Here is a 138,968-nt window from a genome sequence, read left to right on the forward strand (position 1 = left end):
TATGTTAGGTACCTGGCAGTGCCTTAAATCTCTCCTCCTGAAGGGTCTTCCAGCTTCACAATCCCTCCCTTCTGGGAAGCAATCAAGAATGGGTAGCTCTTGGCAAAGCCATCCTTAGGATTGATGGGATCCTACGCCGTACTATTAAACTGGTGCCCATCTGCCCAACAGCAGCCCAGATGGATGTTGAATTTTTAGCGATGTGATTTTATAATCCTCATCCACACACTAATAAACAAACACATTTTAAACTAAGGTCCTGTCGACTCTCACAGTAAATTCAGCAAACATTTAGCAGAGGTTGGCAAATGCCTGTTAAATGGCTTCATTACCATGTCGTCGATGTTCTGCCAGTAGCTCGAGCAGACTTTGTCACTTGTAAATTAACTAGATCTTCTAGAACTTCTGCTGCTGGAGGAAGCAGAGCCACAGACCATGGATAGGAAGAGGCAGGTGGGTGGAGTGGACATGAAAACCCAGTGCTGCTCCAAATTTTCAGGTCCCCTATGCGATTGCATAATCGGCAAATGAGTACGGGTGGCTCTGGCTCTTTGGAGATGGTTGTCATCCACTAATCCCCATCCCCACAAGGTTCCTTCCCCGTCTTACGTTCCCCGGGGCAGTACTCACCCTTGATTTTGTGTAAGAGCAGGTTTTTGCAATGTCCCCATGGTGCATAAAACCCAGCAGTCACTGGCGTGGGCACAGTGTACAGGGCCTTTGCTAAAGCGAGGCAGTAGATATCCTCCTTGGTCTGGAACCCTGCAACGGGGATGAGGTAAAACACGAAGATTAGCCTCACCGAGCGCATCCGCAGTGGATGCTCAACAGTGTCTCTTCTAATATTTTTCGGTTCAAGGTACTAGGTACAAGGGGAGGGAGCAAACAAATGTCCGAAACCACACAAGTTTATTTTAGGCTATAAATATTGGGGTGCCTGGCCTTACCCCCTTTGCATGGCCGAAGGGACAACAGAGACTTACTGACTGAATTGCTCCTCGTCCTGGAGCACTTGAGTTGGTGCACGCGTAACCGCAAATCCAGGGCACTAGATCTGTGACTACACGGCTATAAACCTGGCCAAGTGCCTCTGTCACCAGACGGTGTCTGTGGTCGGTCTTTGTGCATAACAGCGAGATCTGCAGCAGGAGCAGGCTGCGTTACCTGCACTGACCACTGATAACACCAGAGCTCCAAGAACAGAAGCACTGAGCCACGCTGCTGAGGCAACCACATCACAGCTCTTAACACTAGGAGCCCGTAAGTACTCCTGTAGACCCTGCTTTCGCTGGCATTAAGCCAAACAGCGTCCACAGAGCCCCCTGGCACTCCTGCGCCCTGCTGTGCAATGCAGAGGGAGAGATGGAGAAGAGAAAGGCCCACGTGTTCCTTTGCCCTGGCCCAGGCTAGCCTATGCCACTTCCCATGGTTCTGTGGGCCAGACTTGCAGGGCGGGGAAAAGAGATGTAGAGGTCATGGTGGGTAATCAGCAGAACATGAGCTCCCATTGTGGCGTTGGGGCTTAAAAAGCTATTGTAATTCTGGGATGTATAAACAGGAAACGCTTGAGCAGGAGTAAAGAGGTTGTCTCGCTTCTGTGATGGATGGGAGGCCCACTGTTCTTTTCTGAACATCCCAGTATTCAGTGACTAAAGGGTTAAACCTAGCTAGCTAGAAAGTGTTGGCAGGGAGTTAAGATCTGCATTAAAAGGGAATCTGTCTGCTGTTTTTCTTTGTGAGTTTAATCCTGGAGCTGCGGAAGGGGATGAGGGGGGGATGAATTGAACTGGGCAGGGACATCATGCCTCAAAAAAGAATACCTGGGCCTAGAATTGGACTGGACCTTGGAAGTGTGGATACTTGAGTAGATAGAGAATGTTTATTTAGATGCGATCAGGTTATTTTTTTGTTTTGTTGTTTGGTTAAACTCCTCTGTGCTAAATCCATATCCCCTCCTCTCCCCACTATAACTTTAAACTGAATCCCAGGGATGCAATTGTCTGTGTTTTAATCTGTTCTTTTCTCAGTTGCGCTATAACTCCTAGCAGCCAAGTCAGCTTTACAAATGAATATCTTTTTGTTTTCTTAACATAATCACCTATTTTAAGGCTATGATCTGATTTTGTATCCTGGAAAGTAATAGGAGGTCTGTGTATACCTGCCTAAGACTAAGAGGACAGCTATCAGAAATTACAGTTTGTTTTCATTTTTCTTTTTTTCTTTCCAAGTGCTAAATAAAGGGGAATAATCACATCCCTAGATCTGCTGACAGTGCTCCTCCTAATGCAACCTAATATAGAATCATAGAATCATAGAATAATAGGACTGGAAGGGACCTCAAGAGGTCATCGAGTCCAGCCCCCCGCCCTCAAGGCAGGACCAAGCTCCACCTACACCATCCCTGACAGATGTCTATCTAACCTGTTCTTAAATATCTCCAGAGAGGGAGATTCCACCACCTCCCTTGGCAATTTATTCCAATATTTGACCACCCTGACAGTTAGGAATTTTTTCCTAATGTCCAATCTAAACCTCCCTTGCTGCACTTTAAGCCCATTACTCCTTGTCCTGTCCTCAGTAACCAAGAGGAACAAATTTTCTCCTTCCTCCTTGTGACACCCTTTTAGATATTTGAAAACCGCTATCATGTCCCCCCTTAATCTTCTTTTTTCCAAACTAAACAAGCCCAGTTCATGAAGCCTGGCTTCATAGGTCATGTTCTCTAGACCTTTAATTATTCTTGTCGCTCTTCTCTGTACCCTTTCCAATTTCTCCACATCTTTCTTGAAATGTGGCGCCCAGAACTGGACACAGTACTCCAGCTGAGGCCTAACTAGTGCAGAGTAGAGCGGCCGAATGACTTCACGAGTTTTGCTTACAACACACCTGTTGATACAACCTAGAATCATATTTGCTTTTTTTGCAACAGCGTCATACTGTTGACTCATATTCAACTTGTGGTCCACTATGACCCCTAGATCCCTTTCTGCCATGCTCCTTCCTAGACAGTCGCTTCCCATCTTGTATGCCATTAGCCTTCTTGGCTACAAGGGCGCCCTGTTGACTCATATCCAGCTTCTCATCCACTGTAAACCCCAGGGCCTTTTCTGCAGAACTGCTGCTTAACCAGTTGATCCCAGCCTGTAATAGGGCTTGGGATGCTTCTGTCCCAAGTGCAGGACTCTGCACTTCTTGTTGAACCACATCAGATTTCTTTTGGCTCTTGTGTAAAAGAGTTTGGGGTACCCTTCTGGAATACGTTCCCAAGTGACTTCTTCCTGCATTCAAGAAGAAAAAGTTTTTTTCCACTTGGGTAGAGGCAGCAACCCTCCTAAGCTCAGGGAATCTGTGACTTCGGGGAGTTTTGAAGCAGAAGCCCATAGAGACACGGTATTTTAAGGTCTCTTTTGGGCCCACACCTTCTGCACTCCAAGTGCCAGAGTGGGGAACCGACTTAGCCTCTTTATTCGGCACTTGAACTTCTGCTGCTGGAGTTCTGTGCCCAGCTCTGGTGACCAGAATTCCAGATGGATGTTGATAAATTGGAGAGGGGTCATGTCAAGGCTGTTTCCCACTCTGGCACTCCAAGTGCAGAAGGTGGGGGCCCACAAGAGACTTTAAAATACCCTGCCACTGGAGGCTTGTGTTGGTGTTGCTGCCACCATCCAAATGCACAAACCCCTTTGAGAACCAGACAGGCGCATTTCAGAATTCCCTCCTGTGGGGTACCTTCCTTGTCCTTGACACTCCCTCCAGAGAGAGCTTGAAAACCTGTAATTTCTCCTAGAAGTATGGCTTGCTGTCTTAGGCACGTGCATACAGAACCTTCCGCCCTCTAGGATGCAGGAATCAGATCATGGTTTTAAAAATGTGACGTCTATTAACAAAACAAATACACTTGGTGAAACATTACTTAGAATCATAGAACCATAGAGCTGGAAGAGACCTCAGGAGTCATCAAGTCCAGCCCCTGCCCAAGGCAGGACCTATCCCAACTAAATCAATCCATCCAGGGCTTTGTCAAGCCAAGACTTAAAAACCTCTAGGGATGCAGATTCCACCACCTCCCTAGGGAACCCATCTCAGTGTTTCCCTACCCTCCTAGTGAAATAGTTTTTCCTAATATCCAACCTAGACCTTCCCCATTGTAACTTGAGACCATTTCTCCTTGTTCTGCCATCTGTCACTACTGTGAACAGCCTCTCTCCATCCTCTTTGGAACCTCCCTTCAGGAAGTTGAAGGCTGCTCTCAAATCCCCCCTCGCTCTTCTCTTCTGAAGACTAAACAAACCCAAATCCCTCAGTCTCTCCTCATAGGTCATGCGCTCCAGCCCCCTAATCATTTTGGTCGCCCTCCGCTGGACCCTCTCCAATGCGTCCACATCCTTTCTATAGTGGGGGCCCCAGAACTGGACACAATACGCCAGATGTGGCCTCACCAGAGCCGAATGAAGGGGAATAATCACTTCTCTAGATCTGCTGGCAATGCTCCTCCTAATGCACCCTAATATGCCATTAGGTTTCTTGGCTACAAGGGCACACTGTTGACTCATATCCAGCTTCTCATCCACTGTAACCCCCAGGTCCCTTTCTGCTGAACTGCTACTTAGCCAGTCGGTCCCCAGCCTGTAACTATGCTCGGGATTCTTCCATCCCAAGTGCAGGACTCTGCACTTGTCCTTGTTGAACCTCATCAGATTTCTTTTGGCCCAATCCTCTAATCTGTCTAGGTCACTCTGGACCCTATCCCTGCCCTCCAGCATATCTACTGCCCTCCAGCGTATCTACTTGGTTGCTAGGTGTTACAAAGAAACTGAAAAAAGAAAGATTAAAACACAGAAAATCGCTTCCCTGGGATTCAGTTTGAAGAGTTCCAGGGTAAAGGGGGATAGTTACATGTGCTTAGCAAAAAGAAGTCCAACAAACTAAAAAAATAAAGAAAATAACCTAGTAGCATCTGACTAAAAATTCCCTGTTCTACTCACATCTCTCTTGTTCCAAGATTTAGTCTTTCCCTAGCCAAGAAAGTCGCTGGATTCTGCTTGCCCAGGTTCCTGGCTTAATTCACATCTTCCAGGCATGATCACACAACAGGCACATCACTGCTTCCAATTCAAAACCCCAAATTCTGTTTCCATTTTCTTTCCTGGCCTCCTGTCAACTCGCTTCCTGCTTCTCTAGCATTCCTGGAGACTTTCTAGGACCTTTTGTCTATGGTTTCAACCTTTCCAGGCAAGACAGTTAGGGTTAAGTCCCAAGACTTTCAGGCAACTGTCTGCTTTTGACACGACCTGCCTGTTTCTCTTCAGCTAACTCTTGCTTACTTTGGTTCAGGCCTCAGACCTTACACCAGGCCCATGCTTCAGGCCCATTCTTTCTAGTACAGGATGTAGCCTGGTAACAAAGCCCTGAATGTGGTATCAGGAAACCTGGGTTCTATTCCTGCCTCTCCCACAGGTTGGAGAGGTTATTCCCTGTCTGTAAAATAAGACTAATGATACTAACCTTCACTTTTTAGACCTACACACAGCAACTAGGGATTTTTATTAACAACTCAAATATCGGTGAGCCTGGCTCGCTAGATGAACCATCCGGTTCCTCTTGGAATCATGTTAAATGCTTGATCCCCATGACCAAAGTCTCAGATACCGGGAGAAGTGACACGGGGGAATAAAAGCTGCTGTCTGAGGTAAACTACCTGGCAGGAATCCCCTGGAATGGGAGCCATCGCTACCAGGAGCCCAGGAATAACAAGACTCCAAAAGTCCAGCTGCCAGGCAGTTTGACCATCTCCTTCAGGCCAGTGGCCCAGAATTCCAGGACATCTTTGGGCCTGGGTTTAAAAAGAGGCAGCACCGTGTGCTCAGCCCCTTTTTATCCATCCCCTTTCCCTCCATTGGCACGCAACCCTCAAATGGCCAAAGGTTTCCCTTTCCCTCCCTCCTTGGTTAAACAAGCTGGTTAAACAGCTCGAGGTGATGGAGTGATAAGCACCCACTGACAGAGTCGCTCGGGTTGCAGGGCCAGCGTAAGTCCGCTTTTAAAACTGCCGGCCATAGCTGCAGCTACGGGAGGGGACTCTAGCAAGGGCCTGGAACAAGGAACAGGGCTCCACTCCTGCATGGGATTCGGGCTTCCCCCAGGCAGATGCTCTGTTGCTGCTTTCCTGTCTCTCCCTTCTCCAGGTGGAAGGGGACGGTTAGCCAGTGTTCCCTGCAAGCTGAGCTCTTGGGCGGCCAGCCAGGAGACATTCAAATGCTGCCCAGTTTGCTAGCCGGTAGCATGTGTTTCTAGTGGTGGTGCATGTGGTGTACTGGGTGTAGACATAGATCTTGTTGTTATAGTAACTGCGTTAGGTCACTGGGGGTCAGCCCAGCTGGTTTGGGTTTTTTCTAGCTAGCTCCGTGCTATGCAATAAAATGGACACTTGCAACTACTCAAGCTCTCTGTATTTCCACTGATTTCTTCCCATGCTGTGAAACTCCACGTGACGTAACAGTGCACATCCGTGCATGCCTTGGTGCACATAACAAAATGTATTCCGCACAGGAGTGGGGGAAAAAGTAGAGGCATTATTGCTGCTAGCTCCTTACTGAAACTCAGTGAAAGGCAGGGGCAATGAGAGATCAAAATCCTGAGACTGACAGTCCCCAGGAACAACGGGGAGAGGCTAAAGTCCCAGTTCAGCCTGACTGGCAGAGCAGGGAGCCAGGAGGGAGCCAGGGTCGGCAGAGTGGGACTGAGCTAAGGAGAGAGCAGGGGCCCGCACTGAGCTGGGGAGCAGGGCTGGCCTCGGGGAGGGAGAAGGGGAGGCCGGGGTCAGGATCGGGGGCAGTGCGACTGGCCTCAGGGAGGAAGGGGGTCAGAGGCAGCATGACTGGCCTCGGGGAGGGAGAAGGGGAGGCCGGGGTCAGGATTGGGGGCAGTGCGACTGGCCTCAGGGAGGAAGGGGGTCAGAGGCAGCATGACTGGCCTCGGGGAGGGAGAAGGGGAGGCCGGGGTCAGGATCGGGGGCAGTGCGACTGGCCTCAGGGAGGAAGGGGGGGTCAGGGGCAGCATGACTGGCCTCGGGGAGGGAGAAGGGGGGGCCAGGGTCAGGATCTGGCCCCTCCCCCCCAGAGCTGCTTCCCATCCCCTCTTCCTTCCAGCCAGTTCCTGCCCCCCCCCCCCCAGCCAGTCCCTCTTCCTCCCTCCCCCCTGCCCAGGATCAAGTGTGTCCGTTTTTTTGGGGGAGAGTCTACCTGGCAACCCTACGAGTCAGACCCGGCGCAGGCACCAAGTGATGGGGACTGCCAGAACTTTGGGAACCTGAGTCTGCGGGGTGGGGGTTTGTGGCAGGTCAGGAGATGAAAGGGCACTAAGGGACAGGGTGTAGGAGAGAGACAAATGCCAGGGGGCCAAGTGGAGACAATGAGGAAAAGGGCAGGAGGGGAGGTGTCAGTGAGGGGGGGGGACAGGATGATGCTAGGAGAGGAGAGGGGAAGGGCTTTGGGGGCTAGAGGGGAGAAGGGGAGGTGCTGGGAAAAGGCTTGAAAGAAGGGGTGGGCATGAGGAAGGCGGGGATGGAGCAAGGCACGTGTGAGGGCACAGGGACATGAGGGGAATGGGGGCAGAGGGTGGTGAGGGGGTGGGCATCAGGGAAAAAGAAGGCAAAGGGGGCAGGGGCAGTGAGGGAAGGGGGAGGCACCAAGAGGGTGCAAGGGTAAGGGAAGGTGCAGGTGCCAGGGGAGTTCGGGGGGGTGAAGCAGAAGGGCAGACACCTGCAGGGGAGGGACCAGCAGCAGAGGAGAGAGGCAGGACAGGTGTGTAGAGGGGGGTGTTAGGAAAGGGGATGAGGAGGGGTAGCTCACATGGTCAGAGTGGGGCTACTGGAGGAGTGGGCACAGGGGGGGAGAGAAAGGCTGCTGGAGGGGGCAGGTCTCGGGAAGGCCGAGGGCAGTGAGAAGGGCAGGAGTCAGGACAGCAGAGGTGGGTGAGGGGTTGGGGGGGCAGCAGGCACCAGGGGAGCTGATGGAGGAAGGGAAGGAGACAGGGCAGCAGAGGGGACAGGTAAGTGGTTCATAAGATATTTATGAATAACTTGGGTGCCACCATGGCACATCCAAACAAGCCACAAACTCAGTACTAGTGCACAACACAAAATGTATTGTGCTCATGGGAGGAAACTCTTAGAGGGAACACTTCCCCCAGCCTCCCCACCCCCCGAGTTAATGTCTCACACGTTGGGTTAATGCAATTGCAGGATCGTTGCACGAGGGGGGGGTTTGGTGAGGGCCAAACTAATCCCTATTGGTAAGTGGATGGTGGGAAAAGTCCTTGGGGGGGGGGGGGAGGTCACATGACACCTTTTATTTCTGGTCATGTGTCCATATTGCCCTGAAAGTGTTACCTCCAGAGGCGTGGCTAATGGGAGTCAGGGGGCGTGGCTAATGGGGGTCAGGGGGCGTGGCTAATGGGGGTCAGGGGCGTGGCTAATGGGAGTCAGGGGGTGTGGCTAATGGGGGTCAAAGAGTACATTTAAAAACATTCTTTGGCTGCACACCCTAATGAAATGTGCTGCGCACGCCTATGGGCAGAGAGCAGATCCAGTCCTGGGAGCAGGGCTGCAGCCACAGAGTTATAGACGCCGCCCAGAGAGCAGATCCGCATGCTGGGAGCAGGCCTGCAGCTGTAACCCACACACCTGATGTGGGTCACTATCCTATGGAGTGGCACTGAGACCACGTCCAGCAAGCAATTATTACAAGGGAGCTCTTCAGCCTATGCTGAGAGGCAACTGACTTATAACTCAAGCTGTAGCAGCTCCTGCCCTAAGCTCCAAAAGTCCCAGGTTCTAATCCACCTGGTGGCAGTTGCACAGCCATGGAAGCAGAGGGGCCAGGGAACCCTCTGTACAGGATTCCCCCCTCCCCCCCCCCCCCCCCCCCACACACACCCTTGCTTCCTGTAATCAGCCACCTAGGTGAATAAAGCTGGAAACCCCCATGCCTATAGCTGTGCACCTTTGCTAAATAGCTACAGCCATTCTAAAGTGCCCAGATCTCACAACAGAAAGGAGACGTCCCAATGAGCTGCTAAGCTGTGCTGCCTGCCACGGACAAGTAGCTCCAAGAGGAGCAAGTGCTGTTGACTCTGGAGCCTAATGATGGTGGTGTCTTCCAGCCATTTTCAGATTAGTACAGCTGTGAACCAGGTGCCAGCTGGCCATTGGGTCCCATAGACCTGGCTTGTGCAGCCTAACCTGATAACCAAGCAGTCCATCCATTACTAGCCAGCCGATTACCTTGGGCATGGGAGACCATCGCACTCGTAATTCCTGGGGCCTTCATGCACTGACAGGGCTTGACTTGATCGGCCAGCTAGGGAGAAAGAAATAAACAGAACGCAGAGGAGTCACCAAGAGATCAGAAGACCAGCACGATGCCTTATAGGCTGTTCAGCTGTGAAGAGTCACCAAGACAGGGCAGGTGATGCTAACCTGAGTTAGTCCATTAGCTGTGGCTAGGCTGGGCCATGAGAGGAGAGACAGGCAGTAAATCTGCAGCTGTCAGACCAGAAGGAGGACACGGAGGTTTCGAAACCAGCTCAGAGAACAGGGCTGGGTAAGATGCAACCTACCAAACACTGTGATCTGGCCGCTTTCTGTTAGATCCTGCTGCCCATGCCGCCGAATTCTAAGTGGGGACTCAGGCAGCAGGATCCGATTTTAAATGATTCACGGCTCATGGTTACGGCAGGGGCGGGAGCCACGAGCCCTTTAAAAAGCTGCAGCCACGCTGGACAGTTGCCAGTAGTGGCAAATCTGTGAGCTCTTTTCTGTGCTTTTAATTGAAAGCCTCAGCCGCGGAGAACTCTGAGGGTGGGCTAGTCCACAACACTGCCCCTTCTGCCTCAGGCTCCGCCCCTTCTGTGGGTGGAGCCGGCCTATGACCCCATACCAAAATCCATTAAGTGGCCCCCTTCTGAAAATTATCACCCACCCCTGTCACAGAATCATAGAAAAGTCCGAGTGGAAGGGACCATGATAGGTCCAGTGTTTCGCAAACTTTTTTTATAATGTACCCCCTTTAAAAAAAATTTGTAAGTACCCCCCAGTACCTACAGTTTTCAGACACACACAATTTTTTTGAACCGTTGCAACACATTTGTTTAAACAACTGCATCGTAGCCGGGCGGGCGATGGCATTTTTGGGTGTAAAAGGTACAAAAAGAATAAAGCGCTGTCAAACTGAAAACAAAAATTCAGTTTTCGCCAAATTTCAGTTGTATTGACGTGTCCCCCAGACATCTCTTGAGTACCTTTAAGGGGACTCGTACCACTGGTCGAGAAGCACTGATCTAGTCCACCCCTGCACCGAGACAGGACCAAGCATGTTTGTCTCACCTCTTGGCTCCTAGGACACGGCTTGAACTAACGCACTTGGAAAGACATTATCGTATATACGCCCAAAGTGCTTCGTCTCAGTGTATTACAATAAAATCTAACCGACCAAACTCTGACCTTTCATTTCCCTGTCACTTGGCCAGCCACAGCCTCACAAGCCTTCGGCATCGATCTCAAAGCCTTCGTCACGCTTTTACACAGCTGTGCTGACACGCTTGTGAGCCAGGCACACTTGTGCGACACGTCCCAAAGCACTTGCTCCAGGGCATTACATCGCACTTGCCTGCCTTTGATGGACAGGGAAAGGGAGACCTGAAAGGCCTCTCCAAGGTCACCAGCACGAGAGTGAGCGCAGAATTGCGGAGCAAGGGTCTAGCACACAACTCTGTGCCTTAGTCACTAGGTGGCATTAGATTAGAACCCGGGAGTTCTTACACCCAACCCCCTGCCCCCTCCACTAGGCCATGCTGCTGGCCTCCCGCCTCTCCCCCAGGGCTTGGAGACAGATGGGAGGCTGGAGCCAGCCTGCGCAGAAGGGGCTGTAACGCTTACAGCACGTTCATGACACTGCCCCTGCGCAGCCCCTCTCAGATCCACACTCGGAACCCACAAGAAACACCCCAAGAGCGGAGATGAAACCGCCACTCACCTGCAGCCCAGCTTCCAGGAAGGGCAAAGCAAAAGCGGAGCTCGCGGATTCCAGCCCAGCCTGGCACCTGCTTCCTGAACTTTGGCCCCTTTCCTCCAAGATAGCAGGAGGCTGCTCTGGGCCTTTTGTGCCCACGACGGGGCAGAAAAGCAAACTCAGCTGTTGGTTCCATCTTGCGGGCAGAGCCCCGGCAGACAGTGGCAGGCGGGGGTATCGACTGACCCTCCAACCCAGGATATTCCCCCCACACCTGGATTCGCTTCCTAGTCATCCCCATCTCCCTGCACGATCCTTGTTTCTCAACCCGCCGGTCCGAGAAATTGTCAGAGCAGGTTGATCCCGACCTTGCCAAGGGCTTAGGTTACATCACAAGGCTTTGCCGCCACAGCTGGCTTGGCTTGGGTGTGTGGCAAAAGCCGCCCCCCCCCCCCCCCGGCACAGCTATTCTGGCAAAGCCGCCAGCCATCACCACCACTGCCCTGCCTCTGTCCTGCTCCTCATCCCCGCCCCCACTCCTATCCCCTGCTCTCCTCCATCTCCTCCCCCTTCCCTTCTCCTGCCCCTCCCCATTTCCACCTGCCCTGCCCTGCCCATCCCCGTCCTCTCCCTCCCCCCGTCTGTCCCCCTCTTATGTGAGGGCTTTGCTGGAAACGCCCCCCCCCCCCAAGCCAGGGAGATCTCCCCTCAGGGAACAATTCAGCCCCCCCATCTCGCTCCCTCCACTCCACAGTATTTCCTCCATTCCCCGCAGTTGAAAATTGAGCTCCCCCATCCCCTCAGGTGACAGTCGGGCTCCCCCATACGCAGCTGCCTAGGTAGGCACCTCCGCAGCCAGAGCCTGCCCCTGGCGCCCACGTCCCCTCCCCGACTGCCTGTCCCAGGCGACCACCTGAACCTGCGTCCCCCATTCCCTCAGATCACAGCTCCCTCCCTGACCCTGCACCCCCCGACAACCCTCCCCCAGGCCAGACTCCTCTCTGGCACCCGCACCCCCTCCCCCAAACCCTCTGCTCCCCCTTCACCCAGGTCACAGCTCCCTCCCTGACCCGCACCCCCCCGACACCCCTCCCCCAGGCCAGACTCCTCTCTGGCACCCACACCCCCTCCCCCAAACCTTCTGCTCCCCCTTCACCCAGGTCACAGCTCCCTCCCTGACCCTGCACCCCCCCCGACACCCCTCCCCCAGGCCAGACTCCTCTCTGGCACCCACACCCCCTCCCCCAAACCTTCTGCTCCCCCTTCACCCAGGTCACAGCTCCCTCCCTGACCCTGCACCCCTCTAGAGCCCCTCCCCCAGGCCAGAGTCCTCTCCTGCGCCCATACCCCCTCCTGGACCCTGCACCCCTATCCACCGCCCCAGATCATACCCCCCCCCTGCACCCAGGCTCCACCCCTAAGCTCCCTTCTGCACCCAACCGCCCCGTCCCAGACCCCAAACCCCTCGGTAGAAATGTGGCCCTTGATCAGTTGCCAAAATGGCCCCCCCATTACAAATTATTGACCAAGCCTGATCCAAATGTTTTTTGAAACATTGTTTAATGAGAATGTAAATACAATTCAATACAATTGGGAGGGTTGGGGGGAGGGGGACGCAGCTGCTGGCTCCTCAGCTCTTGCTGCTCTCACTGGGTGTCTTCCTGCTGCAAGGGAAGCAGAATCCGTCACATTCATCCCTGGGGACTCAGGGGAACTGGCCCCCCCAGCATTTCCACCCTCCTCCCCCTGCTCTCTGGTCACCCCCCGTCAGGCCCGCAGGGTGAGCTCCTGACCCCCCCCCCCCCCAGAGCTCCTGACACCTCGGCCCCCTCCCGCCTCCTAGGACAGTTTCTGTGTTCAGAGCCTCCCCCACCCCCAGGGACGCTCGCAGGGGCAGGAGGGATTCTGCCAGCAGGGACGTGGGGTGGGGGCAGCCTGAGGAAAGGGGCGGGGGACTCCCTGAGGGGATGGGAAGGAGACCCTGGCCCTGCCCCACTCTCCTGATCTGCTCCGGCTGCTCACCATGTATTCCAGGAGCTGATGGGCCTGCCCATGCAGGGCGTGGGCCAGGACCAGCCCGGCCTGGCTGGGGCGCCGCAGGGGGGAGCGGGCAGCGAGCAGAGCCTTGTCTAAAAAGGAGTTCTCCTGCTCTGGTGTAAAGAGCTGCCCAAAGACCTGGAATCAAGAGCACAGGAGGTTTCAGCTGACGGCCCAGAGCCCGGCCCCAACTCCTGGGGCTAAAACAGCTTCCTCCTCCCCCAAACTCCCTTCCAGACCCTGCACCCAGACGCTCTCCTCACCCGGCACCCCAACCCCTGCCCCAGGTCACAGCTTCCTCCTGCCCCCAAGACCCTCCTACCCCCACGAGGGCCCCAGCCAGCCCCACCCCCGAGCCCTGCCCTGCCCTGGCAGCGCGTCCTTACCTCTCCCACCCGCACGCTGTTGCTGTGAGCCAGGACCCATCTTTCTTTGTAGTAGTGTCTGCACCACAGGTCCTCTGCCTGGTGGATGTTGAGGCCTGCAAGAGACACAACAGGGTCATTCTGCTGGCAGGTCTGAGCCCTTCCCCTCCCACGGGTCCCTGCAGGCATCCCTGGGCAAATGGAGGGGCACAGGGGGCAGAAGGGGAACACAGAGGGACGCATCCCCCCTTGGGCCAGCCTGGGGGAAAAGGGCTGGGTCCCCTCCCCCCGCCGCCGGCACCCTCAGGGTGTCCCTGGGGCCCAGGTCCCGGCTGGGTTCCTTACCCCTGTGGTGCAGGAGGAGTTGATACAGGCTGTGCACCCCCTCCCGGGCCAGCCGGCTGACGTCTTCGGATGGGTCCGAAATAAAAAGGCCCAGCTGGGCCACGTGGTGACCCATCCTCGGCCAGTCGGCGGAGTTCTGAGGGGAGAGAAGAGGGGGGGTCCCTCAGCATCCTGGGGCTGCACGTCCCATGCAAACGGCCGCCGAGGCGGGTCTGAGCTCGGGGGACGGACAGAGACACCTCCCGGGGCGGGGCGGGGCCGGCCTTGCGAGGAGACAACCCTGAGCAATGGCCCCGACTGAAGGGTCACTCCGGGGGTGGAACAAGGGGATCCACTGACGGCCACTCCCCAGTCCCCAGGCCCAGTCCCTCAAGAGCCCCCCTGAAGGGCCCAGGGTCGCCCCTCCCCGGGGAAAGGAGAACGCGGCCCATTCCCGGCCCATTCCCGGCCCTGCCTCTGCCTCCCGGGGACGCTCCCAGCCCCGCGCCCTGCAGCCCCAGACCCCCCGGCTCCGAGGTCACTTACGTCAAACCCCGGGAGGGTGGTGGCGACTCCCAGCAGGGCCGTGGTGCTGCCAAGGGCCCTGGCTCGCTCCTGGGGCAGGCGGGACTCCAGCCACGGGCTCAGGTGCTGGGGGGGAAAGAGACAGGTCAGGACCCGTAGGGAGGGGCCGGTTCTGGGCAGAGCCTGGGGCTCCTCTCGGACTGTGCCCCCCCCAGCCACTGACACTGCTCCTCTCTCGGCCCCCCGAGGAAGCAGGGACAATGGCCCCGTCCCCCCCACGGGGCTCACCTCCATTATGAGCTGCAGCCTGGCGGTGTCTGGGGACTCGGCGAGGAGGCTCGCCAGTAGGGCCTGGAGGTCGTAGGGAAGGGCCCGGATGAACTGCTGCAAGACAAGGGGGAGCCCTGGGTCAGAGGGGGGTTGGGGAATCCAGGCCACCCGCTGGCTCCGGGGTGCAGCCTAGAGCAGGGTCTGAGCCGCCTCGCAGAGCAGGGAGGAGCCCAGGCTGGGCGTGGAAGGGACGGGCCCCCCGGAAGAGCAACGGGAACCCTGGAGGGAAGGATCCAAACCTGCAGCTTCTTCCCTCCCTCTGCCCCCCCCCCCCTCTCTGGAGCTCCAGCCCAGCCCGGGAGCAGGGCCCAGAGGGACGTACCTGAGTGTGGATGGGCTCCTGCTGCCAGTCCCCAGACACTGTCTGTCCCACGGCCGCCGTCAGCAGGGGCTCAGGAGCTGGGCCCGCAGGGGAGGCTGCAAGGTGCTGGCAGGAGAGAGGGGCAGAGGCTGTTAATTCAGCAGCAGGAGACAGAGACTTTCCCACTCCCTGGCCAGGGGATCTGCTCTGGGGGGAGTCGGCGGGGGGGGGGGGGGGTCGGTACCTGAGGCTGCAGGCGGCGTTGAGGCAGTCGGCCAAGACCAGCGGGGGGGCGAGTCCTCCATGATCTCCTGTGAGACCCAAGGGGACAAAGGGGCGTGTGAGGCTGGGGCCCCCAAGAGACGCTCACACGGCCAGCGCCCCCACCCAGCAGGATCCAACCCCACTGCCTCCCGCTGCCCTGTAGCCCCCCTGCCCGACACAGGGCCCCTCCCAGCACCCCCCTCCCAAACCGGGACCAGCTCAATCCTTGTCCCCAGGCCGTCTCCTGCCCCTCACTGCCCTGGTGACCAGCCTCTGAACCTCCTCATCCCTGCTCCCCAGGCGCATCCCCAGCAGCCCGCACGGCTCCCTTCCAGCCCCCCATGGCCCGGGGAGACCCCTCCCTGTCCCGAATCCCCCTTCCTGTCCGGCACCCCACACCTGCCCCATTTCTGTGTCCCTCCCTCCTCCAGCATCCCCACCCACCCTCCCCATGTCCACCTCCAGCCCTCCTGGCTCCACCCATCCCGTTTCCAGCACCCCCACCCGCCGCCATGGCCCAGGCAGACCCCTGTCCACCCCACGTATCCCCTCCCCTCCTCCCGGCTGCCGCGACTCGCTTACAACGATCCTGGCCATCATGGTGTCCTTGCAGCAGCGCGGCGCCAGGGTGTCCTCGCCCCTTTGGAGGGCGGCGAGGCAGGCGAGGGGGATGGCCAAGAGGAACCGCTGCAGGGCGGCTGGGCTCTGCACCCCAGAGAGAGTCTGTGAGCCTGGGGCCTGCCTGCCCCCCACGGACAGCTGCAGGGCTCAGGTCTCCCAGGAGTGGAGGTGGGAGCTGCTGGTTGTCCAAGCACCCACACTCCCCCCCCAACTGCTGCCTCAGGCTTGTGGGGGCCCAGCTGGTGCATGACAAGAGCCCCCAGCTTGGGGGGCCCAGGTCATGCAGGACAAGGGGCCCCAGGGGGATCCCCAGGGACAAGCCCCTCCCGGAGGGGGGGGGGACGTGCTGGGAAGGGGCCGGACAATCTCGGGTCCCCCCCGTGTGGAGAAGGTTCCTACCGTGTCCCGGGTGTGGAGCTGCTCTTCGATGTCGTAGAAGGCCCCTTCCTCCACCCGGGAGTCCACCCGCTCCTGGCAGAGCTCCGCCGAGGCGCAGGGGGGCTCTGTGCGGGAGGGAAGGGACCACGGTGACTCCAGCGGCCAGCAGGGGTCACGCGCCCCCATGTCAGGGACCCAGGGCAGGTTGGGCCCCACACGCCCCTCGCAGGGACCCATCCCCCTGCCACCCTCACATCTGCCAACGCCCTCAGCAGAGCCCCCACCAGGAACAAGAGAGCCAAGCAGCCCCCCCCCCCCATCCATTGCCCAGGGTGTGGGGCAGACACTGGGGCTGCCCCTCCCCCCGGGTACTGGGTGAGCCCCTGGGCCCAGCGTGTTCACGGCCCCTCACCTGGGACTGAGCGGCTGCGGGAGGTGGCCCGGCTGCAGCTGGAGGCCCAGGCGCTGCTGCTGACGGACCTGGACCCACAGCTGCAGGGGCTGGTGCGGGGAGCGACGGGCTGGGGGCTCCCGGAGACTGGCAGGTCCCCGGGGGCCGGGCAGGGCGATGCCCCCTGGTGGTAATGGGGGCTGGGCTCCCGGGGCAGGTGTTTCTCTCCACAGAGGAGGCCCCGGAGCCACCCTACCCGGCTCCCCCGCTGGGCTGGGTCCCGCCTGCCCAGCCGCCTCTGGAGCCAGGTCCGGGGGGGCCTGGCTGGTGGGCGAGTCGCCCCGAGCTGGTGGGATCCAGCTTCCCCGCCCGCGGGGACGGAGAAACTGCTCCCCACCGGCCCTGGGGCCATCTTCAGGGCTTTCTTGAACCACAGCCGAAAACGTTTGGCCATGCTGGAAATGAGGGGAGCAAAGGGGAGCTTGGGGCACAGCCTGATGAACGAAATCCAGGGGTTCCAGCTCCCCAGAGCGACTGCCCCCAGCCCCCAAATGGCCCCTTGCTTATCGGTTCGGTCTTGCACAGGCACTGCAAGGACCTGAGGGTATGTCTACACTACCCCGCTAGTTCGAACTAGGAGGGTAATGTAGGCATACCGCACTTGCAAATGAAGCCCGGGATTTGAATTTCCCGGGCTTCATTTGCATAAGCGGGGAGCCGCCATTTTTAAAACCCCGCTCGTTCGAACCCCGTGCAGCGCGGCTACACGGGGCACGAACTAGGTAGTTCGAACTAGGCTTCCTAGTTCAAACTACCGTTACTCCTCATTCCACGAGTCTCCTGCCCATCAACAGCCCCTTCTTGGCCAATCAGGGGAGAATCTAAGGTGTGGGGGGTGGAGCGTTCTCCCCAAAGACACCGGCATAGACTTGTTCCAGCCCCACCTCCCCAGTCCCCACAATGGGGGCTGCATCCCCCACCCCACGGCTCCTGCAAACCACCCCCCGTCCTTCAGCTAGTCTGTTGGGTCCCAAGCTGGGGGAGGCAGCAAGGGAAGGTCACAGAGGAGGCAAGAACAGAGCAGAAATGTGGGGGGATGGAGGAAAAGGGAAACCAACCAGGAGAAAGCCCCAGTGGCGCTAAGGACGCAGCCCAGGTGAGGAATCACCTTCTGGCCCTTGACCGAGGGCTGGGCCTGCCTGGAACCCAGCCGGCCCCGGGCGGGATCCAACCCCTGGGGGCTCTTACCTTCGTCACAAAGGTGTCGGGATGTGGAACTCACAGAACGCGAAGGAACCGTGAGGAGGAGACGCACCGGAGCTAAAGCAACCGGGGGTCTCCAAAGTCCCCTGGGCCCGCCCCCCGCTTTTATCAGCCTGAGATGTGGGTCCCTCTGTGAGGTCACCACCTCCCCACCTGCCCTTTGCCTTATATGCTGAGGGCTGCCCAAAGCCCCTGTGAGGTCACTGCCCCCCCCCCTCACCCTGCCAGGCAAATGTCCTGCCTCTGGCCACCCCCCTGGGAAGTTTGAGCCATTACTAGGGGTCCCTCCCCCTCCCTCATAGGCTGCTCCCTGCCCTACACTGCAGGCTTCTTGCACGAGAGCTGTTTCACGCCGGAGTTCTTGCGCAAAAGGTCTCGTGCAAGAGTGCCTCCACCCTGCCATGGGCTTTTGCACAAGAGCGTCCATGGCAGTGTGAACGCTCTCTTGTGCAAGAAAGCTCTGATGGTCATTTTAGCCATAAAAGTGTCTTGCTCAAGAAGGCCCTGGTGCCCGTCCACGCTGCCTTCTTGCACAACAGCTCTTGCACAAAGGGGGCTTAGTCATCGTCGGGAGAGGAATAACTCCTGTGCAAGGAGCCCTGTTCTCTGATGCTTTACTGCAAATTTACTTCTGCAAGAACACACGTAGAGTGTAGACGCGCCACAAGTTTTTTCGCAAGAACACGCAAAAACAAGCCATGTGGATGTTTTCTTTTTAGGCAAAAGCCCCTTTTTGCACAAGATCGGTCGGCCTTTTTGCAGGCATAGGGATCTTGTGGGAAAAGGGGGTTTTTTGCACAAAAAGTAAACATCCACACGGCTTGGTTTTGCGCACAAACCCCGAGCACAAAAACGGATCGGCAGAAAATATGCAAATGACATTGCGTGTCATAGAGTCCCTCGTTAGCATATTTGTTGCCAAAAAAACTCGTTGTGTAGACGTAGCCTAGGAGAGAAGCGATCTCAGACACAAAGCCCTTCAGTAAGAGGGCATAGCCCTGGGGCGTGGTAGGAGACGTACGGCAGACATGGGAGGTCACTCTCCTAGCTATTTGGCACGGAGGAGGCCTCAGCTGGAGCACTGTGTCCAGATCTCAGGGCCATGCTTTAGGAGAGAGAGTCCAGAGGGGAACTATGAAAAGGGATTAGGGACGTTAGATATTCACTGAGTAGTCAATTAACCTCATGATTTCTTATCGGTTACTTGACTTTTCGATAGTCCCCAGGGGCCAGCTGTCTCAGTCCTGGCTCGCGCTGGGTGCGGGACCTACCCCCTCTGCGGCTCTGCATTTACAGTGTGTTAGGAGCCAGGCGGGCAGGCAGCCTCGCTCAGTTCCAGTTTGCACCAGGTCCAGAAGCTCAGACCCAGCCCCCAGGCAAGGGCTGCTGCCAGCTTGTGCTGCTGCCTCTGATACAGAGGCAGCAGTACGGAGTGCCAGGAGGGAACTGGTCTAAAAAGCACCTCCCCTTGCGACCTGGCTGCCTGTCACCCCACGCTGCTGCCTCCGTTTTTGGCGAGAGAGAGCCGCCTGTCTTGAGACACCGGTGGGGAGTCGGATTTTCAAAAGGCAGGTCTCTGTCCTTTGTGAGCCTTCCAAAGCGCTTCGGTGGGGGGAGGGGGCAGGAAGGCGGACGACACTCAGGAATTGTAGCACCCAAATCCACGGAGTGTTTCGCCAGCACCTCCTGCAACAGAGCCCAATCCCTGACAGGCTTTTAGGCAAGATAGATCATTTGAAAAAATGACAGACACAGGGTTTTCCGTCACCGCTCTCCCTTTCTTTTATTTCCCTGGGCTAACTGGCTTGTTCCTCTTTGGCTAAGGATGGAAGGGTATGTCTACACTACAATGTTAGTTCGAACTAACGGACGTTAGTTCGAACTAACATTCATAGCCGCTACACTAGCGCTCCGCTAGTTCGAATTTGAATCGAACTAGCGGAGCGCTTAGTTCGAACTAGGAAAACCTCATTTTACGAGGCTTAAGCCTAGTTCGAACTTACTAGTTCGAATTAAGGGCTGTGTAGCCCCTTAATTCGAACGAGTGGGAGGCTAGCCCTCCCCAAGTTTCCCTGGTGGCCACTCTGGCCAACACCAGGGAAACTCTATGCCCCCCTCCCGGCCCCGGACCCCTTAAAGGGGCACGGGCTGGCTACGGTGCCCGTGCCAGGTGCAAGCCTGCTAGCACCCAGCCAGCAGACCCTGCACCTGGCACGGCACAGAGCCACCCACCCGATGTCCCCCAGCCCACCCCCTCTTCCCGGGACCAGGCTGGTGGCTCCCGGAAGCTTGCCCGGGACCGCAAGAGGCGGGTACATTCCTGGGCTAGTGCGGACATCGTGGACCTCGTCCACGATCTCCGCACTAGGCACAGGAAAGTGGCCATCTAGGGCAGGAGAGCTGCCAGCCTGGCCACCCAGGAGCAGGTTTGCATGAAAATCAAGGGGGTCCACTGAGACCCCCGACCCTGAGCCCTGAGCTTACAATGGCCGTCCTGGGTCAGACCAAAGGTCCATCTAGCCCAGTAGCCTGTCTGCCGACAGCGGCCAACCCTAGGGACCGTGGAGGGGATGGACCAAAGACAGTGACCAAGCCATTTGTCTCGTGTCATCCCTCTCCAGCCTTGCACAAACTTTGGGCAGGGACACCACTCCTACCCCCTGGCTAAGACTACTCCATGGACCCAACCTCCATGACTTGATCTCACTTCCCTTTAAACTCTGTTCTAGTTGTAGCCTTCACAGCCTCCTGCAGCAAGGAGTTCCACCGGTTAACTATTTGCTTTGTCAAGAAGAACAACTTTCTCTTACTAGTTTCAAGCCTGCTACCCAGTCCTTTCCTTTGGTGTCCTCTAGTCCTTCTTGATGGGAACTCATGAAGAACTTTTCTGAATGCACCCTCTCCACCCAACCCCTGCTTTTAGAGACCTCTAGCCTGTCCCCCCTCTGTCTCCTCTTTTCTAAGCTGAACAGTCCCAGTCTCTGTAGCCTCTCTTCATCTGGGACCTGTTCCCAACCCCTTATCATGTTAGTTGCCCTCCCCTCTCCCAGCCTTAATCTTCCCCTCTCCCACCTCCTTTTCCCAGTCTCCCCCAGTTTTGTTCAATAAAGACAGAGTCAATGTTGGAAGAAACGTTATCTTTATTTTGTACATCAATAAGAAGGGGAGCTAGGGAAGGGTAAGTGGAAGGAGGTGAGGGAGGAATGGGGTACGAGCCCCCGATGGGGAGGACTGGGCTGGCTCTGCAGGCTTCTGGGGGTGGAAGCTCTCCTGCAGCCCCCCGATTACCCCCTCTCCCCAGATGGCAGCCTGCGGCAAGTGCAGCCGGGCTGATGGCTGAGTGGTGTGTTGTGCCCAGTGTGGGTACTCCGGGCACTCCAAGCCAGGACTGGTTTTCAAGCGGGGCACCCCTTAGAACTGTCTGTCCGGGGTGGGGGTCGGGACCCTTTAAGCGCAGCCCTCGGCTAGCCTGAGACTGCATCTCCACGCTCTAAGTCCTCCTCTGATGCCCTGCTGGCACTGCTTCCGGCCATCCTTAAGCCCTGTTCAGAGTCCACTCAATGTGGACTTGCTAGTTCGAATTAGCAAAACTAGTTTTTAGTTCTAGACGCGTTAGTTCGAATTAGCTTAGTTCGAACTAGCGCTGTAGTGTAGACATACCCGAAGAGAGGAGCCAGCAGGGGTAGAATGAATTGTGTACCAGGTCCTGGAAACAAAAGCATCTCCTCCAGATCACCCATCCACACCTGAACTGTTTAAAAGCTTGGCTGCCAATAAAGACACCTTAGCTCAGCAAATGCCAAGCCAGGCACCTGTGTTTGGACACGAGGGGTGCACAGGGATGTGAGAACCAGGAAGGCTGATCTGTGAATTCACCCCCAACCGTCCCAGTACAAGACAGACGCTTGCGCCAACCAGCAGGGGTCACTGCTCCTCCGGTTTGGCTTGGACAAAGGTGCCCATCTGTTTGGTGTTCGCGTCTCGGAGCTGCGCCAGCTGCCTCTGGCCACGGCGGAGCAGATACTCGATGTGCATCACGTCGGCCCGGGGGATGCTGGCGTTCTTCCGGAACTCAGCCTGGATGCGAGGCAGGAATCCCGGCTTCTCCCGGCCGGCGCGCAGGAACTGCCTGTATAGGCTCAGGACGTGCTTCTGCAGCTTGCTATGCCGGGCCATGGTGCGCCTGGGGAGCCCTCCCAGGCCACGGGGGGGCCAGCGCCACGAGGCAGGGGCTGGAAGTGAACAGAGGCGGAGATGTTAGAGCAGCATCTCATTCCCAGACGCGCCTGTGCGGGCAGTTCTGTGCACTTTTCACCCCCACCTGCTTGGGTTACCAGATGGTTTAAAAAAAATACCGAACAGCAGGGGCCGGGGGGGGGGGGGGGGGGCGGGACTGGCTGGAAGAGAGGGGGTGGGGGGGAACCGGCCGCCGGGAAGCAGGGCTGGCTGGGAGGGGGCTGGAGGGAGCGGGGCTGGCCGGGGGGCAACCAGCCGTCGGGAAGCGGGTCTAGTTGGGTTGAGGACCAAGAGGTGGGGGAACCGGCCGGCAGCGCTGCAGAGATGTACCAGAGCCTGGGTCGGATTCATCTTTGGTGGGCCCTGGCTCCTAGACCATAGACACACTCCCCCCCCCCACCCCCCCGGAGGCCCTAGGGAAAATGGCACCCCGGCCCTGTGGACATGGTGCCCTCTCTGTTTCCCTTGGCCCCGTAGGCACTAAGCTCCACTCCTGCCGCCCAACTCCTACAAGGCCCGACGGATTTCTCTGTGGCCCCCGACCCAAAAAAGGATCCCCCCAGCCCTGTGTTAGGGGATACGAGGGAGTCTGGCTGGGACATAAGTGCAAATAACTCTGCTCTTAGCAGCTCTGAACCGATGGGCTCTGCCCTGTGCCCCAACCAAGAACCCTAACATAAGAACGGCAGTACTGGGTAGCCTGTCTGCTGACAGTGGCCAGCACCAGGTGCCCCAAAGTGGGTTGACCAAAGACAATGATCAAGCGATTTGTCTCCTGCCATCCTTCTCCAGCCTTCCACAAACAGAGGCCAGGGACACTATTTCTATCTCTTGGCTAATGGCCTTTTATGGACCTAACCTCCGTGAAATTATCTAGCTTCTCTTTAAATCCTGTTATAGTTCTAGCCTTCACAGTCTCCTCTGGCAAGGAGTTCCACAGGTTGGCTACACCCTGTGTGAAGAAGAACTTTCTTTTATTAGTTTTAAACCTGCTACCCATTAACTTCATTTGGTGTCCTCTAGTTCTTCTATTATGGGAACTAATAAATCACTTTTCTTTATTCACCCTCTCCATACCACTCATGTTTTTATAGACCTCTATCATATCCCCCCTCAATCTCCTCTTTTCTAAACTGAAAAGTCCCATCGCTTTAACCTCTCTTCATATGGGACCCGTTTCAAACCCCTAATCATGTTAGTTGCCCTTTTCTGAACCCTTTCCAAGGCCAAAATATCTTTTTTGAGGTGAGGAGACCACATCTGTACACAGTATTCCAGATGTGGGTGTCCCATAGTTTTATACAGGGGCACCCTGAGTTACCAACCCACATGGCAGTGCCCATTAAAAACCCACCAGGACTTACCCAGCGTTTATATGCAGAGGTCCCGCACCAGCGGCAGTCTGCACTGGACAGGAAACCATCCACCCAGCACGCGCGGGAAATCACAGGAACCCAGCCTGGACGGTCCGATGCCCCAGCCCTGACAGAAGAAAATCAAGGTGTGCTTGAAGTGCCACGCCCACCATCCCTTGGTCCTCTGGGGCATTCGGCACATCCTGCTGGGTGAAAGGGCCGGTCACAGCTCCAGGGTCTGTCACACTTCAGGGCCTTTGCCAGCTCCTATTCACCGGGGTCAGGCAGATAATCGCCCCGAGCTTTCCCAGCACTTTTCAGCATCAGCTCTCAAAGGGGGGCATGGGATCAGGGGAATGTCAAAGAAGGAATGGGGCAGGGCGGGGCAGGGGAGGCAGCCAATGGCTTCTCCTAATGCAGTGGTCCCCAACCATTTGAGGTTGCCGGGCGCCAAGGGGCATGGCCGTTTGCCCGCAGGGCGCCCTGGCACGGGGCCCCCCATTGTGCACCTGGGGGCGGGGACCCCCCATAGACACATTCCCAGGGCCGGCCCCCCCCACAAGTACCGCATGCCCAGGGCCGGGCCTCCCACCAAGCGCCGCGCGCCCGGGACCGGCGCTCTCCCCCCAAGCACCGCGTGCCCGGGGCCGGCGCACCCTGCAAGCGCCACGCGCCCGAGGCCTGCGCTGGCGCTGGCACTCTCCCCCCCCAAGCACCACGCGCCCGGGGCTGGCGCTCTCCAAGTGCTGCGCACCGAGGGCTGGCGCACCCTGCAAGTGCCGCGCGCCCGGGGCCTGCGCTCCCCCCATGCACTACGTGGCCAAAGCGCGGCAGCCAATCTGCGGCGCCCCCGGGGCCGGCGCTCACTGTGCACCATGCGCCCGGGGCCAGCTCCGGCACCGCACATGCGCCACGTGCCTGGGGCCAGGCCAGCCCTGAGCAATTGGCGGGCGCATACAAATGCGGGCACCGTGTTGGGGACCACTGTCCTAATGTTAGCAGTGGGGACACCAAGTTCGGAAGTGAATGGTTAACCAGTAAGCCGGTTATGGTTAACCAGTGGGGGCTGGAGCAGCCCTCCACCAGCCATAGGCAGAGGGCACTCTGGCACACCACGGGTAGGGTTGCTCAGCAGTCACAGCAGTGTGCCACGGGGGTAGGTGTTGGGGCTGCTCCAAGTCCATCTTTAACACGTTCTACGTGTCCCGTTTAATCGGTTAACTGGTTCAACATATTGTTTAACTGGTTAGCTAATTAAATGAGATTTTACCTCCCTGGCACCAAGGTGGCTAAAAGTAGGGTTGAACTGGGACTAGAAATTCCAGGATTTTGACTTTTTTTTCTGATCTCACACAGTTCTGCAAATAAATTCACATTTTGTTTAGATTTTAACTATTTTTAAATGTATTACGGTGGATTACGGAAGATAAACTTTAAAGAGAACAAACAAAGAGTCATTTCAGGAATGGAAAACTACATTTTAATGTTCTGAAATGGTGGAGTTTTCCCCTTCCAAACAAAAGGTCACTAAAATCAGTGTTTTCCAATGGAAAAACACCCCCTCTGAAAACTTCCTTCCAGCTCTAGTTAAAACGGACGTATTTTGAAGTGTATAATCAACCTCTGGAACTCACTGCAAAAGGATATTAATGATGGCGAAGGAAAGGGGAGGGAATCATAGAATCATAGAGCTGGAAGAGACCTCAGAAGGTCATCAAATCCAGCCCCCTGCTCTAGGCAGGACCAATCCCAACTAAATCAACCCGGCCAGGGCTTTGTCAAGCTGAGACTTAAACACCCGCTGTGTACAGCCTGTCTGATCCCTTCTGGGGAAGCATGGGTGGGAAGAAAGAATTAGACAGGGTTAGACAAACCCGTAGGTCTTGGTTGACTTCGTCCTGCTTCAGGGCAGGGCGCTAAACTTGGGGACTACTCTAGTCAGACCAACATTTCAATCAATCTTGTCAAGAAACAGGCAAAAAGAACCCCCAACCCAAACCAGGGAGAAACACGTTCCTTGGTTTGTAAACACAGACACAGAGAACAGCTCCTTCCGTTAGGGGGGGTGGGAATAAAGAAAATAATCCCTCGCCCCCTCCCCTTCCTATTTGGTCCTAAAGGATGAAGATTTGTGCAGGCTGCGGGGGCAGGACTGATATTCAGGGAATGGGGAGCATGGGGGAGAAGGGGGCAGCTTGCTTACAATGCAGGGGGAACCCCGTGTCTCGGGGCTGGCCCAGCAGAGGCAGGATTTCTGCAGCGCAGGGGGACACGAGGTGAAACAAGCAGCGACTCGGCCGATTGGGGCTTGTTATTGTAGGGTCGCATTGAAGCAGACACTGGCACCAGCGTCGCCTCCAAGAGCGAGGGGAGCGCGCGGCCTGGTAACCCCGGACGGACCCGGACCCCCCTGCGCTGGGGGGCCAGGAGTCACCGCCCCCCGCCCCTCACCTCCGCCTCCTGCCTGCTCGCAGCTCCCGGGTCCGCGGCAGCAGCTGTTCCAGCCGGCTCCGAATGTTGAAACACCAGCAACCTTAGCCCTCGCTTCCCATTGGCTGGAGGGCCCCAGGGGCGGGCGCAGGGAAGGGGAAGCTCCGCCCTTCGAGGGCCACGTGGGCCGGCAGTGGAAGTTGCAAGTTGCTAGTCAGCTGGAGGAGAGAGGGGCCCGGCCCGGCCTGCGCACGTGGCTTTCACCGCAGCGCTCACCTGCCCTCACGCCCCACGCTCCTGCTTTTCCCTCCCTGCGTTGTTCGACCCAACCCTCACCCAGGCATCCACCCAGTTCACCCCGATTCTCACCCCTTTTTAAACTTGTTCCTAAGAAACCCCGATCGGTTCCTGGGAAATTCCCAACAACTCTTATCAGTGGTGCCCGTTACATACCAGCTGGGTTTTCCCTTTGATATTTACATACCCACTGCCTCCTTTCCCCCCCCCCTCCCATTTTTTCCTCCCCTATTCATTTTGGTTCTGGACATACAACACTCCAGTCGTCTGAAAAAGTGGGCTATGCCCAGGAAAGCTCATGATCCCATTGACACGGTTTGTTAATCTTTAAGGTGACTATATGTTGTGTTTTAAGTTTTTCCTGTTACAGACTAACTCGGCTACCCCCCTGAAACTCGTGGGCTCTGTCTACACTGCAGGCTTCTTGCACAAGAACTGTTTTGCAGAAGAGTTCTTATGCAAAAGGTCTTCCAGAAGAGCGCGTCCACACTGCCATGTGCTTTTGCGGAAGAGATGTGCTTTTGCACAAGAGCATCCATGGCAGTGCGGATGCTCTCTTGCACAAGAAAGCTCTGATGGCCATTTTAGCCGTAGGGGTTTTTTGCGCAAGAAATTCATGTTGCCTGTCTACACTGCCACCTTCTGGAAGAGCTCTTGTGCAAGAGGGCTTATTCCTCGTGGGGAGAGGAATAACTCTTCCGGAAGAAGCCCTGTTTTCTGATGCTGTACTGTAATACTTGTGCAAAAACACGCACGCAGTGTAGACACTCTGCAAGTTTTTGCGCAAGAACAGCTGTTCTTGTGCAAAAAGCCTGCAGTGTAGACATAGCCTTAGAGGGGCAACCCCAATAGTCAGTACTAACAAGGAGTCCTGTGGCACCTTGAAGATTTATTTGGGCATCAGCTGTTGCGGAGGAAAAGCAGGTCCAAGTGTTTTTTACCCCTGGAAGCGGATGCCCAAATACACGTGTTAGTCTTTAAGGTGCCCCAGGGTGCCTCTGTTTAAACAAGTGGAAGAGAAGGGCCTGTGTGCACTTCATAGGATGCCAGACTAGACTGAAGATCACAATGGCCCTCTCTGGCCTGGAAGTTAATGAATGGTTGCATCTGGCCAGGCTGCCTCTCTTTATGCTTGCATTAACTAACTGGGTTATTTGCAGGTGTTGTACCCAGTCCAGCTGTGTCGGAGCGCCTGCTGCTGGAGGAGAACGCAAAAGTTCTGTTACCTGGTTTGTAAGTCTAGAATCTCCTCTATTGCATGAGGTACAAGCCACCTGGCTCTCCGCTAAAGTTGCAGAGCCGAGTCACTGTCTCTGGACGTGGTCTCCGTGTCATTGGCTGGGACAGTACACCCACCCAGTAGGCGTGTGGGTTACATGAGCGCTGTCCTTCGGCCTAGATCCATAAAGCTGCTTGCAGGTGGGTTTTATGTAGCTTTATGGATCTTGGCCAAAGGACGGGAGGCGTGATGGTGAAAGGTACAAAGTGAGGTGCTCAGTTCCCATGGAACGTCAATGGGAGGTAGGAAGGTAACCGCCACTGAAGTGCTCATTGGCGTTCTCACCACGACAAGGCCCTGCTGTAGGTGCAAGAGTCTCGTTTGCACGGTGTCCCCATCTCAGGGCGAACGAGGCAGCCAATTGTGTAGGTTTGCATCAGGCTTTCGCTGGTTTAGATGGAGCGGTCCATACGAGACTAGGGTTTGTCTGTTACGCCTCAGTATTGCCAGCGGCAGCCCTGGGGTTGGAGCAAGCATGAGCCTATCTTGGGGTAGCGCCTAGGAACGCCGGTTGTGGAGCAGGTGTGCGAGGCGCTGCACATTGTTTACTATGAGGTGTACTACCGTAGCACCAAGGAGCCTCAGTCATGGAACCAGACCCCATTGTGCCAGGTGCTGTACATTCCTAGTACTATTCGGTGTACTACAGTAGCACCTGGGAGACCAGTCAACCTGTATAGACAAAGAACAAGCCACAAGCAGTCAGAGCTCAGAAATGCCTGGGGCCGGAGGGCTCTCTTGAAATGTACCTGCTTACAGCAGGCTGGGTAAAGCAGGATGGTTCCTGGGTGAGAGCACCAACTTGGGACGAGTGAGAGTCCCTGCCCCACTCCATGCTCCCCGTATGGTGTTTGCGGGCATGTGCCTCAGTTTCCCCATCTGTACAAGGACGCTATCAGCACCGCCTCCCAGGCACATGAAAGATGGTGCTCAACTACTCCGTGAAAGGGGCCAGACAGGTACCTTAAGGGAGAACCTGCTCCATTCTTCATTTACATCACAGCAGCCCCACGTAAACGTCCTCCAACAAATCTAATACGTTGGCCCAGGAGCATCCCTCCTGGCTGCACACTCCAGAAACAGCACAGTGGACTTTTAGCACTGCCAGGGACTCAGCGAGCTTCTCCCGTTGCCATAGCGACTGCCTCTGGGGGAGGTGGACCAACTATGCCAACAGGCGAAGCTGGCAGCTGGCTGAGTAGTACACCCCTGCAGGCCTGGTGATGCAGTGTTAAGTGCAGATCACCTCTGACTGGGCTGCATTGCAGGGAGGATGTGAGGTGAGGCCGGGGCCAGAGGACCACGCTAAATTCTGCCAGACAGGGTGGAGCTCTGAAACGAACTCCCCATTTCCCATTATATAAAAACCCAGCCTTTCGCAGCTGGGGCTGCTGTCAGCCAATCCACTGGCCCTGGAGCAGGGCCCAGCTGCATCAACCAGCAGCTGAACTGCCCAGCCTGAATTCAGCTGCTGAAGCCAAGTTCTGAAGTAACCATGGGAAAAACCCACTGTGGGTTTTGAAGGACCGAACCCACCCTAGGCTGAGGCTGGAGTCAGGACAGGTCCTGGGTAAGCTTTTCCACATGCATGTAGGTTCTCCTATTACCTTGTATGCTTTTGCCTTAAGGATGAATCTGCGTGCTTAGGAAGGATTGTGTGGTAACCTGTAACTGCTGACAATTACACTGTGGCTAGGTCTACACTGGCATGATTTTCCGGAAATGCTTTTAACGGAAGAGTTTTCCATTAAAAGCATTTTCGGAAAAGCGCGTCTCGATTGGCAGGATGCTTTTCTGCAAAAGCACTTTTTGCAGAAAAGCGTCCATGGCCAATCTAGACGTGCTTTTCCTCAAAAAAGCCCCGATCGCCATTTTTGCGATCGGGGCTTTTTTGCAGAAAACAAAGTTTTTTGGAAAAAGACTTTTGCCCGAACGGGACCAGCTTAGTATTTCCACAAAAACACTGACAATCTTACATGAGATCATCAGTGCTTTTGCGGAAGTTCAAGCGGCCAGTGTAGACAGCTGGCAAGTTTTTCCGGGAAAGCAGATGATTTTGCAGAAAAACTTGCCAGTCTAGACACAGCCTGTTTGTAATGTCTGGAGAGAAAGCAAAGCACAAATACTGCTGTGTCTGTACAGTCTGACTTGATGGGGATAGACTGGGAATGGTGCAGCCGGAGGGAAAAACCTGGCAGAAGGGGGAGACACATTGGTGGATCAGAGAGAGAGGAGACAGGTGCAGTTGCCAGCAGAATGTAGATCCCACGATCAGACACTTAATAGTGAGGCAAGAGGGCCAGTAGTGCCCTTGATAAAGAAGCACAAAAGCCGGACCACTCTGGTTTGGGATTTTTTTAATATGTTCATTATGAGCGCATAACATCAGCTACCACTACATTGTTGTTCACACAGAGGAAACAGGCCCAGCCCAGACAACAGAATCCATGGTGGTTTAGGGTTTCAAACCAAAGGAGCTAAGTTACCACATTTCAAAAGAAACATTTACACATTGGGAAGATCCCAAGCAGTGAGAACAATTGGTCCGTGGTAAAAGGCATTTTCCCGCCCACCTACACAGCACAGTAGTTACAGTCCTAGAAATCCCAGCAAGCAGCCAAACAAACACGAACATGGGGCATGTGTAACTGACCTGGGGCACTTCTAAGAAACTGTTTAATCCAGGAAAGTGACAGAAGGCAGGAATGTCCCAACATTAGTGGAGAGAAAGAGGGAATTGCAAGATCAGAGCAGTAGAGTAACTTGCCAAGGACCAATCAAGTCTCCTTCCCCCACTCGGTGAAAGCTCTAACCTGGATTTTGATTGGAGACAGGGCCAGGTGGGGTGTATAGTGAACAGACAGATTCTGGTTCCCTCCCAGCTGTAGGTCGGTATCACAGTGTTATGCCAGCAGGTTGCGCATTTAGTTCTGCTGGGTCACTTCATAACATTCCGGGGGAAACTAACAAGGGATTTAATCAAGGGGTTAGTCTGGTTTCAGGCGATGGTCTACATAAGCTCAGATAATCCTGTCACCGATCCAGCGGGGGAAAGCATTTCTCCCTGTTCAGGGTCAATACAACTCACCAAATTCCAGCAGCAAATCAGATACAACTTTTCCCAGCTGGATCCAAAGTCGCATGAGGAGACCCATGAAAAGAACGGGCCAAGTTACACGTTTCATGGTGCAGGAATAACCCAGACCCACAAAAGCTCCCATGAAGCCGCTTGTGACTCCTGTGTCAGCCGCACAAGACATGCGGGAGCCTTGGGGAGTGTGTTTACAAGCGATGCAGGAGCCGCCAGCAGGGCAGCTGAACCCATCCTCGGCTGCTAGGGTCTGCGTCAGTGGCAGTATTAGCAGAGCAAAGCAAGGTTCCGGCTGTGCTCTTCCACAAGCAACTAGCGTGGGAGCAGGGACAGAGCACAACACCACTGCGGTTTGCAAAGGACTCCAAAGGGCACCAGGCATTCGCAGCGGGTTTTGACTGGCTGCGAGTTGGACACACACAACAAGCCTTCCGTAGTTCCCTTTTGTTGCTACCAGCAGCAAGTCACTGGCTCCATGAAGCCACCATCGCCTCATGTTAAGACTTGTCAGGCATGACAAGCAATTGGGGGTGTCTGAAGTGAGAGCCTAATTTTTCAGACAGCTGGTGCTCTGCACTTCCCAAAGATCAGACCCCTGTAACAGGACTCAGCTTGGGCCACTGAAAAATCAAAGCCCCCCATTAAAAACCCCCACTCACAGCTGGCAGCCCCGCTGGGTGTGCAGTTTAACTACACTCTGTGCAGAGCGGGAGGGCTTGGGAAGAGACGCCCAGCGCGGAGAAGGAACAGGGTGAGCCCCACATTACAGCACAGTTGTTAAAAATGGACATCTCAGCCAGTGGGGATTGACCCCCAAGGCAGAGCCGCCCTCGTCCGGTGAAACACACAGCTGAAACGGATTCCCAACAGGCGGCCTGCCACATTCTCGCCCTCACTTGCTTTCCATATACACCCCACGCTGCCCGACTGAAACTGACCCCAGGCTGCTCTGCTGCAAGAACCACTGCTCCGAGCAGCTCCCAGCCTGCCCATGCAATGACAATTTGGCCACCGAGGGCCGGTTCTGAGGGCTCCCAACTGAATCTCCTCTACATTTCCAGAAGGTTTTAGCTTTTCGAAAGGTACAAGGCCGGTGTGGATTTGATCTGGACCGCGCCGCGTCGGACTGCACTGCCCAAGCCGTTCTTTGTAACTCTGGAGTTCGCACGACTCACAGGGAGGCCCAGACCTCGCAGGACAGTGACACAAGGGCAGAGCAATTGGGGGAGGGGGAAAGCTAGCAATCACACCCTATGCAGACTGGACGTTTGCTAGTTACCATGTCACACAAGGCAGAGGCCATGGATCACCCCCCACAGCCAGTGCTGGACCAAATTAAGGTGCGAGACTTGAATCCCTAGACCTACTTGCATGCCCCGCTTTTCCTTCATCTCAGGAACCACTAATGTGACTGCTCTGCTTAGAACAAGGCAAAGGAAACTCTTCTCTGTGTCAGGGATGCCGCGAAGGGCAAGACTAAAACTGGGTTAAAAAAAGAAGTAACTCCATGAGTCCCTCCATGGCTGCTTGCCAGGATGATCGGGGACACGGCCCCCACGCTCCGGATACTCCTGGCCCGACTGCCAGAAGCTGGGAATGGAGGACAGGGCAGAGATCACTGGAGAGTTGCCCTGATCTGTTCATTCCCTCTGAAGCACCTGGCACTGGCCACTGCCAGAAGACAGGACGCTGGGTTAGGCCTGGACACTGAGAGGTCTAGGCTGGGTATGAGGACAAACTGTTTCCTTAGGAGGGTGGGGAAGCGCTGGGCTGGGTTCCCTAGGGAGGGGGTGGAACCACCGTCCCTAGAGGTGTCTAAGTCCCGGCTGGACAAAGCCCTGGCTGGGTTGATCGGGTTGGGATTGGTCCTGCCTTGGGCAGGGGGCTGGACTCGACTCTTGAGGTCTCTGCCAGCCCTAGGATTCTGAGTCTATGACCATTGGTCTGGTCCCATAGGGCTGTTTCCGGTCTCCCTCCAGTGGTGGCTGGACAATATAGCGGTGGACTCGTATGTTAGCCAAGGCTGCAGCAGGAAGAACTGGCTTTTAGCTGAGGCAGTGGAGGGGGGATGCCGAGATGGAGTAACAGCTGTCCCAGGTCTGATCCATGCCCAGAGCGCTCAGTGGAACTGGGGGGAGAAGGCCTGCAGGGGTGGGAGGAGTTTCTACAGGAAACAGCCTTCAGCCCTCTCCACTCCCAACAAGGGAGCGGGGTCCTCCAGGCAGTTGTGGGGAAGTGCGATGCGGCTCTCGGGGGACTTGCCTTTCCGATCTGCTCTGGAGAAAGGACCTGCCTGGACCCCCACCCAATCAGGCCTGCACCGTAAATTGCCACATCAGCCGGCTCCGTGCTGGAGGACTCACCCTGCTCGTCACGCTCACGCCCCTCGTGACGCAGCTGGTGCACTTGGGAAAGCGGCTGCCGGCCGAGCTCTCGGCCACGCCCTTCCCTGGAAGCGCTGCCTCTGCTCCAACAGGCCGGCGCCATGGGGACGGGGCCGCGCTGCAGGAGAGCCCCGAATCAGCCTGGCGGTGGGCAGGGATACAAGCTGCAGGGAGGCGTCCCTCGCTGTGCCGTGAGCGCTCTGCAGGGGGGCTGGGGAACTCTCGGCTGGACGCTGAACACGACAGGCGCCAGACAAGAGGCAGGGAAGGGTTACGCTGCCCAGCCACACGCCGGTGGGGTGCAGCTGCAAAGCATCCAGAAGCACTTTCAGCAGTGAGAGCGGCTTAGTCACCTGCCACTAGACTATTATTTTGGGGAGTAGCCCGTCCCCTTAACGACCCCTGTCTGCAGTTACAATCAGGCCCCCAGGAAAGGGAGAGCTACGCACAGACTATTACTTAGTGCATAAGGGCAACGCGAGGAGTGCTGAAAACCTGACAAGGCGCCGTAGCCTGCTCTGGTCACTGCAGCCGCTGGAGCGCAGGGTGACAGGAAATGACCAAGAATTCGGGGCTGTCTCATCTGGCCAAGACACCGCCCAGAAGAGGTTTACTGCAGCTTGAAACAGTCAGCCAGCAGTGAACAGTGTAAACCGCAGCATCCTTACCTAGCGCTCGTACCAGGGGTTTATGCTCCTGTCGGCCTAAGAATTAAGACCCATTCAGGTTTATAATGCTGCCCATCACCCTAGCATCTGGGCACCTTCCATGTTAAAAAAAAAAAAAAAAAAAAAAATCAATAGCTGGGTCCTTAATGGACTTCAGGGAGGCTCTGGCACGTCTCCCTTTACAGGGCCAGGACTCTGCTTGGAGTGGAGAGGGGAATCGGATTGTACAGAGGTGTTCAAATGGAAACACAGCAGACGTGTTAGTAGGGTGACAAGCCTCAACTAAGCAAAGCTGAAGGACAAAGGCATGTGAATTAACCCAAACGTCGCAGGCTGCATGAGGGGTCTGGGGTTTAGGACACTTGGCTAGAGAGCGAGGAAGCTAAACACACGCTCAGTTACGCTACTCACCCCCCCCCCCCCCGCTTTGTTTCTCAGCACCCTGCCTTTTAACCCCTTCACCCAGCCCACATCCACCCATGGGCTTAAATAGGCGCACCTCTACGTCGTGGATTCCTGGCGCCCTCATTCCAACCACCACTCGGAGGCTCCGCGAAGCCCTGGGCCGGATCTCGGCACACGAGACCCTCCAGACCCAAGGAGCACGGCTAAGCTGCACAGCCAGTTCCTCCCAGGCAGTTTTATTAGTGTCACTGCACGAAGCAGGTGCGTATGGAGGGGAGGGAGAAAACACAAAGGGACGTGGCACCTTTCACAGAACAGAGAGATACAATCAGAAGAACTAAAAGACAGCTGCTTGTCACATCCGCTCCCTCACCTAGAGGCCCTCTGGCAGGGTCTGCGCCCTGCAGCCCAGACACCGCGGCACGTCGATGGCCACGTGGACTCCCGTCTCCCCGTCACATTTCGTCGTCCAGTCCATAGCTCTCCTCGGGGAAGTCCCCTACCGTGATGTACTGGGGCTTCACGAAGGCGCCGTACTTGGGCTGGCACTGGAAGTACTGCTTCCCGTTGACGCTGGGAAGAGGTAGAGTCGGGAATGAGAGCGGCAGCGGCTCCGCCCAGCCCACCCTTCCCCTGCGCCTGCCCCACCGGTCACTGAGCTCCGACTGCAGCCCCCCTCGGGGGCCGGGTAACAGCCTTGAGGGAAGGGGAGGGCCACCCCAGGGAGATGCCTGTGGGCACCCGGTATGGGAGGCAGACGAAGGCTCTGCCTTCCCAAACTGCCAGCCTGGCCCTGCCCACTCCCCACCCCCAGAGCGCCTGCAGGAGCGTTGCTGCCCTGGCGCTCGCCTTCCCCATGCTCCGGGAGAGGCTGGGCTAAGCCCTGTGCCCTCTGCTCGCCTTCCTCCATGAGGCTGGAGAGGCCACGCTGTGTGGAACGCCCTCTCCTTCCCACAGTGCTCCAGGGCTGAGGCTGGGCCACATGGCACGGCATACCCTCCTCCTTCCCACAGTGCTCCAGGGCTGAGGGTGCTGGGCCACATGGCACGGCATACCCTCCTCCTTCCCACAGTGCTCCAGGGCTGAGGCTGGGCCACATGGCACGGCATACCCTCCTCCTTCCCACAGTGCTCTGGGGCTGAGGCTGGGCCACATGGCATGGCATGCCCTCCTCCTTCCCACAGTGCTCCAGGGCTGAGGCTGGGCCACATGGCGCGGCATACCCTCCTCCTTCCCACAGTGCTCCGGGGCTGAGGCTGGGCCACATGGCACGGCATACCCTCCTCCTTCCCACAGTGCTCCGGGGCTGAGGGTGCTGGGCCACATGGCGCGGCATACCCTCCTCCTTCCCACAGTGCTCCAGGGCTGAGGCTGGGCCACATGGCGCGGCATACCCTCCTCCTTCCCACAGTGCTCCGGGGCTGAGGCTGGGCCACATGGCATGGCATACCCTCCTCCTTCCCACAGTGCTCCGGGGCTGGCCCAGGCCATACGGTGCACCCTCCTCCCGGGCTGGAGCGAGCATACACCTGCCTGCTCCCTTCCTCTCCCCATGGCTGGGAGGTGGGAACACACGCATGGTGCATTGCCCCACCTCCCCGTGGGAACAGGGCCTCAAAAAAGGGGCAGGGCCTCTCCCAGCCGTGCCACATGAGCCAGGGCAGTGAACGCCTGGGGATGCCTTTTCTGTAGCCATACTGTAAGGCCTACAGCAGGGGTGGGAAACATAAGGGATGAGAGGGCTGACTGTGGCCCCCGAGTTTCCCTGGATCCACAGACTTGGAGCACACAAAATCTACTAGCCTGACCCCCGCAGCTCTGGGGTGCGAGGGGAACATGGGGAGTGTCGGTTTCCTTCTCAGTCGGGGGCCACGTCAGTGAGGGGTTGTTTGGCTATTTTTGCTTCTCACTTGCAGGCAGCTCGACTGATTTTTCTATGGGTCAGTGGCTCCCTGACCCAAAAAAGGTTCCCCGCCCCTGACCTAAAGCCTTCCTCTGTGGCCAGACTCAAAGAGCAGCAGCTGTTAGCTGAGAAGCAGGAAGTCAAATCCTCACATTCAATCTCAATTACATTAAAGGAGCGTCGTACTGGGCTGGTAAGGAGACGCTGTCCTAACAGAATCTGCTGTCACCAGATAAAGAAACAGCTTAGAATGAGTCAAGACAATTTAGATGGAACGCTTTCTGTCAGGCAGGAAACTACTTATTACCAGCTGGGGTTGTGAGAGCCTCAGTTCTTTATTGGTCTGTCATAATGGTCCCCATTTCCCAATGTCTGTCGGGTTCGTTAATGATTAGTCTGCTGTATAATTAATTTTGCTCAGTGTAAATCAAATAAGGTGGGGGGGGTATGATTGGTTAGAGAAGTACAATACACTATGCTTCAGACTGGCTAGTAACATTTGTGTAAAATAATTGTCTAGTAGGACTCAAGTTTCACTCTAGAAACTGGGGCCCAAAAAGGAAGTTCATTGGGGACTCAATTCCAGGACACAGCTGTAGGATTAGAGCTACCTGACCTCAACCTTGTGCCAATGACACCGTGTGAAAACAGGAGCCCCCCCCAGATGGATCTGACCCTGACTGGTCCTCAAGACAAGTTGTGACGTAGTGGGGGGGGGGTAACTTGCTGGCTGCAGCATGGCCCAGCAGGGCAGGGGGTGAGTCATTATGCAAAAGGAGTCTCTCAACCTGTCTGACCAGCTACCCCCCAGGGAGAGAAACAAAGGAAGGTGGAATGCCACCCCGGGCTGGGGGGCAGGGCTGGAAGAGAGTTAGTTTCTGTCTGGGAAGCAGGAGAGAAGGAGCTAGGGAGGGGGCTGGGATTGTAGGGCCCAGCCACCCCCCATCTCAAGGGGGGGGCACTGAGGCCTCTTAGCCCCAGTTCCTGTAACCAGATGACATCTGTGCTGTATCCTGGAGAAGCAATAATCTACCTCCATTCTACTGGCTGGTGGAGTCGGGTCGTGCCATTACGGGGGTGCAGGAGACGGGAAAACCCCAACACATCATCACACAAATTCATCTGCCTTCTTGGGAACGGTGAGCACTAGGTGCTTGGCGTGGCCATTCTGGCTTTGGTGAGTGTTAATATGTCGAGGTTACCTAGGTTATTAGTGTGTAAGGCTCTTTCACTGGCAAGAGAACCTGCAGACCTGCGGTGTGTAAGCCCTAGCAACGGGTGCCCCTAGAGCGCGAGTGACAGAGTTGTGTGCGGTACCATAGGCTCCCACTGGGAACACAGCAGGAGGACTCATCTGCACCAAGGCAGAACGCAAGCACAGGAAGGGGTTTTACCTGCCGTCGTTTTTCCCTAAGGGCTCGTCATACTTGATACCAATCCAGTAGCCGGGTTTGAATTCCGCTAGCCCTGCAGAGAGAGCGAAGACGGAGTCAGCGCCGGCGAGAGCTCTCCTCTCACGCCGACGCCGCAGGAAGGCACAGCCAGCAGCCTCCAGCTAGGCATGCGCAGAGGCCTCTTTCTAAACATTTCCTGAAAGGTACTCAGGGGAACAGACTTGCACTGGTTAGAGCCAAGCGTCTCCCGTCCAGAACGTGCTTCCCCAGCTCTGCCCTGCAGAATAGCAGCTGTTTTGCAGTATGTGACTACTCGAGGTGGAGTTTGGGACAGGAAGTGAGCCGTTTTTCATCCAGCTAAGCTGCAGGAGGAAGCTGGATGAGATGACCCCCAAGCCAGGGATAACAAAATACACTTTGTACCACCAGGAAGGATCGGGGGAGAGAAGAGTGATTAAAGGCCAACACTGGCCCCAAAACAAGTGGGGGAGAAACTGACCAGGAATCAACTGAGGCTGGAGGTTAGGGGAAGGAGGGAGGGTGTGGCACAGAGGGGGAGCAAACCACCAATCTGGTCTGGCGATGAAGCTGAGCAACTGAGGACTGGGATGATGTGAGGGGGTGGCTTGGGGAAGCAGGGACTGCACTTGATGAGCTGGGGAGGTTCCTTCCAGTCCTAAATGCCCGTGAGATTCGGAATGGTCACAAACGGCAAGGACGGTGGCAGTCTCACAGCTCAAGCTAATGCTGTGTCTCCTCTAAGCACCCCAGCTTGGGACTGACCCCAAGGAAGAGCTCCCTTCTGAATCCTGGTCACTCCACACCAAGCAGCCTCCCAGCTGCATTCAGGCCACCGGCAGAGACAGAATTGCTGCTGACTTGACTTCCTGGTGCCGCTGCGGCCAGCGTCGAGACACTCCTAAGCCACGTCCCTACCCAGCCCAACTTGTGAAAGCAGCTAGAGATGGGCAGGGGCTGGTCACCTGGTCATGAGATTCCAAGAGCATCCCCAGCAGAACAGACAAGGCCTTTGCACAAACTGTTGATTCCCTGCGGCAAGCGGAGTCACCATTATTTGTCACCGCCTCACATCTCACGGACTCACCAGGCTCCTGAAGACCCAGGGAGGGGTAATCTGGGAGATGGGAAATCACCCTCCCTCCCCCCGATCAGGACAGAGAGCCAGGGCGCCAGCAGCACTTACCCACATACATGACTGTCCCCCGTTTGCTGGGCTGGCCCAAGACCCGAACCTCACACCGAGCGCCCACTGAAATGGCCTCCGCCTGAGCCTTTTCTTCCGCAAGTTTCTGCTCCTGCTCCGCCTCTTTCTTCACCATCTCCTCCTGGTTGTGCTTCCCCATCTTACTCCGCTTCAGGAACGAGCGCACAGAGTCTGGAAGCAAGAGGGGGAACACGGCTGGCTTCAGGAAGTGGGAGGAGATGGCAACATTTCTTCCCACCTATTATGAGACCCAAATCTACGACTGAGTCCCCTCCCCAGTGTTAACAACCCTGGTCAGTTTCACATTTCACCAGTGCTCTTGTACTCCCCTTAGAAACCAGCATTTAGGCTGTGACCTAACAGTGTCTATCCCCACTGAAAAAGCCACTTTCTCCATGTTTGGCTGGAGTGATTTCCATATCAAACAGCTACATCTGGGGCCCAGATCATGCTAGCAACATAACACATCTTACTGTCACCATCCTTCTCTCGTTAGCAAGAAACGATGCCACAGGTAGAGACCGAGTCGTACCTGGAGCAGCGCTGACACCCAGTGGACCTCCACCCAACTGATCCCCAACAAAAGCCAACCCCAGGGGTCTTTTCAGGCGCTTTGCCGCTGACACATGGGCAAAGGTCCCTCAGAGACCAAACCCATCAGGCGTCACATTTCAGAGTGGGGATGAACGTTTTAACCCCATGAAAGTGAGTTGCTTTTACCTGGCCGCTTCTCGTAGTCGCTGGCAGACATTTCGTACTTCTCTACCCGCGAGACATCCTCATACTCGCCCATCCGGGCTCCGCTCCGGTCAATCACCTAGGGAACGGAATGGAAATGAGTCCTCTTTCCTTCACACCAATTCGTTCATCTCCAGCCCTGGAGAACGGAGCCCTGAGACCCAAGGTTTCAAAGATGCAGTTCGCTGCAGTGGCATCCCATGCCAAGATGTCTCTGCCCTACGGTGCATCCTATACAGCACAAAGCCCGACAGCAGTGTGTCAGAGCCTGGTTCTAGACCTACACTACGGTGCTAGAAATAGCTGCGTGGACTTTCCCACTGGGATCTGAAATCCACCCCTTGCCCCAGCATCCCAAGTGGGAGTGTCAGTGTGCCTGGTTTTAGCACCACAGCACAAGTCTGCCTCTGTAGATACAGACTCCCAGTATTACTGCACTGGTGAGGCCACAACTACAGTATTGCGCCCAGTTCTGAGAAAGGGCCCATTGGAGAGGGTCCAGCCGAGGGCAACCAAAACGATGAGGGGGCTGGAGCACATGGCCTATGAGGAGAGGCTGAGGGAGTTGGGCTTAGTCTGCAGAAGAGAAGAGAGAGGAGCGATTTGATAGCAGTTTTCAACTTCCTGAAGGGAGGTTCCAACGAGGAAGGAGCGAGGCTGTTCTCAGTAGTGACGGGTGGCAGAACAAGGAGCAATGGTCTCAAGTTACAGTGGGGAAGTTCTAGGTTGGATATTAGGAAAATCTATTTCCCTAGGAGGTAGTGAAGCAAAGGGATGGGTTCCCTAGGGAGGGGGTTTTACCTCCATCCTTAGAAGTTTTTAAGCCCCAGCTTGACAAAGTCTGGCTGGGATGGTTTAGTTGGGTTGGCCCTGCGTCGGGCAGGGAGCTGGACTCAATGACTCCTGAGGTCCCCAGGATCCTATGATTCTATGAAGAGTGTTTGATTCAAAGGTGTTTTGGGTGACATGTGACATGATATATGAATCCAAGTGGTGCTAAATTGAAAAAAGGTCTCCAGAAAGAGAAACAGGCCAAATCAGAACCATTTCCATGTCTTACATGGGGGGGAAGAGGGGTAAAGTCCCAGGTTGGGTTTTTCAAAAGCACCTACATGATTCACTAACCCACAACCCACTTGGGTGGCTGAAAGCCCCTTCCCAGACCTACAATCTCTGCTCTTTCAAGAGGAAACTAAAAAGATTTGCCTTGACTTGAGGAAAAGCCGAGTCCTGTGGGGTCTTCAGCATGACAGGGATACAACACACTGCAGTTCAGCATTGTTAGACGCACGGTCCCTCTCTACACCACGGATTTGCCCTGGTTTCTGCCATCAGTGGCTACCTACTAGGCTCTGTAAGGCCGAAGGACGAGGCATTTCTGTTCTGCTAAGGGCGCAACCCCGATACCTACGTGTATCCTACAGCCGTCATCGATGGGGTAGGATCCCAATAAGGCCTCATCGCTGTCCAGTTTCATTATAAATTTGTCGTCCGGTGCGTAGAGCTCCAAGTCCATACATGATGCTGGGCTTCCCACCACCAGCTCCAGTTTGCACTGGGAAAAAGAGAGACAAGCGCTTACTGAGAGCAGCCCTTCGGCATGCTAAACTCAATTGCTGCAGACAAGCCAGAGTCGGGTCAAGCCGCCCACAGGTGGTAACGGGGTAAGAATGGCCGTACTAGGTCAGACCAAAAGTCCATCCAACCCAGTATCCTGTCTCCTGACAGTGGTCAATACCAGATGCCCCAGAGGGAGGGATAACAACAGGTAATCCTCACGTGTTCCCTCTCCTGTCACCAATTTCCAGAGAAACAGAGGCTAGGGACACCATTCCAACCCACCCTGGCTAATAGTCATTGATGGACCTACCCTCCATGAATCTATCCAGCTCTTTTTTGAACCCTGTTAAAGTCCTAGCTTTCATCACATCCACTGGCAAGGAGTTCCACAGGTTGACTGTGTGCTGAGTGAAGAAAAACTTCCTTTTGTTTATCTTAAACCGGCTGCTTGTTAATTACATTTAGTGACCCCTAATTCTTATATTGTGGGAATAAGTAAATAACTTTTCCTCGTTCGCTTTTTCCATACTAGTCATGATTTTATAGACCTCTCTCATATTCCCACCCCCTTCGTCTCCTCTTTTCTAAGCTGAAAAGTCCCAGTCTTTTTAATCTCTCTTCACATGGGATCCCTAATAATTTTTGTTGCCCTTTTCTGAACCTTTTCCAATGCCAATATCTTTTTTGAGATGAGGCAACCATATCTGTACTCAGTATTCAAAATGTGGGTGTACCATGGTTTTATACAGAGGCAATCAGATATTCTCTGTCTTATTCTCTATCCCAGGGGTTTCCAAACTTTTTGACACAGGGACCAGTAAATCCATTCATGAGCTTTTGGAGGACTGGTAATATTCATTTGCATATTCATTAAGCAAATGATGAATATTCAAATAAGTTGTTTCTGGTCCTCCCAAAGCCCCCAGTGCCAGCTTTAGCAAAGCTTTTGATATGATCACCCGCAATATTCTTGCCAGCAAGTTAAAGGAATATGGATTGGATAAATGGACTGTAAGACGGACAGAAAGCTGGCTAGACCAGGATTTCCCAAACTTTTTACTTTAGTTGAAACTTTTTTTTTTTTCAGTGCTGTTTTTTGCAGCCCAAAAATATAAATGCATATTCAAAAAAGAATGAAAAATGAATTACATTTTCACTGTTTCACCCGGCTGCATCCTCTACCCAGCCAGGGCCAAAGCTTGGGGGACCCGGAGCCGCACAGGCACTCCGGGAGGCGGGACCAGGAGCAGACTGGGGGTAGGATATCTGGCTAGGAGGGAGGGTGCAAGGAGGGGTAGGGTTGCCAGGTGTCCGGTTTCGTACCGGACAGTCTGGTATTTGAGGCTTCTGTCTGGGAAACAAATTGAGAAACTACCGGACATATAAAAGTGTCTGGTATTCTCTCATTAGGTACGTTTTATTATTATTAGGTGTATCAGTTTGTAGTTGCGAACTGCCTGGCTGGCAGAGATGCTCAGGCTGCGTGAGTGTGTCTACCAGCCAGTCAGTTCGCAACTATTCGAGGAGTGTGTGTGTGTGTGTGGGGGGGGGGGAATGGAATCCCTGGAGCAGGACTCACTTGTGCTTTACTTCCCCCCTCCCCCTCCAGCCAGACCCACTTCCCCCAACCCCCTCCTGGCTGGCCGGTTTTCCCCCACTTTCCCCTCCCGATCTCTCCAGTCCAGCCCCGGTGCCCCCAGCCAGCCCTGCTTCCAGTGGCCAGTTCTCCCCGGCCAGCCCCGCTACCGCCGATGTCAGGCCCCCCCGGCCAGCCCTGCTTTCGCTGGCCCCCCAATCTCCTCCGGCCAGACCTGCTGCTCCTCCCGACCCCAGTCGGTTCTCCCCCGCTGCTCCTCCCGACCCCGGTCGGTTCTCCCCCGCTGCTCCTCCCGACCCCGGTCGGTTCTCCCCCGCTGCTCCTCCCGATCTCCCCAGGCCAGCCCTGCTTCTGGCAGCCGGTTCTCCCCTCCTCCTCTTCCTCCCAATGTCCCCCAGCCAGCCCTGCTTTCTGGCGGCCGGTTCTCCCCTCCTCCTCTTCCTCCCAATGTCCCCCAGCCAGCCCTGCTTTCTGGCGGCCGGTTCTCCCCTCCTCCTCTTCCTCCCAATGTCCCCCAGCCAGCCCTGCTTTCTGGCGGCCGGTTCTCCCCTCCTCCTCTTCCTCCCGATGTCCCCCAGCCAGCCCTGCTTTCTGGCGGCCGGTTCCCTCTCCCCGCACGCACACACACTTCCACCCGACCTGCCCCCTCCTCCCCTCCATCTGAGATCAAGCGTGTCTGGCATTTTTTCTAAACTCACCTGGTAACCCTAGCTACACCTCTGCCGGGAGCCCAGAACATCCAGCTGCATCCTCCGCCCAGCCCAGCCAAGGGCGTGGAGGACCCAGCGCTACACGGGCACTCCAGGAGCCTGGAACACCCTGGCAGCCACGCTGAGGCCCATAGGGTGGGAAACGCTGCTCTATCCCTTTGTAATGATTCTTAACATTCTTGCTTTTTTGACTGCTGCTGCTCGAGTGGGTGTTTGCAGAGAACTGTCCACAATGATGCCAAGATCTCTCTCTGGAGTAGTTGGAGCTAAATAAGACCCCATCGTTGTGTACATATAGTTGGGATTATTTTCCAATGTGCATGACTTTACATTTATCAACATTCAATTTCATTTGCCATTTTACTGCCCGATCACTTAGTTTGGTGAGATCTTTTTGAAGCGCTTCACGGTCTGCTTTGTTCTTAAGTATCTTGAGCAGTTTGGTATCATGCGCAAATTTGGCACCTCACTGTTTACCCCTTTCTCTAAATCATTTATAAATAAGTTGAATAGGATTGATCAAGACCCTACTAGTTACCTCTCTCCACTCTGAAAACTGACCATTTATTCTTACCCTTTGTTTCCTGTCCTTTAACCAGTTATCAGTTCATGAGAGGACCTTCCCTCTTATCCCATGACAATTTACTTTACTTAAGAGCCTTTGGTGAGTTACCTTTACTTTCTGGAAAAGTAAGTGCACTAGATCCACTGAATCCCCCTTGTCCACATGCTTGTTGACCCCCTCAAAGAACTCTAGCAAATTAGTAAGGCATGATTTCCCTTTACAGAAACCATGCTGACTTTCCCTCAACAAATTATGTTCATCCATGTGTCTGACAATTTTTTTCTTTACTATAGTTTCAACTAATTTGCCTGGTACAGACGTTAGACTTACCAGCCTGTAAGTGCTAGTATCACCCCTAGAGCCCTTTTGAAATATTGGTGTCATGTTAGCTATCTTCCAGTCATTAGGTACAGAAGCAGATTTAAGGGATAGGTTAGAAACCAGTTAATAGTTCTGCAATTTCCCATTTGAGTTCTTTCAGAACTCTTGGGTGAATGCCATCCGGTCCTGGTGACTTGTTACTGTTACGTTTATCAATTTGTTCCAAAACCTCCTCTAACACCACCACAATCCGGGACAATTCCTCGATTTGCCACCTAAAAAGAATGGCTCAGGTCTGGGAATCTCCCCAATATCCTCAGCCATGAAGACTGAAGCAAAGAATTCATTTAGCTTCTCCGCACTGAGTGCTCCTTTAGCATCCCGATCATCCAGGGCCCCACTGGTTGTTTAGCCAGCTTCCTGCTTCTGATGTACTTAAAATATTTTGCTATTACTTTTTCAGTTTTTGGCTAGCTGCTCTTCAAACTCCTTTTTGGCTTTTCTTATATTTTTACACTTAATTTGACAAAGTTTATGGTCCTTTCTATTTTCCTCACTAGGATTTGACTTCCACTTTTTGAAAAATGTCTTTTTATCTCTCACTGCTTCTTTTACTTTGTTGCTAAGCCACAGTGGCACTTTTTGGTTCTCTTACTGTCTTTTTTAATTTGGAGTATACATTTAAGTTGGGCCTCTATTATGGTGTCTTTGCAGAGTTTCCATCCTGTTTGCAGGGATTTCACTTTTGTTACTGTACCTTTTAATTTCCATTTCACTAACCTCCTCATTTTTATGTAGTTCCCCTTTCTGAAATTAAATGCCACAGTGTTGGGCTGCGGAGGTGTTTTTCCTACCCCAGGGAAGTTAAATTTTATTACACTATGGTCACTATTTCCAAGCGGCCTAGTTATAGTCCTCTTGAACCAGATCCTGCACTCCACTTAGGACTAAATCAAGAATAGCCTTTCCCCTTGTGGGTTCCCAGAACCAGCTGCTCCAAGAAGCAGTGATTTTAGGTATCAAGAAATTTTATCTCTGCATCCCGTCCTGAGGTGACATGTACCTAGTCAATATGGGGATAGTTGAACTCCCCCCACTATTATTGAGTTTTTTATTTGGATCACCTCTCTAATCTCCCTTAGCATTTCATAGTCACTATCACGGTCTTGATCAGTGGTCGATAATATATCCCTACCAGCGGGTATCATGTCACAGGAGCTCACAGAAGAAATAAGACCAAGGAACGTTACACAATGCAAGAGGGAGAAGAGATCCGGGTTCAACGGACTCTAGATCGAGTCTCTGCTGCAGCAGCGTGGCACTAGGCAGCCTCCAAGTGGAGAAGCTGGCTAGCTCCTGGGCCAGGGCTTTGCTGCTCTGGCATTAATTTAGCCATGATTACATTTGCGGAGGACTCCAAATGAGAAAAATCAGAGGGGAAGCAGCAACCTGCCCAGGAAGGCAGAGTCAGACCTGGAGAGATCAGAGGATCACGTCTCAGTTCCGTGTGCGACAGGGTATAGAAGGCGGAAAACCAACCAGTGCTCAGTACAGGCCTAGTAGCATGGGGAGTTGGACACATCCCCTGCAGAGTCAGATTATGCATTAAAGACCAGAGGATAAATAAACGTTGATAGGAAGCAACAGGCAGCAGCCAGCGGCTGGCAAAGGACCAACTGCTGCAGGGGAGGAAGCGCAGGCTCATCAGTTAACCAGCTGGGCACAAGCACCCAGCTGCTCAGCCACACTTAATCCACCTTTTGGCTGCATGGCACGGCTGGATTTTTCTGCTGATGGAGCCCTTCCCAGGGACCTGCAATGCGCCCCAGAGCTGCTCTATTCAGACAGGATCTGGGTCACTGCAAATCCCCAAGGGGTCAGAGGAATGACCAAACGGGGCTGGAGGGCAGGCTGGAAAGCAGAGGGGATTCGGGCTGGCGAATTGCAGCTGGCCTGCCTGAGGGTGGGGCAGAGGGAGAAACCAGACAAGCTTAGTGAGAGAAAGAAGCAGCCGAATCGGTGGGGGAACAGGCAGGAAGACAGGCCCAGAGGGCTGCAGATGTCTCCCAGAGCAGGGAAACAAAGGTACAGCTAGAACAAATCACACTCCAAACACAACAGCCAGCCTGGGCACCTCAATGCTAGGTTATCACCATGAGCTCCATGGAGAAGCAATCTCCTACCACAATCTCAGCTGAGATCAGAAGCGCTCTAGGTGTTTGCCTAAGCAGCACCCGTGGGTCCCTCTGGGAGGAGGGAGTGACAAGTGAGGCTGCACGCCCCTAGGAGGGACAGTGATTCCTTAGGCCGGAACAGAGAGTCATTTAGAGTCGGATCTGCCTGCTGCAAGGTTCTCACACCTCTCCTGGGACAACCTGGTGCTGAGAACTACCAGAGACAGGACATCAAGGCAGATGGGCCTCACCTCTGTGCTAGGCTAAGTCCCACATCCCTTGAATAGGGAAGGTAAGAAAGGGGAACACGCCAGGCTCCTGGGGCATTTTTAAAAGTGTTTATTGAAACTTTCTCAAGTGCAGGAACTGATGGAGAGAACCGACTAACTGCAGCAGACTCAGAGTCAACAAGTTACGGCTTTATAACCCTTAACACACAACTTGCCAATGTCCTGTGTCAAAATACACCCAGTAAATGGTCTCAAAGCAAATTAACAATTCCTCAAGCAGCATTTTTCTCACTGGGCATCCTGATGAACGTGGATTATTACGGAGGGAATGATTTGGGGAGGGGAGGTCTGGTGAAATCCCTGATTACTGATAAAAGTCTAATCTTACCAGTCGAACGATAGTGACTAATTGGGGCTGTCAAAGGACTCGGCTAGCTGGGATCTACTAAATCATTTCTGTGGCCGATTTCTACGAAACTTCCCTGACTTTGTATTCAAATTTCATCCTTAAAACAAGTCAAAACACAGCAAGGAGAAAGCAGCTGAGCCCCCCCAAGGTGGAACAAAAGGATTCCTGCCCCAGAGGAATGCCCCACCAAACCGCACACGGATGGGCTGCAGATGCTGAGTCATCCCTTTGGTCTGCACTCTGGAGAGCTCTCACTGCTTCGCTAGAAGCCCTCAGCACTGTAAGGACAGAGCCGCATGGACGGAGAGATGGGGCGGGCACCTCAGGAAAGGAGAGCCACGCACAGAGTTCAGTGCAAAGACGTGAGGAACGGCCAACCAGGGGAAACGTGGAAGGAGGATCCTTCACAGGAGTCCGCAGGCAAAAAGAGCTAAAAGTGGTCACTGAAAGGCCCAGAAGAAAGGGGACTTAGTGGAAAGGGTCATTCCAGGGGTCACTGGGAAGAGCAGCATCAGGCCCTGGTGAGTCCCAGGGAGCATCTATCACAGTCCAACATCAGCCTAGGGGGTAGGAGGCTCAGGCATTGAGAGATGGCAGGCCCCAGAAAAGGACTGGTCTGGTCCTGGCAGGGGTAGGCCATGATTAGCATTGGTGGCATCAGCCTCCATCCCAAGCGGTGGGAGGGGATGGGGAGTTGGTCCAGGATTGGTCAAGCCCCAGGAGACATTAGGGGCAAGGGTCCCAGTGCAAGGCAGGCCCTAGAACGTGTCAGTGGGTTCCCAGGGGTGGGGTTAATCCGGCAAGCCAGAGGATCAGGCCATGCAGGCCCTATCGGTGCCAGTCCAGATTCAGCGTCCAGCGGTGAGTCAGTCCAGAGCAGGGGCTGGTCCGGAGGGGAAGTCATCCCAGCATCAGTCAGTCCTGACTCAGTGGGTCAGTCCTGGACCCAGTTTGGTGCCTGGAGGGTCAGTCCCTGGTTTGGTGTCAGGCTGGGGAAAGTTCCGTTGGTCCCAGTTTGGTGTCCAGGGGAAAGGGGGTCTAGTTCTGGACCTCGGCACAGAACTGGCACCGACCAAGAGGACGGGGGGGGGGGGGGGGGGAGGGAGGAGGGGCAGTCGGTCCTGGTCAATCCTGACTTGGTACCCGGGTGTAGGCAGGCACCAGGCCGGGGGGGGGGGGGGGGGGGGGGGGCGGTCAGTTGTTTTTTGCCTTGGGTGGGGGAGCCCTGTTCAAGAGAGGAGTCCAGCTCTGGTCTGACGCTTGGGGAAAGGGGGGGGTCTCATTCAGTGCTGGGGGGTCCGGTCAGTCCCAGTTCAGTGCCCGATCTGGGGGGGGTTCAGTCTGAGAAGAGGGGTGTCAGGTACCAGTCAGTACTAGTTCACTGCCCAGTCGTGCAGGGGGAAGGGGAGTCCAGCCTGGTGCCCGGTCCCAGGGTTGGTTCAGTGGCGGCAAGGAGGGTGTCAGTCTGGTTCGGTGCCCGGTCCCGGAGGCGGGGGGGTGTCAGTCCCGCGGGGGGGGGGGGGGGGGAGGCCGTCCGTGGGGGGGGGGGTCGGTGCAGTTCTGGGGGGGGTTGTCCTGGGGGGGTCAGTCTGGTTTCGGAGGGGGGTCCGGTCCGGGGGGGGGGGGGGGGCTGTCCCGGGGGGGGGGTCGGTGCGGTTCCTGGGGGGGCGGTCCCGGGGGGGGGGGGTCGGGGCGGTCCCTGGGGGTGGTCCTGGGGGGGGGGGGTTCCTGCTGGGGGGGCGGTCCCGGGGGGGGGGCGGTCGGGGCGGTTCCCGGGGGGGGTGGGGTGGTCCCGGGGGGGGGGCGGGGTGGTCCCGGGGGGGGGGCGGGGCGGTTCCTCCGGGGGGGGCGGTCCCGGGGGGGTTCCTGCGGGGGGGGCGGTTCCGGGGGGGTTCCTGCGGGGGGGGCGGTGCGGTCCCGGGGGGGGCGGTCCGGGGGGTCGGTGCGGTCCCGGGGGGGTCGGGGCGGTCCCGGGGGGGGGCGGTCCCGGGGGGAGTCGGGGCGGTTCCTGCGGGGGGGGGGGGGGGCGGTCCCGGGGGGGTTCCTGCGGGGGGGGCGGTCCCGGGGGGGGCGGGTACCTTGAACTCGGCGATGGTGAGGCCGCGGCCGTAGCGCTTCTGCGCGCGGAAGGAGTTGAGGCTGCTGCTGACCGACACCGACACGATGGCCGGGGAGGCCCCGCCCGGCGCCCCCGACAGGATCATGGTGCCGCCGCCGCTGTCGCCGGGAGCCCGCTCGCTTCTGGAAGATTCGGCCCGCCCCCCGGGCGCGCCCGGCCAATCACCGCACGCCCCGCCCAGGCCGGCCAATCGCACCGCCCCCGGGCCTCTCCGCGGCCCGCCCAGGGCGCTGAATCCAACCAATCCAAGTGCGCGGCGAGACCCTCCTCTCCCGCCCCCAAGTGAAGTTACAAGGGGTCCGGTGTTCATTTCAGCCAATAGGAGACAATGTTACATGCGAGTGAGGCGCCTTGAGCCAATGGCTGGGTGCAATACAGAAGCAGGTGGAAGAGTGAAGCCGCAGGGAAGTGAGGGCAGCTGGGTGGGTAGATGGGCTGTGTGCATGGCTGGGGGGGCGGTATATGGGCTGTGTGCATGGCTGGGGGGGTATATGGGCTGTGTGCATGGCTGGGGTGCGTAGATGGGCTGTGTGCATGGCTGGGGGGGCGGTATATGGGCTGTGTGCATGGCTGGGGGGGGTAGATGGGCTGTGTGCATGGCTGGGGGGGCGGTATATGGGCTGTGTGCATGGCTGGGGTGCGTAGATGGGCTGTGTGCATGGCTGGGGGGGCGGTATATGGGCTGTGTGCATGGCTGGGGGGGGCGGTATATGGGCTGTGTGCATGGCTGGGGTGCGTATATGGGCTGTGTGCATGGCTGGGGTGCGTAGATGGGCTGTGTGCATGGCTGGGGGGGGGGGATATGGGTTCATGCATAGGTACCTGTTCCAGAATGGGATGTTGCACTCTAGGGCTGGTGTATATTCATACCAACATGCACTGGTACCATTACACAAGGATGGGAGAGTGCCTGGATGCATGTGAGGGTGGCTGTGAGGCAGAAGTTGTGGCTCTGGGGAGCTGCATAGCTTCTGTGTTATAGCTTCACATTACTTCCCGCACCTTTGAAGCATCCTATGCTAGTGGCAATTTAATTTTTCTGTAATTCGTGCAGCTGCTGTTCCTGAAGGTCCAATAGTTAAACATTTAAGTTTAACCCGCCTAAGACACCAGGTTTTGTTCCCAGCTCTTCGACAGATCTCTAGGATGAGTCATTTGGACCCAGAGCCTCACAGGTATTTAAATGCCCAGAGGATGGAAGAGTGTAGCGATGGCTGCATGAGTGACCGCATTTAGGGAATCGGACTGACCCCCGCCTCTCTGGGACCGGTATTGGCCTGGACACTCCAGTATTGGTGGCCTCTGTCCAATAAAACCAGAAAATACCGGACAGTGCCTCTTTTTTTTTTCTTTTTTTTTTGTTCAACAACTTTGGTCCTTTATTTTTTATTTTTATTTTTTTTGCTCAACCAATTTTTTCCCCGCCATGTTCGGTATTTTTTGTGAAATTATATGGCAACCCTAACTGCATCAGGGTGAGAGTTAGGTGTCTAACTATCTCTGGGCCAGTGTTCCCTGTAAGCTGTGCTGCCCAGTTGATTAGCAAAGGGCCCAGAGCTAGGTTTTATTTCTACTGGTGGTGCACATTTGCACATGCCTTGGTGCATATGACAACATTTATTCCACACACATATGGAAAAGTTTAGAGGGAACATTACTCTGGGCTAAAGTTTCCCATTTGGAAAAGCAGACCCGCCTCACAGGGGGCTGGGATTGTGAGATGCTTGGTTACAATACTAATGGTGCATTGGAGTGGTATGCAGCTTCTCTTTTAGCAGAGCCTGCTAAAACATATGGGCCTTTGATGTGATGCAGGGCACTAGAGCTCACACACGTTATTAGTGCATTAGTAGGAGCCTTGCCAGCAGATCTAGGGAAGTGGTTATTCCCCTTTATTCGGCACTGGTAAGGCCACATCTGGAGTATTGCATCCAGTTCTGGGGGTCCCCCACTACAGAAAGGATGTGGACACATTGGAGAGGGTCCAGCGGCGGGCAACCAAAATGATGAGGGGGCTGAAGCTCATGATTTACAAGAGAGGCTGAGCGATTTGGGTTTGTTTAGTCTGCAGAAGAGAAGGGGGGGGGGAATTTAAGAGCAGCCTTCAACTCCCTGAAGGGAGGTTTCAAAGAGGATGGAGAGAGACTGTTCTCAGTGGTGACAGATGACAGAACAAGGAGCAATGGTCTTAAGTTACAGTGGGGGTGGGTGGGGGGGGAGGTCTAGGTTGGATATTAAGAAAAACTATTTCCCTAGGAGGGTGGGGAAGCACTGGGCTGGGTTCCCTAGGGAGGAGGTGGAATCTCCATCCCTAGAGGTTTTTAAGTCCCAGTTTGACCAAGCCCTGGCTGGGTTGATTTAGTTGGGTTGGTCCTTCTTTGGGCAGAGGGTTGGACTTGATGACTCCTGAGGTCTCTTCCAGCTCTGGGATTCTAGGATTCTATGAAAAGGAAGCTCTATTAGCATGGAGGGCTGTAGTCATGCTTGTTAATCTTGATACCCCTTGTGTTGCCTGTCCCGTGGACTCTGACCTGCTCTCTTTGCCTGACAAGAACCAAGGACAGGGAAGCGCTGACAGTGGGCTAGGATCAGTGGTCCCCAACATGGTGCCCACGGGCGCCATGGCGCCCACCAGGCCATTTATGTGCGCCCGCGGAGCAATCTGGGCTGGCCCCTCCCCCGGGCATGCGGCAGGTGCCAGCCCTGGGCGCATGGGTGGCTCCTGCCCCGGAGTCACAGCACATGCCGGTGCTGGCCCCGGGCACACGGCACCTGGGCAGCCCCTGCCTGGGGTGCCAGCGCTAGCCCCGGGTGCGCGGCACATGCCGGTGCCGGCCCAGGGCGCGTGGTGCATGCTTGGCTCCACTCCCAGGCACATGAAATTTTTCAAGGTGCACTAAGGCACATGTGAATGTGCACCACCAGGAGGAACACAAACCTCACTGTGGGCACTTTACTAATCAGCTGAGTGGCATTGGACCTGTGTAACTGCCACCAGGCAGATTCAAACCAGGGACTTCTAGAGCTTAGTGGGGGAGGCGCTACAGATTGAACTATAAAGCCATCTCGCTTTCAGCTTAGGCTGTAGAGCTGCCTTGTTCTTATCTCCTGCTGAGGGAGTTGGCAAATCTCATTGAGGAGCCTTTGGCCATTATCTTTGAAAAGTCGTGGCGATCGGGAGAAATCCCGAATGACTGGAAAAAGGCAAATGTAGTGCCCATCTTCAAAAAAGGGAAGAAGGACGATCCAGGGAACTATAGGCCGGTCAGTCTTACCTCGGTTCCTGGAAAAATCATGGAAAGGATCCTCAGGGAATCCATTTTGAGGCACTTGGATGAGAGGAAAGTGATTAGGAATAGTCAGCATGGATTCACAAAGGGCAAGTCGTTCCTGACCAATCTGATTAGCTTCTGTGATGCGGTAACTGGCTCGGTGGACATGGGAAAGTCAGTGGATGTGATATACCTTGACTTTAGCAAGGCTTTTGATACGGTCTCCCACAATATTCTTGCCAGCAAGTTAAGGGAATGTGGATTGGATAAATGGACGGTAAGATGGATAGAAAGATGGCTAGAAGGCTGGGCCCAGCGGGTAGTGATCAATGGCTCGATGTCAGGATGGCAGTCGGTTTCTAGCGGAGTGCCCCAAGGTTCGGTTCTAGGACCGGTTTTGTTCAATATCTTTATTAATGACCTGGACGAGAGGATGGATCGCACCCTCGGCAAGTTTGCAGATGGCACTAGGCTACGGAGAGAGGTAGATACACTTAAGGGCAGAGATAGGGTCCAGAGTGACTTAGACAAATTGGAGGTTTGAGCCACAAGAAATCTGATGAGGTTCAACAAGGACAAGTGTAGAGTCCTGCACTTGGGACGGAAGAATCCCAAGCATTGTTACAGGCTGGGGACCAACCGGTTAAGTAGTAGTTCTGCAGAAAAGGACCTGGGGGTTACAGTGGATGAGAAGCTGGATATGAGTCAACAGTGTGTCCTTGTAGCCAAGAAGGCTAATGACATATTAGGTTACATTAAGAGGAGCATTGCCAGCAGATCCAGAGATGTTATTATTCCCCTTTATTCGGCTTTGGTGAGGCCACATCTGGAGTATTGTGTCCAGTTCTGGGTCCCCCACTACAAAAAGGATGTGGACGCATTGGAGAGGGTCCAGCGGAGGGCAACCAAAATGATTAGGGGGCTGGAGCATATGACTTAGGAGGAGAGGTTGAGGGAGTTGGGTCTGTTTAGTCTGCAGAAGCGAAGAGTGAGGGGGGATTTGATAGCAGCCTTCAACTTCCTGAAGGGGGTTCCAAAGAGGATGTAGAGAGGCTGTTCACAGTAATGACGGATGGCAGAACAAGGAGCAATGGTCTCAAGTTGTGGTGGGAGAGATCCAGGTTGGATATTAGGAAAAACTATTTCCCTAGGGGTGTGTCTAGACTACATGCCTCCTTCGACGGAGGCATGTAGATTAGCCAGATCGGAAGAGGGAAATGAAGCCACGATTAAAATAATCGCGGCTTCATTTAAATTTAAATGGCTGCCCCGATCTGCCGATCAGCTGTTTGTCGGCAGATCGGGGCAGTCTGGACGCGACGCGCCGACAAAGAAGCCTTTCTTCATCGGCACAGGTAAACCTGGTTTCACGAGGCTTACCTGTGCCGATGAAGAAAGGCTTCTTTGTCGGCGCATCGCGCCCAGACTGCCCCGATCTGCCGACAAACAGCTGATCGGCAGATCGGGGCAGCCATTTAAATTTAAATGAAGCCGCGATTATTTTAATCGCGGCTTCATTTCCCTCTTCCGATCTGGCTAATCTACATGCCTCCGTCGAAGGAGGCATGTAGTCTAGACACACCCTAGGAGGGTGGGGAAGCACTGGACTGGGTTCCCTAGGGAAGCAGTGGAGTCTTCATCTCTAGAGGTGTTTAAATCTCGGCTTGACAAAGCCCTGGCTGGGTTGATTTAGTTGGGATTGGTCCTGCCTAGAGCAGGGGGCTGGACTTGACGACAATCTGAGGTCTCTTCTAGTTCTATGGTTCTATGATTCCATGTGGTCTACGTGCCACTCCATGGGACAGTGAACCATGCTCAGTGTGTGGGTTACAGCTGCACAAACACTCAGGCTATGTCTAGACTGGCAAGATTTAGCTCAAATACTCTAAACGCAAGAGTTTTTGCGTTAGAGTATTTGAGTAAGAGAGCGTCTACACTGGCATGTGCCTTTGCGCAAGAGATATGCTTTTGCGCAAAAGCATCCGTGCCAGTGTAAACGCTCTCTTGCGCAAGAAAGCTCCGATGGCCATTTTAGCCATTGGGCTTTCTTGCGCAAGAAATTGATGTTACCTGTCTACGCTGGCCTCTTGCGCAAGCACACTTGCACAAGAGGACTTATCCCTGAGCAGGAGCGTCAGAGTATTTGCGCTACTGATTTCATATAGTAGAATGTCAGTGTTCTTGCACAAATACTCGTGGCCAGTGTAGACAGGCGGCAAGATTTTGCACAAAAGCGGGAAAAATGTGCATGACTCACCACGTGCATGATTCAGAGGCTAGCCCACTCTTCCACGCAGGGGTGCCGTCCTACCGTGTCACCCAATGCCCTAACCAATCTGAGCTCTAATCTTTTCTGTCCACGTGTGGAATAATATTATGTGCCCCAAAGCATGTGCCAATGTGCACCACAAGTCAAAACAAAAAACTAACTGTGGGCACTTTGCTCATCAGCCAGGCAGCATTTGAATCTCTCCTGAGCAGCTGCACAAGCGCACAGCTTCCAGGGAACAGTGGTCCGGCTACTTAAAAATGCCTCCCCCCCCATGATTCCCACTCCGTAAAAATGTTCAGGATCATTAAGGATAAAAGACTCTATCAAAATAAGACATTATTATTATGAGCAAAACACAGCTCACATCAAATTCCCCCCTGCCCTTCTGGAGTAAAATCCAACAACTCCAACCTAATTTGCACTTTCAACCCCCTCTCCGATTGCTTCTAAGCAAACGGGTGCACCACGGCAAATGTGCAGAGAGGATGCAAGGCAGGTACGGACCGGAGGTTTGCAAACATCCAGAGCCAGATCCTGAGTGAAGCCAACAAACAGATCGGAGGAGAAATCACTTTGCTAAGCTGCCAGCCTCTCCCTTCCCGGGAGTGATTCTTGGAGACCTGCAACCAGCCCTCCAGCAGAAACCAAACTCCTGACATCTCTGCAGTTTTAAAACCATCTTCTCCGTCTCCTTCCTCCCTCAAAGGTGCTAAAAAAGGCACAATGCCAATGGCAGGTTCTCGCCTCAAGGTGCTTTTAACGAAATAGGCCTGTGTCTTTTGAGGGGGAAATCTCGTTCCCCTGGGGTACAGAGCCCCCAGAAGGGTCCGAGGCTGGAGGTCAAATCAAATCAGTGAGGCAGGAGAGAAATCTAGAAGGAAAAACTTTATGATGCATGCATGCAGGCTGTCACTTCCAAGAGTGAAAATCCTATATACAGAATGCTTAGACAGTTCAGTTGTTGATTGTTGTTCTTTAACATATCAAAGTCTCAGCAGAAGTACTCTGAGACTTCTGTTCACCCCAGGAGTGCTAGAAGTAAGTTTTACAAAACAAAGGCACATGAGAATGTGGAGTGAGTGGTCTTACAAGGCAACCTGTGACAAAGATAAGAGTTTACATGATAATGTGTGACAGACTAGGAGTATCCATGAATTTGAGACAGGCATTTGTAAGGGTCTTGATTAGAGCTAATTTGATTTCTCTCTGTTACAGGGAGAGAGGCCTGAAAATTTTTTAACCCTTACAGCAGTTTTCTTTTAGAGAGTTTTGAATTCTGCACAGTCCCCCCTTAGACACAATTGGAGTTATTGGATTTTTCTCCCACAATTCCCCCCTTTAATACTCCTATTGGAGTATTACTCAAAGTTTATTCTGGACATTCTTAGGTATTCTTCTTTTGCTAGGATGAATTCTCATCTGAGAGGGAGGTTTTCTTTATCAGTTGGGTAAATGACCCACTGCCCATTCACCCCCAGATCTTTACCAGTGCCAATATTGCTTTCAAAACACAATGAAAACAGTCCCTGATGGATGTAATGCTTGAGTAAGGGGAATCCCTGAGGCACTTAGACTTTTATGCCAAATCTGCCTGTTCCCCCCATGACTATGTGCTCCTGGCACAGTGTAAAAGGCTTTTAAAACCTTTGATAAGCTGTTCACATATCCAACAGTCACTTGTATTGGTGAGGGACTCAACCTTCTGCAGGGCTTCCCGATAAGGGTGGGGAAAGCTATATACTAAGGCTATTCTGACTACTAAAAGAAGGAAAACAATCCTCATCCTATTATAGTATCTTAAATTTCTAAAGTAGAAAGGATAATAATTATAATAATAATAATAATAATATAGTAATTAGCTAGCACCTAGCAAAGCAGTCTCTTTAACTAAGCTTAATCAGTTAGTATTGTTTGGCTTGCCTCTGCTGGCACTCTTCGAGATTTCGTAGTCTCTTAGTTCACTCAATACTGGAATGGATTCCCCTTTGTGAGAGCTACAGGGCGCCAGGCTCACCTGTAGGTCTTTGCTGGTACAGTCCTACCTCTCAGGTTGTATCTCGAAGCTCCTGGTGGAGGCCGGTTTGGTAACAGTCTGGTTTGAGAGTCTGCCGCCTCGGTCCGCTGAACCTCGTCCTCAGGTGATTCCTCCAGGGAGGGGTCCTGGGTGACGGGGTCAATCAGCTCTGCTGGATCTGCAGTTCGGCGTACATGACTTGCGTGGATCCACGAGGGGCCCTCCTTCACCTTTACTGCTGTGTGGGTGATGAGCAGCACTTGGAACGGTCCTTCCCACCGGGCTGTCGGGAATTCTTTCTGCGATGTTCTTCACGAACACGTAGTCGCCTGGTTGGATGTTGTGGCACGGTACATCAGTAGGTACTGGGAGGGCTTCCTTTACCTGCACGTGCAAGCTCTCCTAACCGTCATTTTATGTCTAGGTTTCTTCTTTCTGTGTGGCTGCTAGCCTGTGGGCCTCCTGCAACATTAAACTGCTTACAAATCACACATGAATTAGATATTCTTGACAGCTTCTAGGTGCACGCCTGGGGCGTACCATTGTTTTGGGATCTGTGAGGCCACCCCCCTTTTGCTCATGTGTGTCATTTGATGAGACACCTGAGCAAGCTGCCGTGTGAGAGATCTTGGGGCGACTGGGCGGCCATTAGGCGCAACCATTATCCCAGCTGGGGATAAGGAGCAGCCTGCTTTCTCCCAAAGGGTTTTCTCTGCAGGGTGAGTAGCTTGCTGTAGTTCTATCAGGTCCTGCAAAGAAACAGGGAGAGAAAGAGAGACCAGAATCTGAAAGGGAGTCAGAGGTCCATGTGCTGCTGCATGTCTGGCCACTGCATCAGCACTCCCATTACCCAGAGAAACAGGATCAGTGGCACCTGTGTGGGCCGGGCAATGGGTAATAGAGAGGGATGTGGGTAGCTGAATAGCATCAAGGAGTTGGGAGATAAGGGGACCATGAGAGATAGCAGAGCCAGAAGAGGTAAGGAAACCTCATTGTTTCCAAATGTGTCCTGTGGCATGACAGACAGAGAAAGCATACTTTGAATCAGTATAAATGGCAGCAGACTGTCCGGACGCTAAAAGGCAAGCACGAATTAAAGCGATGAGCTCAGCAGCCTGAGCTGATTTTGATTCCTGGAAGAGAAAAGGCCTCTAAAACATCATTATCTGAGACCACTGCATACCCAGCCTCTACTTTACCAACTGAATTTCTTTTACATGAGCCATCAGTGTACAATACAAGATCTGCATTTTCCAGCAGTTGATCAGACAAATCTTGGGGAGGCTTTACACAGTGCTCAAGCAATTCTTCACAGTTATGGGTATGTGCTTTACCAGTAGAGGGTAAAGGAGAAAGAGTAGCTGGGTTAAGTACATTACATCTTTGAATTACCACATCTGGGGAAGAGAGGATAACATTCTCATACAGGGTTTGTCAGCATGAGGGACCAGTAAGGTCAGCAGTAGCTGCAACTGCCATTAGGCAAGGTGGGAATGCACGGCCTACTGAGTCCAGTGTTGCAGAAAAATAAGCTACTGGACAAGGTGTGGGTCCAAGGGGTTGACAGAGAACTCCAGCTGCAATTCCATCCTGTACATGACAAAATAGAGTAAAGGTCTTGCTATAATTAGGTAAGCCTAGAGTGGGGGGCTATGAGAGAAGAGTTTTAAGGGAAAGGAAAGCAGATTCTCATTCTGGGGACCAGGTCACTGGGTCAGGAGCTGAGTCTAAGAGTAGGATATTAAGGGGTCTGGTGAGTTCAGAATAGTTAGGAATCCATTGTCTGCAATATCCTGCAGCAAGTAAATGTCCCAAGTACTGAACTCTTTGTTTTACAAATTGCAATTTGGCTTTGGAAGCCTTGTGACCCTTATTAGCAAGACACTTTAACACATACGAGGTATCAGTTTTACATCCTTCCTCAGTGTTACTAGCAATTAGCACATCATCAACATACTGAATCAACACAGAACTGCAGGGAAGAGAGAGAGAATTAAGGTCAGCTTTTTTAAAAACTGAGAAAACAGAGTAGGGCTTTTACAATTGCTTTGGGGAAAACATGTTCAGGTTAATTGATGACCCTGAAAGGAAAAGGCAAAAAGAGACATTGGGAATTCTTATGCACTGGAATAGAAAAGAAGGCAGAACATAAATCTATTACAGAAAACCAGGTTAGGTACTACTGGAAATCTAGGGATTACAAACTTATTAATGGCTCTTAGGTCTTCTACAAATCTATAGATTTGCTTTTTCACAGGTAGTATAGGTGTATTACATGGTGAAGTTGTATAAACAAGTATCCCTTGTTCAAGGAGGGAAGAGATTACAGGCTTAATGCCCTCTTGTGCCTCCCTAGCCAATAGATACAGGGCTACCCTTGAGAAAGGCTTGTTGTGTCTGTATGTTATTTGCACAGGTGTTGCAGAGGCTAGCAACCCCACTTCATTCACATGGGCTGCCCACAATGTCTCTAGGACATCTGAGAGGTCCAGGAGGGGTGTATGTCCTGAGGTCTCATCAGATTCCTCTGAGAGTAGTAATGCCATCAAATTTGGAGCCTGATAGGGGGAAAGGTCAACAAATATCCCTTCCTCTCTACAGAGAAGGTTTGCACCCAATTTACACAACAAGTCACGTCCCATAAGGTTTACAGGAGAACAGGGAGATAACAGGAAAGAATGTTCAGCTGACAAGGGTCCAAAGCGGGGTGGGGGTGCAGATGGCACATCTGGGGAATCAAGCTGTTTCTTTAGAGTAGCCAATTTTTGCTGCAGCTTTTCAATAGAATCTTTTTGGCTAGCCATAATGCTCTGATTCTTTTTTTTTTTTTTTTTTTAACTGCCACATCCTCCCAGAGGCACCAATATTCCATCTGGTTAGGATGTTTTTCCTCGAGGAAAACTCTAAGATAAGCAAGCTTAGTTAAATCAAAACTTAGTTGCCATTATTCTGGGAATTCCCCTGAGTATAGCCATTCCAAATGCTCAATAATGTCTTAAGTCTCCTTAGTTTCAAACCTGCAGACAATACCTAGCTGACTGATCATCTGAGACAAGGGAGTCCCAGGCTGTGAGAAACCTTTCCCCTCAGTCGGAGACAGACTTGAGGGAGCAATCTTATCCATGTTAGCACTGTCCTGTCCAAGGACAGCGCAGGAGCCCAACAGTACTACCCTCTCCAAGGATAGCACAGGCGTCCAGCAACACTACCCTCTCCAAGGATAGTGATAGAGATGTAGCCGTGTTAGTCTGGGGTAGCTGAAGCAAAATGCAGGACAATGTAGCACTTTAAAGACTAACAAGATGGTTTATTAGATGATGAGCTTTCGTGGGCCAGACCCACTTCCTCAGATCAAATAGTGGAAGAAAGTAGTCACAACCATATATACCAAAGGATACAATTAAAAAAAAAAAGAACAAATATGAAAAGGACAAATCACATTGCAGAACAGGAGGGGGATGCGGGGGGGGGGGGGAGGAAGGAAGGTAAGTGTCTGTGAATTGATGATATTAGAGGTAGGGAGAGTGGGATGTTTGTGAGTTAATGGTATTACAGGTGATAATTGGGGAAACTATCTTGGTAATGGGTGAGATAGTTCAAATGTTTGTTGAGTCCTTTTGGAAAGTGTCGAATTTTAACATGAATGACAGTTCAGAGGATTCCCTTTCAAGTGCAGATGTAAAAGGTCTTTGTAGCAGAATGCAGGTGGTTAAGTCATTGAGAGAGTGTCCTTTCTGGTTAAAATGGCAAGAAACTGTTTTCTCTTTGTGATCTTGTCTGATATCTGTTTTGTGGGCATTAATCCTTTGGCGAAGTGTCTGAGATGTTTGTCCAATGTACATAGCAGACGGACACTTTCGGCACATGATAGCATAGATTATATTTCTGGATGCACAGGAATATGTGTTCTTGATCTTATAACTCACTTGGTTAGGTCCAATAATGGTATCAGCAGAATGAATATGTGGACAAAGCTGGCAACGGGGTTTGTTGCTCTCTAACTCTCCAAGGATAGTGTGGGAGTCCACACAAACTGTCAGCTTCACTCACACTCCTTATGTGCCAGGGGAAACCACCCTTGCTTTCAGCAGCTGTGCAGTGACACTGACAGCACTGGTGCGGCTGCAGTCCCCTTCCGGACTTCACTCACTCAAAACCATGTGCTTGGACTCGCCACCAATCAGTCAGCAACAACAACAACAACAAAATCCAACCCCTATTTGGCTATACCCAGTGTTTTCGTTTTAAATTTCCCTCAAGCCTCTTAACAAAAAAATTTTTAAGCAAAAGATGACTCTTACCGTCAGCCGGTCCAGCTGGTGATGAGAACAGGGAGGCGGGCTGGGGGATTTTAAATGGATCCCTTACCCTCCAGATGCGCACTGTAGTCCATTCCCATTCCCCGTCATCAGCCTTTCCAACTGGAGTTCCAAGCCATCCCACTTCTGACACCAAATTGAGGGGGAAATCTCACTCCCCTGGGGTACAGAGCCCCCAGAAGGGTCCGAGGCCGGAGGTCAAATCAAATCAGTGAGGCAGGAGAGAAATCTAGAAGGAAAAACTTTATGATGCATGCATGCAGGCTGTCACTTCCAAGAGTGAAAGCAGCCCTGAGATACAGGTTTAGGTATCCTATATACAGAATGCTTAGACCAGGGGTGTCCAAACTTTTTTCAAAGAGGGCCAGATTTGATGAAGTGAACATGCGTGAGGGCCGACCATTTTGCCTGACATTCTTTGAACCATTAAAATTAAATGCAAATTAACTAGTTTATGCAAAGTTTATTGCAAACAGCATACTTTTCATTTCGTCACATGGATGACAAATCTAAACAGGTGTTAAATCACTCTGCCTTTCATATCTGAAGGTCAGATGAAAAAAAAAAATCCAAGAAGCTGAAATATATGTCAGGAACATTGTAAAGTACATTACATATTATTGGTAATAAAGGTTGTCTGTCAACTTTTAAGTTCAAAAAATATGAACAGGAACATAACACCAAGTATACATGTTGTGTCCAAATATATTTATAACTTATTTAGACCAACTGACATTAACTGAGATTTTACAATGTATTCATCTCAATACATATGGATTCGTTGGGGGCCATAAAAGATAGATATTGCCAAATTACCTGTGGGGCCGTATTAAACCGGAACACGGGCCACAATTGGCCCGCGGGCCGGACTTTGGACATGCCTGGCTTAGACAGTTCAGTTGTTGATTGTTATTCTTTAACATATCAAAGTCTCTGCAGAAGTACTCTGAGACTTCTGTTCACCCCAGGAGTGCTAGAAGTAAGTTTTACAAAACAAAGGCACATGAGAATGTGGAGTGAGTGGTCTTACAAGGCAAACTGTGACAAAGATAAGAGTATACATGATAATTTGTGACAGACTAGGAGTATCCATGAATTTGAGACAGGCATTTGTAAGGGTCTTTGATTAGAGTTAATTTGATTTCTCTCTGTTACAGGGAGAGAGGCCTGAAAAACTTTTAACCCTTACAGCGGTTTTCTTTTAGAGAGTTTTGATTTCCTGCACAGTCCCCCCTTTAGACACAACTGGAGTTATTTGCTACATTTCAAATGTTATGAGGCCCCATGCAACGCCCCGGGGCAGTTGCTCCTGGTCTACAGCAGAGCGGGCGAAGCACGACTCAGCCCCCCTGATTCATACCTGTATAACACCACTGATTTCAGTAGGGTCGCTCCAGAGTCACACCGCTTTGAAGGAGCAGGAATCGGGCCTGTCAAGCAGCAGCCTGAAGATGGCGCAAGGGTCTCGTGGTATCTTTGGTGGCCCTTAGGAATACCTGTGTACACGTGTCAGCCCCAATTCTCCAGACTGGCTGGGGGACCATGTGATAAGAAGGTTGGGGAGTGGGGAAGGAGAGAAGGTGGCCTGAAAACTCTCTGGAAGCCATCGTAGTCCCTGGTGTAGAGGCGCCTGAAGACTGCTCTAATCTACGCTGGTTGATAGCTGCAGGTGAGGATCCCAGGAGATCCTCTAGCCACGCCCTCTTCCCAGCCACACCCCAGTGCTGGTGACCACACCCCCTGTGTTGGTTGGTGGAAGGGGCATGGGTGGGCGGGCAGCTAAGTCGGAGGAGGGGTATCTAACGACTCTCATCTCAGCCTTGGACAATACTGGACCCTGAAATGACGCGTGTGCAACTCTGGTGTTAGGACACAGGTATAAATAACCCCCCATCCCCAGCCCCCAGGAGCCTGGAGACCTGGGAGCTCTGCTCAGTGACTCTCCTGTTTCACTCCGCCTTGGCCACTTTGTACTTCCTCTTCACCCGGGCGAAGGGCCCCAGCGAGTCGCAGAAGACGAAGTCCCACAGGACGCAGACCCAGGAGGTGTGGTAGGGCAGGTGGTCGTAGTACTCCGACGCGATCTTCTTCACCTGCAAGCGGAGACACACCGGGGTCTGACCGTGAACACACATCCCTGCCCGGGGTTGGTTCTGTGCAGACGCCCAGTTATCCTGCGCGCTGCGGCGCTGCGTTCCGGGCAAACACACAGAGACGCTACCATCCACACTTGGCTGGGAGGCTGCTCTCGACTGCCCCTTTGTTTCTGGGACTCCAAACCACACAAGAACCTCCGAAAAGAGAGAGAGAAAACAGGCTGCTCCCTAAAACCAGAGGCGCACCTGCTGTCCCACCGTGCTCTTTGCAGCCTTGATGATCAGCAGGGTCAGGAAAACCCCTTAATGCAGGGCAGAGAAACTTTTTAGGGCCAGGGGGCCACTGACCCCCAGAAAAATTAGTCGGGAATCTCATGCACCCTAAGAGCCTGGGGGGTGGCTATTAGATTTTGTGCACTCCAGCCCCACAGTGGGGTGACAGAGGGGCTGGAGCATCCGGGGGCTGCAGGGGGAGCTCTGAGCCTGGGGGCTGGATACAGGCAAGCCAGGAGCCGCATCCGGCCCCCAGGCCTGAGTTACCTCACTCCTGCCGTAAACTTACAAGCTGTCACTCTGAGGCTGTGTCTACACTCACGGCTTCTTGCGCGAGAAATATGCAAATGAGGCTAAGCATGGACTATCGCCGAGTCTCATTTGCATATCTAATGAGCTGCCATTTTTGCCCCTTCTTGCACAAGAAAAACCCTCTTGCGCAATGCCGCTACGCTGATTATTTTCAGGAAGAACGGCATTGCGCAAGAGGGGTTTTCTTGCACAAGAAGGGGCCGTGTAGACAGCTCCTTCTGGCGCAAGAGCCTCTTTTGCAAAATGGCCGCACATTCGGTATGCAAATGAGGCTCGGCGATATTCCACGTTTAGCCTTTTTGCATATTTCTCGCGCAAGAAGCCGCAAGTGTAGACACAGCCTACGTGTACGTTCCCAACACACTGCATACGGTTGCGTTAAACCTACACAATCCTATACATGGAACAGCTGCGGGATGTAGCCACCTCCCTTTTTAAGCATTATTAGAAGCAGGTGGGTTCCTTTATGAACCCCTGAAGGATTGACCTGGCCTGGCTGGGTCCTTAACGCACATACCCCAGCCCTTTGTCACTGCAGCGGCTTGGGGCCAGCTGAGAAGCGCCTCTCCCTGGCCCGCAGCACACTCAGAAAGAGAAGTAGGTAGCTGCCCCTTTCTCCAGCCCCGCCCCTGCTGGCCCAGTGGGGTGCTAGCTGTCCCAAAGGAGCCCCTGCTTCTCTGCTCTAACCACTAGACCACCCAGCATCCTTGATTTAGGACTCAGGAACCTTTGCTCCCGCCTCTGTCTCACCCGATCCCGTGCCCGCTGCAGAGCTGGGAGAAGAACCCAGATGACCTGGCTCCCAGAAGCCTGGACAAACACCCCCACGCCCAGCACCACCTCCCACCCCCATTCCACCCCCCACCCACTGGGATCTTAATCCCCTCGCATCCCCAGTGCCGTCCCTACAGGGGTGCAGCACCCGGGACATCCCCGCTCTGCTCAAGGCCCTGTTCTGGCTCCGCCCCCATGCCAGTCCTTCCCCAAGCCCTGCCCCTGCTCCGCCTCCTCCCACCCCCATGCCACCCCTTCCGCAAGCCCTGCCCCCTGCTCCGCCTCCTCCCACCCCCACTCCCCCCTTTCCTACAAGCCCCCTCCCCAAGTGATGTGACTTGGGGGACTACCCGAGGCTTGGCGCCAGCAGCAGGGTTTGGGCAGGAAGCGGAACAACCCATCCCCAGTCCGTTCTGCTCCTCCCGGCTCCGAGCTGCAACCGTTGGGGCAGCACAGTGAGCTGGGGCTGGTTTTCTCCACTTCCTGCAGCTCCCACTGCTGCTGGTGAGTGCAGGGGCAGGCCCAACCCCTGCTACCAAGGCCAGACCCCCCATCATCTCCTGAGCCAGTCTGAGCCCCACGGTAGTGTTCCCCGTAAGCTGATTGGGCGGCCGCCCAGGAGAGATTCAACTGCAGCCCAGCTGATTGGCAGAGCGCCCACAGCTGGCAGCAGGAGTTTCAACTAGTGGTGCACAACTGCACATGCCTCGGTGCACAGAACAAAATTTGTTCCACACATGGATGGAAAAAGTTAGAGGGAACATTGCCCCATGGGGTCCCCAAACTAGAGGGCACAGGGCAGCGGCCCCGAACTGTCCAATGGATGGAATGGCTCTCCCTACCCCCACCACACCTAGTGCTTCATTTGTGCCAGGGCGTCTCAGGGCTGAACCTCTAAGCGCAGCAGTTCTAGCCCCGGTACCTCCGGGCTTGCTGCATCCGATATGAATGCAAAAAAATTTCCTGAGAACCGGCATCTCTGTTATTCCAAATTAAAGCCCTCGCCCCAACCTCCCCCCCGTACTCACTTGATTTCCAGGCTCTGCAGCCCCTCCCCCTTCTAAGGGGCGGGGCCTTGAGTCTCCCACTGGGCTCCGCCCCTTCCCAAGGCTTTCTCCCTTCCAGCCCTCCCCGGACCAGCTGGGAGGTTCTTACCAGTGGCAGCCTGCTGCCGGGGATGCTGGGGAAGTCGTGGTGCTCCACGTGGTAGCCCACGTTGAAGGTCAGCCAGTTCAAGGGGCCGTAGTAGGAGAAGGTGTCGTAGCCCTTGAGATACATGTAGTGCTCAGCGATGAAGTGTCCGGAGATGGGGTGGATCCCCATGGCCAGCAAGGAGCCGGCGACCATGTAGATGACGGGCTTGGGCCCCCACAAGGCGTAGATCAGCAGGTCGTAGGCCAGCTGCACGGCCACGTTGATCACCTCCATGCAGGTGACGGGCTTGGGGTTGACGTAGATGGGCCGCAGGATGTAGAAGAAGGGCTGCAGGAAGAGCCAGAGGAGCTTGCGGGGCGGCGAGTGGAAGAACCGGCCCTCAAAGGCCGTGGGCACATCCACATCCAGCCCATCCCCCGCCAGGTAGCGGTGGTGGTCCACGTGGTACTTCTTGAAGGAGGTGGCATAGGGCACCCCGATGGGCAGGTTGGCGAACATGCCGAAGAGGCGGTTCCACTTGGCCTCCTTGTTGCCGAAGGCCACGTTGTGGGAGATGTCGTGGATGGCCAGCGTCATGGAGTGGTTGAGGCAGCCGCCGAAGGCGTAGGCCCAGAAGAAAACCCACTTCCACGGCAGGTCCTGCACCAGGTAGCAGGCCACCAGCTGGGTCAGCACCATCAGGAGCACCACCCACTTCAGCTGGGAATCCGGGCCCATCAGCTGCTTGATCTCCGGGTACTTGGCTGTGGAGAGGGGACACAGAACATAAGACGGGCCATACGGAGTCAGACCAAAGGTCCATCTAACCCACCCTCCTGGCGTCAGAGCCAGGGCGGCTGCCCCAGGCCTCACGCTTCAGGGGGCCCCATGGCGACCACCTCAATCATCCTATGGGTGGCCCGAGGGATTATGAGGGGCCTGGCTGGGGGGTCACCCCCCCCCGCCTCCCGGCCTCACCGTGGCAACAGGATCCGGGGTGACCTGGCAGCTTGCTCCTCTCTGCCCTGCCCTGTTGGCCTCTCTTAGACACGGCGCTTGGCTCCCTGCAGTGACACGGGTCGTGGTGGGCTGGGAGAGGGCAGCGGGGAAGTGGAGTGGAGCAGGCTGCCTGGTCACTCCAGCTCCTGCCATCGCAGTGAGTGTGGGAGAGGGGCGGGTGACCCCTGCTGCCAGTGCCAGCTGCCCCAGAGGGAGTAAACAGAACTGGGAATCATCCAGTGATCCCTCCTAGGTCGCCCATTCCCAGCCTGTGACAAACAGCGGCTAGGGACCCCATCCTGACTAATAGCCATTGGTGGACCTAACCTCCATGAATGTATCTAGCTCTTTTTTGAACCCTGTTAAAGTCCTGGTCTTCATAACATCCTCTGGCAAGGAGTTCCACAGGTTGACTGCGCAATGCATGAAGAAAAACTTCCCTTTGTTTGTTTTAAACCTGCTGCCTCTTGATTTCCTTGGGTAACCCCTACCTCTCGTGTTATGGGAAGGCGTAAATAACTTTTCTTTCTTTACTTTCTTTACACCTGCTATGATTTTACACCCCACTGACCTAGCCACCACCTCTCAAGGATGTGGGCTTCCCTACGCTGGTGGGAGAACTCCCCAGTCAGTGTGGGTAGTGTCTCAGAAAGGGCAGGGCTGGGAGTCCAAGAGAGATCGCTGACAAACCCACTGGTGCTAGCCCCAGGGTTAGAGGGAGAACCCCAGGTTCCAGACCTGCCTTTAGCCAAAACAAAAAAACAGGACTATGTAGCACTTTAAAGACTAACAAGATGGTTTATTAGATGATGAGCTTTCGTGGGCCAGACCCACTTCCTCAGATCAAATAGTGGAAGAAAACTGGCATGACCATATATACCAAAGGATACAATAAAAAAAATGAACAAATATGAAAAGGACAAATCACATTTCAGAACAGAGGGGAGATAAGGGGGGGAGGTAAATGTCTGTGAGCTAATTATATTAGAGGTGATAATTGGGGAAGCTATCTTTGTAATGGGAAAGATAATTAGCATCCTTGTTGAGACCTAGGTGTAAAGTGTCAAATGTAAGCAAGAATGACAGTTCAAAGGATTCTCTTTCAAGTCTGGTGTTAAAATGTCTTTGAAGCAGGATGCGGGTAGTTAAGTCCTCGAGACAATGTCCTTTCTGGTTGAAATGGCAAGAAACCGTTTTGGTTTTTTTCTTGATTTGTCCTTTTCATATGTGTTCATTTTTTTGATTGTAACCTTTGGTATATATGGTTGTGCCAATTTCCTTCCACTATTTGATCTGAGGAAGTGGGTCTGGTCCACGAAAGCTCATCACCTAATAAACCATCTTGTTAGTCTTTAAAGTGCTACACAGTCCTGTTTTTTGTTTCGGCTACATTTCTCTGCCTTTAGCCAGTCCTTGCTGGCCTTAAAGGAACAAAACCTATGAATCTTCTGAGCTTGGCCCCCGGTTTCAGAGCAACGGAGCTGGGTCCCTGAGATCCCCAAAACTGTGACCTTACCATTGGGATGGTGATGGCTCTAGGGCCCAGTGGTCTCACCTCAGGAATTCCTGACAAGTTTTACTCCCACAGAGAGTGTTGATTGTGAAGAATCAGCAAAACAAAATCCATCTAAAAATTCCCTGACCGACTGACCAATACCCCTCTCCCAAGCAAGTTGATCTCCAATAGGTGCAGCCAGAAATAGGCTGCGGATGGGCCGGGCGTGGGGGCCAGCTCTGCTGTGAGGGTCCTGCGCTGGCCAGAAGAGATGGGATTTGGCTGTCGTGTTCCAGCAGGGCCCCAGCTAAGCCCCCAGCGAGTTCCCTTTGGTCGCATCCCAGCTCTGGCTCTCCTCCACCACAAGGGGGCGACGTGGGATGCACGTCTGGGATGGGCCGGGTTCTGGGGTTGGAAAGTTTGGAACTGGAGGGGAACTTGGAAAGGGATTTGGATCCCAAGGGAGGAACTGGCTGACTCCAGTGGAGTGACAGCTGATGACTCCAGCTGGGCCAGTAACACCAGCCTGGCAATGAACCAGCTCCATCCATTTGCATTAATAAGGTATCCCCCACCTGGGCTCAGCCAGCCAAAGCCCCGTGCTCCCCAGCAGGGAAGGGGTGGAGGGGTAGACAGCTGGCTACGAATGCTGTTGGTGGGGCTGGGTGAATGTATTCGCCCACACGGCTCATTGACGTTAGCTGCCAGAGACAGCTCAGCAGCTGCCCCGAAGGCAGAACAGGTCCACGAGCTGCCTAGTAAATCAGGGGGTAGAGAACACAGTGGGGGTGGGGGTGCCAGAGAGATGCAGCCTAACCCCCCGGGAACAGAGAGAGGTGGAGAGCCAGCCCCTGCAGCCGGAGCCAGCCAGCTGAGCTTAGACACTGCCTCCTGCCTAGGTTTTTGGTTTGGTCCTGCATGCAGGGAAACCGAGATGTCAGTGTTCCTGGCCAGCAAACACACTGGCATCCAAAGGGACAGGACTCCCTTGTCAATGTCCCTTGCACCTGGAACAACCCTCTGGACCCCGACCTTTGGCCTGTTTGATCAGGACAAAAGGGGGCTGGGGAGACAATGGAAACCGGTTTTCCTTCCGAGCACCTGTTTGTGGCCGGTGGTGACTCTGCAGTGTCCTGCCTCAGTTTCCCTCTCTTAAAGGGCTCTGCAGTGTCCTGCCTCAGTTTCCCTCTCTTAAAGGGCTCTGCAGTGCTCTGCCTCAGTTTCCCTCTCTTAAAGGGCTCTGCAGTGTCCTGCCTCAGTTTCCCTCTCTTAAAGGGCTCTGCAGTGTCCTGCCTCAGTTTCCCTCTCTTAAAGGGCTCTGCAGTGCTCTGCCTCAGTTTCCCTCTCCAAAACTCCTCCCAATCTCTAGCATTTTAAAACCTCCTCCTGCTGGAGAGGGGAAGGAATCCAATATAGGGGCCTCACTCCTTTCTGAGGATCTGGGGCTTGGTCCATAAACACACTGGCCGTGCTGCCTTCACTCAACTGAGCTCTTCCGTAGCCCAATCTCCCTGAGCCAGGAGTCCTGGCCCTCCTTTCTGAACCGTCCCTTTGCTCTCTGCACCTGCCAGCTCAGGCCAACCACTGATTCACCAGGTGCTCCTAGCTCTACCTAGCTTGAATACTAGCAGCTTGCTCCTATATCGGCCCAAGTGAATCACATGACCGTTACATCACATGACTAAATTCATATTCCCCACCTGGTGTCACAGGTGGGCCGGGGGCCTTCTCCCTGTAAAGATCCCGTAAAAACTCTGTACCATGCTGCCACGAACTGCAGCCTCTCCCAGTTGAGGGGTGACAGATGCTGAGTTAGATCCAAGGGTCGGCTTGGAAAGGGACGCCCCATCTCACGCCACCCTGCTTTTCTGGTTCCAAACCCATGGGTGTTCCTCTCGGAGCCGATCAGTGGCAGGAATGCAAGAGTCCGAGGCTGATTGGAGGCCAGAATGCAGCTGGGGGGAAAAGCGATGGGCCGGCAAGTCAGGCCTGAGGTAGCGAAACCAAAGCCAACGGAAGCAAGAGGGGAATTTGCAGAATGTGGACCTGCCACCACCCTGGGGGTAGCTGGATGTGGAATGTGCTGAGCTGGGCGGGTGTTGGAGCGGTGACTTGGCCCCAGGCTGGGGAGCTCCGCTGCTGCCTGCCAGCCAGCCAGCAGGGGGTACACTTTCCATGGCACTAGCCCTGCTTGCTAAAAGCACCAGGTTAGCACAGGCTGGGTATTGTCATGCTCCACCCCAGAAACAGCTGCCTTTTAAGGAGGCTGGTGGGTAGAGCTGCTAGATCTGTCGGGAGCGGGGGGGCAGATGGTGTTTGACGGAGACTCAGCAGGACACAGATAGCCCTGGAACCCATCTTTTAACACACACACAGACACACAAACACACACACACAGCTCTTTAAAAAGGCCTCAGAAGAGGGCGCCAATATTTAGCAAAGTCAGATTGGGACACACATGGCGCAAGGCTCTCCCGAGCCACCTAGCATTGCTGCTCACCTGAGCCCCATGCCCCTCGGACCGGACCATCCGAGCCCCGCCCGCACCTTGTGCTGCCCCCCCCCCCCCCCCGGCTTTCCCAGCATTCCGACATGGGTGCAAACCACTTTGGGGCAAACTGGACATTTGTCCCATCGGCTTGTGCCACATGATCAGAGCAACTTGTCACTGGTAATAGAGCCAATGGGGGACACGCCCGGTTTTGCCAAAAGAGGATGTCTGGGACTAGGTTGAAAGGGGGGCTGTCCAGGCCAAAATGGGATAGATGGTCGCCCCACTTCAGACCCCAACAGCATCTACTGCTCGCCACAGGACAAGGGGGGGGGGTGAAGATTCCCTGTTGTTCTCGGTGGAAGGGAAGAGAAGATTTCCCATTTTTCTCAATGTGTGGCTGCGGGGGCAGAATCTCCATCCAGATCAGTGGGACAGGAAAGGGGGGAATCTCAGGGGCAGGGAATTCTCTATGGAGCTGGGGGGGGGTGAATTCCCATTGGTTTTTATGGGGCTGGGGGGGGGCGGTGGATTTCCCATTGGTCTCTATGGAGCTGGGGGGGAGCTGTGAATTCCCATTGGTTTCTATGGGGCTGGGGGGCAGTGAATTTCCCATTGGTCTCTATGGAGCTGGGGGGGGGCTGGGGGGGGGGGCGTGAATTCCCATTGGTTTCTATGGGGCTGGGGGGGGGGGCGTGAATTCCCATTGGTTTCTATGGGGCTGGGGGGCAGTGAATTTCCCATTGGTTTCTATGGGGCTGGGGGGGGGCGTGAATTCCCATTGGTTTCTATGGGGTTGGGGGGCAGCAAATTCTCCATGGGCCTCTATGGGGCTGGGAGCAGGAAATTCCCCATTGGTCTCTATGGAGCTGGGGGGGGGCAGTGAATTTCCCATTGGTCTCTATGGGGCTGGGGGGGGGCGTGAATTCCCATTGGTTTCTATGGGGCTGGGGGGCAGTGAATTTCCCATTGGTCTCTATGGAGCTGGGGGGGGGGCGTGAATTCCCATTGGTTTCTATGGGGCTGGGGGGCAGCAAATTCTCCATGGGCCTCTATGGGGCTGGGAGCAGGAAATTCCCCATTGGTCTCTATGGAGCTGGGGGGGGGCAGTGAATTTCCCATTGGTCTCTATGGAGCTGGGGGGGGCAGGGAACTCCCCACTGGTCTCCATGCTGGGCTCTTTGGGACATGCCCCCTCTGGGGTTACCCCTCTCTCCCTAGCACAGGCCGGGCACCGACTCCTGGGGGCGGCTCCCGGGGGCGAGGCCGGGGGGGTCGGGCCCCAGGCTGCTGGGCGTCTGTTGTGCATCACACACGGTGCTGCCAGGGCAACCGGCAGAGCCTGCCTCAGCATGTGCAGAGCCCGTTGCCAGGAGCCCGCCGGGGCCTCGCCCTGGGAGACGCAGCACCAGGAGCCGCCGCCTTCGTGCCAACAGCACCCAGCCCTCCTGCGCCTCACACGGGGCCCGGGCGCCTGGGGTGGGACTCCCTATGCAGAGAGCCAGGGAGGCCGCGATGCCCAGTGCCAGCGACCCTGCCCTGACTCCATCAAACTTTGCCACAGGCCATCAGTCCCACTCGGGCGGGGCAGGGTTGGCGCACGAGGGTCAGCCGAGCAATCCAAACCACTAAAACCATCCGGGGGCCCAAGTGCCCGGCAGGGAGCGCCTTCAAGGAGGGTAGTGGCTGAAGGGGGCAGTGTGGCCTAGTGGATAGAGCACGGGAGGAAGACTCAAGAGAGCTGGGGGGTCTACCATCAACTTCAACCTCTGCTGCCGGGCAACCTTAGTCAAAGTGACTTGGGCCCCGTGCCTCAGTTTCCCCCCCTACAAAATTAGGCTTGTGTTACCGGCCGCCCTTGGAAAGCAATCTGAGATCGACTGATAGCGTTCATAAATCCCTGGATCACAGTGCAAAGACACCCTCCTCCCCCAGGCACTTCTCTGCATGGGATAAAGGCTGGGCATGTCTGTGGAAAACACCAGCTGGCCCAAATTCTCCCCAGTGCAAACCTTGTATCCCCGTTTTACATCTGTGTCACCTGCCGTCTGCAGAGCTGGGTGGCTTGCCCTGACCTCTCCCACGCCATCGAATGGTCCCTTCTATCGGACTCCAAAAGGAGCCAAAGGCCACAGCCCGGACCTGCAAGGCTCACAGGGTAAGATGGGAAGAAACGCACGTTTCGAATTCCTTCGCTCTGGCGGGCGGACGCTGCGCCATTTGTAACCTCAGCTGTGGCTCTGGGGGGGACACACTGCGCGAGGGGGCATCTCAGGGTAGTTTCCTGAGTCCTTGGGTTTCCTTCATCCGCTGGGCCCAGCGTGGACTCTGCCATGTGGCCAGGCTGGTCTCTTTAAAACTGACGGCTGCTTTTGATGCCCTCCACCCCGCTGTGGGGTGAGAAGTCCCCAGTGGCCGTCTCTTCATAGGGACACCTGGCTGCAAAGTGCTGCCCCGCTGGCTGGGCTTTTGAGAAAACCTGGCTCTGAGCCATTCGCGAAGGTTGACCGGACCCATGTGGCTGATGATCGGACCCGCCAGCTAGGGAAGCCCTGAAAAAATAATCAAGCCCCGGAAGCTCTTTTGATTTGGACTCCTACCTCTAAATGACACTGGGGAGAGGCACAGCCAAGAATATAGGGAGCACAAAGAGGCCTTAAAGTCACCTGAATCTTTTCCATTCAGGCCACAAGAGCAGGAGCAGAGGTGACTGAGAATGAGGCTTAGGTCAGAGTATGTGGATGTTGCCCTCTGTAGGATGGGATAAGAAAATTGCTATTGTGTATCATAGGGCCTATACTGCTAAGTGTAGGGGGGATTCTCCAGCAGCTGACATGGTGGGGATGTGGGGTTTGGAGCAGGAGAAGCTCCCCGACAGTCTTAGTGGATCTTGCAGCTGTGCGTTTGTGAGAACTGCCAGGAGAGTGGAGCACAGTAACATTTCCTTTTGCAACCTCACTGCTTCTCAGAATCTATGAGTGCCCCTTCCCCATCCCAAAGCCATGCAGAAGCAAAAGCGGATCCTTGCATCAATGGGGTGCCCATTCGCACTCATCAGGGATGGTCTAGATCAGGGGTCAGCAACGTATGGTATGTGTGTCACGTGATTGGATTTTAAAGATCATTGCTGCACCCATGGGGGGGGGTTGCCCCAAAAGACTGTACAAAGGGGGCCATGTGAGATGTCAAATGAAAGCTCATGTTCTACTGATTGTATGTATGTTACTCATGTAGTTGTGCAATATCTGTATGTGGAGTTATAGATATGTACTCTGTCTTGATGCTGGAAGATTCTCTGTCTGAGACAGAGCAATGGGTCAGCAGTGTTCAGTCAGTGACTATGCTAATTAGCAAGGCTTTCATAGAGGTGAATACGCACCTGAGGAATGTGTCTGGAATCTGCAAACCAGCCAGAATCATGAGTGTTGACTTGGAACATTTGGATAGGTCACTGGGCCATGTGACTTGCTCCAGCTTGGAAGAGACCAGGCATGGATATAAAATGCCATGAGGCATCTTTTCCTCAATTCTGCTCCTGATCCCAGATACAGCCTTGCGAGGGACAGAGAACTGGGAAGAAGCATGGACCCATCCAGATTCAGGGTGTACACCAGAGACTTTTAAGATAGCAGTTTGTAACATCTCTGCTGAGAGCCTGCATAGCAAACTTGGTGATTCGATGCATGTAATGTATTCTTCTTAACAACCTTACTCTCATACTTTTCTTTCTTTTAGTAATAAACCTTTAGGCTGCGTCTAGACTGGCAAGTTTTTCTGCAAAAGCAGTTGCTTTTGCGCAAAAACTTGCCAGCTGTCTACACTGGCCACTTGATTTTGCACAAAGGCACCGACGTTCTATTGTCCGAAATCAGTGCTTCTTGCGCAAATGCTTTGACGTTCCCATTCGGGCAAAAGCCCTTTTCCGGAAATGTTTTTGCACAAGAGGGCCAGTGTAGACAGCTGAAAACTGTTTTGCGCAAAAAAGCACCGATGGCGAAAATGGCGATCAGGGCTTTCTTGCACAAAACCGCGTCTAGATTGGCACGGACGCTTTTCCGCAAAAAGTGCCAATCTAGACACTCTTTCCGCAAATGCTTTTAACGGAAAAACTTTTCCGTTAAAAGCATTTGCGGAAAATCATGCCAGTCTAGACGTAGCCTTAGATTTTAGATGCTAGAGGATTGGCCCAGATTGATCTTATGGTAAGATCCAGACTGTAAATTGACTGGGGACTGTGGCTGGTTTCTTGGGACCAGGAGAACCCGTTTGGGGTAGGTGAGATTGGGTTCTATACTCTCTCACCTGTGTGCAGGCCTGGCGCCGATTGTGGCACAGGGAGAGCTGCAGTGCCAGAGGGGTTTTGCTCGTGAAGGGTTTTGCTGGTTGGATTGGCAGCTGAAGTGCTCCGCATGACTGGTTTATGACCTGTTTGGGAAGGTCTCCAGCATGGGGCTGTAAGGAGCCCTGTTTTTTTAGCAATTCACCCTGAGCGGTGCCCAGACCCGGCCTGCTCCGTCACAGTGGCAAGGCGTGTGCCGTAAGTGGTATGCAAGATAATTTTCAGCAATGAACAGGCTTCCCACCCTCGCAATGGGGAGCCCACGCTGGCGATCCAGCATCGCCCCCCCCTCCGCAAGATTGGAGCCAGCGCCAGCTTCCTGTGGGGGGAAACCCCAAGGCTCTGTGCTTGCGGGGAAGCGCACAATGCTCCTCCCTTCCCTACAGGAAAAGCCGGAGCAGAGCTCAGGGCAGGAGATCAAGCAGGGTGTGCAGTGGAGAGAGCCACTCCCCACCCTGGGAGAGTGGCAGAGCCCAGGGCAGGAGGGTTAAATCTTGGCAGGCCACTTGGGAAAGGTTCCCCACCCCTGGTCTACATGGTGCTTGCTCCTGTCCTGAGTGCAGGGAACTAGATGTGATGAGCTCTCACGATTCCTTCCAGTTCATAGACTCATAGAACCATAGAGCTGGAAGAGACCTCAGATTGTCATCAAGTCCAGCCCCCTGCCCAAGGCAGGACCAATCCCAGCTAACTCAACCCGGCCAGGGCTTTGTCAAGCTGGGTATGTCTACACTACCCTCCTAGTTCGAACTAGGAGGGTAATGTAGGCATACTGCACTTGCAAATGAAGCCCGGGATTTGAATTTCCCGGGCTTCATTTGCATAAGCGGGGAGCCGCCATTTTTAAAACCCCGCTGGTTCGAACCCCGTGCAGCGCGGCTACACGGGGCTCGAACTGAAAGCCACAGTTGGCTGGGGTGTTTCAGCCCTCCCGACCTCCCAGCTCCCACCATTCCTCGCAGCTACTCACCTGTGTTGTTGCTCGGTGAGTAGCTGCTCCTCAAATGAGGAAATCTAATGTTAATGTACTGCACAGGCGCACAGTTCAGAGAGGGCTCAAGAGCTACTCTTAGAGTCCCTGAGATCTACCGGTAGATTGCGATCTACTGGTTGGTGACCATGGCCCTAGAGAAATATGGTCCCCCCTTTCCCCCGCATAATCAATTTGCCCCACAGAAAAAGCTCCAGCCCGGAGTTAATTGCATGGCCATTGCTGAGTCACAGACAGCAACTAAGGTCAGGAGAAGGGCTTGTCCACCCTGGGAAGACAACATGTAGGAACTCGCTACCCCAGCTACCGTCTCTCCGCAAGATCAGCTACCAGCCAGCAGCTAGCTGAATGGGAGAACTCTCCCACCCACCTAAGCCGGATCGGCTTAATGACACCCCCGAGGGGGGTGGATTTGCCACTACTCTCCGCAATCTAGCTGGATCGACTTAATGTTTTCATGTAGACCTGGCATCATATCGAGAGAGCTGCTGGCACCTCTCTACAGTCACCACCAGCTGGTTCAGACCTCCCTCCTCCCTCCTCCTCCCCCAGTTCAGACCCATCTTGGACTGTCCCTGACACCCCTGCTCCCTCTGGTTTGGTCCCACCTCCCTCCCCCTCCCAGTTTGGACCCATCTTGGACTATCCCTGGAACCCCTGTTCCCCCTTGTTCTGACCCACCTCCCCCCCCAGTTCAGACCCATCTCAGACTGTCCCTGGCACCCCTGCTTCTGACGCACCTCCTTCCTCCCTGCCTCCTTCCCAGCCCTCTGGTTTTGATTTATCCCTGGCACCTCTGGTCCTAACCTCCCTGTCTCTGGCCCACCCCCTCTTTGTCCTTAGTTCTGACCCTCTTCCCCCTTCCGCTCACTTCTGATTCTGACCCACCTCTCTCCGCACCATCCCCCTTCCAGACAAGAGCCATGTGGGTACCAACGCAAGCCAGACTCACCCAGGATCTCCTTCCTTCTCTCTGTATGGGGCTGATCTGTATAGACCCACTCAAAGTCATCTCTGCCGACCCGGTTCCCCATGTCGTGTCCTCTCCCCCGGAGCCGGCTCTGTTCCCGCGGCTGCGTCACCTGCACAGGTGTCCTGTACCCTCTCACTGGCTTTCCCGGAGGCTCTGAAGAGCAGACGCCCTCCTGAGCTAAAATGCCTTCCTGCCTGCCCTTCCCCAAAGCACCTGCCAGACCTGTTTGGCTGGGCATCTGAACTCCCTAGGGTGGAGTAGGTCTGTAAGTTCCTGGTATTGGGCTCGGGGCCAAACGGATGGTTCCGGCCACCAAAGGGATGTTGACACACAGCTCCTTCAAGTGGGTGTCTGGGCTCCAAGACCCAGAGCCATCGGCTGTGCACAGGTCCTCCGGAGCGGTCACCAACGGCCAGATGCGAATGGCCAGGCCTCCTTCCTGGACTCTTTGAGAGGGCCCATCAAACACAGGCTCTGGGGGGCTTCTTCTTAAAAAACAGCCTGGCAGAGACACCGTGCAGCTGTGGCTTCCCCAGCTCCAGTGACCCCGGTGTCCCGTCTCTGATTGCAGCCAGTCTCCATTGCGTGAGAACAAAATTCCAGGAAAATGCACGCACGCACACAGGGAAGTTGGTCCAATCAGAGATATTGTCTCACCCATCTTGTCCCCCCTGGGACAAGAGGTTGGTTTTCACTCTGAAGCAAGAGAGCTGAGTGTGGAGGCAATCAGGGCTCTTCTCTCTGTTGACTGGATGCTTTCCTTAGCCAAATAGTCCTAACATTTTTGTTGTAAGAACATCATGTGGCATTGAGTTCCACAGGCTAACATATTAATGTGGGGAAGGGAGCACTTCCTTTTAGCATCGCTTTCACTCTTACTGAGGGACTCCTGGTTCTTGAATTATGAGTATGTGAGAAGGCAGACACACTTACTACATGCTTTATTCCTGGAGCTATGTAATTGTTCACAGATTCCTTGGGGTCAAATCAGTCTCTCTAAAATCCCACAGTTGAATTGCCATGCCCTCTCCCAGGAAGTTCATTCCAGCTCACCGTCCCAAGAGCCCATTTCTGCACTGTATTGTGGTCCTACCTCTTTAAAATTAGTCATGCATAATTACCAGGGGATATTCACGCAGACACCACTCCAAGCCTGCCTACTCATTGCTCCCAGTCTGTAGGAACCATCTTGGCCCTTAAAGAGAGTCCTGGTTTAAATGTTATATCTCTGGTCTCAAGCTGGTTTACAAGGAAGACAGTTCCAGCTTTCCATCCATCCATTCTCATCCATACATCCCATCCATCTACCCATCTCATACACCCCATCCATCCATCTGCCCCCATCCATCCCATCCAGCCATCCCCATACACCCCATCCATCCATCCCCATATACCCCATTCATCCATCTGTCCATCCATCCGCCCCCATACACCCCATCCATCCATCCATCCATCCATCCATCCATCCATCCCCGTATACCCCATCCATCCATCCATCCATCCATCTGCCCCCATCCATCCATCCATCCATCCATCCCATCCATCCATCCCCATACACCCCATCCATCCATCCCCATACACTCCATCCATCCATCCATCCATCCACCCCATCCACCAATCCATCCCCATACACCCCATCCATCCATCCATCCATCCATCCATCCATCCATCCCCATGCACCCCATCCATCCATCCACCCTATCCACCAATCCATCCCCATACACCCCACCAATCCATCCATCCAATTATCTATCATCATCCATCTATCCAGCCCCATACTGACCCAGCCACTAATCTGGCCCCATACCCAGCCTCCACCTGTCTAACCTCCTGGTGAAAAGCACTTTCTACATGGAGCCAGGGGGCCCAGCAGATCAGTAACTGGTGCAAACTGCTAACACCAGACAAGACAGAATACTCGCTGGTCCACAAGAGCCAGAGCATTGAGCCACCACGAGGACATGGACGTAAATGAGTTAAAAGCATTAGAAACTCAAGCAATGGAGGGTCACAAGTCTCTCCCTCTTTTGTCCTTCCCTGGCTACCTCCTGGGGACCAGAGGAGATGGAGACAAATCTTCCACATCTCTATTAAAAGCTCAGGAGCAGCTTAATCAAACAAACAAACAAAACAAAAAAAAGGAGAGGCCATAAAAGCAGCCATTTTACTGCATCTAGTGAGAGGCATTGGTTCTGGAGGGTTATAGAAAGTCCAGTGAAAAGCAACAAAAAGTGATTAAAGGTCTAAAAAACACGAGCTGTACAGGTGTGTGGGTGGGTGGAAGAATTGGGTTTGTTCAGTCTGGAAAAGAGAAGACTGAGAGGGGCTGTGAGAGCAGCTTTCAAGTACTGAAAAAGGCGTTACAAGGAGGAGGGAGAAAAATTGTTCTCTCTGGCCTCTGAGGACAAGATAAGAATCAATGGACTTAAACTGCAGCAAGGGAGGTTTAGGTTGGACATCAGGAAAAACTTCCTTTCAGGGTGGTTAAACACTGGAATAAATTGCCTGGGGAGGTTGTGGAATCTCCATCACTGGAGATAGTTAAGAGCAGGTTAGTCAGACACCTGTCAGGGATGATCTAGACCAGTGGTCTCCAAACTTTTTACACCCAAGATCACTTTTTAAGTCTCAGAACAGGCGAAGATCTACCGCCCCGCCCCTTCCTTGAAGCCCCGCCCCTTCCTTGAAGCCCCGCCCTCTCTAGTCTCCTGTCCATCACTTACTATCCCCAGCCCTTATACACTCTGTTAAACAGTTTATTTTTAAATTATGCACTATATAAAACTAAAATCACATGTTTATAGTTATGAAATAAACGGTCTGTTTTTAATTCATGCTATTTAAATGTCAAATGAAGCATTTACAATTCTACATTTTCTTCTCTGCTATTTTGTAAATCTAAAATCCAGTATTGATAATTATATATTTTTTCTTCCAATAACAAAGTCTCAGTGTGACACCTGTGACTGAACAGTGTCTGCCAGTGTCTTGAAGTCTGGGTTGTAGTCTGAGATTGCTAGTCGTATACAGTTCATCAGATGGGCATCTGTGATCCTGCGCTCAGCTTGGGAGCTAGACGCAGCCTCTCTGGGCTGAGCACAGGGCAGCCGGGCTGGAGGGAAGAGAAGTGGCTGCCTGGCCAGTTGGCCATGGTGCTCAGCCAGGGTGCCCCAAGCTCCACGTGGGCAGGTGCAGAGGAGAAGCTGCCGATCAGCTGGAGCGTGGGGCAGCCTCTTTCAGCCACAGTCAGCTGGCTGGGGTGTTTCAGCCCTCCCGACCTCCCAGCTCCCACCATTCCTTGCAGCTACTCACCTGTGTTGTTGCTCGGTGAGTAGCTGCTCCTCAAATGAGGAAATCTAATGTAAATGTCCTGCGCAGGTGCGCAGTTCAGAGAGGGCTCAAGAGCTACTCTTAGAGCCCCTGAGATCTACCGGTAGCTCGCGATCTACTGGTTGGCGACCACGGCTCTAGCCGGTGCTTGGTCCTGCCGTGAGGGCAGGGGACTGGACTCGATGACCTCTTGAGATCCCTTCCAGTTCCGTGTTTCTGTGAGTCTATAACACACTGAGACAGCTGCTGTGTGAAAACGCTCCCGCTTTGGCAGTGGTGATAATGCTTAGGAGGGCCTGTTGCCTGAGGGAAAACCACTGTGCTTGACCAATACCTACCCCGGGTCTTACCCAGGCCTGGCGCACAGAGAAGCGTCCCAGAGCTGAGGCAAACAGCAAGACACGGAGAACTCGGAAATACTGAACAACGGCATCGTCACAGGCTTTGCCACCCCCGGCAAGGGACGCCCCCTGCTGGCTGCTGCGGGGATTCGCTCTGCCAGCCCCACACCGCCGTCTTGAGTCTTTCTCTTGCTCCTGAAGCGGCTGCTGGCAGCACCACGTCACAAGAGTGCTCCCCGTTCTCCAGCACTCAAGCACTCGGTGCCCAGGTCTCCAGCACTCAATGTTTGTGTTCCCCAAACCTTCCTGCCTCTCCCCAGGACAACTTGTTATCTTGCCTATGCCTGGCTTGTGTTTGCCACCCTTCCTCTTCCATCTGAAACCCCCTAAGTGGCTCTTCTGCTATCAGTTCCCTGGTTTACAGAAGCCCCTTCTGTCCCTGCATAGCTCAGTTTCCCTTCTTGGTGTGGACATCCCCCCAGCTTGCAGCCTGAGAGGTGAATTGGCCCCTCTGGGTGAGTGTAGGGAGCACCCCCACTCCCAGGCCCGCTCACAAAACCTGTGGTCAGTGCCCCCCATAAAGTACTGTAGGAAAGGCCAGGAGGGAGCCCAGGGAGGCCAGATATCAAATGGGAAAAATCAGGACTCAGGCTGGGAGTTGAGGCAATGTTCCCTCCAATCTTTTCCACCCATGTGCGGAATAATTTTTTTCTGTGGCATGTGCACCACCAGCAGAAACACAAACCTAGCTGTGGGCACTCAGCTGGGCAGATTGGAATCTCTCCTGAGCAGCTGCACAAGCACCCAGGTAACAGGGAACACTGGTGTTCCCTGTAAAGGGCTGTAGGAAAGGCCGGGAGGGAGTCCAGGGTGACCAAATATCAAGAGGGAAAAATCAGGATGGGGCTGGGGGTTAGAGGCACCTGTATAAGACAAAGCCCTGAATATCGGAGCTGTCCCTCTCAAATCAGGACATCTGGTCACCCTGCTCATGTAAAGACACAGCCACCTACGGCCAACGCCAGGGTTCTGGTGCAAAAGAGGGCCCAGGGCAGCATGCCAGCTGCCCACGCAGGGCAGCCCAGCAGAATCAGCACCAGGCTGGTCACGGGTACCAGGCTGGGTCCCAGGAAGCAAAGTGGCAAGAATCGGACGTCAGGCCGGCATGCTACCGAGACTCGGAGGACAATTTTATGCAAGCGATGACGAAGAAGCAGACAGCCCATGGTGAAGAATGAGCTCCAACCGGTAAGGGCTAGCAACCTCTGACTCACCCACCCGGAGGTGTAGCAGAGCTCTGACGCTCTACTCAGCCTGAGGGGTAGAAGGTAGGCGGATGTTTGTTTGGACTAGCTGGTATTTATTGGGAGTGGTTTTGAGACTGAAGAAAAGGAGGCATCCCTTGTGGTGTCTTTGAAATTAGGTTTGTCTGCACTGGGACCTCTAGGAAAGCCAACCCGAACCAACTAAATTGAATTTGGGGTAAACGTATTTAACCCCCATGTGGATGCTTGTTCTGCAGAACTGAAGTGGCTTTAATTCCGTTTAGCTGAACTGTGAATTAAACTAAACCAAATTAAGTCCGTTTAATGGATGAATAACAACATCCACCAAAAAGAACCCAACCCTTAAAAAACAACAAATAGTCCAGTAGCACCTTAAAGACTAACAAAACATGTAGATCGGGAGGGGCAGGGTGGGACGCTTGTACCACCCCTCCGTCATCTATCCTATCCCCACCCTCCATCATCTGTCCCCATCCCCACCCCTCCATCGTCTATCGACATTCCCGCCCCTCCACCACCTATCCCCATCCCCACCCTCCATCATCTATCCCATCCCCACCCTCCATCGTCTATCTCCATCCCCACCCTCCATCATCTATCTCCATCCCCACCCTCCATCATCTATCCCATCCCCACCCCTCCATCATCTATCCCATCCCCGCCCCTCCATCATCTATCTCCATCCCCACCCTCCATCATCTATCCTATCCCCACCTCCATCATCTATCCTATCCCCACCTCCATCATCTATCCCATCCCCACCCCCCCATCATCTATTGCCATCCTAACCCCTCCACCATCTATCCCTATTCCCACATACCTACTCATACCCACCCACTTTCCAATCTCTCTCTATAACCACCCACATGTTTATCGGTCTCATACCACCCAAGGTACCTAATCTATCTATCTGCATAGCCACCCAAACTACCTAATCTACATAGCCTCCCAAGCTATGTAATCTGTCTATCTGCATAATCACCCGAGCTATCTAATCTATCTATCTATAAATACCTGAGTGGATGCACAATTTGGCTACATCTAGACTGCAAGCCTCTTTCAAAAACGAGCGTCTAGACTACAACCAGTACTTTCGATAAAGCAACCTGCTTTTTCGAAAGAGAGCACCCAGGCAGTCTGGATGCTCTCTTTTGAAAAAGCACAGTTTGCACTACATAGTGCCTTTTTTTCGAAGGAGCACTTTTGAAAAAAGGCGTTCTTCCTCGTAAAACGAGGTTTTCTGTGGTCGAAAAAACTGCCGCATTCTTTCGATTTACTTTCGAAAGAACATGGCAGCAGTCTAGATGCAGGGGAAGTTTTTTCGAAAAAACCCTGTAGTCTAGACACACCCATTGTAACCGCGTCAGTAGGCTTAAAAATGAGCTGCAGATTTCCACACAGACATCCGCAGAGTTGCAGGGCTCCATCTACGTACCCCAGATCCATTCACTCATTTACCCATCATGTATCTAACCTCATACCCACCCACCACACTATCTAATCTATCAACCATCATACCCCCCATCATCTCTCTATTGCTGTACCCACCCACCCAGAGATCTATGTATCCACCCCTATACTGACACACCATCCATTTACCCCCATACCCACATGCATCATCTACCCACCTACCCCTAGTCCTACTCACCCGGCCTTTATCTGTGTTAGGCACTTCTCTGGGGCCCAAATAAGCCCCTTAGGGTCTGGAATGTATTTACCAGCCCAAGCCTTTGGGAGACAGGGGAGCAAATTAGCTTTCCACGAGGCTCTGCCCCCACTCACCTTGGAGTCCCAGGCTACTTATTTAGGTGCCTAAATATAGATGCTGGAAACTCACTGCAAGCCCTTTAGTCTGAGAATCTTGCCTGGAGCCAGGTGAGTGACTCAGCCTCCTCCTGGACAGCGAGGCATCCTCCCAGCTGCCTGCCCAGTTCCACCGCTCAGCCTGGCTTGGCCTCTTCGGAAGTCTTGGCAAAGCTCAGGGGTTGGACGCGTTGGCTCCTGCCCCGGCAAAGCCGTGCGTAGAAAGCGAGGACACGCGAGTCAGAAGGGAAAGGGAATCGTGGGTGGAGAAAGCCTCACTCAACAGAGCACAGAGCGAGGTGGCCGTGTGGGACCTCGGACCAGGCTCCTGTCTGAGCTGTTTTGTGTCGTTAGCTAAGGGCTGGGCCCCTCACTGAGATTCCATTTGTCTGCTGAGCACCCATGTCCCCTCGGGTTACATTCTGTGAATGGGTCCAGCTTCCCGAGGAGCTGGGTGGCTTTGTGTCCCTCCCCTCCTCTCAGCATTAATCCCCCTCTGCCAGCATTGGGTCCCCGCCACAGCGGGGTTTCATATTGGCCTCCAGGTCATTGCTAACAAATACTTTCAAGAATTCGTTCTTGAGAGGCTTTTCCGATCCCCAGTGGCCAATCCCTGCTTCCCTCATCATGAGCTAGCTCACTATTGCATCACCGGGTGATGACATCACACTGGGACAATCACATTGTGGATGTGATGACATCACACTGGGGTGGTGACATCACAGCGGTGACAACATCACGGCAGTGATGACTTCACACTGCGACGTGGCATCCCAGTGCTGATGTCAGAGCCACACAGGCATCATCACTTGGGCGATGACCTCACCAGGCAGCCTGACCAGCTGATGACATCACTGGCCGGCACAGGCACGGCGCCATGCAGCTGGGGGAAGCCCCAAGCTCAGGCCACAACCGCCTTCGAGCCTCTCTTGTCCCCGCCGGCGGCCCGTAGCGGAGCGGCTGTGCTGCGCCTGCGCAAAGGCGACAAGGCCCAGCCGGAACGGGTGGTGAGCATGCGCAGTGCGCGGCCTGAGGCGCGGTTGCCATGGAGGCGGATGGGACCTACGAGCCGGGCTTCGTGGGGATCCGCTTCTGCCAGGAGTGGTGAGCGCGGGGGCGGGGCTGTTCCCCCCCCCGGACCCAGCCTCCTGCCACAGCCCCCCCCACGTCTCTTCTCGCCCCCCCCCCAGCCCGGCCCCCGCGACCCCCCCGCCGCCCTCCCCTGGGCCCAGCCCCCCCCCCGCCGCCCTCCCCTGGGCCCGGCCCCCCCCCCCCACGTCTCTTCTCGCCCCCCCCCCGCCGCCCTCCCCTGGGCCCGGTCCCCCCCCCCACGTCTCTTCTCGCCCCCCCCCCCGCCCCCGCCCCTCCCCTGGGCCCAGCCCCCCCCCACGTCTCTTCTCGCCCCCCCCCGCCGCCCTCCCCTGGGCCCAGCCCCCCCCCACGTCTCTTCTCGCCCCCCCCCCCGCCGCCCTCCCCTGGGCCCAGCCCCCCCCCCCCACGTCTCTTCTCACCCCCCCGCCGCCCTCCCCTGGGCCCAGCCCCCCCCTTTCCCTCGCAGGGTCTCGGCTGCGCCTCCAGGTTACTTGTAACCCCCCCCCGGGTCCCGGACCCCCCCCCCGACCTTGTCCCCCCGTCTCCTTTGAGCCCCCCCAATGAGCTCCCCTCCAGGGTCCTCGCCTCCTGGGCCCCCCCCCGCCCGCCCCCCCATCTCCCGCAGGCGCCCGGGCCCCCTCTGGTCGCTCCCCGCTCAGGCGGGAGCTCAGCACCTCGGGGGAGGTGGCAGGGGCCAGGTGCAGGGCCTGGTCCAGGAGCATTCCGGGCTTGCTTTCTCCCTGAGCCGAAGGAGGGTTTTGCCCTTGTGGCTGGGAGCAAGAGACCCGCCGAGGTAACTTGGTTCCTTGACTCTGCGGTGACCTGCTCCTAGTGTGCCAGGCCCTGTGATCACCTACCTGAGTGTCAGGTATCGCAGGGGTAGCCGTGTTAATATGAATCTGCATAAACAACGAGAAGTCCTGTGGCATCTTATAGACTAACAGATTTATTGGAGCATCAGCTTTCATGGACAAAGACCCCCTGCAACTGACGAAGTGGGTCTGTGCTTATGCTCCAATAAATCTGTTAGTCTATAAGGTGCCACAGGACTTCTCATTGTTTAAACCTGAGTGTGTGTAGCCTGGTAAGAGAATCAATAGAAACAAGCCAGGGTGCACTGTCCTACAACCCACAAGGCACCCTACAATAACAAACCCATATTGTAGCTGCAGTAAAAATAGGGAGGGGATTTTTGCCTCCCAGGGCCTAATATAAAAAACTAGGGAAATCTATCATCTGCAGGGACTTCTCTCCTTATTGCTGTCCTTTGTATCTGTAATAGCAACAACATGCTGTACCCCAAGGAAGACAAGGAAAACAGAATCCTGCTCTATGCGGTAAGTTTCAAATGACCAAGGCCAAATTCAGCCCTGCTCTGAGCTCATTGACTGTAGCAGAGTTGACCCAATTTCAGACTGACTCAGCTGTTAGCCTCCTCTCCCTTTCAATAAACTGAGGCAAAGGCTGATCTTGGCTTGTCTTAGCTGCTCGGTGGGGGGAACCACTTTAAAAGATCCCAGGGTTTAACGTCAGACGCACTCATGGGGTTTGTTGTCAGCTGGAGCATGCTATGGGAATGAATCCCATGCTTCCCTTCCAGGACTGAGCATATAAGGGTTAATTGGGGCTCATTAAACAACTATCAGGAAATGGTATATATTTGGGGAGATGTTTTTTCTGATTCTTACTGGCTCTTCCTCTTCATTTTACAATTCCCTGCCCCCTTTTCCTTCTGGCTGAGGATAGCTTTCCCCTCTGATATGGGTATCCAGCTATCACAGCAGTGGGTGTGTTAGGAGTAGCCAGATAGGTAGTGAACCTCATGCTGTCAACAGCAACACTAGATTGAGGCATTATGCTCTTTGTTCTTCTGTCCCAGCGTCTGTCTGTGCAGGAATAAGGAATCAAACTAGGACACTCCCTTCTCCACATAGGTGTGAGCTAAAATGCCATGCTTTCTGTTTTGCCGCAGTTTCAGGGTTACATTTAAAATAGAAGTTTAACTAGAGATTTCCTGTCACCACGGATATATTGTCATTGTTCTCCTGGGCTCTTCCCCAGTCTTTAGCCCCAACTTTCCCTTATCATCTATGCAGAAAAACCTCTGACCTAGGTCTGGAAATGTGTTTAGTCCAGGCTAACTGGCCTGGCTGGAGAGGGGATGCTAGAGCTGGGCTCTGCTTTCACTTGGGTTGGAACCTGCTGATAGTCTTCCAGTGCCCTTCCCATAATTCTCCTGTGAAGGACACACTGGTTCTCCTGCAGTTCATGCAATTGACTAGGAAAGAATCCAAGAGCATCCCAGCGTGATGAACCCTGGGGTCTGTCCCAGACACACACTGGTGACTGCAGACACCGTGAGGACCCAGAACGTGGGTAGCTTGTGGCTTGCTTGCCCTGAGCTAGGTCAAGTATAGTGCTCTGGGCTAACAGTGCTGTGAAGACCTAGCCCTGGATTTCTTGTGTGAGGAGGTTTTATTAGCGAGACTGAACGTATTGTACTAAGGTAGCAACTTCTACTTGGAAATCCCCATCCTAGGGTGCATTTTATTTCTCTCTCTCTTTCCCTCCCCAGTGTCGAAACTGTGATTACCAGCAGGAAGCTGACAACAGTTGCATCTATGTCAATAAGATCACGCATGAAGTGGAGTGAGTATGAGAGAACCTATATTAACTGGTGCTGAACAAAGTCTGGGGCAATTCTGAGCTGCTGCTGACTCTCCCTTCCTCCCCACCTATTACCAAATAGCTTTGACTAAACACACCTCTCGTGGGAGAGTGTGGTATAGTGATCACAGCTGAGGCTGGCACTGTAACCGGGGCTAGTAGGCCTATCCCAGTTGTAGGCATAACCGGGACAGTGAATAAAGGTTTATAAAATGTGCTAATTTATAACAAATGTTAACAAGAAAAGATGTAAAAGGAAGACAGACTAATGAGTTTATTAATCTGCCTTATTAATACGGTGTAAGAATTGTGTTATGATTACTCCTGGTAAACCAAGGAAGCATGGGACTGAAAATTAATGGGCTAAATGATAAAGGGTGTTCTCACCTTCAGTCTTGGCTTTGGGAGTGAGCGTGGGGTAGTTGTTAGAAATGAGGCTGGGAGCTATTCGTGGCTCTGGGTGCGAGTGCGGTCTGACAGTTAGAGCCGGGGAAGGAGTGTCAGGACTCTTGGATTCTCTCTAGAGTCGCCATGCTGTGTAATGTTAGGCTGGTCCCTTCACCTCTTAATTCAGGTTTTCTCCCTGTATTAAATGGGGGCAGCCCCATCTGTCAGCGGATCTGTGGAGAAGCACTCGGAGATCCCCGAGTGAAAGGGATCAAAGCTGTGCCTCGTTATTTATCAAAGGGGGAAAGGTCAGTTCAGAAAACAAGCTACAGGCCAGATCCCAGGGGTGGAAAACCAGCTTTCTTGGGAGAGACTCAAGCAGCCGTTCTAGCCTGTCCAAGAGATGGTTAAGAGGTAGTCTGTTCTGAGAGTCCCTACGTAGGGAAGAGATTTCTGATGCAGTGTGAGGGAGGTAGCAGTATCCTGGACAAACCTTCTGGAATGCCGATAAACACTAGTGAATTATGTTTAAGACCTGTGAGGTGTGTTGTGTTAAAAATGCAGTTGTCTGTCACGTGGAGACTGGCAGTAGCTGTGGGGATGCTAATGTCATTCCTGCGGTTAGCAGGGCTTTGAAGCCAGCCCCCGCAGAGGTGCGCATACACTAGTTCAGCCTGGATTCTGCATGGGTCAACAGACAAAGGATTTGGGGGTAAATAGCCTTGTTTTAAATGGGGGGGGGGGATCTTCCTGGTCCATGGGGAGCTCTTGTTGTTAGGGAGGGGCTGGAAGGACGTAGCTTAGAGAGCACTGGGTGTTACTTCTGAGCTGAGGTTGTTAGTCGTTAGTTCTGAGTTGTTACTGCAAAAGAGATCCCTTTTGCAGCTTTGAAGCAGTCCCAGGCCAGAATCCATGGCACATACGGATAGGAGGTTGCTGGTCTGCTTGTTACTGTGTTGGTTCTTGTGTAGTTGTTATGTTTTCTCTGTAGTGCTTTCACCTTGTGACTACACAAGGCTTCCTTAGGAAGTGCTGTGTGGGTCACTTAAACACCTGGCACTTGCACCGTTCTCAGTTTCTGCAGGAAGCAAGCAGGCCTGGCTGTCTGCGGAAGGTAGGGGGACGGTGGGGATGTGCTGGGCTTGGAAATACCCTGCACAGGAGGGGGAGATACCAAGAAAAGCAATGTCCAGGAACCTGCGAGTTGGTGCCACGCTGTGGAGGGGGATATAGGTGCAATTGCCCTTAAAGGGGACAGAGAGCTCTTATAACAGCACCCAATGACTGGCGACTGAAGCTAGACAAAATCAGACTAGAAATAAAATGCATATTTTGTAAGGAAGGTAATTAACCATTGGGACAACTAGCCTAAGGCCCAGGTGGATTTGCATCACTTAGAGCCTTTAAGTCAGGCCTGCATGTCTTTCCTGTACGCTTGCTGTAGTGCAGCCGGAAGGTGTGGTCTTGACCCAGGACCCATGGGTGGAGCAGGATGATTATCATGCACCTGGCTGCCCTTACGACAGCGCCTCAGTCTGATTCTTAGAACAGGTCTGTTTTCATTGCAGCGAGTTGACACAAATCATCGCCGACGTTTCCCAGGACCCAACTTTGCCCCGGACAGAGGATCACCCGTGTCAGAAGTGAGTGTTAACCCTTCAGAGCCTGCAGACGTTTCTAGCCATTAAGTGCTTGGGAAGCTTCCCCTCTGTGACATTAGTTGGTTCGTTCTGACGCGCAGATTTCCAAGAGTCTGAAGGTAAACTAGCACAGTCACTGATCGGGAAGCCTCTAGCTTCTGTCCTGCCCGTTCTCCAAGGCCAACCTCCAAGGAGGAGCCCAGCCACAGCAGGCTCCAGTGTGCAGATCAGCAGGGAGGGATGGCCACTCCGTACAGCTAGGGGTGCGCTTTCTCAGATGAAACGTTAGCTACAGAGCCTCCCTTCCTGTGATCATTGAAGGGCCCTAGGAACTAGTAGCTTGTGGCTCCAGGAGGGATGTGAAGGGTTAAATGGTGAGGCCTAGAGCAGTCCCCACCTGTCCCAGGCAGAGGGCTGCTCCAGCCCCACAGAGCCCACTATAGGCAGGGGCTGCTCTACCCATCTGGAGTAGCCCCTGTCCATGGCAGGCCCGACCCGGGTGACGCGCTACAGGTAGGGGCTGCTCCAACCAGAGCAGCTTTTGTCCGTGGGCGGGAGGGGGGGGACCACTCCAGCCCCACTGGGCTGCAGCAGTCTCTCCCCGATCCCCCCTTTAATTGGTTAACTGGTTAAACAATGTTTAACTAGTTAATCAATTAAATGGGATTTTACATCCCTAGTGTCCAAATGTCAGTAAGAGCCTCAACCTCCCTGCCCCATTTTAATAGCAGGGGGGATTATTTGAATGCGCGCACGCACACACGCACACGCGCACACACACACCCTCCCTTCCTCCCCTCTTAGCTGCTCCCTTAGCAGAGGTGGTTTACACACAGCGCTCTCGCCCCGCTCTCGCACCGTGGCCACACTTCCGGTTCAAAGTGCTGCCGCTGTTCAGTGTAGACACAGCCTGTTGCCTGGACTCCCTCCAGCCATTCTCCTCTGGATCCTGCCCCTTCCAGTTTTCCTAAATCCCCTGCCGGGGCCTGCATATCTGCCCTGCAGCCTGAGCCCTGGAAGCCTAGTTCAGGCCAGCCCGGTGCGTCCCTCTGCTGTGGAGTTTCTTTAGTGACAGTCCATTGGCCGCACTCGCCCACAGGCTGACCCCATGTGCAAGTGTTTCCCTGCCCGGGGTCTCCCCGGGAGACGCTGCGATCACTGGATTAGTGTTTTCCCAGGCTGTAAATGGGGGTCTTTCATGAGTCCTCACCGCCCAGGCAGGCAGCTAGATAACAGCGCTTGCTGAGACAAACCGGTTTCTCTCCTGGTGCGGAGCCCCAGGCTGCCGACCTCCGCAGGGAATGTGCATGTAGACACCCAGGCCTGGCGTTGGTACCTGCGCTTTGCAGCGATTGTGGATGCGGGTGAGAGAGGGGCCTTTAGCTGTGCCTTGGTGGCTCTCTTGGGTGACCCCTGTGACCCTCACGCCCTTGAATTCAATTACATTAGTGCCGGGTTAGCCCACTTGCAGGCTAAGTAGCTTGGGGCAGGACCTGTCTGCCGCTCAGTCTGAACAGCACCTGGCACCGCGGGCCCGATCTCACCTGGGCTTTAGGCACAGCTGCAATAATCCCAGTTAGTGAAAACATCGCGTGTTCAGCCACAAGACTCAGAGGCTTGGCTGGCTCTTCCCAAGCAGCACCCCGGTGCCGGCTGTCCTGCACTATGGGCACAAGGCTCAGAAAAAAGGACCTGGGAATTAGTGGATGGAAAACTGGAGATGAGTCAACAGGGCGCCATTGTAGCTAAGAAGGCAAATGTCATATTAGGGGGCATTAGGAGGAGCATTGCCAGCAGCTCCAAGAGAATTGATTATTCCTCTTTATTCAGCTTTGGTGAGGCCACATCCGGAATATTGTGTCCAGTTCTGGGCCCCTCACTATAGAAAGGACGTGGACACATTGGAGAGGGTCCAGCGGGGGGCAACCAAAATGATTAGGGGGCTGGAGCACATGACCTATGAGGAGAGACTGAGGGATCTGGGTCTGTTTAGTCTGTGGAAGAGAAGAGTGAGGGGGGATTTGATAGCAGCCTTCAACTTCCTGAAGGGAGATTCCAAAGAGGCTGGAGAGAGGCTGTTCTCAGTAGTGACAGATGCAGAACAAGGAGCAATGATTCAAGTTACAATGGGGAAGGTTGAGGTTGGATATTAGAAAACTCTTTCCCTAGGAGGGTGGGGAAGCCCTGGGCTGGGTTCCCTAGGGAGGGGGTGGAATCTCTTTCCCTAGAGGTGTTTAAGTCTCGGCTTGACAAAGCCCCAGCCAGGTTGATTGAGTTGGGGTTGGTCCTGCCTTGGGCAGGGGGCTGGACTTGATGACCTCCTGAGGTCTCTTCCAGCTCTATGATTCTATGAACGGCTTGGTCTGCAGCCAGGCAGGGCTCCGGGCAGTGCCTGCTCCCTGAGCACGCTGTCACCAGGGCAAGTGGCTTCCCCAGCTCGGAGCTCCTCAGGGCTGGCCTCGGAGCAGTCAGCCTCCGAGTCCACTCCGGCAGGGTGGCTGGGGAAGCCAGAGGGCCCTGCATCAGCAGCGGCTCAGCCAGTGTGCAGAAGGGGAGGCGGGTTAGTCGACAGGGGCGCAGCATAGAACAGAGCTTGTTAGCACAGAACACGGGAACCTTCAGTAAAGCCCATCTTGGGGGGGGGGGGAGGCAGGCAGCCCAGAGCCATGACTCTGGCCTTCCCCCGAGCCCACAGCCAGCCAAGACTGACCCACTTCCCGCTGCCTGGCCCCGATGCTCTTGTTGCACCTCCCCTGACCTTTCTCTCCGTCTTTTTCTCATCTGAATCCAGAATCATCTGGTAACATCCCCCTTCTAGTCACAGCCTCCCCCTGGGGCTCAGGTTACAAAGGGCTGGCTATAGCTCACGTCCAGGCAGCTGCGGCAGCCCCTGCAAAACCTAGACAGCGGTGCAGCACCCAGGGAAACTGAGGCACACTCCGTATACCTGCAGCACAGACTCACGTCGGCTCATACAAAAGAAGGGAAAATCCCCACGTTGTCACTCCAGCCCTGCGAGCTGACGTCCTGTCTGATGCGACGCTGGCTTCTCTCCTTTGCAGGTGCGGACACAAAGAAGCGGTGTTCTTCCAGTCTCACAGCGCAAGGGCTGAGGTGAGGGGTCTGCTTCCCGGCGCAGTGACGTAGTCCACACTGAGGGTCTGATTTCCATGCACTTCCCTGTCGTGGGCCCCCGGGGCAGGGTTTCAAAGCACCAACAGGAGCCGGCGGCTGGGCGTTGGAGCTGGATGGGCTAGGCTGCGTCCCAGGGAGGGATGGGTTAGTCTGGTTGTGGGCACCTTGTCACCAGCTGCCCTTCGCATGAGGAAGCCTTAGTCTGTGCCTGCTGGGGCCCAGCTTCCCCCCACGCTCCCAGGCCGACGCAGACCCTACTGTGGGTCTGCAGGTTAACAGACACTGCAGCCTGCGCTATCCAACCCACTGGTGCTGGTGGAATTCCCAGCTCCTCCCCCCAGTACAGTGCAGCGTGTCAGTGACCCCACAGCGCTAGATCTGCCTCTCGAACGCAAGAGCAAGTTTATTTACGCAGAGCAGCATCAAGGGATAGAGAAAAGGACCCATGAGACATCCTACAGCCACAGCTTCACCAAGAACGCTCACCGGGAACCCTCCCCGTGTGTCACAGCCAGGTTGGCGGCTCTTCGGCGAACAAGCCTGCGTCCCTCCGCGGTGGAGTTCGTCTTTAGTGACCGTTCATTGGCCGCCCTCGCCCACAGGCTGACCCTGTATTGCAAGTGTTGCCCTGCCTGGCGCCTGCTCGAGTAGCATGTTCCCAGACTATAAACGGGGGCTCAGCATGAGCCACACAGTCATCACCGCCCAGGCAGACAGCTACATAACGGCTCTTGCTGGGACAAACCGGTTTCTCTCCTGGTGCAGAGCCCCAAGCTGCCGACCTCAGCGGGGAATATGCATGTAGACACCCAGCCCTGGGCCTGGCGTTGGTACCTGCGCTTTGCAGTGATTAGGGACACTGGTGAGAGAGAGGCCTTAGCTGCGCCTTGGTGAGCTAGGAAGGTCCCCAGGGGACCCCTGTAATCCTCACGCACTTGAATACAATTACACGTATCCAGCTGGGCCCGAAGAACAGGCAGAGCAGGGGGGGCTATCCTGGGAAATGGTGACAAATAGCTTTGCGGGCCCAGGGGGAATGAGCTGAACAGGCGCTCCCAGTGGGACAGATGCTGTGGCCAGGAGGGCTAATGCTGCCTTTGGGGTGCATAAATGGGACGCTGGAGTCGGAGTGGAGAGCGCGGTGTTGGGCCTGCAGGCGCCCGCAATTCGAGAAGGTTGGTGATGAACTGGAGGGGGCGAGAGAGATGCCACAGGAAGGGTCAGAGAACCTGCCCGATCGCTAGGCTGCAGCTGCTGAGTGTCACTGGGCGCTCGGTCTGTTTAGCCTAAGGAGGAGACGGTGAAGGGTGATGTGAGCTCCGTCCGTGGGGACAAATAACGGGCCCTCCAGCAAGGCAGAGCCAGGCATCACCGTCAGACTCAGAGCCAGGTGGGCAGGCCGCAAATGGTGCTTAATGTGTCTCGCTGCAGTTCGTGTTAATCGCTGTGCTTTAATTAACCAGTCAAGATGCTTTTACTATTATTAACCAATTGTAGCTGATACAGTAACTGTGGGACTAATACGTTAAGTACAGTCCCGGCCTGCTGTCCCACTAGGACTCTGCAGCACAGTCGGAAACAGAACAATGAATTCACACGCTGGGGGCTCTTTTGAGTCCGTTGATCGCGAATTTCATTCCTGCCGCCCTGAGTGTTGCTGGGCTAACGTGTCTGTGGCTGAAGGTGAAGCAAGAGCTGCTCAGGCTGGGAACAGGGCATCCCTTGAACAGCACAAGGGCCATGGCAGCGGCAGCGCCGTCGATGTTTGAATCCTGCTGGGCCATGTGGCTATGATTCCTGGTGTGGGAGGAGTTAACGCAGTCCCCTTGCCTGGGCCAGCCCGAGGTCACTAGATCACAGAGGGTCCAGCCGGAGGTCACTAGATCACAGAGGGTCCAGCCGGAGGTCACTAGATCACAGAGGGTCCAGCTGGCTGGCCTCGGAGTCCAGGGATCCCTGCGCCCTCCGCTAGCCGGCAGCCGGAGGGTCACGCTCACATTCTCTGTTCTCTAGGATGCCATGAGGCTGTATTACGTGTGCACCGCCCCCCACTGTGGCCACCGCTGGACTGAATGAAGGGGCTGTTTGAGAGCTGACATCACCAGGACCACACAGGCTGTTCCCTGCCGCGCTGGGGTCATTTCATCGCTGTATGTTTGTGAATAAAAAGGTTCCATTTTTTTAATCACGCCCGCGTGTGCATCTGTGAAATTGAGCCAGCTGGAGCTCGTGTCTTCACAACAGGGGCCTGCCTCTGGGATACTGATCCTAGGCTGATGAGCAGCCCCTAACGCAATGCAGGTACGGGCTTTCGGAAGTGAGGGGAACGCGCCGTAATTCCCGCGCAGGCAGCCGTATCCGCCAGCTTTGATCCAGCTCGCACACATGGAACAGCCACCTGCGTGGTGTCTTGGCCAGAAGCCCGGGCATGTACTCGGGGGGCTACCAGGCCCCACTTCCACCATGACATGCCCGTTTCAGTGCACTGGCTGGGTCAGAGCTCCCATGGGTTTGTCGGAGCAGGGAATGACACCGTGGCTGTGTCTACACTTGCGCCTTCTTGCGTGAGAAATATGCAAATGAGGCTAAGCGTGGAACCCCTCTTGCGCAATGCCCCTATGCCGATTATTTTCGGGAAGAACGGCATTGCGTAAAAGGGGTTTCTTGCGCAAGAAGGGGCAGTGCAGACAGCTCCTTCTGGCGCAAGAGCCTCTTCTGCAAAAATGATGGCTCATTAGGTATGCAAATCTTAGCCTCATTTGCATATTTCTCAGGCAAGAAGCCATGTAGACATAGCCTTTCAGCATAGCCCCACCTAACTCAGGTGGGAGGGCTCAAAGAATAGGGCTAAACTCAGGACCTGAAAAGAGCTCCAGGCCCCTGGGGGAGAAACACAGCGCCATAAAATCAGAAAAAAGTCACGGCCCGGTCCCCGGAATACGGCACCAGGGCCTGAAAAGCTGAAGTGTCCAGGATGGGCTCTCGGCCTCGCCCCGGCCCCTCAGATCAGCTGGGGAAGCTTTTGTCTGGGTGAAGGGTTGTGTTGCTCCCAAGAGCGACCCTTGCGGCTGGCCCCAGACCCCCATTCATGTGGCTTTGGGGGAGGTAGGAGCAGTGGGGTCTGGGGTGGGTTGTCGTGGCCCCCACACCCTGTAAGGATGGCCCTGGCTCCCACCACCCAGCTCTTGCTCCTGATTAGGGACCAGCATGAAGCCCTGCAGCAGGAAGTCGAGCCCTTGGCTCTGGTTTTAGAGAACACTCAGCCTGTGTTGCAGGGAGGCCAGCCCACAGCGGGAGGCTGCAGCGCAGGGAGGCCAGGGCGCCTGTGCAAGGACTGGCAAACAGGCCGCGTAGCAGAGGATCAAGCTCACAGCTCGCAGGCCAGCAGCACCTGAGCAGTTCTGCAGTCCAGCCAGCGCCCAGCAGCTGGCCCACGAGTGTGTGCTCCTGTCCTTCCCCCAGCCCAGGCTCTGCCCTGCCCCTCCCCACCCCCGTGCACCCTTCCCTCAAGCCCACTGGACACGCTGCCAGGCAGATGCTGGCAGGGCAGAGCAGGCTGCAGTGTCACTCTGCTTCTCTGCAGCTGCCGGCCCCGGGGTCCCACTGGCTCACCCGCGCATGGGGGATTGTCCTGTTCATACGGCAGTCAGGGAAAGTGCCATGGGGCCTCCCACAGCACCCAGGGCAGCCGTGTGACGGTGCGGTAGCTGGGAGGCCTCTGCTCACAGCGCCCCCAGACCACAGGGACGAGCTGGCAGCCGCAGGAGGCTAGCGGCTAGAAGCTGCTTTAGCTCAGCTGTGCTGCAGTAGGAAGGGCCAGAGGACATGCGAGGTGGGGGGGGGGGAGGTAGCATGGAGGACCAGGAAATGGGGGAATGCAGGGAAACTGAGCCCCTCCCCGGAAGCCCTGCCAGCGGGGTGCCCACTGGCCCTGGTCCTACAGGTAAATGGGAGTTGAGGCCCCTGACGGACAGGGAGAGGCCCACGGCGCACAAGCAGGAGACCTGCCCTGGGAACAGAAATCAGGTAACTGGGGACTTGTTGGTCGCACCAGGGGCCAACACCAGTGGAGGCCTGGAAGCTGGCGCTTGCCACACGTAGAGGAGAGCGGTGCAGGTTTCACTCCCTCCCCGCAGGGAGCGAGTCAGGCCCTGTGCGCGGTGATGACGCCTTCAGGCTCAGGCTGGCAGGGACGACTGTTTTTCTAAGCTCTCCAAACAGGAACCAGCTCCGGGCAGAGCCAGGGTTCCCCACCGGCCGGAGAGGCTGAGCACAGGGCCCCCGTCTAGCCTTCCGCTCGTGAATCGCTGGAAATGCCCCTCTTGGCCCCAGAAGGGCTGGGCTGCCAGGAACAAGCCGGCCTCGCCCCGCGGCGCCGGGCCCAGCCTCAGGCATAGTAGGCGCGGGGGTAGAGGAGGACGCGGAGGGCGGCGGGGCCCGGTGGGCGGAGGCGCGTGCGCAGCAGGGCGCTGGCGGGGTGCAGCCGCCGCAGGTGGGCGTGGTACTCCTCGCCGGCGGCGCAGGCGAAGCCGCACTCCTCGCACACGAAGAGCTTGGCGCGCCGCTCGCGGTAGCCGTAGCTCTGCTGCAGCCCGTGCAGCTTGCGGAGGTGGGACTCCAGGGAGCAGCGCTGCGTGAAGGCCTTGGCGCAGACGTGGCAGCGGTAGGGCCGGATGCCTGCAGGGAGGGGGCAGTCACACCTGAGAGGTCAGGGCCTGGTGGGGCCCTCAGCAAGGCAGGGGGCAGAGAGACGCAGGAGCCCGAGTCCCCTGCCTAAGTCCCTGCTTTGGACCTCGGCCCAGTCCCGTCTACACACCAAGATCTGCCTGGGCTGGTGCTTTAACCCTGGACTCACTGGGGATCTAACCTGCCCCCTGGGCCATGTGGACACAGGCTGTTTACCTGGGTGCTGATCACAAGAACTGGGGAGGAGGGGGGGGACTGTAGCACCCCCAGGCTCCTGGCCTCTGTCCTGCTTCAGCCGGGAACAGAGGAATAAACGGCTAAGGGGGCTGGATTTCAGCCCCCCCGCCCCTTAAAATGTTCCCACAGCACGGTCCTCCAATGCTTTCCCACAATGCCCCTGGGGCTGCCTTTTCCTGCCATTCCAGCTAACTCCCCTCACCTGCCCTGGGGGTCCAGGTCACACACGCAGGCAGGGGGAGGGGGGGGGTCTGAGTATCAGGGACCTGGCTCTGGGGGGAATGGGGGGGGGGTGAGCCAAAGAGCCCGCCCCTTGGATCGCCTGCGCCCCGAGAGCAGCCCCGGCCTCACCGGTGTGCGTCCGCGTGTGCCGCTTGAGGTCGAAGGTGTCGTTGAAGCCCTTGGCGCAGAACTGGCAGACGTGCCGCTTCACCGCGCTGTGGCACTTGAGGTGGCGGGTCAGCATGCGCTGCAGGGGGAAGGCCTTGCTGCACACGGGGCAGGGGAAGTCGCCGGGTCCCGAGGGGCCTTTCCCCTGCCAAGGGATGGAGCAAGGGATGGACCAGCCATGCTCCCGAGCTGCTGAGCCAGGCAGCTGAGCAGTGTCGCTTGGCAGCTTAGAAATCTGGGTGCCCTCTGTGTCCCTTCCCTCCCCCGGCCAGGGCCCTAGGTGCCCCCAAACCTCAGTGTTTCTCCTTATCCTCCGTGTTCCACTCCTCAGAGCTGAGAAGAGAACCCAGGCATCCTGACTCCCAGCCCCCAACCCTAACCACTAGTCTCCCCTCCTCTCAGCCAACCCCTTAGACATCCCAGCTGGAGACAAAGCCCCGAGTCCTGACTCCAGGGCTGTCCTTAGGATGCGTGGGGCCCGACGCAGGACTATTAAATGGGTGCCCTCGTGCCCATCAGCAGCCGGGAGGGGATGACCCGGGAAGGGACGACGGTTTTTGAGCTGTGATTGTTTGTAATCGTCAGCAACACACAAACGAAATCGTTGTAAAGCCGATTTTAAACTCAGGCCCTGTTGACTGGCCCGGTAACTTCAGGACCTGACCATCTGGACCTAGGGGTGGCCAATGCCTCTTGAATGGCTTCCTGGCCCTCGAATGGCTCAGTCACAGGTTGGCTGTGCTGCTAAGAGCTCCCAGGCTGTGTCACTTGTAAGTGACCTAGGTGCGCTCTGGAGGAAGCAGAGCCACAGAGCAGGGACAGGAAGAGGCGGGTAGGTGGACTTTAGGACCCAGCGGTGCCCCAAATTTTCAGGTGCCCTACAGTGCTGACCCCCAGCCTCCCCCCTCTTACCCACTAGACCCCACTCACCTGTGGGAGCCAGGAACAGAGTCCAGGAGTCCAGATCCCTCTTCATCTGCTCAAACCCCATCCCCAGAGCTAAGCATAGAACCCAGGAGTCCGGACTCCCAGTCCCCCCTCCCATCCAATCACGGGCTAGCGCCCTGCTCCCCCCCCTCCCCATCAGGAACAGAACCCAGGAGTTCGGACTCCCCGTCCCCCCTCCCGTCCAATCACTGGCTGGCGCCCTGCTCACCCCCCCCCATCAGGAACAGAACCCAGGAGTTCGGACTCCCCGTCCCCCTCCCGTCCAATCACTGGCTGGCGCCCTGCTCACCCCCCCCCCCCCCCCCCCATCAGGAACAGAACCCAGGAGTTCGGACTCCCCGTCCCCCTCCCGTCCAATCACTGGCTAGCGCCCTGCTCACCCCCCTCCATCAGGAACAGAACCCAGGAGCCCTGCCCGGACCCCCATCCCCTTTACCTTTGCTCGCAGGTCTTCCGTGGCAGGATCAGGGGGCGGCAGGTTTGCGCTGGCCTTGGGGGAGCTCTTCCGACTTGGTCCGTCCCAGGGACGCGTCTTGTCTTCCAGCAGCGCCCCCGAGGCGGAGGGGCCCACGTGCAGGCTGCCGTCTGGAGGTCGAAACACACAGCCTGGGACTTGCCCCAAGCCGGGTGGGAATCCGACTCTTAGGCAGGCCAGGTGGGGGAATCGGGGGGAGGCCTGCTGGGCCATTGGGGGGGGAAAGAGGCTTCCTGCTGCCTCGCCTCAGGGCTGTGATCACACCCGGCAAAGGGGCAGAGGGCGAGGCCGCTCTGCGCCCGCACATCGAGACAGCCAGGCCCCGCAGTACCACGACTGGGACACTGTGGCCCTTACACGGGAGGGAGTTGGATGGCCCAGGCTGGGACAAATCTTCCCTCATGGCCAGTGGTTTGAATCCAGCCCAAGGCTGGCTGGGCCCCGCACAGGCTGGCTGGGGGTCCTGCTGGGAGGTCACAGAAGCCAGCGCTGTTGTCCCTGCCTGGCCAGGGAGACGGTTCCCTTCCGCCCCAGAGAGACCACGCAGGTGCGTGGAGGTTTAGCATAGAACATCAGGGCTGTGAATCCAGCTCCTTTCCCCCGCGTGGTGGCCCGGGTCCTAGAGTAACTGGAATCCACCTCGGCTCCGCCTAGGGTAATAAACTAGGCACCTACCTGGGATATAGGCGTCGCCCCGGAGCTGGTCCGAGAGCTCTCCCCAGTCCTGGGACCCCAGCACGGCTGCTCGGCGCCTTTTCACCAGGAAAGCCTTTGGCATGGCGCATGCAACGACAGGCTCAGCCAGGCGAGGTCTCAGCAGCCCCGTGGACCGTTCCAGCACCCCTCCAGCCCGCTCTGATGTCCCTGGGTGACACCCCAGGGCCAGGCGGAACAGGGATGCCAGGGAGTAAGAACTGGGAACACTTTCGGTACCGGCAGCAGCAACGCGGGGCCTTGGGATGGAGAAGCGGCCGAAGAGCGCCAGGCCTCTTCAAAGAGCCATGGAGGCTGCGTGCTCCCCCCTGGGAGGCACCGTCTTCATTTTACCAGTAGAGAAACTGAGGCAGCGACGGGCATTGGACCCAGGCTCCGCTAGACCCCACCCTTCCGTGCAGAACAAAAGAACAAAGCCAGCAGCGTCTAATACCAAGACATGCTGTTTCCCTGCCACAGGGCACTTCCCTACATGACCCCCCCCTTTGAATGGGCATGCCTCAGTTTCCCCAGGTGTGACTGTGGCTACAGCGCAGCAGGATTAGACGTGAAAACTCGCTGGCTACCAGAATGATGCCCAGAGCACTAGGCCTACACAGCTGGCCAAAGAAACAGACCCAGCAGCACCCTCTCCGAGAAGCCGCCACTTACCCGCCAGCCCAGCAGGACAGGGTGAGCGTGCAGGCGTTTATATAGACGCTGAGGCAGCGAGGATTTGAATTGCCCGAGTGGGCCAGGAACACGCCGCCTCGTTCTTTGCATGCGCCGCGCTCTTCGCTGCCAACAAAATAAAACCTTCCATCCTCTTCATGCAAATCTACAGCGCCGGCCCCAGGCAGGATCGCTGACGGTTACCTGGCCTTGGGCAGCAGGCTCCGAGGGAAAGCGGGTTCAAACTGCGTGGGTGATGGAGAGGCCTCATGAACAGCACATCGAAGGGACCCGCCTGACTCTACAGCCTTTGAGCGCTTTGCAGTACTCAGTGACGTTCCCCTCACACCCGCCTTGCAAAGCGCGGCAGGGCGGCTCTGGTGCAGATGCAGAACAGAGGCAAAGGCCCAGTTTCTCCAAGGTACGGGAAATCCATACAAGTCAGGCATCCGAAAACCGGGAAGGGTCTAGGCCCAGGTCACACAGGGAGCCTGTGGCAGAGCAGAGAAACTGAGGCACAGAGCGGGGAACTGACTCGGTCGAGCTAACAGGACCCAAGAGTTCACACTCCCACTCGTTTGCCAACCACTAGACCCCACTCCTCTCCCAGAGCTGGGGATAGAATCAAGGGGTCCTGGCTCCCAGCCCCCCTGCTCTAACCACTAGACCCTCCTACTCCTCTCCCAGAGCTGGGGATAGAATCGAGGGGTCCTGGCTCCCAGCCCCCCCATCTCTAACCACTAGACCCCACTCCTCTCCCAGAGCTGGGGATAGAATCAAGGGGTCCTGGCTCCCAGCCCCCCTGCTCTAACCACTAGACCCTCCTACTCCTCTCCCAGAGCTGGGGATAGAATCCAGGGGTCCTGGCTCCCAGCCCCCCCATCTCTAACCACTAGACCCCACTCCTCTCCCAGAGCTGGGGATAGAATCAAGGGGTCCTGGCTCCCAGCCCCCCTGCTCTAACCACTAGACCCTCCTACTCCTCTCCCAGAGCTGGGGATAGAATCCAGGGGTCCTGGCTCCCAGCCCCCCCCATCTCTAACCACTAGACCCCACTCCTCTCCCAGAGCTGGGGATAGAATCAAGGGGTCCTGGCTCCCAGCCCCCCTGCTCTAACCACTAGACCCTCCTACTCCTCTCCCAGAGCTGGGGATAGAATCCAGGGGTCCTGGCTCCCAGCCCCCCCATCTCTAACCACTAGACCCCACTCCTCTCCCAGAGCTGGGGATAGAATCCAGGGGTCCTGGCTCCCAGCCCCCCCATCTCTAACCACTAGACCCCACACCTCTTCCAGAGCTGGCAATAGTACCCAGGAGTCCCAGCACCCAGACTCCTGGCTCTATGCACCACACCCCACCCTCTCTCACCAAGGAAAGAAACAGCCGAGGCTGGTGCCCATAAGCACCGCTCCTCAACTTACACCCCTCCTCTGGTTTGTTTCCTTCCAGCCCGTCTAGAGTCCGTGGCAGGTGCTAGTCATGTCTGGAGAAATCCGTTTCCTGCTCAGACCACTTGGGACAGCTGGGAACTGAGACGGGGCCTCCCTGCCGACACACGAATCAGTGACTCCAACCCCGCCCGGGCGGCCCTGGTAACAGTCAGGGTTCCAAGCCACCCACCCAGATCTTCCCCGCACCGCAGCAGCTGATTCACATCCTGGCTTGTGTGGACAAGCCCTTTGTTTGTAGAGCAAGCAGGGCCTCCCTCGGTTTGGACAGAGCCGTGAGATGAGCTCTAGGACCATAACCAGAGGCAGGATCCCTGGGTTCCACAGGGGCTCAGACGAGACGATCATTTTGGCCCCTTCTGCCTTGGAAGGTGCTTCCAGGAGTTCCCGTCAGAACTATTCGATTTGCAGGAGAGACGCCAAGACAAAAGATCACCCTAGTCAGCCTCAGCCGGCCAGGAACACACCAGCTGGAGGTCTCTCTTGGGAGGTTTGTTAGTCAAATAAAGGGCAAATCCATAAAAATCAAACTGCTGGCAAAGCTGTCCATGGAAACAGGTTTATTCAAATCAAAGCACCAAGCAAAACCGTGGCAGAGGGCTATGAAAATGTGGGTCTGTTTAAAAGAGATTTATTTCCTTTGATATCAATCGGAGACCGGCCAGAGGAGCAGGCAATGAGTGTTGGCTGGTGAACCCAGGAAGCTAACAGATCCCAGCCAGGCTACACTCTGGGCAGTGGAATAAGAACATGGTTTAGTTCTAATAGAAATTTCATCTGTAGATTCATAAAATATTATGCAGAGGAGAAAACTCAGGCACAGGGCTGGGGAGAGGGGAGAGACCTTCCTAAGGATCAAGAGGCAGAGTCAGGAGTATAATTCGGTTTCCCAATTATCCACTAGACCGTACTACCTCCCAGCAAAGGAGTTGTTCCGTACAGCAGCGATGGGCAACCGAGGCTAGTGACTCTTCTTCCTCTCAGTGGGCCGCAAGGTTGCTGGGACCAAGACGAGCTCCTGGGACAGGCTAGTTTTTCTCCCTGCGCACCGAGAATTCGCAGGGGGTGCAGACGGAACCGTGGCAACGCTCCGACTGGACTCTCAATGCGGCGTGCAATCAGCGTGCACCTCGCCGGGATGTTAGTGTGGAATCGAACAGTCGTGTAACCGCAAGAAATCTTAGCCGTTCTACGACGATTCGATAACGCTCCAGCCCCACTCCCAGGGATATTAAAGACAAGTCGACAATCTGAGAAGCATCCAATATCTGCTGACCCCGGGCTCCATGGCTTTGAAATGCACAAAAGCCCCTGCTGGGGACTCTGGTGCCTTTCAAAGCAGGCACCTGTGTGCAACCCAGAGTCGGCAGGACTTCCCGCTGGCCCCGGGCTGTATGCGGAGTTCAGCATTGCTCCATCAATCAGCAGGACAAGTGGCACTTTGACCCTTATCCTCGGTGCCAGGTGCCCCAGAGGGAGGGAACAGAACAGGGAACCGTCAAGAAATCCCTCCCATAATCCATTTAGCCTAACAGAGGCTAGGAACACCATGCCTACCCACCGAGGCCCATGAGTATTGATGGACCTACCCTCTGTGAATTCATCCAGCTCTTTTTTTGAACCCAATTAACATTCTGTCTTCACAACGTCCTCTGGATTGCACACGGAGCTCTATACTTCAGCCCTGGCTGCCCAAGACCCCTTTGGATCCCACAGCCAGGGTAAGGGTCAAAGCGCCACTTGTCCTGCTGACGGATGGAGCATGGGCAGTGACTGGTCATGGCTACTCTAACCTCTCTTGCAGAAGCTTTGGGAAATGTATGGTCTTAACTCTGCCACTGACCCGCTATGCAGCTTTAGACAAGTCATTGCCTTTCTGTGCCTCAGTTTCCCCCTCTAAAATGAAGCTACTTTTGGTGTTCTAGATGACTGGCGGTCTCGCCCTATCACCGTGCCTCAGTTTCCCTGTCAAATGGGGACAATGATCCTGACCTCTAAAGCGCTGGCGATCTGTGGGGGAAGGAAAAGCACAATAGGCAATCCTTATGCTTCTGGGCAGTCTTCCGCTGAGCTTCCAGGCTTAACTTAGGCTGGATTTGAACCAGCCAGGTAGAGGTAAAGGGTCAATTTTGCCATTAGGGTTCTTCCAATGCCCTCAAGCTACCAGGGCTGTTTCCCCAAAGCCGACACGTATAACAGACCAATACGCTGTGATGTGAGTCACAGGGAAATGTCAGGCATGAGTCAGAGGAGATATTCTAATCATGGCCCCTTTAAAACGTATTCAATGTATGAAGCGATGGGAGACGCAGTCCTTCAAGTACAAACACATTTATTTTAAAGACATCTTGAAAGGGCAGGGGTCTAAAAACAGAAATACTATTGCCAAAGCAACTTAAAATACAGATCCAAACGTATCGGCGGCAGCTCAGCCCTCTCTAACAGTCCGAGTGTTTTCTTCTAAAACAGCCCTTGTTCGGCTACTGCTCAGGACTGTTTGCTGAGGTCATGAAAAGACAATTTACACACACACACAAACCCAAGACCAACTAAATAAACCAAACCAGTGCCGAAGACAACAGTTAAAACACATCGACCTAAAAGGTCTGACTCCGCAGGAGTCGCACGGGGGCCCAGAACAGCGTTGTGGTCTTTCCGGCTCTGCATTGCCATAAAACATGCCCTTGACTCTTCTCCCTGGTGGGTCATTCTGGTTTAACACAGTCATCAAGTTTTTTCTGGACCATTCTCACCAGTGATTCTGAGTAATGTTTCAAGAGATAGAGCGTCTCGTTGTCATGCAGGGACTTGAGCTGAGGGGATGGACTGTCCGTAGCTGTTGCGACATCAGCATTGTTCTTGACAGCTCTGGAGTCCAGTTCAGTTTTCATCCAGCTGAAAGCGTTGGCAAGCATGGTTTTTACCTGGAGAAGTTCCTCCTCTGTGGATTCTTTGTGCGAGGTCAGCTATGGAGAGAGCGCAGTAAGGAATCGGACAGCGTACTTACGAAAAGACTAAGAGCTGAGTAAGCTATTTGAATTCTGGTCAGACCAGTGGCCACCGGTTCAGTGCATTTCAGGATCAGTTTCGTCATTAAGATCGTTATGATCTTCCGTTTTCTGCTGTATTGAATTTTAGTTTTAAAGGATCCCAAAGAGCTAGCCAAGCTGGTATGCAAATTAGGGATGATCTTTAAACTAGGGATGATCTAGATGGTGCTTGGTCCTGCCACGAGGACAGGGGCACTGGACTTGATCTCGAGGTTCCTTCCAGTTCTAGAATTCTACGGTTCTCTACCACATGGGTGTGCACAGCCCCAGCGCCTAGAAAACACTTCAGGCCTACTGCTGCCTCTGCTACCCTTGGGGACTTGTGCAAGTCAAAACCTTTGTACCTCAGTTTCCCCTCACACACAAACTGCGGTTTAAGTGTTCCATGTTAGTCTGCATCTCAACCTTGGGGGCAGAGTTCACAGTGTCTTCTGTTATCAGGTCCCCCCTCAGCCTCCTTTTCTCAAGACTCAGGCTGGGTCTGCACTGGGAAGGGTTGGCGACAAAAGGGCTGTCGACATGCAAAAGCGAAAACTGATCAAACCGGTTTTTCTGCCTCCCATTGTCGACATTTCACATTGCTAGCTCCGCTGTCAACAGATAGAGCAAAGCATTGTGGGTAAGTATCCCACAGTGCAGTCCTGTGGGAAGGCAGAGCTGATCCCTGCGCTTCTTGGGATTCTCGCCAAGTTCTCCCAGAGCCTCTTCAGCTGCCGGGAGCAGCGGCATGAGCAGCTCCGAGTCTCCGTGCTGAGGGACATCAGAGCAGCACAGCCGTCTCTCCAGCGTCCCCCTGCAGCAGCCGCCTGCCGGCTGCTGGGTTCCTAGCAGGGCAGAACAGGAGCTTCTAATGATTTGCTCTTTGTTTGTTCCCCAAAGGGAGCAGCTCACTCAGCTCTCAGACACTTCCCAGAGCTTCGAAAGGGGAGGGGTAGCAGAGATCACAAAACACTGGGCGCAGCCATCAGGGCAGGCATGGTGGGACCCTGGCGGAAGCCAGTTCTCCAGACAAAACAAACAATAGAATCCACACTGGGTCTTTATTGACAACAAAGGGAAGGGGAAAGAAAAAATTCTCCCCCAGGGCTGGAAGTTTTTTTGTTGCCAAAACTGGACGTTTCCCTGCTGGGACAAAAGTCACATTGTGGTGTAAACACTCTCACTGGTTTGCCACCCAAAGGCAGGTTTTGGCAACAAAACATGCCAGTGTAGACACAGCCTTAGGCCATATGTCTAAGGGAGAGGGGATTTGGGTGGCCATTTCAGGGTGTGTCAGTCGCAGAGCAAGAGTCTGGTTCACTCTGACTCCTGCTAACGCGAGAGCTGGAAGAGACGCTGCGTTCGCCTCTCTGTCTCTCTCTCCAAGATAAGAGTGGAATGCTGACCTCAGTGAGAACCTTGAGATAAGACAGTGTCCGATGGGAACTGAGTGGGCAGGGAAGTAATTGTTTAATGTTATATGTAACAGAAAGGTATATATATTGGCTTTTAATTGTTTTGTATTTGAAGATCCGCTTATGCTGTCTTCCCTTGCAATATTGCTCGAATAAACTGCCTCTGGCAACTTGTTGCTTAAACACAATGCAGAGTGAAGGCTCGTTATCTTCCACAGCTCCATACAGGGACGATTTACAAGACAGAGTATCCCACATCTATTACAGAGTTGTATACCGTGCTCTGAAGCATCTGACATGGTCACTGTCAGAGAGAGGATGCAGGACTAAATGGACCCAGGACGGCCCACTCATATGACAATCAGTTATGGCAGGCCCAGTCTACATAAACCACATTGTAACGTCATGTGAGCAGGCTTGGCGGGAAGGAATTAAACCCACTACTTGACATGTTCCTCTAGTCTAGGCTAATCCGTGCATCGAGAAATAGTTTGCAGCCATTCTGAGGCTCATCACTGCAAGAGTTAACAGGCTCAGTAATTCCACCAACAGGTAGGGCTCCTAGCAAGCATGTTGGCACAACATCAGGTATTTTCAGTTTATTGCATTTCTTCATCCCACCCTGTACCTTGTCGTAAAGCTGCAGTGTCTCCTGGAATGCAGCACGCAGAGGCTGCAGGTTCGTTTCAAAGCTTTTCATGAGGATCTGGGTTTCTAAGAATAAAAAGATTTACTGGGGTTGGACATGCAGTTTCCACATCGGGAGCCTTCCTAGACAAACCTCAGCTGTGCTCTTCTATTATTGTAGCCAGCTACTTTCTTTCAATGACTGTGCAAACCTTCCCAAGAGGACTAGGATAAATATGAAGTCTCCTCTAATCCTTGCTGCCTATTAGTGACAAGTGTTTGGCTCTTCAAAGGCAAGTTAGAACCTTTCAATTCTCCTCACAAACCCAAAACGACGACATCAGAATCATCTCAGTCTAGTAACCCCAGCGGGGCGGCAGAATCTCTTTATTATTCCAGAAATTTTGGTGGTGCCCAGAATGTCCCCTCCCACACCTAAGCTCCCTCCTTCTCCCACCCGCCTTAGGCTCTGGGAGGGAATTTGGGTACTGGGTGCAGGCTCTGAGCGGGGGCAGAGGATTGTGGTGCGGGAGGGGGGGCAAGGTGCAGACTCTGGGCTGAGTGCAGACTCTGGGATGGGGTCTGGGGGCAGGATCCAGGGGGCTGCAGGCTCTGGGATGGAGTCTGGGGGCAGGATCCAGGGGACTGCAGGCTCTGGGATGGAGTCTGGGGCAGGAGAGGGTTGGGGGTGGGGTAGGGGGGTTACCTGGGGCATCCCCTCCAGCAGCGGCTCTTAGGTGGGGGGTTAGGGAGTCTCCATGTTCTGCTGCCCACAGCATCCTATTGGCTGCAGGACGCAAATGAACGCACGCACACGCACCAGGGCTGCGGGGACCTCCAGCGGCTGCTTAAGCCTTGCTGCGCTGCCACCAGAGCCATTTTAAATGGTCAGGAAGCAGCAGGCAAGTTGGGGAACACACCAGGGATAGAAGGGAGAGAGAACCTGGGACCAGGGGAAAAACCTGGCCTGAAACTTTGCTGGAGAAGGGCTCTAGGCCCAGGACTATTCCTAGACCCTGGGCCCATATAACTCGCTGCCCCTGAAACCAATTACAGACAAAGCAGATTAAGTTATGGGAAAGTTTACACCAGGGGTCGGTGAGAGGATTTTTTGTGGCGTGTGCAGCATGGCCTAGGGGTCGGGTGGCATGACCCTGGGGTGTGCAGCTTCCGGGAGCTAAGGGGTTAACACCCCTCCCCCTCCCATCTCCCCACTACAGGCTCTGCCTCCTGCTCCGGGAGGGTGTAGGGCTGGAGCTGCTCCTCAGATCAGGGTGACGTGGCTAGTCACGTGCTGCTGCTGCCGCCATGGGGCACCGGGGCCTGAGCCAAGCCAAGCTCCGAGGGCGGGGAGACCCTTCATCAGCACCCCACTGCACCCGCCTGGGGGCTGGAGACAGCCCAGGGCTCTGCCTGTCCCAGCCCCAGCCTGCAGGGAAGGGGCAAGCCCCGGGCAAAGGGCTGGGCCAGGCAGGGAAGTGACTGCCCCCCGGCCCCTCCTTGCCCCAGCGCTGCTCCCAGGGGGGCGGTGAGTCTCATCGCTGCTGCCCTGCCAGTGTGCGCGCTGGGGGCACAGGGATGTGGGGACAGGATGGGAGGGGGGAGGTCTTATACGGAGGGGGGTGGGAAAAATTAAATCTTGGCATGCCACTTCCAAAAGGTTGCCGATCCCCGTTTACACACAAGGCAGAGAGTTCAAGGGCTGAAAGGTCACAGAATGCATCAGTGGAGGGAAAACAGCCCTAGCTACATGGCCTATCACCTTGTACTGCAAGAGCTCTCTGTATCCAGTGTTGTGACAAGCCAAGCTCTTATGAATTAACAAGGGCAGCAAAGAAAGGTGCTTCTGCAGAGAGGAGAAGAGCAAACAGCACTACCTCGTGGAAATGGGGAAATAAGGCGAGAGCTACTCTAGCACGCTGAAGAGTCCAAGTGCAGCCGATCCAAGACACATGCCTTTCCTACGTATTGTGTACAAACCATACAGCGCTGTCACTGAAGTGAAACCAAAGACAGAGGCAAGGTTTTCAGAAACACTTAAGATTAAAATTGTACCCAAGGTGAATCAAGCTTTTTCAGACCTACATTGCTTTACTTCAACAAACAAGAGGCGCTAAATCACGTGTGCAGCCTTCTATTGCAAGCCAGCTGCATACTTATGGGAACAAACATGAAGGATACTTGGATCCTTTTCCATGTTTTTCCCTCCCTAAGGGAAGCATGCAGCTTGTCTTGCAGTCAATCAGCATCTTACCCGAGGGACTGCATACACTGGAGTCTGTTTTTTCTACCACCTCAACGGGCTTTTCTTCCAATGGTTTCTAAAAAAAATAAAATGTACAGAAACGTAGGAAAATAAAAATAAATCCATATAACAAAGATCCTAATTTGGCTACAGTGTGTTACAAAAGTTTGAAATGATCATCTAAGGCAGAATCATCAAAAATACTCATGTCCCATTGATTTTCAGTTGGATTTCTGTACCTACATTACATACATCTGAAAATAAATCACATCTTTCATTTTAATTTCCTCTCAGAAAGAGGAACATTTTACATATCCTGGTTCTCATATTGCAGTAGCCACTATGCTATGTGCCACTGAAAAAGAACAGAGGAATTACTAGAATCCCCATTCATATTTAAATACTCCAAATACAATCTTAATCAAACACAGAGCTGTGGACTTAACATTGCAAATTCATTTTCCCCCTCCACTTTTCTAGCTTTCATAGTAAGGACTCTGTGTTTTCCCCACGAAGAGTGAACAACAGGCTAAAATAGGAAAAATGCAACAGCTGTTTGCATCACAGCTGTTTATCTAGCTAAGGTCCTATATGGCGACTCCTCCCATCACCCCGGGCTTTCATTGCGAAAGTGAATCTGTGATGGATTTAGCTTACATGTCAAAAGGGGATTTCTTAACAGGTGGGGTCACACACGCCTCGGAGCACCTGAACACCCAGAGCTGCTCTTATCTCCATTTGCACAGAGGGAACTTGAGGCACAGAGACATTCAGGCTTAGAACCTCAAGAGGTATTTAGGCTTTTGATTTCAATGGAAATTAGGAGCCAAAATATGTGTGAGGATCTGGGCCTAAGTGACTTGCCATGGGTGACACAAAACAGCTGCAGAGGGTCAGGGACTGGACCCAGGTCACCCAGCTCTCTGACCCTAACCACTGGATCATTCTTCTCCAATTCATTCAATGCCATCACCTCTGGGGAGAAAGCAGGGAGGGAAAAGACATTTTTAATCCTACCGTTACAACTAGGGACCTGTGTAAATCAGGATTTCACAGAAGGCATGGACCCCAAATGCTCCCAAACCGTGAACTTTTAGATTTTGTGGTATACTTTAATATTAAAAAAACCCACTTTAACTAGTCAATTTGAATGACTGAATGAATTTTACAAGTAACTAATCTGAAATGTTACTTGAAAAATTCATTCTAACCTTCAAATTAACTAAATTAAACTTGAAAGATGTATTCTGTGCAAACTCTGCAAAATTCAATACTTTGCCATTTATATTTATCAATTCTTTGATAAGATAACGAGCCTTGTGGATAAGGGAGAAGCGGTGGATGTCATATACCTAGACTTTAGTAAGGCATTTGATACGGTCTCGCATGATATTCTTATTGATAAACTAGGCAAATATAACTTAGATAGGGCCACGATAAGGTGAGTGCATAATTGGCTGGATAACCGTAGTCAGAGAGTGGTTGTTAACGGTTCTAAATCCTGCTGGAAAGGGATAACAAGTGGAGTTCCTCAAGGGTCTGTTTTGGGACCCGTACTATTCAATATCTTCATCAATGATGTAGATATTGGGATAGAGAGTACTCTTATTAAGTTTGCAGATGATACCAAACTGGGTGGGGTTGCGACTTCTTTGGAGGATAGGGACATAATTCAAAATGACCTTAGCAAGTTAGAGAAATGGTCAGAGGTAAACAGGATGAGGTTTAATAAAGAGAAATGCAAAGTGCTCCACTTAGGAAGGAACAATCAGTTCCATACATACAAGATGGGAAGCGACTGTCTAGGAAGGAGCATGGCGGAAAGGGATCTAGGGGTCATAGTGGACCACAAGTTGAATATGAGTCAACAGTGTGATGCTGTTGCAAAAAAAGCAAATATGATTCTAGGTTGTATCAACAGGTGTGTTGTAAGCAAAACTCGTGAAGTCATTCTGCCGCTCTATTCTGCACTAGTTAGGCCTCAGCTGGAGTACTGTGTCCAGTTCTGGGCGCCACATTTCAAGAAAGATGTGGAGAAATTGGAAAGGGTACAGAGAAGAGCGACAAGAATGATTAAAGGTCTAGAGAACATGACCTATGAAGCCAGGCTTCATGAACTGGGCTTGTTTAGTTTGGAAAAAAGAAGATTAAGGGGGGGACATGATAGCGGTTTTCAAATATCTAAAAGGGTGTCACAAGGAGGAAGGCGAAAATTTGTTCCTCTTGGTTTCTGAGGACAGGACAAGGAGTAATGGGCTTAAAGTGCAGCAGGGGAGGTTTAGATTGGACATTAGGAAAAAATTCCTAACTGTCAGGGTGGTCAAATATTGGAATAAATTGCCAAGGGAGGTGGTGGAATCTCCCTCTCTGGAGATATTTAAGAACAGGTTAGATAGACATCTGTCAGGGATGGTGTAGACGGAGCTTGATCCTGCCTTGAGGGCGGGGGGCTGGACTCGATGACCTCTCGAGGTCCCTTCCAGTCCTATTATTCTATGATTCTATGATTCTATGATACGGTCATGAAGTTTCTAAAGCTGTGATTTAAGAAGGACCTTAAGACTTCTATCACCTGTCATAATAAGACATGGTATCTCACTCAGTATTCTATATCAGGAAGAATTCTTTTTGGAAGAAGTTTAACATACCTCTGACTTCTTATGCTCACTAGATAATTTACTCTCTTCCTTAGATTGGTCGATTACATCTGTAGTATTTTGCAATTGCTGACGTGCTCTTGGAAGAAAGGCAGCAAACCTGGATGTAAATATGAAAGGTTTCATCTATCGGTTAAAGTTGGTATGAAGCAACCTCTGATAGACAAGGAGCTTTCCCACAAAAGCTCTGAAGTTACCAGCCTGAAGGCAAGAGGTTTGCCAGCATATATATATTAGATTACTACATGCAATGTTGGTCCCAGGTCGGTTGTTGGACAAGAAGAATGAAGTAATTATCTTTTATCGGACCACTTCTATTGAGCTCTTTTTCAGATTCTTTCAAGAGCTGAATCTAATAATTTAGGTTCAGTTCCCCTCCCCAGTAAAATATTAAGATCCTGCTTGCATTTCCAAAAAGATTACACCCTCCAGGAGACTGTACGTTCTACTTGCTACAACTCAGATGCTCAACTTGCATTTTCAAGTTTGAAATGAAATCTTTAATGGAAGGCTCACAAACAGCTGCCTTATTGACATAGGTGCTTCTGAAAAACCCTACACTAACAGGCTGAAATGGTTAAGTTGCACTGAAAGTCAAGGAGGTCTGTAGTTTGAAATTGTTAAGGTGTTTCTGAAAGCCCCACCTTTAAATCACTGTTGTCACTATCTTTTATCCAGCTCTCCTGGCCTAGAAGATGTTGTATACATAGTTGGACTCAGCAAGACAGACAAAAGTGTTTTTATTACAATAAAAATACGTGATCCACTATGTATGGCACTTTACAGACAAGATACACCAAGTATACTCTATAAGCATGATATACAGAGACACACTGGTGAGTGAAAGGGGGAAATACCCTCCACCTACCTGCTGTTTTTCTGACAGCGTGAGAGAAATCTTGCAGAAATACTCAAACGTGGATTCAAGAACAGGTGTTTTCCATCATCCACATCTTCAGGTGGCTTTAAATCCTTTAAACAGCCATCAAACTTCTCTGTGTGTAAAGAGAAAGAAACATCCCTTCTGAACTGTATTGAGATTCCTTAGTTCCACTGCTTTACAATCACAGATCAAGAATGAAAGAGTTCCAGAGGAAAAAAATCATGTATGTTAGAGCAGTGCCCAGAGATCAACTGAAAACAGGGTCCCATTGTCCTATACATACACAGGAGTACACTGCTGCAGAGAGCTGACCATCCAACACACTAGACACCCACAAGGTAGGGGGAAAGTGATAGAATATTCAGGTATAGAAGGATAGGAATAATGATACTCATCATCTTGATAAAGTTTTAAGATCAGATCATGAAAAGTGCTAGATCAGAACTAGGAATTTATTCCCACCTGATCTCAACTATGGACTCAGAATAACCACACCAAAATGTTTGTAAGATTGGCCGCGGGCCTGACGGCTCAGCAGTGGCGCATTGAACTCTGTCTAGGTCCTGGAGCGCACTACACTTTTCAGTACAGTCTGCGTTCCGGATATTGAAAACATATTAACAAAGGCAATTGCAACAGTGTCACATAGATGAAGCAATTTCAAGGTTGCGGGCAGAAGTGAAGCTTCTTGAAATATCTCCAAGAAAGCCAACCAGCAATTAGACAGGCTGTGGTAATCATTATATCTTCGAGTTATACAAGACAGTTGAATGGGCTTTGGGGACATTCATGGGCGTGAATTTACTGCATTATAGGCATTCATTTTCATAGACAGTAATTATGACTGAAGCACACAGGTACAGATACATTACATGCGCCTAAGCTGACAGGTGCTCGTGGCTCAGATCCAAAGACAATCCCAGACTAGTGAAAGCCAATGGGTGTGCACCATTCTTTCACGCTCAACGGGGATACCAAGCTCCTTCAGGTAGTTTCAAAACTGCTGCTTTGGGCAAAAACAATGAGAAGCCCTGAGGCACCACAGAGACTAAGCAGATTTATTAGCACATGAGCTTTTGCGGGTAAAACCCGCTTCACCAGAGGAATTGGAGCGTCAATTCTCATTGTCAATAGGCTACAAAGCAGCTCAGTGTTGAGCTGTATGGACTGAGCTTGTGCCTGCAGCCAGGGAAACCTCTATGACCCTTATGAGGAGTTCTCACAAAACGTTTTTTGGTGGCCTGAGAGTGCAGCCACCAGACCTTGCTGGTGACCCCAATAATGTTTCCCAAAATACTTAAATGAACGGTCTGAAAATTAACATATGCATATATGCACATCAAAATCATTGTAATTTATTTACTACTAGCTAATGAGCCTGCTGCTGTGAAAAGTGACCCTTGTATGTATGTGTACCAGGCTGGCACTCACCTCCCACGAGTGGGCCCACTTGGCCAAGTGCCTATGCCTGCACTCTCTCACTTCAAGCCTCTTTGGCAGTTTGGCCCTCCGGCTGACTCACGCCACCGGTGTGAAGTACACAAACCCCTTCCGGGGTACACATCTAACGGGCCTCTCTCAGTGCCCTCCGTCGTCTCCCTTAGGCTATGTCTAGACTGCAAGCCTCTTTCGAAAGAGGCTTCTAGACTGCAAGCAGTACTTTTGAAAAAGCAAGCCGCTTTTTCGAAAGAAAGCAGCGAGTGAGTCTGGATGCTCTCTTTCTAAAAAGCCCTGTTGGCATTCAAGAACGCCTTTTTTCGAAAGAGCACTTTCGAAAAAAGGCGTTCTTCCTCGTGAAATGAGGTTTACCGCCATCGAAAGAAAAGACGCGTTCTTTCGAATTAATTTAGAAAGAACGCGGCTGCAGTCTAGACGCAGGTGAAGTTTTTTCGAAAAAAGGCTACTTTTTTCGAAAAAAAAACCTGAGTCTGGACACAGCCTTTGAGTCCATTCCCCAAAGCTTCTCTTCACATAGAGCTGTCTGCAATGCTGCCGCTTTCGCAGCCAGCCAGTCTCCTGGTCTGCACACCTTGAGGCCTACAGTGACACTGATTGCTTTCTGGTCCTGCAGCTCCTTTTATAGGGCCTTCCTGGGCCCTGATTGGCTGCTTTCTCCACTGCCACTCTAACCTGCTCTATTATCATTTTGGGGCTAAGTCACAGGGCCTCTGGGCCTGACCCACCCTCTCACAGTTAATACTTTTCACAGCCTCCCAGTGATATTAACAAACATACAAGTATCACTTTTCAGAGCAGACTTATTGAGCCTCGACAAACCTGGGGACAAATTAACCTCTGGATGAGGAGGGGGATGGATTGGCAGCAGGGACAATGGGCTGGAGGGAGGCAGCGGGGGTCAGAGGCAATAAGGAGGGAAGGAGAGTCAGGGACAGCAGCAAGAAGGCAAAGCCTGAAGTCCAGAGGATAGAGCCCCAGGATGAAGCTTGAAGCCCTGCGGGCGATAGCCGGAAACCCCATGGCCAGGGCCCAAAGATCCACAATCAAGACGCAGGGATGGGGCCCAAATCCCTGTAGCAGGAGCCTGCTGCCCTGTCACCTCCAGGACTGAAACCTGAATCCCAGCACTCCAGGAAGGTGGGGAACACACAGGCTGCCTGATCCTCCAAGGCTGCTCCCCAGGTGCCTCCAGAGGGAGATACGGCCCAAATCCTGCTAGCAGTCCTAGTAACCAATCCCAAGAAGGTACATCTAGGAGCAACAGGAAGGGACAGGGGGTTGCTGCTTTGCCTCCCGTACCCCAAATCACCACCCATGAGGCTGTGGCTGCAAGAAAAGCCTCTGGTGGTCACGTTTGAGAAATGCAGGCCTAGGAGACGGGTTGGCAGCTGTAGGCATAGGAGGCAGAGAGCAAGGTGCCGGGAGAGGGACTCAGGACAGGCGTGGGGATTTGAAAGAGGAAATGCTTAATTATATTACGTGCAAGGAAACAGGACCCTCTGGATATTTTCTGTACAGAACCAAGACAACACAAGCAGATACCCGACTTGTATCATCCAATTTCTCATCTTGATAGAGACAACTCTGCAAAGCCCCGAATTTTGGAGAATCGCTGGGCAAAAAGGGGCAGCTATGCATGGCATTATCTTCATCATGTATTTGGTACTTAATTAGTACCTTCAGCATGGGCATCTGCCAAGGTCTCAAAATGATGTTTCAGGTACTTCTCTTGTTCTGGGGTTTGGGGTAAAGAACTGTTTTTCGGGAAGTTCTCATCCAAATCAGTTGCTTCTGTTTCCATGTCCAACTCTCCATCTGAGCCCATGGAGTCCTCATCTAGCAATACATTACACATAAGAAGAAAAAGAGTTAAAGAGAAGGTGCAAAGGAAGGAATACTGGAGTCTGGCACGTTCGGTTTTCTATTGTGTATATTAAAAAAAAAAATCACATTATTACAGGTGTTTAAATATGCCTTTATGCTTCGAACAAAGAAAGCACATGAACGTGCAAGTAGTTTCTGACTAGTCACAGGCTCCAAGAAAACACTTAAGGCTGTGTGTGAACCTTAAGTGCTTTGGTGAATTGGGGCCTTACCTTAGAAAACAAACAGTTTTAACTACAGGCAGTCCCCGGGTTACGTACAAGATAGGGACTGTAGGTTTGTTCTTAAGTTGAATCTGTATGTAAGTCAGAACTGGCGTCCAGATTTAGCCGCTGCTGAAACTGATCAGTTTCAACAGCGGCTGAATCTGGACGCCAGTTCTGACTTACATACAGATTCAACTTAAGAACCCCAGGCATCCCCAAGTCAGCTGCTGCTGAAACTGATCAGCGGCTGATCCCAGGAAGCCTGGGGCAGGGGCTTCCTGCAGTCAGCCACTGGTCAGTTTCAGCAGCGGCTGACTTGGGGACGCCTGGGGCAGAGCAGCTGGGGTGCTGCTGGGTTGGTCCAGTAGCGCCCAGAGTGGCGCTATGGAACCAACCGGCAGCACCCCAGCTGCTGTACCACAGGCGTCCGGAGCAAAGCCGCGGAGCACGGGGACAGCGGGACAGCCCAGACGCACCGTGGCTGTCCTGCTGCCCTCGGGCTCTGCGGCTTTGCTCTGCTTTGCTCCCCCTCTCCCTGGTCTGCAGACCAGGGGGGCGGGGAGCAAAGCGGCGGAACACGTGGGCAGTGGACAGCCCAGACGCGTCTGGGCTGTCCGCTGCCTGTGTGCTCCGCCGCTTTGCTTCCTCTCCCTGGTCTGCTGGAGACCAGGGAGATGGGCCCCGTTCGTAACTGCGGATCCGATGTAAGTCGGATCCGCGTAACTCAGGGACTGCCTGTATTTCAAAAGCTGCCATGGATACACAACTCCATACAAGAAGAGGTTTTAAGCCCCAGCCCCCGACTTTATATCACACTCACACCTTTTAGGCTGATTATGCTGTTGTATTTGCAAACCTCACCTTCCTGTTGTTGATCAAAAGCTGACGTTTCAGAATCCAGAGAGGTGACGGGACAGCTTTGGTCTTTCCCAATACAGACTTCCTTCTGATAAACAGGCTGAAGATGTAGCTCCTTCCCATATTTACTTGAAAATGAAAGGGGAAAAAAAGCAGATTGCGAGACTTCTTATTACATCAAAGTGCTGTTAGAGCCCAGGCTTTATGATACCCTGGGAGAGTAAATTACTCAAGCAGAGAGAGGATCTTTCACCTCTAGGCAAATCGATTCCATGTCAGCAGTGTTCAGCCAGCACATAGTAGGTTTTGATCCTTGTCATATGACTTGGCAATTCCAATCTGGCTTCCCACAGATGAATAACACTGGGTGGGGAAAAAAATCCCACCAACGTAATTATTCTAGCTCAAAGGCTCAACAGAAAGGATAAGAACTAAGGCCCAGATCTTCAAAAGATATCTAAGCTCCTATTGTTCATTGATTTCAGGGAAGCTAGAGGTCCAAATACCTCCAAGGCCTAATCTAACAACCGTGGGCTGTCAACCTAAGTTATGCAACTTCAGCTACATGAACATCAGCAAGTGGTAGGGTGCAGAAGCAGGAACCAGTGCTGGGGGGAGACAGTTTAAAAGCCATTTCCCCCAGCACCGCCTCTGCGGGGGGCAGGAGGTAGCCAGGACTGGGCGTGAGCTGGAAATCAGCTGATTCCCAGCTCATGCCCAATCCCAGACGCTGCACCTCTGCTTTTTAAATAGATTAAGAGCCTGCAGGCACTTAATACATTTAAAAAGCAGATGCGCAGCGGGGAGGGGGACCTGGCATGAGCCAGGACAGCTGATTTCCGGCTCATGCTGAGTCCCCCCACCTCTGCGCACCAGCCTTTTAAATGTATTTACATCAAATCAGCTGACCTGGCTTGTGATGGATCTCCTGCTGCGCTTTAGCCTTTTAAGTATATTAAGAGCCAACAGGCACTTAATACATTTAAAAGGCAGAGCAGCAGTGGGATTAGCTCCCGGCCCGCTGTGGCTCCCCCGTTTATCAACTAGTCAATGGAAAGTCCACTGACTAGTTCATTTAGTTTAATCCACTAATTTAACATCGTTAGCCTACATGTGAAATATCTTGCAGAGTAAACAGCCTTCTATTGTCCTTTGGCTATGGAAGAGTTTAACGTTGCAGGCTCACAACTAACAAAAGAAATGGCTAGACAACTGGCTATATATATCACTAACAAAGACATTTCCCATAATCTGATCCCCAGCTGCAGACTGACTATCTCCACCACAAGAAACATTGGACTAATCTGTCTTGCAGTAGTTAGTGAAGCACAAAGGAGCCCCTGACATGGGGAGGACCCCACTGTGCTAGGTGCCGTACAAAACATAGAATTACCAGTATTTTGGGGACCATCACTCCAGATCACAGAAGACACTCAGCCCTACAAGGCCTACAAACAGCTAAAACAAAAGACAGGACTATGCAGCACGTTAAAGACTAACAAGATGGTTTATTAGGTGATGAGCTTTCGTGGGCCAGAGCCACTTCCTCAGATCAAATTTGATCTGAGGAAATGGGTCTGGCCCACGAAAGCTCATCACCTAATAAACCATCTTGTTAGTCTTTAACATGCTGCATAGTCCTGTATTTTGTTTCAGCAAGACCAGACTAACACAGCTGCATCTCTATTACTATTCTACAAACTGCTAAGACTTCTTTATAACGTATCTTGACAAAGGCTCTACAAAAAAAGTTTTAATTTAGCACAAAGGAAGGGAGGGTTAATATGTAAACACACAAATTTAATCTTACTACTCTGTAGCAAAACTAACCTTTCTGCCTCCAAAGAGCTGTCCCCACCCTGGGCATCATATATGCTGTTTCCACTTGTTTCAAGAGATTCAGACTCCGGATTTGTTTCATCCTCTGAGACGAGGACCGGGCGCTTGAAGTCCTCAATGACATTGCTAGGGGAATTCTCAGTCTGTAAGAAATACAAAGTTTTGTTTCTTCTGGAAATGTTAAGGTTCCCAAGCTACGCATTGGCCTGCAGACATTGTGGCTACGTCAGGGCTACTCTCCAATCACATGCATGACTGCAGCTTTGGCATACCCATGCTAGCTTTAATCTAGCTAGTGAAACTAAAAATAGCAGTGATGACAGGATACGGACCCCCGCTCAGGCTAGGAATGTGAATATGTATCTAGAATTCCAGCTGGGCTTTTACAGTCCATGCTGCTGCATCATCATTTTTATTTGAGTTGTGTTTGCTAAATTAAACCTAGCATAAGTATGCCCGCCTGAGCTGCAATCACATCTCTGACTGCACCAGACTGGGATGTCTGGACGTGGTGCTTTAGAGAAGGTAGGATAGATACAAGTGCCCAGAAGTCAGATTTATTGATAAGTAACATGTGTCACAAAAACAAAGGGATATACACAGAATTGAAATGGATTCTGAACAAAGTTACTTTGGTCCTCGGAAAAGAACAGAGGATAGTAGAAATAATCTTAACTACAAGCAACACAGGCTCACTAACCTCCAAAAGCAGTTGCTCCAGATTCTTCGGCTCGAGTTCAGCATCATCCAGGAAATCATTTTTTATTGGGGTAAAGTAACTGATCTGTGTGTCTAAAAGGGTTTTTATTGGCTCTTTGTCAGCACGTTCTGCCCATCGTCCCTGTGGCTGGTAATTCATCCTTGAATTAAACGTCATGCTGTCCAAATTTTCTGCCTCTCCGAGCTAGAGAAAGAAAGTTTTATAAGTTTAAGCACTCTGTGTTGGGTCTATTGCAATTGCAATAATTTTTTCACTCCTCAGTTAAATAATGAAGCGTGTAGACTAATAATTTTAAGAACAAAAAGTATGTGCAAGAGAAAAAAAATTACTCTTTTACTTAGCTGCCAAGACATCAGTTTGAGATCAGAGGGCTTATTCATGTGGAGAATTGTAGATGAAAAGGAACAGCATTTTACTAAAGATTCTAACAGAATGGTGATTGGTAGCTAATGTTATGAATAGAAGAAATGTACCTGCTCAATGTAAATGGCCTGTCTTGATCTGGTTCAGAATGTCCAGACACTGCTCAAATCAATGGAAGAAGTTTGGGATAGCCTTCCTTTTAGAAAACTGATTTATTATGCAAACTCATGGCTTCTGTATGAGCATTTACCCGTCCCGGGGTCAAACGCTTTTATAATGATTTCTGAACCCTCAACTAAAGTGGGCACCTGCAGAAGCAGTTTAATGTTGGAGATTCCTCATCTGCCCTGCACCTTTTTAGTTAATTGGGCAGTTACATGGTGAAATAATGCAGGACATCTTTCTTTCTAAGTGCCAAACTGCATCTCCAAGAATTGTTTTGCGCGCTGCCAGGGGGACAGAAATACAGGTTTAATGATCATGCTCTGACTGTTTAATGCAATCTCAAATGGGACGGACACCAATAGAAAATAACTGCAGCGTTAGAATTTTCGGCCAAACGACTCACCTTCCTGAAGCTCCTGTTAGAGTCTACGGCTCTTTGCTCCTGCCCCTCCCATGGGTATCGTTAAGGCAAGGAGAGTAATGTTGCTAGTGACTACTTGTTGTTATTGTCAGAAGAGGGATGTGTGGAGGACAGTGCCACCCAGCTCACAGATAGTGGTTTCTATCAGAGCGCTAAAAGCTGCAGTGTCTTTAATATATGTATCACCACAACACCCCAGTGCTACTGTCCCTATTGTATAAGAGAGAAACTGAGGCACAGAGAGGGTAAGTGACTTGCTCTAGCTTACACAGGAAGTCCGTGGTGGAGCAGTGAAATGAAGTCAGGCCTCAGGCAACTTCCCTAGCCACGACCATCCTTCCTCTCAAACAAAGCCCTTTTATACAGCTACACCACAGTGCCCAGCTTACCAGTCTCTTTGCCCACATAGGTAGCTTGCCATTAGTTAGTATGCAGGTCGGGTCTGGAAAACAAAACCAAGTGGCTGTTGAGATAAGCGGCAAAGTTGATGCTGGGAAGCATTCCCTGCAGGGGGAGGGGACTTGTGGTTTCTAGTCCTGCATATTATGGGATGAGGGCTGAGATCAACCACCTGTGTGACACTGTGCTTTCACCCCAGGACAACACACCCACTCTGACGTCTGAAAGACTCCTTGACCACCTAGAACAGGGCTACTCAACTCACAGCCCATGGACCACATGCGGCTCGCCGCCCATTTGTTTGCAGCCCGCAATGCGGTTTGGGTTTATGGGGAGCTCAACTCGCAGCCTACGGGCGGGATCCTTTGAACATGGCCTACACTGGGAACATGCTCCACAACGGCGAGGCATCTCCCAGGTGGGGTGAGCACTGAAAGACACAAGTGGACAGGCTGGCTGGAACAGCCGGGTACAGGGTGTCGGTGGTTCTAGCCCCCAGGGAGGAGGTGCTGAGAGTGCTGTGTGAAAGAAGCATCTGCAACCACACTTAAGTTGCGGGCCTTGGCACATGCTGTGAGTATCACTGTGGCCTCCGAGGCTTCCAAAGTGGAGTAGCCCTGACCTAGAATATCTTTGATTCCCCCTACTTCCCCAGTGATTCGCCAATTAACTTCCAAAAGGCTCAGGGTGGAAAAGCAGGAGAGCGCAGACAACAGCTAGAGAGCATGCCTGTGTCAAAATCTTCTTTAGCAGGGGTCTGCAGAGAGGACTCCTCTTCCTTCTCTTCATCAGTTTCGTAGTCAGTCGGCTCTTCCACTTTCTGGGCCATTCTTCCACTTGGCACCGCATCATAGGTCTCCCGCCTGAGGAACAGCGTAAGCGTACGACAGTTACCCACCCCCTCGATCCATTCAGCTGCGCTCGTTACACATGCCTGGCTTTCGGTATAAAGTTCCAGATTAAGATAACAGAGGGCAATGGCCACCATCCCCAGCCCAAGCTCAGGCTAGCAGCCCAAAGCACCATGAGGTGTGCAGCACACACTTGGCCAGCCACTGGGGTGAGGCTGTAGTCGGGGCAACGTGGACCAACAGATGCTGCCATGAGCCTAGCTCTAGGAGACAGAACACGCATCTTCCTCCTGTCCAACTGCTCCCCCTGCTGGACTGGCCAGTTGTGCTGAGCCACCAGTAGTGGGGAGGTGATGGTGACTGATGAGTGAGGACAGATGGCACAGGAGCCTCAATATTAGCCCTCGGCTCCTCCAACCCTTGCAGATATCACCCACTTACCTGCCCCAAAATTCACCCAACTCCAGTGACCCACTCCCCCCAGCACCCATGCCCCACTTGAACAGACCCAGTTATCCCTAGGCAGGTCTCAGTCCTCCAATTAACCCAGATGCCCACTTGTACCTTTTCCCCCCAGATATCTTCCTACCCTTACCTGCCAAGCTTTGTTTAGCTTCCTTTCCTATCCCCAGCCACGGCTTAATCATACATTTAGCTTTATGGTCACCTGGGAATTATTCAGATACCCATGTTAACTCCCTGCATAATTTGCATAAAAGGTCAAAACTCGGAGCGGTCTAAAACCTGAAACTATTAATAAGACCCACAATAGACTCAAATTACTAGCAAGCAGTTACCGAAAGCCCACATTAATACCTGACTGGATTAGACCAGCTTAGTTCTCTTGCTTTCCTCTGCTGTTGTATTTGATTGAGCTCTACCAAGTGCTGTTTCATACAGTTTGTAATCTCCGGGCCAAGGTGCCATAGAAACACACAACTGTTCATAAAAGAAGATTTGTATTAGACGTTAAAATTCTGGCGCGTCTTGCATTTCTGCAGTACCTTTCAGGCTAAAGGATCCCAAAGAGATTTACAAAGGCCAATCCCTATCAATTATTGAATGCTTCTCAATTCCCAGTGAAGTCTCTAGCCACCCAGAATCCACTGGAATCCACCCAGAATCACAAAGAGCTATTAAACTAAACCAAAACCCCAACATCCTCACCCCCGACTGCCTCAAACCAAGCCAAATCTACTCCAAATATCACCGTCAAGGTGAAAACAGAGCCAGAACTACCAGGAATTGCCTCACCTGTTCGCACCATCAGATTCAGCTCCACGCTACTAGTCCCAATCCAACTCCCAGTGAACCCAACACTAGTTAAACCAGATTTTCATCGTCAACAGATGATGCTCCCCTGATAGTAGCAATGGCAGGAGCTGCAGCATAGACACAGTGCGGTTTTAACAACCGTTACGTTGTTTACATTGTACACTTTAAAAGCCTGTGTGCTAGCTACACTGCAGCTTCCATCACTGCCACCAGTGATAATGAATTGTGTATTCTAGGGTAAAATTGGACACACAAAACCCCCATTAACATTGACAGGAGCTTGCTCCGAGTCAGCGCCTCCTCCCTTCCCTTCTATTCCCTTCCCCCAGGAATGACGGCTCAATGAGTAAATATGTTAAAATATTCATAGTTGCCCTACTTTAGTGTCTTCCCTTGGAGTATTACATTCAAAGTAGCCTTGACACAAGCCAATTTTGTGGCACACACCAACCTGTCTCCTGAGACGGTGATTAAATGCTTGCAATCATAGGTAAACTTCATCCCAGTTACTAATTCTGTAATATAAGAAATTAAGTATATTGGTCTCTTGTTCAGAAGACAATGAATATATGTAATAATTGTCAGTATTATTCGAGTTGATTTTAGGAACAAACTGAGTTTGGGTTAGTAAGGGCATATTTTTGGGTTGATATGAAATGACCGAAGACATGGTTGATTGAATTAAATTACAAGCATATCCTGATTTTAATTCATTTCATCATATTCCTCTTTTCTCACAGGAATAGCCCTAGTTAAGTAACAGGCTATTAGTGGTAAATTCCTGATAAAACATCTCGTTTCCTAAATATTAGATCTCTGGATGCAAGTGATTCTAGATGAAAGTGTTAAGTCAACACACAGGTTTTGACAGCTTACTGAATACTCTGGTCTATAATAAGGCTCTTAAAATATTTCTAAAAACTTTGGAAAAAACATTGAAAAAAGTGCTGTGCTTGGAGTTTAAAACGTTTTTATATTATTGGACTAAATGAATTATGTAATTATGATTAGAGTCAGTTAAAATCATTTAATGAAAGTCGTGCTTTAAAAACATTTATGTCCCTTGTATTACATTCGCGCAAACTATGCTTTATAATTTACAGTTTGTTTAGAACACATGGGATTATTCCTGATAAAGTTTCACCTGAGGAATTGTTGGCTAGGATAATTGTGACCGACCCCCACATACTTTATGAAATGGACTTACGAACACAAATATGCCTAACTCAAAGATGCTTTGGACAAGCATCATGTAAACCTATCAGACTTCAAGTCTTAATCCGCTGGATCTGTTTATCTTATTTTGATGTATTTTGCATGTAAAATTAGACGTATGGAGTATGGAATGGTTTATGGTTTTTAAACTGTGTAAATGAAAGCCATCAAGTCTTAGCAGTGATTGGTCTTAGGCAGTCACATGACCTCCCTAACTGGTAAGAATTGGGCATGTAACGTCCCATGCACAAAGGGAATCTTTGAAACTATGGGAAGCTTAGCAGGTTTTTGTCTTTGGCTGGCACACGAGGCAAGGAACCAAAGACCCCAGGGGACAAACAGCCCTGGTTCGGAAGGCTTAGCAGGAAAAGAAACTGTTTTAGGGTGAGTCTGTAATAAGTTTGTACTGAGATTTCAATGTTAGAGTTAGCTAAGTGCTTTCTGTTACTTTGAGTTTGTAATCCACTTTGCTCTGCCTTTTCTCACTTATAACCACCTTAAATCCTATTGCTTGTACTTAATACAATCACTTTTATTTTCTATCAAGCCCAGTGTAAATAATTGTTGGGGGAGGGGGGCAATCAGTGTGTACATTCTCCTTTTACTTGCTAAAGGGGGCTTACCCACATAATTCCTTTGGGGTTCTGATCCCATTTGGGGATTGGTATCCTGGGAAGCTGGGCCCTAAACTGCACTTTCCTTGGACCTGAAGAGAGTCAGTGTCTGTACTGCTCCTTGGGGGGTAGTGATCTCACCTCGCTGCCTTGGCTGGGGGAGACCAGAGAGCTGGGTGAGCAGGACCAGGCAGTGAGAAACCCCAGAGAGCAGGAAGGTAAGTGGCAGTGGCTTTGTCAGCACTTTGAGTGGCATCCCCAAGGGGTCTGCTGTAACCGCCCCCTCACAATAACGCTTTGGGGAAATCTTTAATAGCTTGGTAGTTTTTGATTCACAGCTCAAACGACTAGTGGAAGTGATCAATTCTAGATTAAGCATTCTTGAGATAAGCAGATGTAATGATCAAATGGAAAAAACACACCTGAATGACCAAACATTTTTGCAACACACTCGCCGGAGTGGAAGTCAATGATTGAAATACTTTTATCCGAGCAACTGGTTGCTAGAAAAGTTCCTGAGAGATCCAGCTGTACCTGCAGAAACAAGATACATTTCTATATGCTCTTATTGTGAGAAACTGCACATCCTTATTCCAGAATGAGCACAGGGATAGTTACCTGAAACTACAGTCTCCAGGCAATTTCAACCACACATTATGGACTTATACGTATTTACCTTTGTGGCAGCGTTAGAAAAAGTTGAACTAGTAAATATCTAGTCAGCTCTGTCATGCCCAGCTTGTTGTTTAAAAAAAAAAAAAAAGTGGAAAGGTCACTTTGGAGGGATCAATCCTCCAAAAGGATTGAAGGAACAGCTATCAGGCTGTTTTGGAGCAGAGTCGGATTTCTGAACAGAGTAGATACTCTGGCAAACCTACCACAAAGGTTGGACTTTGAGAAAATGACAACAGAATGGATATAAAGAATTCTCAAGATGGGAGCTGGACTGAGATTTTCTATGGAAGAACTGATCAAACATGCTACATACACAGTACACCAATGTAGACCCAAAAACAGAGAAAGAAACACTGACAACCGGCACCTCTAAAACCATCATCTGGGTGGCTCTCTTGTACCACAACACAAACATCTCAGCCAAGAATGCAGCTCAACAGCCCACATTCAGCTTTGGGGGGAGCTGGAGCATCAAGTGAGCCACAACCAATGTCAATAACGGATGCAGTATTTGCAGCTTGAATACTGTAGACGCACACGGTGAAAGGCAGGGAACTGCACTTAGTGTTTGTGGATTTGCAGAAGGCTCATGACAGAGTTCCTATACAACCATGTGTGGTCTACAACAGGGGTGGGCTATAATTTTTTTACCAGGGGCCACTTCAGACATTTTTGAAGTAGCCCTGGGCCGCACTATAAGGGGCGGGACCTCAGGCCAGGACACTTCCTTGCTTCCCCACTCACAGACTATGATTGGTCTGGCGGTGGGGGAGCAAGTGAAGTCTTTGCCCTCCCCCCAAGGGTTCCCCCTAGGTATCCATGCCACTGGTGTTGGGAGGAGACTGCATGCTCCCCCTTCGGCCCCCTCCACGGGCCAGATTAACCCGCTTGGTGGGCCGAATCCAGCCCATGGAGGCCCTTTTGCCCACCTCTGGTCTACAGTCTGGTGGAGACACAGGCTGAGCCTATCAGGGACATGCACAAGGGCGGTATAACAGTACTCAGAAGCAGCTACAGTTTAAGTCACTAACTGTGAGGGGAAGGCTACAGCAAGGACCCAAAGACCTTTCCCATTTCTGATTGTAATGAACACCTTGGTGCAGGAGATTAAGAAAGAGGCTTCACAAAACAAGCTTTTCATCGATGTTCTGTTGTGCTGGGAAAGTAAATATGAACTGGAAAAAGAACTGGAAGGCTGCATTAGAAGCCAAATGCCTTAGAATCAGATGACAAAGGGCAGAATGTGGCAATCCTTTGTTCAGAGGGACAGTGAGATGCCAGTTAAAGTCAACAGTACAGTCTGTGGAATAGTTTAAGTATCTCAGTTCAGGGTTAAGCCCTGATGGGAATGTGCCCACAACATAGCGTTTGGAACCAGGGCCGGCCGTACCATGAGGTGCCAGACTGGGGGGGGGGGGGGCGCCTCTAGGACCCAGAGTGTAGAAAATTGTGTTTGCTTCTGATGCACATGTATTCTCTCTGCTCTAGATGCAGAGATGGTGGAGTGCTGTGCTGGAGGAAGGAGGGCACAAGAGACCTTTCAAAGTTTTGGCCAAGCGAGGAGGCATGGGGGCGTCCATTTGAGCTCCCCATCTCTGGTGCCAAAACGTTGTGGGCCGGCTCTGGTTGGAACGCTGGCCTCATAGAGAAGAACCATGTCACACTGTCAAAATGAGAGGGCTCACGTAAATGCAAAGTAAGAGGAGAGAGGGTCCCCGTTCAGCCATGATGCAGGTAGCTCCATCATCAAAAAGCCGAGGAAGACTCAAGTGAGGTAACACGGTTATGCGAGACAATGAAATAGGAGATATGTCGGCCACAGTGGACAAGAACTAGCAGTCATCGGACAAGGACTCTGAGAAAGACCTAGGGGGAAGAAAGGGCCCAAACTGCTGAAGGGGGACATAAATAAAGTTGGTGTCAGCTTGGAAAGTGTGATTGACAAGACCACTTGGAGATTAAGAACAACTGACTCCAATTGACAGGACAAGGGAAAGACAAAGAAAACATGGTTTCATCTAAACCAGGAGACCTCTATGACCTCTGCCTTGACAATCTGAAATGTGACAAATCCTAGGGAGAGAAAGATACTAGAGAGCCGGTTGCGGAGGTAATATCTTCTGTTGGACAAATTTCTGTTGGTGAAAGAGACAAGATTCCAAGATCTTCATCCCTGAAAAGCTTGTTCCTCTTACCAACAGTTGATCCAGTAAAAGATCTCACCCACCTTGTCTCTAATAACCTGGGACTGCAAACAAAACAGACTAACAGTGAGGCCACATGGCATTCTGATTTGTTATCAAAGTTGATGGGATTTTCCAAGGGAGAATTTACATAACATGATTCTCCAAAAGGACCATTCACGTGGTCTTGAAACTTTGGAGAATTCCCCAAAACCCTTACAAAACACCTATAAGAGGTTTCACTTGCTTGTAAATCTGGAAGCAACAGTGCTGTAATCTCTCTACATCAGATTCTGCCTCTTTATAATTTACACATACAGACATGCTACACATGATGCTTTAATTTCATATAAGTGTACCCACAGCATAACAGAGCACTTTGAGCTGCAGCAATTACTTGCTTACCTTTAATAACGACCCATCATCACCTTGCGATCCCTTGTAGCACCATTTTTGTTTCCCACTGACAGTGTTGTATACTCTGCAAGAGCGCAATCCTTATTTTAACTCAGTGCAGTAAACTAGTGACTTGACTCAGTCAAGGCTTGTCTTACATGCATCCATAATAAATGGAACAGGGTCACTTTGCTATTTAGTTTTCAAGTCAAGAAATTACCTTCTTATAAAACCACAAGGCTACTAAGCTAAAACTCTTATGCGGTTTGCCCTAGGGCTTGTGCAAACTACCATTTATGTCAGTGGAATACACGTAGCTTATCAGTGTGAATAAACCACACTCCTTGCGTGACGTAAATTACACTGACCTAAGTGCCTCTGTGGACAGTGCTGTGTTGACATGGGGCCTTCTCCCACTGACGTAACTATTGCCTTTCATGGAGGTGGTTTTATTACACGGAGAGGAAAACGCTCTTCACCAGACTACGGTTGACTAGCCACTAGTCCAGGGATGGGCAATAATTTTTGACCAGGGGCCACTTCAGAAATTTTTAAAGGGGCAGGGCCTCAAGCAGAAGGGGCAGAGCCAGGACATGTCCATGCTTCCCCGCCCACAGACCCTGATTGGTCTGTGGGCAGGGGAGCGTGTGAAATCTTTGCCCCCGCCCCACCCCAGAGAGAACCATCAGCTGTTCTGAACAGTGGCAGTTCCCTCTAGGCACCTGCACTCCTGGCAGTGGGAGGAGACTTTACATACTTACCCCCACCCTCCAGTCAATCAGGCCCTGGGGGTGGAGAGGGCACACTAAGTCTGCCCCTGCCCCTGCCCTGCAAGAGAGCACTGCGCTTAGAGTCACCTGCCAGCTAAGCAGCAGCTGGCAGTTGGCTCTAAGTGCTAAGCCCCTTTCAGGGTGGGAGGAGACTTTGCATGCTCCTTCCACCCCCAGGCCAATCAGGGCTTGGGGGAGAGGGGAGCGTGCAGTCTCCTCCTGCCCTGCCCCCGTCCTGCAAGGAGTGTGCAGTACTTCTAAGTGCCACACACTCCTGACAGGGCAGGAGGAGACTTCACACACTTCCCCCCACCCCCAGGCCCTGATTGGTCTTGGAGGCGGGGGGAGTGCAAAGTGTCTTGCTCCCTGCCCTCCAGCATGCAGTACTTAGAGTTAACAGCCAGGGTTGACTAAGCACCACATGCTCCCCCGTCCCTAGGACCTGATTAGCCTGGGGGTAGCAGGACCTCCTCAGGCCGGATTAACCCACTTGGTAGGCTGGAATTTGTCTCAAAGAGAGTACAACATACAAAGGGTTTCTGTAATGAGAGCTTATTTCATACTTGGAGGGCAACAGATAAGCCAAGTAGCACAACAAACTTACCTACTGTAAGGGAAAGGGAAACAGGCCTTTGGAGAAAGTGTAAGGCAAAGAGGGGACTCTGATCATCTGGAAATCTTGGCATGGACAGGAGAGCTTTGCATTAGCCAGTGACTGGTCCCCCAGAACCATTGTCTGAAGAGGAATTCTTGGAAGAACTGGACATTTACAATGGGTTCAGGTTAACCACCTTACTCAAGCTATTGCACACTTTGGTTTCAAAGATGGGGTCGAAGCATCACAGGAAGATACAGGAACTCAGAGAGCTAGCTGAGGGATTACTGAATAAAGAATTACCATTTCATTTAAAAAAAGGGGGGGCATGGCCATTATTAGGGCATTTATAGACGATACCAGAGTCTTGACCTATGAGTTACCGGACAACCCTTGAGATGTATTCCTGTTATTCATAGATACTGAAGAAGTCTCTCTGTCAGAGAGACAGCATATTTTATAGTCTAGCCAGCATAAATAAAAAAAAAAAAAAAAGAGTTTACCTGACATTTCTATCTTGGCAGGCAACAGCTACATATTTCTGTGTGATATCAATATCCATGTCATACAAGGTGGTTTTTTCAGCGACATGATGGGTTCTAATGAAATTAATCCCATCCGCAACCTGCATAAAAAGACATGCAAACCAGACAATAAAATAAAATAAAAGCACACTGCTTCTTGTAACATAACCCTGACTTCTGTCCAAAAAAAAAAAAAAAAAAGTCTCATATAGAATTGGCAATCCTATGTGAGATAATGCCAATAAATCCCTCCTAGAGAAACCCTGTAAATCTACAGTGCCTGCAAGGACCTGAAATTACATCTCAGGCTCTGGAGATAATTCAAGTTGTTTTTTCAGGGATAAGTTTAAAGTATGCAGTGTCACTTCAGTTTTGTTAGAGAGTATATACCACAGATGGGACGGTATTTTGCCTGTGAACAGCTGTCATCTACAGAGGACTGCTACAGCTTACCTTTTGTGCACTGCGAAAATAAATACTTTTATCAGCTCCACAGCTTATCATTTGAACTTCTCCATTACCTGGAAAAGGAAGAAGGGAAAATGAAGTCCCAAAAATGGGTTGTGCCCACACAAACTCAGGATACCATCTACAGGTTTTTTTAGTCTCTAAGGATATGTCTACACTAGCTCGGTAGTTCGAGCTAGGTAGGCAAATGAGGGCAACCGGAGTTGCAAATGAAGCCCGGGATTTAAATCCTCGTTCCACGAGGTGTACCGGTAGTTCAAATTAGAGATCCTAATTCGAACTACCTACTCCGTGCCACGTGTAGCCGTGGGCACAGAGTTCGGACTAGGGGGGGGATTTAAAAACAGCGGCGCCCAGGAAGATGCCAATGAAGCCCAGGATATTTATCCCGGGCTTTATTTGCAACTCCGGTTCCCCTCATTTGCCTACCTAGCTCAAACTACCGAGCTAATGTAGACATACCCTAAGGCAGTGGTCCCCAACCTTTAGAGGCTCCCGGGTGCCTGGGAGGTGGGGCCACTCACGCGCCGGGCACCCGGGGGTGGGGCCGCGCGTCCAGGGGCACACCAGAGGACTGGGATGCCCTTGCACCCGGTGCCGGCGTGTGCCCTAGGGGCTGGGGCCGCCCGAGTGCCGTGCACCCAACACCAGTGCGTGTCGCGTGCCGGGGGCGGGGCCACCCAGGTTGTCGGCGGGCACACACGAATGCCATGGCGCCCGCAGGCATCGCGTTGGGGACCACTGCCCTAAGGCACTGTTTCAACAGAATTCAAAATGGCCACCCTGAAAGGGGAAGGTAACTCTTCCCCCCCCCCTCAATTTTCCTCCGACCCTTTTTTCTCAAGAACTTTCCCCCTAACCTTTTTTTTTTGTTTTTTTTTTTGGGAAAGGGGGCTCAACAAGAAATGGTTGGTGTTCCATATAAAAAAAAATATTGTTTGATGTTCCTTGGTCTTAAAAAGTTTAAGAAACACTGCTCTAACGTGCTGCAAGACTATTCCTAGTTTTTTTAAGTTTGTCCCAATAATTATTAAAGGACTAGAAAACATGAAGGAAGACTGAAAGAACTGGGCTGGTTTAGTTGAGAAAAGAGAAGACTGAGAGGGGACATGATAGCAGTTTTCAAGTGTCTTAAAGGGTGTTACAAGGAGAAGAGCGAAAATATTTTCTCCTTGGCCTCTGTGGGTAAAACAAGAAGCAAGGGGCTTAAATTTCAGCAAGGGAGGCTTAGGTTGAACATTAGGAAAAACTTCTTAACCGTCAGGGAGGTTAAACACTGGAATAAATTGCCTGGGGAGGTTGTGAAATCTTCATTACTGAAGACATTTAAGAGCAGGGTAGACAGACATCTATCAGGGACGATCTAGATGGCCTTGGTCCTGCCATGAGGGCAGGGGACTGAACATCACCTCTTGAGGTCCCTTCCTGTTCTAGAATTCTATGAAGTCGGGTAGGCACCAAGACCTAACAGGGATTCATGGCAGTACTGCGCTCTGAACAACTGAAAAAGAGGAAAGCTAAGTAGCTCCTTTTAAAAATTAAATACGTAAGATCCAAAGGCCAGATCCTTAGTTGATGTAAATCTGCCTGGCAGTATAAGAGTCAATGAAGCTACAATGACTTGCAGAGGAGATTTGGTTCCAAATCTCCACTGATAAACAGAGAATTATGAGAACAGGCCAAAGGTAGTTCTCACCCCCCACACACATACGGGAAGCAAACCTATAGGAAACCACTCTTGCAACTGGGGTAATTCTTGGGTCATCATAAACGGACACTCAGACTAACACTGACTAGCCCTGGGCCAGAGAGAAAGTGAGAATAGCCTGGTGGTTCAGGCACTCCCCTAAGACATGGAGGTGCCACTTTCAAGTTGCTGCTCCAATGACTATTTAAAGGGATAGATGGTGGAACAGCTGCAGCAGGAGAAACCAAGAAAGATCTGCTCCAGCATATAGCGTAGTCCAGAGTTTAGGGCAGTGATCTCCAAACCTTTATGCCCAAGATCACTTTTTACATTTCAGAACAACCCAGAAGCTACCCTGCCCCTTCTTTGGGGCTCTAACCCTTTCCCAAAGTCCCATCCAATCCATTCCCCCCCACACCGGTCACTTGCTCTCCTCCACCTTCGCTCACTTTCATTGGGCTAGAGAGGGCTCCGGGCCAGAGCTTAGGGGTTTGGGTGCAGGCGGGGATATGGGATATCCCCTCTGGGAGAGGACTCTGGGAAGAGGGACAGGGTTGAAAGCCGGGAGACACTTAGCACAGGCGGCTGCTGACTGGCAGTGCAGCAGGGCTCAGACAAGCTGCCTGCTCCCATGCCATTCCCAGAAGCAGCCAGCTGCAGGTTCATCTCTGTACTGTCATAGAGGCGGAGTGGGACAGCGTGTTTCCATATGCTGACCCCGGCTGCCAACACTATCCTCACAGCTTCCATTGGCCAGAAGCTGGCTAATGGGAGTTGCAGTGTGGGCAGCTTGCAGAGGCATGCTGTCCTTCCCGCGAAGGGAGCATATTGATGAGCCTGAGGTTAGAAGGCAGCCTGTCTGAGCCCTGCAGCTCAACTGGACTGGTTGAGGCTCCAGAATTGAAAGTCGATTACGTTGACGGGCTGGTGACTGCTGTTTTAGGGCATGTCCCTACAGTGTAGGAAATCTAAGTTCAAATCTCTTCTGCACATCCGGCAGAAGCAGGAACTGAATCCAGGTGTCCCACACCACCAGTGGGTGCCTCTGAGCCATTGAGCTAAACGTAGGCTTGGAAGGATGCAATTTAAATTGATAAATGTTGATTTCACCCCCACACAAAACTGTTTCTATTTATAATAATCATAGTCTACATTCAGGCAAAATGTTTTTCTTAGAGTTTGATTTACTGCTCTTTACTTTGTATGTTTTGACATATGATGTTGGCAATGTGTATTTTAAACCACGATAAAGCTTTCACTTTTTGAATCTCAACATCTACAGTCATTAAATAAGTTGTATGATCTCCCCGTAACTTTCCACAATTGTGAAAATTTGAAAATCCATAAATCGAAAAAAATGCTTGAAAATAAACATTGTCAAAATTAAAAAAAAAAAAAAACAATTCTACAAAGTTTAGTTATAAGGAAGCTGACTTAACCATACCTGCTTCTCCTCCAGCCATATACAAAGATCCCCTCCCCAAATCTACTGATTAGCTCTCACAAAAAAAGGTACAACTCTTGGTTTCAGTTGCAACAAACTGAATCCCACCCCCAACGTTTTCCAAAACTTCTAGCAAATTGGAAAAATAAGTCCATTATTTGCTCAGCTTCATTACCAAGCTATGCAATGAGATACCCTTTTAAAATAAACAATTCCGTTACTCTACAGTAGGTTTTTAAGCTCTCTCTCTCTCTCTCTCTTTCTCCAGAACTGACACACATCAATGAAAATTTAATAGACACAGTAATTGTTAATATGAAGTCTAAAAACTTACCTGCAAATTTAACAGCTGTTATGGCAGATGAATGATCATCCAGAGTTTGCTCCAATTTATATTTTTTATCTACATTTAACACATGAATCAGACGGTCTCTGCTTGCTGAGGCCAGCAGTGCCATTCCTAGAGACATTGAAGGGACATTTGTAAAAGCACAGAGATTTCTGTTTCCTTCAAAAATAAGCAACACTTGTTTGAAGTATCATATTCTGAAAAATTACAATGTAAAAATGGAATCTTCTTACACAAATGATCATGTAGATTCACTCATAAGCTTATTTTACTAAGAAACCACACACATTTTTCCAGTAAAAAACCCCTCAAAAAACAAAAAAGTTCAGATAAAAAAGTATTTAACAGAGCTAATCAACTGAAGGCAGTTTTAGAAGAACATTTCTGCTAAATTAAAGATGCACATGGCTTCAGTCTGCATCAAGCTAAAGACACACAAATAATCTTTTAGTATATTTTCAGCACCTTCCACATGTTCATAGACTCATAGACTTTAAGGTCAGAAGGGACCATTATGATCATCTAGTCTGACCCCCTGCACAGTGCAGGCCACAGAATCTCACCCACCCCTCCTAGAATAATCCTCTCACCTATCTCTCAGATATTGAAGCCTTCAAATACTTTGAAGACCCCAAGATGCAGAGATCTTCCTGCTGTGATCTGTACCCCATGCTACAGAGGAAGGCGAAAAACCTCCAGGGTCTCTGCCAATCTACCCTGGAAGAAAATTCCTTCCCGACACCAAATATGGCGATCAGTTAAACCCTGAGCATGTGGGCAAGACTCACCAGCCAGACACCCAGAAAGTTCTCTATAGTAACTCCTATCATCCCATGTTCAGCTGTTCTTTTGTCATTTTCTTAAATAGATTGAAAACAATTTGTTTTCAAAATACTTACCAGTTTCTGGTTTGGAATACTCCAAGCAGAGAACTTCTGAATCATGAGCTTCCACTTTAATCACTTCATGCATAAACTGTAACTCATGTATCCTACAATGAAAATGCAACAGTGAAAAGATACCATGGGATGCCTCCAGACTCCACCCCTTCTGCCTCAAGCTCCACCCCTTCCAGGGCGGCTCTTCACCACTTCAGAAATTTGTGAAGTGGCCCCTCCTTCAAAAATTACTGCCCACCTCTGGTGTAACTACTACTCAGTGGCCAGACAGATAATTACAATACAAACCCACTTACATCACCATAGTATCTGACAGACTTCCAATGAAAATCAATTGCAGAAGCAGTAGGCTTCATGAAGACATAGAATCATAGGGTTGGAAGAGACCTCAGGAGGTCAGAGTCTACCCCTTGCTAAAAGCAGGAATAATCCCAACAAAATCATCCCAGCCAGGACTTGTCAAGCCAGGACATGAAAATCTCTAGGAATAGAGATTCTACCGCCTCTCTAGGTAACCCATTCCAGTGCTTCACCACTCTAAGGCATGTCTACACTAGGAAATTATTTCAAAACAACAACTCCTGAAATAACTAATTTGAAATTGCGTGTCCACACTACAGGGAAACCTTGAAATTAGTCAGAGGTAGGCTCCCTTAATGTGGATGTGCTACCTTGACTTAGAGCCCCAGGGAGCACTGGGGAGTAGTTATTTCAAAATAGCAGTAGTAGAGCATCCACACTTCCACTATTTCAAAATAACCGTTATTCCTCACGGAAAGCAGGAGTTATTTTGAAATAACCAGCCCATTATTTCAAAATAACGGGCTTGGTAGTGTGGACAACCCACTTGTTATTTCAAAATAACTCCCCTTAGTGTAGACCAGGGCCTACTGAAATCGTTTTTCCTAATATCCAACCCTACACCTCCCCCACTGCAACCTCCCCCACTGCAACTTGAGACCATTGTGCCTCGTTCTGTCATCTGTCACCACTGAGAACAACTTCTCTCCATCCTCTTTGGAACCTCCCTTCAGGTAGCTGAAGGCTTTAAATAAATGAATGGAGATATACCTACCTCCTAAAACTGGAAGGGACCTTGAAAGGTCATTGAGTCCAGTTCCCTGCCTTCACAGCAGGACCAAGTACCATCCCTGACAGATTTGCCCCTGATCCTTAAATGGCCTCTGCAAGGATTGAACTCACAACCCCAGGTTTAGCAGGCCAATGCTCCAATCACTGAACTATCCCTTCCCCCCAGGCTGCTATCAAATCCCCCCACACTCGTCTCTAGTCTAAATAGGCCCGAAACCCTCAGCCTCCCATAAAATCATGTGTTTCAGCCCCTAATAGGTTTTTTTGCCCTCCGTGGACCCTCTCCAATGCATCTCCACCCTTTCTGTAATGGGGGACCCAGAACTGGATGCAATACTTCAGATATGCCCTCACCAGTGCCGAATAAAGGGGAATAATCACTCCCCTAGATCGGCTGGCAATGCTCCTACTAATGTACCTCTATATGGCATTAGCCTTCTTGGCTACAAGGGCACACTGACACATCTCCAGCTTCTCAGCCACTGGAATCCCCAGGTCCTTTTCTGCCAAACGGCTGTTTAGCCAGTCAGTCCCCAGCCTGTAACAGTGCTGGGGATTCTTCCGTCCCAAGCGCAGGACTCTGCACTTGTCCTTGTTGAACCTCTTCGGATTTCTGGCACATCTCACTTTTTAGGAACAAAGCTCTGCTTGGGGTAAGAGTTTTGGAGTACAAGAGGTGCCAGTACCAAGCATCACTTTTATGGTAGCAAGGTTTGGGATCTCACAAATAACCATCTATGCCTGAATGGAGTCCGGTGGGGGGGGGGGGGGGGGGAGTTGCACCAAAAACTGAGATGTAATAAAGCTATGCTTTCTCATGCTATAATTAGCTTTAATTTAGCTAGCACAAGTAGCCATGAAGACACAATGGCATGCACCCCAAGCACATGCTAGCAACACAAAGTGTGCACCCAGGACCCCCAGTAGGCTTGTATTAGGACAGCTAGCCTGTGCTCAAGTCTGTACAGCTGTGCCTTCACTGCTATTGTTACCTGCACTAGCTAGATCAGGGATACCCAGGCCTAACTCACAAGCCACATGCGTCTTTGTCCGGTGTAGCCTGTGGCTCTTCAAGGCTCCCTCCAGGAGCTCGGAGAACAGCTGATTCACAGTGGTCCTGGAGGGAGATGGAGGAGCAGGGATTCCTTCCAGGGGCAACGATAATCAGCTGATTGGAGGGCTTGATGAGCTTAGACAGAGCAAGCTCCAGGAGACCTCTTTTCCTTGTTGGCCCTGGCACAAGGGAGGCTGTAAATAGCACTGCTGCACGTAATGGTAAAGGTGTAGGTGGACAGAACAAAATTAACAACACTGTGTGCTCACCCAACCAATGGAGTCTGAGCAGCCTTCTGTAACTGCTAACACTTGTGTCTCGGAGGGAAAGCCATGCACTAAACTGACAGCCAAGCAATTTTAAATGCATGCAATCAATACATTTATGGGTTTTGTTGTACTGAAAATATATTTAGGCATTTTAGAGTATTTGGTTATATTTAATGTGTGTATGGGGGCTGTATTTGGTGGTACATAGACCATACTATAGTCATGTGGCTCTTTTGGTTAATGGTGATTGCAAATGTGGCTCCCAAGTCACATAACCATGAGTACCACTGAGCTAGATGAAAGCTAGCGTAGCTACACCTACCTGTGCTACAATTATACCTTCCTGTGCAGCGCAGAGAGAGCCTAACAAATACAGAAGCTACTTTGCTAGCATTTCCACGGTCATTTCTGCAACATGAAGTGAAGTGGGGAGAGATGACAGATGATAGCTATACTTGCCTCAAGTTGCCTCCTCTGTCCCCAGAGGCTAAATGTTGGCCATCGGGGCTAATCTGCATCACACGCACACCTGCTTTCACATCTAGATGGCCTGCATTCTCATTTCGGTCAGGCACAATGGCCGAATCTTGCAAATGCTGATTGTTGTTGTCCACATACACCACCTTCAGCAAGTTCTTTATATTGGGAGGAGAAAGAAAGAACGATTGAAGTAAATACCAGAACAAACAATGGAAACTTGCTACAGTCCTTGGGAGTGAAATGTGACTTTGGTAGTACAGGCAGTTCCCGGGTTACTACAGCAGACCAGGCTTTTCTTGCCGATGCCAGGGGTAGAGCAGCTGGGGCGCTGCCGGGTTGGTCCCGCAGCGCCGCTCCTGGGAGCTAGTGGACCAACCCGGCAGCACCCGAGCTGCTCTGCCCCAGGCGTCCCCAAGTCAGCCACTGCTGAAACTGACCAGCGGCTGACTACAGGAAGCCAGAGGCAGAGCTGCTCTGCCCCGGGCTTCCTGGCTGACTTGGGGGGTCCAGTAGCGTCGGCGAGAAAAGCCTGGTCTGCTGGGGGGGAGAGGGGGAAGCGCACTAGCTAGCGTGCCCCCCCACCCCAACAGACCAGGCTTTTCTTGCCGCGGAGGTCACGGGTGGTCCTGCCGCCTGCATCCTCCGCGGCGAGAAAAGCTGCTCCACGTCTCCCTGGTCTGCTGCGGGGGGCCCCCCAGCAGACCAGGGAGACGCGGAGCAAAGCCGCGGAGGACGCGGGTGGCGGGACCAGTGTGTCTCGGCAGTCCCGCTGCCCGCGTCTCCCTGGTCTGCTGGGCGGGGGGGGGGGGGGGGGGGGGGCGCAGCTAGTGCCAGCAGACCAGGCTTTTCCTGAGTCCTCCGCGGCTTTGCTCCGCAACTCCCTGGTCTGCTGGGGTGGCCCCCCCCCCCAGCAGACCAGGGAGGACCGCCCGCGTCCTCCGTGGCGAGAAAAGCCTGGTCTGCTGAGGGGGGGGGGGGGCTAGCTGCACCCCTCCCCCCCCAGCAGACCAGGGAGATGCGGGCAGCAGTCCCGCCGAGACACACCGGTCCCGGCCCACGTCCTCCGCGGCTTTGCTC

General features: G+C 52.8%; 6 protein-coding genes and 1 long non-coding RNA gene across 8 annotated transcripts in view; 1 reads left to right on the forward strand and 6 right to left on the reverse strand.

Moving 5' to 3' along the window:
* Positions 1-12,554: 12,554 nt before the first annotated feature.
* Positions 12,555-26,181, reverse strand: LOC142823844 (maestro heat-like repeat-containing protein family member 7). 2 transcript variants are annotated; one of them, XM_089769936.1, is made up of 12 exons: positions 25,851-26,181; positions 23,409-23,526; positions 16,176-16,279; positions 15,738-15,860; positions 15,136-15,202; positions 14,913-15,017; positions 14,549-14,644; positions 14,282-14,386; positions 13,757-13,892; positions 13,433-13,527; positions 13,032-13,184; positions 12,555-12,673 (listed from the first exon to the last, which is right to left on the reverse strand). In XM_089769936.1, the coding sequence occupies exons 7-12, from the start codon at positions 14,552-14,554 to the stop codon at positions 12,656-12,658; spliced, it is 513 nt and encodes a 170-aa protein (XP_089626062.1). In that variant the 5' UTR covers positions 14,555-14,644; positions 14,913-15,017; positions 15,136-15,202; positions 15,738-15,860; positions 16,176-16,279; positions 23,409-23,526; positions 25,851-26,181; the 3' UTR covers positions 12,555-12,655. The 2 variants fall into 2 exon arrangements, 1 of the variants encoding a protein (XP_089626062.1); XR_016347103.1 differs by lacking the exons at positions 12,555-12,673; positions 13,032-13,184; positions 13,433-13,527; ... (2 more) ...; positions 23,409-23,526; positions 25,851-26,181 and adding an exon at positions 16,567-16,987.
* Positions 26,182-29,745: 3,564 nt separating this feature from the next.
* TBCB (tubulin folding cofactor B) lies at positions 29,746-49,039 on the reverse strand. The gene is made up of 6 exons (XM_075915558.2): positions 48,858-49,039; positions 40,625-40,768; positions 39,196-39,292; positions 38,455-38,646; positions 37,251-37,323; positions 29,746-34,526 (listed from the first exon to the last, which is right to left on the reverse strand). Exons 1-6 carry the CDS (start codon positions 48,981-48,983, stop codon positions 34,409-34,411), a joined length of 750 nt encoding a protein of 249 aa, XP_075771673.1. The 5' UTR covers positions 48,984-49,039; the 3' UTR covers positions 29,746-34,408.
* A 6,275-nt stretch (positions 49,040-55,314) lies between these two features.
* On the reverse strand, positions 55,315-61,461 carry LOC149523167 (uncharacterized). The gene is made up of 2 exons (XR_016347104.1): positions 57,883-61,461; positions 55,315-57,205 (listed from the first exon to the last, which is right to left on the reverse strand). It is a non-coding gene; the product is annotated as an uncharacterized LOC149523167 (long non-coding RNA).
* A 35-nt stretch (positions 61,462-61,496) lies between these two features.
* On the reverse strand, positions 61,497-76,858 carry LOC102455413 (sphingolipid delta(4)-desaturase/C4-monooxygenase DES2-like). Its single transcript, XM_006131409.5, has 3 exons — positions 76,632-76,858; positions 65,386-66,128; positions 61,497-62,868 (listed from the first exon to the last, which is right to left on the reverse strand). Exons 1-3 carry the CDS (start codon positions 76,711-76,713, stop codon positions 62,725-62,727), a joined length of 969 nt encoding a protein of 322 aa, XP_006131471.1. The 5' UTR covers positions 76,714-76,858; the 3' UTR covers positions 61,497-62,724.
* Positions 76,859-84,363: 7,505 nt separating this feature from the next.
* Positions 84,364-94,521, forward strand: POLR2I (RNA polymerase II subunit I). The gene is made up of 6 exons (XM_075915244.2): positions 84,364-84,516; positions 85,787-85,841; positions 87,080-87,153; positions 89,127-89,201; positions 92,261-92,312; positions 94,347-94,521. The coding sequence occupies exons 1-6, from the start codon at positions 84,458-84,460 to the stop codon at positions 94,407-94,409; spliced, it is 378 nt and encodes a 125-aa protein (XP_075771359.1). The 5' UTR covers positions 84,364-84,457; the 3' UTR covers positions 94,410-94,521.
* A 1,331-nt stretch (positions 94,522-95,852) lies between these two features.
* On the reverse strand, positions 95,853-99,297 carry OVOL3 (ovo like zinc finger 3). Its single transcript, XM_089769937.1, has 3 exons — positions 99,031-99,297; positions 97,608-97,791; positions 95,853-97,010 (listed from the first exon to the last, which is right to left on the reverse strand). Exons 1-3 carry the CDS (start codon positions 99,280-99,282, stop codon positions 96,721-96,723), a joined length of 726 nt encoding a protein of 241 aa, XP_089626063.1. The 5' UTR covers positions 99,283-99,297; the 3' UTR covers positions 95,853-96,720.
* Positions 99,298-104,196: 4,899 nt separating this feature from the next.
* Positions 104,197-138,968, reverse strand: part of WDR62 (WD repeat domain 62) — a 52,592-nt gene continuing 17,820 nt past the window's right edge. Inside the window, exons 11-30 of the mRNA XM_075915151.2 lie at positions 137,871-138,046; positions 134,997-135,088; positions 134,083-134,208; positions 130,603-130,670; positions 130,129-130,250; positions 128,270-128,345; positions 125,429-125,540; positions 123,629-123,692; positions 122,719-122,841; positions 121,781-121,914; positions 121,042-121,094; positions 119,683-119,886; positions 118,974-119,125; positions 117,147-117,271; positions 115,873-116,031; positions 112,723-112,849; positions 111,846-111,954; positions 109,207-109,273; positions 106,954-107,039; positions 104,197-104,847 (exon numbers count right to left, since the gene is read on the reverse strand). Of these exons, the coding sequence (XP_075771266.2) occupies positions 104,587-104,847; positions 106,954-107,039; positions 109,207-109,273; positions 111,846-111,954; positions 112,723-112,849; positions 115,873-116,031; positions 117,147-117,271; positions 118,974-119,125; positions 119,683-119,886; positions 121,042-121,094; positions 121,781-121,914; positions 122,719-122,841; positions 123,629-123,692; positions 125,429-125,540; positions 128,270-128,345; positions 130,129-130,250; positions 130,603-130,670; positions 134,083-134,208; positions 134,997-135,088; positions 137,871-138,046 (2,436 nt within the window). The 3' untranslated portion in view covers positions 104,197-104,586. The remainder of the gene's footprint in view (positions 104,848-106,953; positions 107,040-109,206; positions 109,274-111,845; positions 111,955-112,722; positions 112,850-115,872; positions 116,032-117,146; positions 117,272-118,973; positions 119,126-119,682; positions 119,887-121,041; positions 121,095-121,780; positions 121,915-122,718; positions 122,842-123,628; positions 123,693-125,428; positions 125,541-128,269; positions 128,346-130,128; positions 130,251-130,602; positions 130,671-134,082; positions 134,209-134,996; positions 135,089-137,870; positions 138,047-138,968) is intronic.

The sequence above is a fragment of the Pelodiscus sinensis genome, chromosome 18 (assembly GCF_052426305.1).
Source record: "Pelodiscus sinensis isolate ZL-2025 chromosome 18, ASM5242630v1, whole genome shotgun sequence".
Taxonomy (NCBI): domain Eukaryota; kingdom Metazoa; phylum Chordata; order Testudines; family Trionychidae; genus Pelodiscus; species Pelodiscus sinensis.

Coding starts and splice junctions, on each gene's coding strand:
- TBCB (XM_075915558.2), bottom strand. CDS start 48,983: ATGATCCTGTCGGGGGCGCCGGGCGGGGCCTCCCCGGCCATCGTGTCG. Junction 37,324..38,454: donor GGGGACAGTCATGTATGTGG/GTAAGTGCTGCT, acceptor CTCTCTCTGCAG/GGCTAGCGGAATTCAAACCC. Junction 34,527..37,250: donor TTAGGGAAAAACGACGGCAG/GTAAAACCCCTT, acceptor ACCTCTTCCCAG/CGTCAACGGGAAGCAGTACT.
- LOC102455413 (XM_006131409.5), bottom strand. CDS start 76,713: ATGGGGAACCGGGTCGGCAGAGATGACTTTGAGTGGGTCTATACAGAT. Junction 66,129..76,631: donor GAGAAGGAAGGAGATCCTGG/GTGAGTCTGGCT, acceptor CCCTCTCCACAG/CCAAGTACCCGGAGATCAAG. Junction 62,869..65,385: donor CCGGCAGCAGGCTGCCACTG/GTAAGAACCTCC, acceptor CTCCGCTTGCAG/GTGAAGAAGATCGCGTCGGA.
- POLR2I (XM_075915244.2), top strand. CDS start 84,458: ATGGAGGCGGATGGGACCTACGAGCCGGGCTTCGTGGGGATCCGCTTC. Junction 87,154..89,126: donor AAGATCACGCATGAAGTGGA/GTGAGTATGAGA, acceptor TTTTCATTGCAG/CGAGTTGACACAAATCATCG. Junction 89,202..92,260: donor GAGGATCACCCGTGTCAGAA/GTGAGTGTTAAC, acceptor TCTCCTTTGCAG/GTGCGGACACAAAGAAGCGG.
- OVOL3 (XM_089769937.1), bottom strand. CDS start 99,282: ATGGCCCAGCAGGCCTCCCCCCGATTCCCCCACCTGGCCTGCCTAAGA. Junction 97,792..99,030: donor CGGAAGACCTGCGAGCAAAG/GTAAAGGGGATG, acceptor ATCCCTTGGCAG/GGGAAAGGCCCCTCGGGACC. Junction 97,011..97,607: donor GCACACGCGGACGCACACCG/GTGAGGCCGGGG, acceptor CCCTCCCTGCAG/GCATCCGGCCCTACCGCTGC.
- LOC142823844 (XM_089769936.1), bottom strand. Junction 13,893..14,281: donor CCACCCTCCCGGGGTTTGAC/GTAAGTGACCTC, acceptor CTCTCCCCTCAG/AACTCCGCCGACTGGCCGAG. Junction 13,528..13,756: donor ACTCCTCCTGCACCACAGGG/GTAAGGAACCCA, acceptor TGTCTCTTGCAG/GCCTCAACATCCACCAGGCA.